At 54.3% G+C, this 140,219-nt stretch overlaps 5 protein-coding genes and 1 long non-coding RNA gene across 11 annotated transcripts; 4 read left to right on the top strand and 2 right to left on the bottom strand.

Annotated features, from left to right (window-relative positions):
• The first annotated feature begins 11,646 nt into the window (after positions 1-11,646).
• LOC123628075 (granulocyte-macrophage colony-stimulating factor receptor subunit alpha-like) lies at positions 11,647-31,457 on the top strand. Of its 4 annotated transcripts, none has more exons than XM_045537703.1 (12): positions 11,647-11,789; positions 16,443-16,544; positions 18,389-18,531; positions 19,901-20,024; positions 20,136-20,265; positions 20,379-20,551; positions 22,309-22,442; positions 22,960-22,989; positions 23,982-24,117; positions 27,292-27,388; positions 29,838-29,907; positions 30,420-31,457. In XM_045537703.1, exons 1-12 carry the CDS (start codon positions 11,777-11,779, stop codon positions 30,513-30,515), a joined length of 1,248 nt encoding a protein of 415 aa, XP_045393659.1. In that variant the 5' UTR covers positions 11,647-11,776; the 3' UTR covers positions 30,516-31,457. The 4 variants fall into 4 exon arrangements, with proteins under 4 accessions (XP_045393659.1, XP_045393658.1, XP_045393657.1 ...); XM_045537702.1 differs by lacking the exons at positions 29,838-29,907; positions 30,420-31,457 and adding exons at positions 27,623-27,850; positions 28,243-28,962; XM_045537701.1 differs by lacking the exons at positions 29,838-29,907; positions 30,420-31,457 and adding an exon at positions 27,623-28,962.
• Positions 31,458-39,569: 8,112 nt separating this feature from the next.
• Positions 39,570-61,212, top strand: LOC123628282 (granulocyte-macrophage colony-stimulating factor receptor subunit alpha-like). The gene is made up of 11 exons (XM_045537899.1): positions 39,570-39,681; positions 39,927-40,024; positions 41,702-41,844; positions 52,284-52,410; positions 52,511-52,640; positions 54,543-54,727; positions 55,837-55,970; positions 58,135-58,158; positions 59,536-59,671; positions 60,581-60,677; positions 61,104-61,212. The coding sequence occupies exons 2-11, from the start codon at positions 39,949-39,951 to the stop codon at positions 61,210-61,212; spliced, it is 1,161 nt and encodes a 386-aa protein (XP_045393855.1). The 5' UTR covers positions 39,570-39,681; positions 39,927-39,948.
• Positions 61,213-67,069: 5,857 nt separating this feature from the next.
• On the top strand, positions 67,070-69,597 carry LOC123628074. The gene is made up of 4 exons (XR_006731588.1): positions 67,070-67,596; positions 67,832-67,892; positions 68,177-68,452; positions 69,076-69,597. It is a non-coding gene; the product is annotated as an uncharacterized LOC123628074 (long non-coding RNA).
• A 6,238-nt stretch (positions 69,598-75,835) lies between these two features.
• IL3RA (interleukin 3 receptor subunit alpha) lies at positions 75,836-99,653 on the top strand. Of its 3 annotated transcripts, XM_045537698.1 has the most exons (12): positions 76,318-76,443; positions 80,095-80,192; positions 87,979-88,097; positions 90,275-90,389; positions 91,276-91,408; positions 91,492-91,676; positions 93,275-93,390; positions 95,706-95,732; positions 97,054-97,174; positions 97,782-97,887; positions 99,049-99,130; positions 99,407-99,653. In XM_045537698.1, exons 1-12 carry the CDS (start codon positions 76,403-76,405, stop codon positions 99,479-99,481), a joined length of 1,218 nt encoding a protein of 405 aa, XP_045393654.1. In that variant the 5' UTR covers positions 76,318-76,402; the 3' UTR covers positions 99,482-99,653. The 3 variants fall into 3 exon arrangements, with proteins under 3 accessions (XP_045393655.1, XP_045393653.1, XP_045393654.1); XM_045537697.1 differs by lacking the exon at positions 80,095-80,192 and having other exon boundaries at positions 75,838-76,443; XM_045537699.1 differs by lacking the exons at positions 80,095-80,192; positions 99,049-99,130; positions 99,407-99,653 and having other exon boundaries at positions 75,836-76,443; positions 97,302-97,874.
• A 2,275-nt stretch (positions 99,654-101,928) lies between these two features.
• On the bottom strand, positions 101,929-105,256 carry SLC25A6 (solute carrier family 25 member 6). Its single transcript, XM_045537696.1, has 4 exons — positions 104,962-105,256; positions 103,732-104,218; positions 102,948-103,088; positions 101,929-102,388 (listed from the first exon to the last, which is right to left on the bottom strand). The coding sequence occupies exons 1-4, from the start codon at positions 105,070-105,072 to the stop codon at positions 102,231-102,233; spliced, it is 897 nt and encodes a 298-aa protein (XP_045393652.1). The 5' UTR covers positions 105,073-105,256; the 3' UTR covers positions 101,929-102,230.
• A 5,386-nt stretch (positions 105,257-110,642) lies between these two features.
• Positions 110,643-132,512, bottom strand: ASMTL (acetylserotonin O-methyltransferase like). Its single transcript, XM_045537695.1, is given in 14 exon segments — positions 110,643-110,999; positions 114,829-114,945; positions 115,301-115,444; positions 116,199-116,256; positions 116,258-116,332; positions 117,831-118,015; positions 120,975-121,137; positions 123,107-123,473; positions 124,462-124,570; positions 125,686-125,747; positions 126,240-126,304; positions 128,412-128,459; positions 130,254-130,385; positions 132,348-132,512. Coding segments are annotated over 14 exon segments (1,959 nt in total). The 5' UTR covers positions 132,441-132,512; the 3' UTR covers positions 110,643-110,658.
• Between the last annotated feature and the right edge of the window lie 7,707 nt (positions 132,513-140,219).

The following is a 140,219-nucleotide window of genomic DNA, read 5'->3' as shown; positions in this document are numbered from 1 at the left end:
TACATGAATAGCTATATATATATACATATAACATATAGCTAGGTATATATTTATATACATATAATATATAAATAGCTATATATTTATATATTACATATAACATATAAATAGGTATGTATAATATATAATACCTATATATTTATATATTACACATCATATGTATTACATATATCATGTAATTATTATATATAAATAGCTATATATTAGTATATTGAATACAATATATAAATAAGTATATATTAATATATTACATATAATATATAAATAGCTACATATTTATACATTGCATATATTATACATTTATTATATATACAAATAGTTTTATATTCATACATAATATAACATAATATGTTGTATATTAATAGCTATATAGGCATATATTATATAATATATAATATATAATTAGCTATATATATTCATATACATATAATATATATAGCTATATATTCATATATATTACATGTAATATATAAAGAACTATGTATAATATATAATAGCTATATAATTACATATTACACACAATATGTATTACATATAATATATAGCATGTATTTATTATATAGAAATAACTATGTATTAGTATATTACATACAGTATATAAATAAGTATATGTTAATATATTTCACATAATATATAAATAGCTATATATTTATGTATTACATATATTATACATTTATTACGTATAAAAATAGTTTTATATTCATATATTATACATAATATATATTGATAGCTATATATTTATATATACATATAATGTATAGCTATATATTTATATATTACATGTAACATACAAATAAGTATGTACAATACATGCTATATATTTATTGCACATAATATTTATTACATATATATCATGTATTTATTATATATAAATAGCTATATGTTAATGTATTATATACAATATTTCAATAAGTATATGTTAATATATTACATATAATATATTAATAGCTGTATATAATATGTAAAGAGCTACACATTTATATATTACATATATTATACATTTATTATATATACAAATAGTCGTATATTCATATATTATACATCATATGTAATATATATAATATATAAATAGCTGTATAGCCATATATTATATGATACATAATATATAAATGGCTATATATTTAGACATTATATATATAAATAGCTATATAATATATACAAAATAGGTATATATTTACATGTTATATAGAATAGCTATATATAATATGTATAAACAGCTACATATTTCCATATTATACATAAATGGCTATATGTAATATGTGTAAACAACTATATGTTTATGTATTGCACAGTCTATAAATAGCCACGGCTAGAGCTATAAATAGATGCATGAGTCTAGAGATGCCGCAAACAGATGTGCCCCACGCACAGCTAGAGACATGAGTAGATGAACAAACCCGCAAACCGATGTGCCCCACGCACAAGCGCCCGCAGGTGCACCCGTGGACAGACACGCAGCCGTGGAGCCAGACGAGCTGTGGGTAGCGGGACGCGGCCCCCTTGGAGCAGCGCCGACCATGCTGGGCATTGAATGCATGCGGGGCATTGACTGCGTGCGGGACGTTGACTGCGTGCATGTGCAGCGTGGCCTTTCCTTCCCAAGAAAAGCTCTGCTATTTGCTGAGACGCAACCGCGGCCCCAGCCGCCGCCGGTGCTGCAGTCTCATGTCCCTTCTGCTTTTCCAAAGATCCGAGACCCCGGCAGCTGGCGTCCCTCCTCATGCACCTTCCGACACGTGCAGCTGCCAGAGACCCCCGCCCACACAGGGAAGCTCGGGGGGCTCCTCCGCGAGACGGCAGCCCGAGCCTCTGCCCTCGGGGACCCCGCTCACCGAAACCCCCAGTTAGCTGCTGCGGAGGCAGAGCAAGTCCTGCTGACCCCGTAGGCCTCCCTCCTTCCCAGCGGAGTCAGGACTCCCCAGGGGCATCACCACGCGTGGGTGCCGTACCTGCCTCTCCACGCAGGACCCCGTCCCCCCGTCTTGGGGTTTCATCCAGCTCAAGGCTGTGGGCACACACGTCCCGAAATGAGCTTCCCCTCAAGATGGGAAAACTGGTGGGCTTCAGGCACGGGACAATAATAAAATGTAAAAGGTGTTGGAACCCCCCCACACAGTTTGAGCCTCCAGAGAGATGTAACCGGGATCTCCATCATGCGCACGGAGCTTTGAGTTTCACTTCTCGGATCATAGCTTAACTCTCTTCCTCCTGCTCTTGTTCTAGAAATGACTCCTGCAGACCAGAGGCCCGACCTCCTCCCTCCCATCGCTGGTCTTCGTTATGGCTTAACTGCGTCCTCCTCTACTGTCCTACGTCCAGCTCAGCCCAGCTGCCACCAGCACCCCACAACAATTACAGCTTCAGTGTGAAACGTTAAATATGCTCTGTCTGGAAGAAAAAGACCACCCCGGCCCATCAGGTCGTTGTAACTATGCATTAACCTGACACTGAAAGATGCTGAAATTCTTATACTTCCCTAAACCTTGTCTATATAAACAACATGAGGCTGGGTGTGGTGGCTCACGCCTGCAATCCCAGCACTCTGGGAGGCCGAGGAGGGAGGATCGCTTGAGGTCAGGAGTTGGAGACCAGTGTGGGCAAGAGCGAGACCCCGTCTCTACAAAAAATAGAAAAATTAGCCGGGTGTCGTGGTATGCACCTGTAGTCCCAGCTACTCGGGAGGCTGAGGCAGGAGGATCACTTGAGCCCAGGACTTGGAGGCTGCAGTGAGCTACAATGACACCACTGCACTCTACGCAGGGTGACAGAGCAAGACTCTATCCCAAAAATAACTAAATAGATACCAAACTTCTGCACTTTGGAGCGCTGACTTCCGTTCTTTGGAATCTCTGCTTTCCGAGCGGACTGCACTCAAACTTTGGGCTGGAATGCACTTTTTTTTAGAACTAGATGCTGACACTTTTGATGACTCAAGGGTGACAAGTGCCTGGAGGTGGCCTTCTCACTTTGTCATGGAGCGTCTGACCTTATCACCCCCTCTCCTGACGCCCGTCTCTGCACCTGAGAAAAGGCAGCTCAGAGGGAAGTTCAGGCCCAGGGGAAACAAAAACCCCCCACGCAGCCTGAGACTCTGTTGTGAAGCAAAACCTAGAATTTCTGCCAAGAGCCGCAGAGACGCTGCCCCGAGGACTGATTCCATCCCAGCGTGGAGTGTGGAACTGGAACTGTGTTTTAAATCAAGCAAGACGGGTCACCCTGCCCACGTTGTTCACACACCAGGACAGACACCCACGGAGGCAGCTTGCAGGGACCAGCTTTAGTGTCTGAGCTCAATCCTTGCAACATGTCACCGGGGGGCACATTCTGGGCTGAGGGCTGGGGGTGCCGAGTCCTGGCTCTGTTTTGTCTGCAAAGGCAGCGAGACCCGAGAATTAATAATAAACACTTGGTGTGACCTGCCTCTGTTTCCACGTGGCTTCTCCTCTGTGTCTGTCTCTTACGAGAACACCTGTCACTGGGTTTAGGGCCCTCCCTGATCCACAGTGACCTCACCTTAACTAATCCCATCTGCAAAGACCCCGTTTCCTCAAGAGGTCACGTTCTGAAGTTCCAGGTGGACACGAGTTTCCGGGGAGATGACATCTTTCAACCCCGTGCAACTCAGAACAATGACTGGAAGCCGTCGGAATTCAAAAAGCAAGATGGGATGGTGACCCCCAGTCCTGGAAAACGGGCCATTAACTGCCCCAGCTCACAGCCCTGGGCTGGGGGTTCCCGGGAGATGGCACAGGAGGGGAAGTGGGGGGGCGTGAGCTCAGACGCGGAGACAGAACCAAAAGTGCCGAGGCCGGGGGAACTGAGAGCTCGTGGGGAGCGGGAGGGCGTGGACAGAGAGCCCCAGATGGGAGGACGGTCCCTGTGGGTGCACAGCAGGGAGGGGGCGGGGACAGAGTGGACAGGGGAGAGGGACAGAGGAGGGACGTCAGGAGCAAAGCAGTCAGGAAGGCCTGGCTCCGAGACTCCATCCCTACCCTGGGTGGCACCTGCCACCTACTGACACGACAGGACTCGTCTTCCCGGACACACGGATCCCCCTACAGCCATCCTGCCAGAGCGAGGGCCACCAGCCGGCAACTCGGTCACTAACCGCCCAGTGACGTCCCCTCCCGCTCAGTAGCTACCCGCCAGCCTGCCGCCCCGTCACTCACTAAACACCCAGCAGCGGCCACTTGGTCACTAACTGACCACCACACTGCGACGCCCCTACTATCCACCCATTGATGTTACCATCCACTCACTAAGCACCAACCAACCCACCACTCAGTCACTAACTAACCATTAACCCAGCACCCTAGCACTCAGTCACTAGCTGACCACCACACTTAGTACTGTCACCGATTACCCACCAGCTAGCACTCACTAACTAACCACTCACCACCTTAGCACCCAGTAACTCACCACCCGCCATCTACCACCCAGTTACTAACTACCCACCCACCCGCTACTGCTCAGTCACTAACCACCCATGACCTGCCACGTAGCCGCTAACTACCCACCCACCACCTACCAGTCGCTGCTCACCCACCACTTCCACTCACTCACTGGTCCTCCTGGAGTCTCCTGTCCCCGTGGTCACCCCAGCTCCCCGAGTCTCTCGGTGCTTGTTGACTGGCCAGTGTGTGCGGGGTGGGTGTCGGGACCTCTATGTGGGACATTAGTGACAGAGTGAGCTATTGCACGTGTGCATACACCACAGTACACCCTGGGTGCACCATCCAGACATACCCTGGACGCCCCGTTACATCCAACCTTCACATCAACACTCAACGTGGCAATGTGTTTCTCAAACATACAAAGGGAGGCAGCTTATTAAACCAAAAAAAGAAAAAAAAAAGGATTCATCGTTTATTTCAGTTTCAAATGAACTAGTGTGTCTTATCTTTACTTACAAATATATGCAATTTTGGGTTTTTATTTGCTGATCTGCCCCCTCAGTCCTGGAGACTTTGTGGCTAAGGAGCAGTCCTGCAAAGACCATCACTTTAGGAGTTTTGGTTGCAAGCGGCACAGGAATGGGCACTGCAGGGCATGGATCCTGAGCCAGTTCCTCAGCTTTTCCGGGAAGCATCCGCCTGGCCCACTAGGCTTTGGGACAATTCGCCACACAAGGCAGGGAGGTCTGCAATCCCTGGGTGCACAGCCATTCACAGGGTGGCAGGGCTTGTGGGCCCCTCCTGCTTCCAAAAGCAACTCATGCCCACAGCACCCCAGACAGTAGGTGCCCTGCAGACCCCCGCACCCCCCCAGGGACCCCTGGACCCCACTCCCCTCAGTCAGGAGGGTGCAGGGCCCACCCCTCCACCACCATTTCCCTCTTTCATTTATATTCTAATAGGAAGCAGTCGACTCAAGAGGGTGTTTACCATTTTCCACTTGGATGAATTAACCACCTGGGTTTGACACTTTTCCCCATGATTTCTCAGTCATGGTTCATTAACTCTCATCTGTTCCTAATGATGGATGATCATGTCTTAATCTGTTACTGGTTTTTGGTGAACTTGCAAATGCATTTATAGGTCTATTGCACAAAATAAAATGCATGCCTAGGTCTTTGTATAAAATGTTTGTGGACTTGCAAATGCATGCATAGGTCTATTGCATAAAGTAAAATGCATGCATAGGTCTATTGCACGAAAATAAAATGCATACATAAGTCCATGCATAAAATGTGGACTTGCAAATGCATGCATAGGTTTATTGCACAAAATAAAATACATGCCTAGGTCTATTGTACAAAATAAAATGCATACATAAGTCCATGCATAAAATGTTTGTGGACTTGCCAATGCATGCATAGGTTTATTGCACAAAATAAAATGCATGCCTAGGTCTATTGCACAAAATAAAATGCATACATAAGTCCATGCATAAAATGTTCATGGACTTGCAAATGTATGCATAGGTCTATTGCATAAAATAAAATACATGCGTAGGTCTCTGCATACTATGCTTGCAGACTTGCAAATGCATGCATAGGTCTATTGTTTCTTTGTGTACAAATAGTATCATGTGCTTCACTCTGTCTTGTTCCTGGCTTCCTGCATTTCTCTTAAAAATATATTTAGAGATATTTCTGCACACTCGCATAGATGTAACCCATTTCTTCTTGACAATTGCCTCACGTATATTATAGGAACTAGAATTAAATTGCTAACCATTCCTTCACAGCTGCACTTGCAAATTGTTGCCAGTCCTGTTACTGTTACAAGCAAGGTGGCAGTGAGCCTCCCACAACATAGAACCTTGTGGACACAGGCGGGCGTACCTCGTGATAAATTAAAATCGTGATGGACGTTGCCAAATTCACCTCTGGAATGTTTGTGCAGATTCACAGCGCATCCAACAATGCACATCCGCAAACTCACCACCCTAGACTTTAGCAGACTTCTCAAGGAACTTTTTCATTCTAAGAAAGTACAGGCATTTTAACATTTTATGTGTGTGTGTATGTATTAAGTTGGTGCCAAAGGAATTGCAGTTTTAGCATTGTTGAAATTTGCCGTTTGATATTGGAAGACATTCTTAAATAAATGTGGTTATGTTTGATGCACATTTCTCATTTTTTTTTGCTAATGACTTATTACTTGCTGTTTATTTTGTATTTATTTTAGACTATGGAAATGATGTCAGACAAAAAGCAAATACGAGCGATTTTCTTATTTGAGTTCAAAATGGGCTGTAAAGTAACGGAGACAACTCGCAACATCAACAACACATTTGGCCCCAAAACTGCTAAGAACGTACCGTGCAGTGGTGGTTCAAGAAGTTTTGCAAAGGAGACCAGAGCCTTGAAGATGAGGAGCACAGTGGCCGGCCACCGGAAGTTGACAACGACCAACTGAGAGCAATCAGCAAAGTTGATCCTCTTACAACTACTCGAGAAGTTGCCGAAGAACTCAATGTGGACCATTCATTCTACGGTCGTTCATTTGAAGCAAACTGGAAATGTGAAAAAGTTCAATAAGTTGAAGATCAAAGGCTGACTGCATCACTAAAAACGCCAAGTCCCAAATCAAGAAAGTAGAAAAGAGAATACATCACACATTTTGTTGAAGTTACAGGAAGTCCGAACTCCAGCAGCGTAGCATGTTGGTGGGCGCTGTGGTTGACCCTGGCTTCTGTTTCTTCTGCCCCGTCCTCCAGGCACTGCCCACGCTGAGCTCCCAGCAGGAACTCGGCAAGTCCCCGGAGGCTGTGTGGAAATTCCCTTAATTTCCCCCTCTGATCCACACGCTGGTGGAACTCTGAGTAGATCTGGAGCGTCCAAGTCAAAAGCAGCTGAAGGAAAGATGGAAACTGAGGCATCCCAGGAAACATGCAGTCACTTGTCTGGAGGCCAATTAGTATGAAGCTTCTCCTAGTTGGCCAGACACGGTGGCCTGAGTGAGGGGGACTAGACACTGTGTGAGCAGTCCCCACGACCACCCTGGGATTCAATCATTCAGTAGAAGGACTCACAGAACTCAGCAAAGCCGTTAAATTCGTGGTTGTGGCTTTATTACAGTGAAATGATACGGATTTGAATCAGCAAAGGGAAAGGTACAAGGAGATGAGTCCAGAAGAGACCAGGCAAGAGCGGAAGAAACACAGACAATTCTCACTTCTCCCATCAATAAGGCATGACCACGTGCTTGAAGTCTTGCCAACCAGGGAGGCTCACCGGGACCTTGATGTCCAGGGTTTTTATTGATCTCTCACCCACGTGGCTGACTTCAGTAGATCACGCTGACGCCGTGTCACCATAGCCCCTACCACAAATCACATGGTTAGACTAAGCAACCTGGAGAGGCCTAGATGCCCAGGCAAACAAAGACAGTCTTCTGAGGTGGGATGTTCTAAGGACTCAGAGGTGACCTGCCTGAGGATGTACAAGGGCCAGAGCTTTTTTTAAGAATGTGCAGGGTGTGGACAGCCCAGGCCTGCTCAGTTAACCGTGTACCACATGGTTGTGTTGTGGGATTGTTTATTCACTGAGATGCAAGTGCTATAAACATCAGGAACGTCCCTCCTGTTCATGGTGGTGATGGTGGTGATGGTGGTGATGGTGATGATGGTGATGATGGTGATGATGGTGGTGATGGTGATGATGATGGTGATGATGATGGTGATGATCATGGTGATGATGATGGTGATGGTGATGGTGATGATGGTGATGATGGTGATGATCATGGTGATGGTGGTGATGATGGTGATGGTGATGGTGATGGTGATGATGGTGATGATGGTGATGATGATGGTGATGATGATGGTGATGATGGTGATGATGATGGTGATGATCGTGGTGATGATGGTGATGATGGTGATGGTGATGATGGTGGTGATGATGGTGATGATGATGGTGATGATGGTGATGATGATGGTGATGATGGTGATGATGGTGATGATGATGATGATGGTGATGATGATGGTGATGATGGTGGTGATGATGGTGATGATGATGGCGGTGATGATGACGGTGATGATGGTGATGGTGATGGTGATGATGATGGTGATGATGGTGGTGATGATGGTGATGATGATGGTGGTGATGATGGTGATGATGATGGTGATGATGGTGATGATGGTGATGATGATGATGGTGATGATGGTGATTATGATGGTGATGATGGTGATGATGGTGATGATGGTGATGATGGTGGTGATGATGATGGTGATGATGATGGTGATGATGATGGTGGTGATGATGGTGATGATGATGGTGATGATGGTGATGATGGTGGTGATGATGGTGATGATGATGGTGATGATGGTGATGATGGTGGTGATGATGGTGGTGATGATGGTGGTGATGATGGTGATGATGATGGTGATGGTGATGATGGTGATGATGATGGTGATGATGGTGATGATGGTGATGATGGTGATGATGATGGTGATGATGGTGATGGTGGTGATGATGGTGATGATGATGGTGATGATGGTGATGATGATGGTGATGATGGTGATGGTGGTGATGATGATGGTGATGATAATGATGGTGATGATGGTGATGGTGGTGATGATGATGGTGATGATGATGATGGTGATGATGGTGGTGATGATGATGGTGATGATGATGATGATGGTGATGATGATGGTGATGATGATGGTGTTGCTGATAAGTCAGAAGGAAACTCACAGTGGACCCTCCACCACTGAGTCACTCAATGCTCCCCCTTGATTCAGATCCTGACATCCAACTCCCTGCTGGACGCCCCCACCTGGAGTTTCCGCCAGGAAGCCACTAAACATGGCACAACTGGACCCAGCATCTCCTCTCCCCACTCTGCCCCCTTCGTGGACTCCTCCTCCTATTTCTCCAACTCTGGGAAGGCACCAACATTCTGGCATTTTCTCAGCCCTGAAGGCCAGTTAGCAGCGGCACCTCCACCTGTCTCCACCCCCAGCGCCCGGTCACAGTTGTCTCCTGGACATTCTGCCTGCCTCTCATTGCGCACAGAGGTCTTCTCCTGTTCCAGAGATTCTTCTGCTTCTGGGATTCCTGAGACTGCAAATGAGGGAGCAGGGTTCTCCTGTGGCCACCTGCACCACGCAACACCCCGTCAATACTGTCATCGGGAATTACGCACCAGGCCAGAGCTGGCCCATCCCAACCCACAGCTGCCGTCAGGGTGGCCTTGGAGCCCAACCTCCATCTGCATATTTCTTCTCATGAAAGGGTATCTGTAGCTTCCTGCGGTGCTCGATGCCCATGAGCTCCCACTCAGTGCTCTAATCCTCCACTGAGACTTAGCACATCCTCTGTGGTCCAGATCAAACCGCAGCCTCTGCCCCAGCGTGCCCTTGCCCATAACCATGTGAGAAGGCCCCTCCCCGGGGGCACCCTGCATGATGCCCCGGCCTCTGTTGCTTTCCTACTCAGCCTGTCCTGCCGTGAGCCGCGAATCTGCTTCCTACCCCCTCTGAAATCCCTTGGGTGCTTAGTGAAGGTCTGATGAAGGGAATCGAACAGAAGTGGCCCTAAGTTGAAAGTGAGCCACAAGGTATGTGCCACTGAAGCCAGGAAGACCCACAATGGCGCCCGGGCTGGGCAGCCTCAGTGAGTGCATCTGGTTGAACTCCTGGGAAGACAAACTTCTCTACATCGATGGTGGAAGTCAGCAACTGATAATGCACCATTGGGACAAGAAGACCCACCATGATGCCCAGGCTGGGCAGCCTCAGTGAGTGCATCTGGTTGAACTCCTGGGAAGACAAACTTCTCTACATCGATGGTGGAAGTCAGCAACTGATAGGCACCATTGGGACAAGAAGACCCACCATGATGCCCAGGCTGGGCAGCCTCAGTGAGTGCATCTGGTTGAACTCCTGGGAAGATAAACTTCTCTACATCGATGGTGGAAGTCAGCAACTGATAGGCACCATTGGGACAAGAAGACCCACAATGGCGCCCGGGCTGGGTAGCCTCAGTGAGTGCATCTGGTTGAACTCCTGGGAAGACAAACTTCTCTACATTGATGGTGGAACTCACCAACAAGGTATGCACCATTGGGGACAAGAAGACCCACCATGGTGTCCAGGCTGGGCAGCCTCAGTGAGTGCATCTAGTCGAACTCTTGGGAAGATAAACTTCTCTACATCGATGGTGGAAGTCAGCAACTGATAGGCACCATTGGGACAAGAAGACCCACCATGATGCCCAGGCTGGGCAGCCTCAATGAGCCATTTGGTTGAACTCCTGGGAAGACAAACTTCTCTACATCGATGGTGGAAGTCAGCAACTGATAGGCACCATTGGGACAGGAAGACCCACCATGAGGCCCAGGCTGGGCAGCCTCGGTGAGCACATCTGGTTGAACTCCTGGGACGATAACCTTCCCTAATCAATGCTGGGGAGAAGCCACTTGCTACGGTTTGGCTGTTTGTTGGGCTCTGCCAAACCTCATGCTGAAACTTGATGCCCAATGTTGGCGGTGGGGCCGGTGGGAGGTGTGCAGGTCAGGGTGGGGCGGACCCCTCATAAATAGCTTCCTGCAGTTCTCCAGGGAGCCAGTGAGCTCTTGCGCTTGGTTTCCACAAGCCCTGGTTGTTGGAAAGAACCTGCCACCGGCCACTTCTCTCTCTGGTTTCTGCGTGGCCACGCCACCCCTGAGCATGCCGTCTCTCATTCCCCTTGTGCTGTGAGTGGGGACGGCCGGGGTCCCTCGCCAGATGCAGACGCTAGCGCCACACCTTTTGTGCAGCCTGCAGAATGGTGAGCTGAATAAATCTCTTTTCTTTCTCTAGCACCCAGCCTTGGGTAGTCGCTTATAGCAACGCGAGTGGTCTAAGAGACAGCTCCTTCGGGAACAGGACGCTGGGGGTGACAGAGTCTGTGCAGCCACCTTTTCCCTCAGCCGTTGTCACTGTCCTGGCATCCTCTTCGATCATGTGTCCACAGAGCCCTGTGCTTTGTATAGGCATCACCTGTTTGCAAGCCAACACACCTCTGCTTGGTTCTTCCTGGCACTCTGTAGACAGCACAAGGGTGTGTGTGTGGTTCACACTTGAGCTTTGCAAGGGACACTCTTGGGAGCGGACGCTGAGAGACCATGAACTTGCTTGTCATGGATTTCTCAACGTTATGTAAAATGAGGAAGCGTGAGGTTAGGAGGGGGAATTCAAGGAAAAAGGGAAGGGCCCGGCCTGAAACTCTGCAGCCCTGGAATCAGTGTGCTCACTTTCCAAGGAGGGAGAGTGTCCGAAAGCAGGGCGTGTGGATGCCGGGGAGTCGGGCGAAGGAGGGAAGAAAAGTGAGCCGACGGCGGGCGGACGGATGCCGCCGCTGGGTAAGCCGCTTCCTTGCTTCTGTGGCCCGTGAACGTGCTGAGTCGCGGTGGTGGGTCTTTCTGCTCCGGCGGGGCCGTGGGGACCTGAGGGTGGGAAACTGGAATCCCCGCAGGAACAGGGTCCGCACGGGGATGTCACGGGGGAGCTGCCTGTTAAGGTCCGTGTCAGCCATGGGAAGGAGCCGGCTTGCTCCTGGGGGTGACACGAGGCACTATGATGTGTCCTGGTGTGTTGTCCAAGTTCAGCAAGCGGGTGCCTCCCCCAGACCTCAGGGAGCCCCACGTCCCCAACCCCAGGGGGTTGGCCCGCAGGCCGGCTGCACCCAGAGCATTTCAGAAATGACACATTTCAGCTCCAACCTGGACCGTCCAAGTCAAGATCTGCCTTGGAACCGTCCGTCGGGGGTTTCCTGTGTGTGTCCCGTCTGAGGCGCTCAGATGCAAATCGTTCAGTGCTCGCTTTGAATCTGAGAAGCCGGGAATCAGACGTGCTCCGAATCTGCACAGCTGCTCCGGGAGGTGGAACTCGGCAGCTCGTACCTTAAGGGGAGCCGGAGTCTGTAGAAAGGGGACGAGAAAACTCAGGCTGTGGAAACTGAAAGAAGAGAAAGCGGGTAGGGTGTGGACAAAAAGCCCAGAATATAGAATGATTTTGTATTTGCATAGAACATCTAGAACTGGTAACTCCATAGAGAGAGAAAGCAGATTAGAGAAACTAGTGTGCATGCCTCCTTTGGCCTGTGGATGATGGGTTGGGTTTCAGGGTTTTTTTGGTTTTTCTTTTTTGTTTTTTTTTTTTTTTTTGAGTCAAGTTTAAAGAAGCGTGTGGTGTTGCACCATCACAAAACCAAGAAGGAGGCCAGTGGGCGCTCGGTTCGGAGGAAGCGAAATGGGGAACAATCTATCTTAAGAAAGAAGCGAGTCACAGTCCCCCTAAAGGGGGCACATCTGCCGGCACCAGCTCCGCACCCGACCCTGAAGCAGCGTGGACGGGGCGTCCCCGAGGAAGGGAGATGAGCTCGTGAAAGGGCACAGCGAGGACAGAGGTCTTCTCCTTCCCCTCTTCTGGGGTTCGCTGGCTGCGGCCCCCGTGACGAGAGGCGGATTAACGAGAGAAGAACAAGCGCGCGTGTGTGAACGGGCGTACGAACCCTCACGTATGCGTAGGAGTTGCCCGGAGAAGAGTGAGTAGGGCCCAAAGCCGAGGCTTGGAACTGAGGATTGAATGTCGTCTGCAGCTGGAACCGAAGACAAGGGAGTGGGAAAGCCCGGCCACGGGGAGGCGACCGGGAAAATCGAGGTGAACTGCGGTGAAGTTTGAGATGCAGACTCAAGTCAGCACCGCCTCCGTTGGTTGCAGCCTGTGCTGAGTTAGAGACGCCTTCATTCGGGGACAGAGCGGGAGGTGATCTTGGAAGTGGAGGATCCCTTGCCAGATGTCAGGGTCTCTTGTATGAAAGGGCAACGTCAACGCAGTGTTTGGATGTGTTCTCGAAATATAACCAGCTCAAAATAATCTGCGTGCCAAGAGGGTGTGTTTGGGGGCTGGTGTGTTCCGCTCTCGTAGTCACATTTGGGGTGGCATATTCTAGTCTCCCACCGTCGTATTTGAGGCAGACTGTTCTAGTCTCATAGTCATACTTGGGGTGGTGCATTCTGGTCTCACGGTCACATTTGGGGCGCTGTGTTCTGGCCTCCTATAAGCCATACAGCAGAGCTGGAAAGACAAGGAGAGGAGTTGGGACAGAAACCGCAAACACCTAAGGGGTCTCACAATGTGACCCGTGCCTACCCCACCTGCCCGCTCCCCGCTGAGTGGCAGCTCAGCTCCAAGGCACCGAGAGCCCCTGGACATGTCACAGACACCAGTGGCCTGGCAGGTGCATGGTGCAAAGAGAGGGGAGGAAACCACTCGGTCAGGCTACGGCAAGGAAGCACCTTCCCCTGCAGCCTCCGGTGGGAGCGCAGCCCTGCCCGCACCTTGATCTCCGACGTCTGGTCTGCAGGACTGCAAGAGAACAAATTCCTGTAGTTTTAAGTCCCCAGTTTGTGGTCCTTCACTATGGCAGCCCCAGGACACTCAGGCACTAGGTGACGGTGGGAGAAGTTGGCCCCAAGAAGAACGTCAGTGCCCAAAACACTGAACGGCCCAGCGGAGAGGGCTAGCAAGACCCAGTGGGGTTCTGCACCTGTCACAGTCACCCGGGGGCCTCATTGCATCTGCAGCCCGGGCTGCAACCAGGCAGACCCGGCGTCTCTCGGGTGCGGTGCGGGAGCCCCCCCAGGGCGGAGAAAGTCTGGAAAGACCCAGGTGAGGTCTCGAGGGACCTGGATGGAGCGGGATTCAGCCCTCAGGGGAGGAAGCTGGGCTCATCCCTGTTGCACACACACGGGCTCAAGGTGGGTGGGGAAGACACAGGTCTGGTCCAGTGGCTTTTGCTTCCCTTCCACGGCAAGTGAGGCTCCCTGCAGACCCTGACAGCTCAGGGAGGGGCAACCCCAGAGAGAACATCGGGTGCACGGACCTCAGGCTGGGCGGGCGGTTCCCCCAGGTGCACCGCATGGCCCAGGTGTGCGCACCTGAGGCTCAGAGTCGGCCTCCGCACCCCGGGGCGGATGTGGAGGAGATGAGGTCACAACGGTGGCAGCCCACTGGGGATTGGGGAGGTCTCCCAACTGGACACGTTCATACCTGCCCTTAAAAAACAAGCAAACAAACTGTAAGTCTTTATTTATTTTTGTTTTGGGAGGGCAGTTTTATGTTTACAAAAAAATCCAGCTTGTTCCTATATGCACGCAGTTTCCATTAGCATGTTGCACTGGTGCGCTACATTGTTGCAAGGGTCAGGCCGGTGTTGTATTGGTCGCTACATTGTTGCAAGGGCCAGGCCCAGGGTGTATTGGTCGCTACAGTGTTGCAAGGGCTGAGCCCATGTTGTATTGGTCGCTACAGTGTTGCAAGGGCCGAGCCTGTGTTGTATTGGTCGCTATAGTGTTGCAAGGTCCAGGCCCGTGGTGTATTGGTCGCTACATTGTTGCAAGGGCCGAGCCCGTGTTGACACATTGTTACTAAGGAAAGGCGCAGTTTACACTGGGGTTTATGCTGGTTTTGTGCATTCTACGGGACTGTACAAATGTCTAATGACAGGGACCCACCCCTACAGTGTCACACAGCAGTTTCACTACCCCAAACATCCTCCATCCTCTGCCTGCTCATCCCTCCCACCCCCTAATTCCTGGCAACCTCTGACCTCTTGATGTCTCTATCACTTTTGCCTTTTCCGGAATGTCCCTATGTTGCAGTCATACAATGTGTAGCCATTTCACACTGGCTTCTTTCACACAGCAATATGATTTTAACACAGTGACTGACACACTAGAAAAAAAAGAATTTTTTTCCCCGGGGCCACAGTGTTTTATTAAAACAAAATGATCCTTTCTGATTTGTTATTTCTTCTTGTTTTCTGTGTGTCAGTTCTATGCAATGTAGTCCATGTTTTTAGAATGAAATTGTCAATATTCATGGGGACAATAAGAACATCACAAGTAAGATTTTCACCAACCAGCAGCAGGACTTGCTTCATATGGCCCCAGGGTGGAAACCAGCCCCAGTTAAATACAATTCACAGGGCAGTGAGTGTGCTAAGGTGCCCCTGTGGCTTTTTAGATACTCACCCCTCTTATTCTTCCTCTTCCGTTTTTCACTTACCCTTTTACATTATAGCAAAACTCAAGGTAAAAAAAAAAAAAAAAAAAAAAACAGGCGCGGTGGCTCACGCCTGTAATCCTAGCAATCTGGGAGGCCGAGGCAGGAGGATTACTCCAGGTCAGGAGTTCGAGACCAGCCTGAGCAAGAGCAAGACCCCGTCTCTACTAAAAATAGAAAGAAATTAACTGGACAACTAAAAATGTATAGAAAAAATTAGCCAGGTGTGGCAGTGCCTGTAGTCCCAGCTACTCGGGAGGCTGAGGCAGGAGGATCGCTTGAGCCCAGGAGTTTGAGGTTGCTGTGAGCGAGGCTGACGCCACGGCACTCTTGCCTGAGCAACAGAGTGAGACTCTGTCTCAAAATAAATAAATAAATAAAATAACTCAAAAAGTAACAAAAACCCCCGTTATTATCAAAATGGAAACCTGACCCATCATTTCTTGTTCTCTTCTCCTGAAATCCACACTAATTATTAAAAGAAAGTGGAAGCAGTGAGAAACTAGTATGAACCATAGCAATTTTCCCAGAGCACCTCAGGGTCAGCATTTTGTGTCATCCATGGCCCTGAGGTCCCCTGCACCAGGAATCAGCAAAGCCTCACATAAGTTAACCATCTTGAGACCCCAGAGATGTCCACATTCTTCTAATCCCATGTGGTAGACAGAATAATGTCCCCAAAGATGTCCATGTCCTAATCGCACATGATAGATAGAATAACGTCCTCAAAGATGTCCCCTTCTTGATCCCATGGGTTGCATAGATTGACGTTTCTGTGGACCCTCTGCAGCCAGTGTTGGTCCCCCGGGCGGCAGGTCACCCCCTGACCACCCCACTGGGTTTGTTTCTGTGGACCATGTCCCTGGGGGAGCACCCCAGGGGGTCCCCTGCCAGGAGTCCCCTAGCAGAGCTGATTTTCCCAACCTGTGACACTGTGTCCCCTGCAGTGCATCCCTGTCCCGTGGGCAGCCCCATGGTTCTCCTGGCGACGGCCCTTCTACTCTCCGAGTTGCTGCACCCGGCGTTCCTGCTGACTCCGGAGCACCTGGGTGAGTGTGGGGACTTTGTTGACGCTTCACTGTGGCCCCATGTAGATGTCCGTCATGCCTGGGGACATATCCTGATGCTGGGGTCCAATTTCATTTCACCCCAGTGTTTATTAGGGACCCGGTGTGCCTCAGGTGGCCTGCTAGAAGCCTCAGAGCTCCTGTTGTCCTCTCCCCCTTTGGTGCTGTGAACGCCACACACCCATCCTACAGATGAGAAAACTGAGGCTCCAACACCTGCGTGGTCTAACCTAATAACCACCCAGCGAGTGACAGGGCCGGGATCAAGACCTGGGTCTGCACGGCATTTTTGTGTTTCAATGGCAGGTCTCCAGGGTGAGGGTGGACCAGGCGGGTCTCCGTGGTGAGGGTGGACCAGGCGGGTCTCCGTGGTGAGGGTGGGCCAGGCGGGTCTCCGTGGTGACAGGGGACCAGGTGGGTCTCCGTGGTGAGGGTGGGCCAGGCGGGTCTCCGTGGTGAGGGTGGGCCAGGCGGGTCTCCGTGGTGAGGGTGGACCAGGCGGGTCTCCGTGGTGACAGGGGACCAGGTGGGTCTCCGTGGTGAGGGTGGACCAGGCGGGTCTCCGTGGTGAGGGTGGGCCAGGCGGGTCTCTGTGGTGAAGGTGGACCAGGCGGGTCTCCGTGGTGACAGGGGACCAGGCGGGTCTCCGTGGTGAGGGTGGACCAGGTGTGTGTCCAGGGTCCAGAGAAGTTTCTCCAGGAGCTGAGGGCTGGCGCAGGTTGGCTGACGTCCCTGAAGACACACTATGTGTCAGCCCCTAAAACACATTATCATCCCAACCCTCACATGCTCATCAGACACCCTCAAATTCACAAGTGAGGGGACGGGGTCAGGGCAGTGCAGCGACCTGCCCCAGCTGTCACAGCCCCTCGGCCAGAGCAGGCCTGAAAACCTCGGGCCGGCAGCTCGGAAGCTGTCCTCTGTCCCTGGCGTGCTGCGTGAGGAGGTTTAGGGCTGTGATATCGCAGCTGGAGACAGGAAGAATGAGGTGACGCCATGTGACATTGGTTCCAAAGCACTGTGCTAAATACCATGTTAATTAGCAACAGCTGTTCGGGATTTCAAAATGCCGCTGTGCCACCTGTGCATGCTGGTAATGAGGCTACTGCCATTTGGGGAAGGTTACAGGTAAAATAACACAGTTAGGTCTCGAGGAAACACGGTAGGGGCCTTGGGTGTAGGTGACCTGGTTCTGTCGTGCTTTCTGGGCTATGAGTGGGAAACTGAGGCTGTCAGACGTTGCTCCAGGGTGAGCTCACCTGGCCCAGGCCGGGCAGGTACGGAAAGCTCCCTGGGCAGCAGTTCCCAGGCCTGGGCAAGGAAGACCTCGTCAGCCGCCTCCGCCCTCCCCAAGAACGGTTCTCAGGGGCCCCCGGGGGTGTCCCCAAAACCACCTTTTGAAAACTGCCCAAGTGCAACTTGCTTTTGTGGCTTTTAACCAACCTTCTGAGGGTGGAGACGTCTGGGGAACAGAGAGGTACAGCCACTTGCAGGAAGTCACACAGCTGGTGTGCGACAGCGCTGAGATTCAAGGCTGCCTTTGCGTTTCTGAAAGTCACTGTGATTTGCGAAGAGGGTGGGGACAAGGCCCTGGGTTTGCCCTGGGTTTGCGCGTGGACCCGCATGGATTTCTCTCGCCCTGGGCTTCCCCTGGGGTCCGTCGAAGGCTGAAGCCGGAACATTGTCCCACTGAGGAGGCGTCTGCTCCGTGGAGCTGTCCCAGGGCGGCCTGCAGGACAGCGGAGAGCCCACCGCCTCCGGCCCCGAGCCTCATGGCTAGTCGGTTGGGCAGAGTCGCTTCTGAACGCGGCGGCCGCTCCTTGCAGATGCGCCAACCCCGGCACCGGAGCCCGCTCTCCATGTGAAGTTCGACCCCAGCAACATGAAGCTGGCCTGGGACTGCCGAGAAAACACCACCAGCGTCACGTGCGCCATGGTCCCCAGGGAGGGAGACCGCGCCGTGAAAAAGGTGAGCCGGCTTCCGCGCTCAGCGCCGTCTTCCGCGCGGCCCTCCGCAAAGCCGGAGAAGGGCGGAGACGAGCTGAAGGCACACGGGCGGCATTTGGAGACACGCAGGGTGGGACGCGGGGGGGACCGGGGCGGTGCCGGCTCCTGGGCCAGGCGTGTCGGAGGCCTGACCCCCTGGGGCAGCAGCGTGGGGCAGCTAAGGGGAAACTGATCCCGGCAGGCGCACGGGGACGGGGGCCTGAGTCCGTGGAGAAAGGGGAGGAGCAATGGAGGGGGGTCTCCTTTGTCACTGTGTCCCCCCCCTCCGTGGACTCAATGTCAGGTTTAGGGGGAGGGAGGGCGGCAGAGGTGGAAGAGGGGAGGGGAGGAGGGAGAAGAGGAAGAGAGAAACGCAGATGATGGACAGATACATACAGGGTACGTATACAGTGACCCTGGGACCATCCCGGCCCAGCTCCCAGGGCTGCAGGGCCCCCGGGGCAGACCGAGGGGCCCAGGCATCCACACCAGGGGACAAGCCCCCAGCCGGGGGCGTCTGCAGCTTCAGAGCCAGTAGGGCTGCCTAGAGCCACGGGGGATGCAAGACCCCAGCAGGACCTTGGGGACATTCAGGAAGGGGACCTGTGGCAGGCCGGCTGGATGGGGAGACACGCAAGGGCAGCAGAGCCCCGTAGGTACCCGAAACCTCCCAGAATATCCAGGGGCGACTTTTGAGGGGAGTAAACGTCCACTGACAGCTGTCAGGGAAGACGTCAGTTTTACCGTGTGACTTTCGAACTTGGGGACCCATTGAGGCAGGTGTCGCTTGGAGAAATCTCCATCCATACCTGTACAGAGTGACAGGCTTTTGCTTGTTTGATCCATGCGAGAGGGTCCAGATGATAGACTTAGTCCCATCATCAGCATTGGCTGTAGTCCCAGCTACTCAGGAGGCTGAGGCAGGAGGATTGCTTGAGCCCAGGAGTTTGAGACCAGCCTGGGCAGCATAGCAAGACCCCATTTCTACAACACAGAAAAATTAGCTGGTGTGGTGGGCGTGGACGTATAATCCCAGCAGTTTGGGAGGCTGAGGTGGGAGGATCGCTTGAGCCCAGGAGTTTGAGACCAGCCTGGGCAGCATAGCAAGACCCCATCTCTACAACATACAAAAATTAGCTGGTGTGGTGGGCGTGGACCTATAATCCCAGCACTTTGGGAGGCTGAGGTGGGAGGATCGCTTGAGCCCAGGAATCTGAGGCTGCCGTGAGCTATGATGATGCCACTGCACTCTAGTCTGGGCAACAGAGTAAGAGTCTGTCTCAAAAACAGAAACAAAAACAGGTTTCCCTGTGTCTCTACAAAATGGCCCAGGAGGTTGCAACTTTTTTCAGCCCAGGACGAAGGACTGTTGGTGCAACTTTGAGGACATTTCTCTGCATCGAGGAGTCCTGCTGGAGGTTCAAGTCAACACCAGCGAACGATCGTTTCGGGAAAAAGTGCTCTATACTAACCCAGGTAGGGAGGGCAGCACAGGGACCCCCCGAGACCACCCGCCCTCCACCAGCATCAACGTCCATCCCGTTTTTATCACTGAGCGAAAGTTATTTTACCTCTGCATCTTCCCAGGTGGGGAGGGCACGGCCGCCCACAACTTCTCCTGTTTCATCTACGACGTGGATTTCATGAACTGCACCTGGGCGAAGGGTCCCGCGGCCCCGGGTGACGTCCAGTATTTTTTGTACATACGAGACTCAAAGTAAGTGTTGAGTTCATCCGCGTGACCATCGGGGAAGCAGTGAAGGCGGCACACAAATAATGTTGATTTTTTTTTTTTCTGGTTGTGTCTCTGAACACGTTGGACTCCTCCAGGAGAAAAAGGGAGCGAGAATGTCCTCATTACATCCAACACTTGGGGACCCACGTGGGCTGCCACCTGCACAACCTCTCGGGGCTGACTTTCCGCAACTACTTTCTGGTCAACGGGACCAGCCACGCCGCGGGGATCCAGTTCTTCGATTCCGTTTTGTCCACGAAGGAGATAGGTGAGAACACACCTGTGGATTCTCTGTGGTTTACAAGTCAAACAGAATTGGCGTGGGAATCCACGTAAGTTTCCTGGGCTGCCTGTGGGACAAATTAGCACAGACCCGTACCATTTAATGCTTATATATATAAAACATAATCTGCATCACGGCAGTGAATGAGATAGTTTATATAGTCTCTGTTCTGAGCTTCCAAATCCAGCGTGCATTTCTCAGTTAGACAGGGCCTCCGTCCGACCCAGCAATCTCACTCCGGGGCATTTATCCAAAGGAAAATAATCAGTGTATCAAAGAGATATAGGGTCTATGTGCACCACGGAGTTCTACTCAGCCACAAAAACAGTGCTGAACTGGCCCCTCTCGTATTATCCTGGACGGAGCTGGAGCCCATTCTACTAAGTATCCCAAGAATGGGAAAACAAGCCCCACATGGACTCACCATCAAATGGGTACTAACTGATCAACACTTAGGGTCACATACGGTAGTAACATTCATGGGGTGTCAGGCAGGTGCGTGGGGAGGAGGGGATGGGTAAATTCACACCTAATGGGTGCGGTGTGCACCGTCTGGGGGATGCACAGGCTTGTAGTTCTGCCTCAAGGGGGGCAAAGGCAATTTATGTAACCTAAACATCTGTACCCCCGGTGTAAGCTGAAATATGAAAAAACATTAAAAAGGAGAGACACCTGCACCCCACGCTCATGCCAGTGCTGTTTGCCACAGCCAAGATGTGGAATCCACCTGGGTGTTCGTGAACAAGTAAATGCACAAAAAAATGCGGCACATGCACAGCGGAACACTCTTCAGCCGTAAAAAAGCATGAAATCCCGTCATTTGTGGCCTCACAGATGGAATAGGAGGGCATTATGGGATGTGAAATAGGCCAGGCACAGAAAGACAAATTTTGCATGTCCTCAGTCATGCGTGGGAGCTAAGAAAGTGGATGTCATAGAAGTAAGAGGTAGAACAGGGGGTCCCGGAGGCTGGGAAGGGTGGGGGAGGGGATCTGTTAAAGGAGGTAAAATTCCAGCCAGGCGGGAGGCTGAGGTCTGGCCTCCTACAGCGCTGAGGGACGGCTGTAGTTTTCACAATAATGTGCTACATGGTTTCAAACAGCGACACGGAGGAGGCTGGATGTTCCCCACGCAAAGACGTGCTAAATGTTTGAGGCGATGGGTGTGGTCATTACCCTGATGTGATCACCAGACATTGATATGTATCCAGACATCGCTCTGCGACACATAGATAGGACCAGTCATCATGCGTCAGCTTAAAAAAATAAAATTTAAACATCTTTTTAAAGAAAAGAAAGTTAAATGGGATCGGATATGCACGCAGATTTGATGAGATTTACAGTAGCCAGAGAAGTCTCACACCGACCAGTTGTCCAGACATAGCTTAGGACTTCCCTCCTTCCTCCTTCCTCCTCCTTCCCTCCTTCCTCCTTCCTCCTTCTTCCCTCCTTCCTTGTTTCCTTCCCTCCTTCCCTCCTTCCTCCTTCCCTCCTTCCCTCCCTCCCTCCTTCCCTCGCTCCTTCCTTGTTTCCTTCCCTCCCTCCCTCCTTCCCTCCCTCCCTCCTTCCCTCCCCAGGCAAGACACACACTGAGTCCAACACACCGACCCTGCCCTGAAGCAGCCGTGAGACCCGCAGGTGGCAGCCGGGCCAGGCGGGCAGAGCTCAGGTTGCAGCCCCGCCCGGGAGGGGCAGGCCTGTGGGTCCCTCAGGTTCAGGCTGTGTCCTGTGTCCTTGCCACAGAGAGGTACGGCCCGCCCACCAACATCACCATATGCTGCAACGCCTCGCACTGCCTCATCCGCTGGGACAAGCCCAGGACGAGGCGGGCCCTGTCCCATAGCGAGTTCCAGTACCAGCTGGACATCCAGAGGAAGGTGAGCGGGACCCGCCCTGCACCGCCCACAGAGCCTCGGGGCCCGGGACACGCCCCAGTGGCAGCTGAGTGACCCCGGGAATGAGACTGGGGGGTCCACATGGGAGGGGGATGGAGGCGGGACAAGCAGAGCTGAGGGTGGAGAAGCCCCGAGAAGGTTGTAGGGAACATGCACACACACACACATACACGCACACACATGCACACACATGCACACACGTGCACGCACATGCACACGCACATGCACACACGCGCACACACGCACACATGCACACACATGCGCACACACACGCACGCATGCACACACGCATGCACCCACGCATGCACCCACATGCACACACGCGCACACATGGACACATGCACACAAGCATACATGCACACATGCACACATACACACACGCACACGCACATGCACACACACACACACACACACGGGACAGTGTGGATTTAACTTCTGAAAATCCTTAGAAACGGAGAAACATGAACCGTCTATCTTGTTTTGTTTTGTTTTTCCCCAGAACGTCCCACCCGACAGCACGAACCCACTGGTGAGTTCTGCCCCCGACCCTATCGGAACATCTTCCATCGTCCTACCGTGTGGGTGCTGGGGACACTCGCTGCATCCCCAGGGTGGCCCACGGCGGCCAGGATGGGACGGGACCCTGGAACCAGAGCGCGGACGTCTCCGAGTCCTGGGCGCTACCCTGAGCACTCACTGGCGGAATCCACTCTGTGCTCCAGTGCTCACGTCCCCGTTGTTGGACTATTCATGTCTGTTACATTCGACTCCTCTCTGTTGCTTAAGAAAATATCTCGCTGGATGTTTTAGATTATTTTTCCCTCTGACACGCCCTCTAGAGTTAGAACTTTAAAATACGTTTGTGCCATATTTTCCGAGTCTACCTGCCACTCTGACCCTCAGTATCCATCCTCTTCTGTCAAAGGAGTTAGCTGGACTTGGGGATCTCCATATATCCCTTGTAGAACCGTCCGTGTCTGAGTCTCTGGATGCCTGTTCTTGCTCCTGAGCAGTTTCTACATCTATATACATACAGGTGTGAGTTCCCGGAGCAGAGATTCGGGGAAGCAATCACTCACTGCCCTATTACTCACGTAAGCGTGCATGCAGCATTCTCAGCATGGAAAGATACACGTTAACGCTAGAAACCACTTTGTTCTAAACTGCGCTCATAGTATGCTGATTAGATGGTTTTCATTCTGCAACACAATCACCGCTTCTTCCTATGATTTTCATGCCTACGTTGAGACAGCGTGGTTTCCAAGCTTTCCTTAATTTCACATTTTAAAAAGGCAATTTTTATTTTTTTATTCTTTCTAAGCCTACAGCCCATAGTCTTCCCGGCCAGTCTCCCATCCAGGTACTAACCGGGCCCGACCCTGCTTAGCTTCCGAGATCGGAGGAGAAAGGGTGTGTTCGGGGTGGAATCAACAACAACAACAAAACTAATAATTAAAAAATGACAGCTTCTTTCCTGGACGCGGATGGCAACTATCTCTAACGTTGTCATTTTCTCCAAAGATTGACGTGTCCGGCGATTTGGAGAATCAGTACCACTTTCCGAGCTCTGAGCCCAGAGCTAAACACGTGGTCAAGATCCGAGCCGCGGACGCCCGCATCCCGCAGTGGAGTGCCTGGAGCCAGCCCGTGGAGTTCGGTGAGTGCTCCCAGGGCGCAGTGCGTCAGCCGGGCGCGGGCAAGGGCTGTGCCGACGGGCAGATATAAGGGACGTCGGTGGCCGGGCGCAGTGGCTCACGCCTGTAATCCCAGCACTCTGGGAGGCCAAGGCAGGAGGATTGCTCAAGGTCAGGAGTTCGAGACCAGCCTCAGCAAGAGCGAGACCCCGTCTCTACTGAAAAATAGAAAGAAATTATCTGGACAACTAAAAATATATACAGAAAAAATTAGCCGGGCATGGTGGTGCATGCCTGCAGTCCCAGCTACTCTGGAGGCTGAGGCAGGAGGATCGCTTGGGCCCAGGAGCTGGAGGTTGCTGTGAGTGAGGCTGATGCCACGACACTCTAGCCCGGGTGACATAGTGAGTCTCAAAAAAATAAATAAATAAAATAAGGGACATTGGTGACATCCGATGCCACCCAGGAGGGGATGCAGATGCCAGCTGCTTTCTCCTGGGCAATGAGTTTGGGATTTAGAGCATCACTAGGGATATTGTCACATCCCGACTGTGTCCGTGAGCCATCCCAGGAAGCTAAGAAGACAGAGGTGATATCATAAACGGGCCCCACAATGTCACTTTGTCCCCGGTGCTCAGTCGTGGAGAAAATTTAAACGCCCCCTGTGCCTAGTCAGGAAATGATCACTCCCTCTTGGCCCCAGCTCAGGGGAAACTGATATGAAAACTACACCCGTTTCCTCCTAACCAGGACAAAACCATCCCAGGCGACTAAATTTCCAATGCAGCCAACAGACGCTTTCCCTCCAATCTTTATGTGTTGGCAAGAGTTGTTTTTTTTTTTTTTTTTTTTTGAGACAGAGTCTCGCTCTGTTGCCTGGGCTAGAGTGAGTGCCGTAGCGTCAGCCTAGCTCACAGCAACCTCACACTCCTGGGCTCAAGTGATCCTCCTGCCTCAGCCTCCCGAGTAGCTGGGACTACAGGCATGCACCACCATGCCCGGCTGATTTTTTCTATATATATTTTCAGCTGTCCAAATCGTTTCTTTCTATTTTTTTTAGTAGAGACGGGGTCTCGCTCTTGCTCAGGCTGGCCTCAAACTCCTGACCTCAAGCGATCCACCCGCCTCGGCCTCCCAGAGTGCTGGGATTACAGGCGTGAGCCACCACGCCTGGCCTGTGTTGGCAAGAGTTTAATGTTGTAGCCCTAAAGCCAGTTGGATCCTTAAAAAGTCTAGCTTTCCCCCCCCAACCATTTTCGAACATTTCAGCATTTTTATGCAGAAAGTGTTGGGTTTCGTTTTTTTTTTTTTTTGTCTTTTCTAAGATCAATGACTTTCACTCTTGTAACTTCCAGTTTAGAATTTGTATGAAATATTTATTCAGTAGTATGGCATAAGCAGAAAGAGACAGCCATGGACAGAAAGTGATTAGTTTACAGTCTTGGGTTTGGGCCGTGCGGTCTCAGCGATGCCCAACAACAGAAGAAGCTATAAGTAAATGTGAGTTCAGCAAAATTAAAACCCTGCGTGTGTGCATCCAAGAACATCATCAAGAAAATGGAAGCACACTCTCAGGATGGGAGAAAGTATTTGCAAGTCATATATCTGATAAGTATTTAATGCTCTGTATCCAAGATGTATATAAAGAACGCAACGACAGAAACACAAATAACCTAATTTAAAAATGGGTTTCAAAAAAAACGGGCAGAAAGGAAAGATAGACATTTGTAGGCATCTGGTTTTAAACAAAGTTGACTCACATCTATTTGGTTCTTTCAGTCGTACTTACTCTCTGGAATAAGCACTTTTTACAATAAACGTATATATATATTTGTAACCTGACACGTGTTACATTGTTAATAAAACTTAAAAAAATCTCAAAATGGTGGGCATTAAATTTGGGTAGGATAATCATGATAGAATTGTTTTTTTTTTAAACTGGATTTCCAAATATTAGCAGATCAAATGTGCTGTATTCTAAAAAAAAATAAATTTATTGCATAAAAGCATTTATTCTAGATACTGAGCAAAAGTAAAAGCCGAGTAGATGTGAGCCAATTGTGTTGAAAACCATGTGTTTAGAAGATCTAGCCCACACATGGAATCTAAAAAAGTTGAATGCACAAGAGCAGAGAGTTGAACAGCAATTGGTTTCCCGGTTTCAGGTGACAGGAGGAATAAGTTCTAGTGACCTATGACACAGCTTGGTGATATAGTCATAATAACATAGTGCCTATTTCAAAATTGCTAAAAGAGTCATTTTATTTTTTTAATAAAAAGTTATTGCTGGCCAAGCACGGTGGCTCACGCCTGTAATCCTAGCACTCTGGGAGGCCGAGGCAGGTGGATCGTTTGAGCTCAGGAGTTCGAGACCAGCCTCAGCAAGACGAGACCCCGTCTCTACTAAAAAATAGAAGGAAATTATCTGGCCAACTAAAATATATATACAGAAAAAATTAGCCGGGCATGGTGGTGCATGCCTGTAGTCCCAGCTACTCGGGAGGCTGAGGCAGGAGGATCGCTTAAGCCCGGGAGTCTGAGGTTGCTGTGAGCTAGGCTGACGCCACGGCACTCACTCCAACCTGGGCAACAGAGCGAGACTCTGTCTCAAAAAAAAAAAAAAAAAAAAATTAAAAAGTTATTGCTATATGTAATTTATTTTTTTAATTAAAAAAGAGGTTTATTTACTGTAAAAGAGTCATTTTAAATGATCTCACTACACACACGCGCACACACATACACACACACACAATAAGCAGACAGGTGACGGTCTGTGAATTCACTATTTAATCATTCCACACTGTGCGCCTACATGAAAACATCCCCCTTTATGTCATAAATACTCTCGGTTATTATTTGCCAATTAAAAATAAAATTTTAAAAAATCATCCTCAAGAATAAAAAAAAGCCAGAAAAACTGTAAGTTTCAAAATATCTATTCAAAATTTTTTTTTGCCCATTTTTTTTTTTCCTTGGTTTTTTTTTTTTTTTTTTTTTTTCTTTACGGAACTTTGAGTTGCTGTGAGGGGGGTTTTGCTCATTTTTAGCCCCATTTTCCAGCGGTGTTGTTTGTCTGTCTGTTGTCGAGCTCGGAGTACACCTCCCTGTTTTCCTAGCCGTGATCGGGAGAGGGAAGAACTGGCCGCGTGTTGCCCGTTCCCCGCACACGCAAGTCTGTCGTGTCCGTGTCTCTGCAGGGTCGGAAGGTGCGGACGGCAGCCTCGTGCACGTGTACCTGCTGGTGGTGCTGGTGACGCTCCTCTGTGCCCTGGGACTCGGCTTCCTCTGTAAAAGGTAATGCCCGGAGCCCCCTGGCGTCCCCCGGGGGCCCACAGCGCCGGATGCCAGGAACGCGCTTCCTCCGACCTCCGTCTGTCTCTGCCACAAAGACAAAGTCAACCTGCACCGACGCCGGGCGGTCACGTGGGTGGGTCCCCGGACAGGGAGGACTTGTTGGGGGCAGTGTCAGGCGTGGGGACCAGGTGCCAGGTCCCCATATTCCCTGGTTCTGGGTTCCCGGTACCGCAGACTGGTTGCTGGTATCACCGCGTTGATGGAGCAAATGAGCAGAGCAAGCGCATGCAAGCAGGCAAAGTGCCCAAGTTTACTGAAGCACAGAACATTCCGGAGAAGGAACGGGTCAACCCCTGCAAGAGAAGGAGACCCCGAGTTTAAAGACAGAGTACGGGATGTACAGGACACTCCCCAAGCCCGCAGAGAGGGGACTGTTCCAACAAGGAACACCGTCACCCCGGGGTTAGGAATGCTTTTTATGCTAATCCCTAATGCTATGTTAAGCGGGGGGTGGGATATTCATGGTTTTTCTTGGAACGGGGTGGAGAATTCCCGGGACTGGGAGCCCTCCTCGTTTTTAACCTTGTAAGGCAATTTCCGGGGTTGCCATGGTTATTTGTAAACTGCCATGGGTGCGATTTTGACTGTGTTAATGAGGTTGGGTCAGTAGAGGACGCTGTCACCTTGCTTGTGCACACACTTCAGAGACCCTCATTTGTGGCCTTGGTCATCTCTGCACGGTGTGGCTTTTCTGCCTCGTCCTGGTTGGTCAGGCCTTGGAGACCCCTGTGCTGGACCAGACATGTGTCCCCCCTTGGAAGCCTCCTCTGGTCAGCTTGCTCCTCCCGTTGTAGACGGAGCATCTCCTAGTGCCACCCGCCCCTCAGTGGACACCCCTAGACGCAGCCCCTGTCCCCTTCCTCCTCGTCCCAGCCTACCATCAGGGAAGGCAGATGCAGAGCTGCAAAACACGCGTGTACAGAAGTGTGAACGGCAGTGAGTAGCTCGGGAAGAGCTGGGAAGCTCACGGACGGTACACGCCGTGGATCCCACGCGTTGGAGCTGGTCACCTGGCTTTATCGTGACCTCGGACAGACGGACGCCCCAGGACGCCTGCTCAGAGAGGCTTCAAATTCTCTTGGCCGTGCTGACTGCACAGTTCCGCAGGACGCGAGCCCTCCGCAGAGCTCAGCAGCACCCACCGAGGTGCTGTCTTCTTGCCTCAAGACGCTCCCTCTTTCCGGAATGTCCCCCACCTCCAGTAACTCTCACCTGCAGGCTCCAACCAAGCCCACCCCGCCCCTCGGGTCCCTCAGTCCTGCAGTCAGTGGCAACATTGCACACTGGGCTTCGCAAAGCGCGGGGAGCTTTGCAGCTGTCAACTCCCCCAGGGATGTGGGAACCTTGTCAACATCTACCTGTGGCCCGTCCCGATGGCCCCGTCCAGGTTTGGTGTCCTGTGCTTATTTTGGTCAGGAATTTATTCTTCCCCAGGCCCGGAGCCCAGGAGTGTGAGACGCAGGTGTCTCGGGGCCGCGCTCCCTCCGCAGGCTCCAGGGGAGGCTCCTTCCTGCCTCTCCCAGTTCCTGGGGGCTCCAGGCGTCCCTGGGCTTGTGGCCGCGTCACTCCAGCCTCTGCGTCCATCTCCACGTGGCTTCTCCTCTGCGTCTGTGTCTCCTCTGCTGTCTCTTAGGAGGACACTGTCATTGGGTTTAGGGCCCTCCCTGATCCAGGATGGTCTCATCTCGAGATCCTTCACTTAATTATATCTGCAGAGACCCCATTTCCAAATGAGGCCCCAGACACTGTGAGTTGGGACGCGGACAGGTCATTTGCAGACGCTGCAGAGCCCGGTACAAACACCTGCTGCCCACACTGCGGAACTGGAGGGGCTTTCTCCACAGAAAGAAAGAAACTCAACGCCCTGCTCAAAATGCAACAAGGTTTCTTCCAGATAGAGACTTCTTGCAAAAAAAAAAAAAAGAAAGAATTAAAAATTTTTTTTAAAAATTGCAACAAGACTGTGATATCGGCAAAAAATAAAAAATGTCCTGGTTGAATAACGATACTTAAATTATAGGACAACACAGCGACACGGAAAACAGGAACAAAAAAACCGCCAAGCCGGAAACCCACATTCTTCAAGGTTGGGCGGGAACAGGGGAGACGCCTGTCTTACGGGGACCCGGACTGTCAACGCCAGGGTCCCCGGATGCCCCCGAAGCTGCCCGTGTGCAGCCCGGGGGGAAGATTCTAGAAGGATTCCTCCTTGGCATGACCGCTCCTGCTGCATCTCCTGTTTCCTCAGTCCTTGGGTGATTCTACGTGGAGTCGTTCCGGAGAGTTGAGCGCACGCGCTATGAACACGGCACTGTCACGAGGCCCGTCACGCGGGTGCGGGAAGCTATTTTGGCAGCAGCGGCTTCACGCTCTCTCTCTGTCTCTACAGGGTCCTGGGGCTGCACCGGCTGTTCCCCGCAGTCCCGCAGATCAAAGACAAACTGACCGATAACCACCAGGTGGGTGGCCCCGTGGGGCGGGGGCGAGCCCCAGGGGACGGTGGGGGGCTGGGAGTGTGGGGCATCCCCAAATCTCCTGCATCTCCACCCCGTGGGACCACAGAGCCATCGCAGGGAGTGGCTGGATCCGTGTCCTGCTGACTGCGCTTCCCCTGGTCCCTCACCCCCATCCTAGACTCAGCATCTCTCGTTCCATCCTCCCCCCACACACAGACCAGTCTCCTCCTGCCCTCTGACCCCCCGCTCCCCTCTGACCCGCACCATGTCCAGGCTCCAGGACAAGATGCCTCCTGCTTCCTTTCCCTGCTCGTCTGAACTCCGTCCAGCCCCAGGGCCTTTGCACATGCCAGGATCCACACTCTCAAGCCCTCCCCAAGGCCACCCGCTCACTCCCCAGCCACAAATCCACACACACGCTGACCCTGTGTCACATCTCCCTCCCGGGAGCAGCAACCCACATGTACACAGGCCGCACGGAAACCCCACGCTCACGGCTCTCGTGTCCTCCTCAGGTCACCTGGGAGGAATTCACACCAGGGGCAGGAAAAGGGGACACGGAAGACGTGTTGACCGTAGAAGAAGTCACAGGAGCCTCGGAGGGCGTGTGAAGGCCACAGACGCATCTCCCCACGCCCAGGACATTCTGGAAGTTTATTTTGTTGTTGTTGTTGTTGTTGTTGTTGTTGTTGTTGTTGTTGTTGTTGTTAATGCTGTGAGCCTTCGTAGAGTTTTCTATATTTTTTTATTTTTAAAAAATGTGATATGTGGCTAAGATGCTTCCAGTCCAAGGGGTCGCTCCCCCTCCACAAATGTGACCGTGGAAGGTGCTGTCCAGGCTGCTCCGTAAACAGCGACCTCTGCTGAAGTATTTCAGGGGTCTGTCCTCCCTGATGGCATCCACGTGGCATTTAGACATGGACGTCTTTGGGGACACAATTCTGTCCCCACATGGCATTAGACGTGGACATCTTCAGGGACGTTATTCTGTCTACCACATGGGATTAGGACAGGGACATCTTTGGGGACGTTATTCTGTCTCCCACATGGGACAGCATCCTAAGGCAGTACAGGCATGACATGGGGAGGGGCTGACGTGCTAGCTCAAGTCTCTCTCTTCTTATAAAGCCACCAGTTCCAACCCTGTGACAACCCATTAATGCGTTAATCCCTGAGTGGATTAATCCATTCATGAAGGCAGAAGCCTCTTCACCCAGTCACCTCGTAGAGGCCCCGTGTCTCAATACTGCCTTTCGGGGCATTGAGTTTCAACGTGAGTTTTGGGGGGGACAGACATTCAAACTAGAGTGCCAACTAATTCCTTAATGCCTTGACGCAAATTCCTCAGGGTTCAGCCCACCTTCATCTCACCCATGTGTCTCTAACAGTCTCCTTACAATGGGTCTGTTTGCACCAGGGGGTCCATGGGTTGCATTGGTTCACTGGTCTCTGGAATCTCTTTGATCCTTTCTAAAGGTTTTCTCTCCCCCCCCCCAATTTTTATCCTGAAGGCATCTATTTGATTAAATAAAACCAGGGTCATTGGATAAAGATTTGGATGATTTCGTGCACTGTCCCCCAGAAGTGACATTCAGCATGTTCCTCCATCCGCACTTCCCACGTCAGGCAGCTCCATCCAGGGACTCGTTTAGATTCAGACGCATTTCCTTTTTGCAAGGACACTTCATAAGTGAGGCTGCAAGTTTCTCGTCCTACCACACCCAGAGGCGTGGGACATCCAGGAGCTCCACCGTCAGTGATGGTGGGGTAACTCCACGGGTTTAAGGTGCACTGGCAGAAGGAACCTCCTTACGAAGCTCTTCACCCAGGAGTTGCCATTGGCTGCTGTTGATCATGTTGGGCTAGATTCAGGGTTACAGAGGGGAGGTGCAAAATGGTGGCTTTCGACTGTGGCCTTCTTCGCAGGGTGAGTGGCAGTCATTACGAGCCCACTCCTTCAAGTCTTTATTCTGAAGTGTAGCCTATAGAAGAATGGCAGATAGACTCCAACTGTCTAGCTGTCATCTGTGTATCTATCTATCCATCCATCCATCATCCATCATCTCAGATACCTACCTACCTACCTATCCATCCATCATCTACGTATCTACCCATCCTCCATCTATCCATCCATCATCTCAGCTCTCAACCTACCTATCCATCCATCATCTACATATCTACCCATCCTCCATCTATCCATCCATCATCTCAGCTCTCTACCTACCTATCCATCCATCATCTACGTATCTACCCATCCTCCATGTATCCATCCATCATCTCAGCTCTCTACCTACCTATCCATCCATCATCTACGTATCTACCCATCCTCCATGTATCCATCCATCATCTCAGCTCTCAACCTACCTATCCATCCATCATCTACGTATCTACCCATCCTCCATGTATCCATCCACCATCTCAGCTCTCTACCTACCTATCCATCCATCATCTACATATCTACCCATCCTCCATGTATCCATCCATCATCTCAGCTCTCTACCTACCTATCCATCCATCATCTATGTATCTACCCGTCATCCATGTATCCATCCATCATCTCAGCTACCTAGCTACCTATCCATCCATCATCTACGTATCTACCCCTCTTCCATCTACCCATCCATCATCTCAGCTATCTACCTACCTATCCATCATCTACATATCTACCCATCCTCCATCTATCCATCCATCATCTCAGCTATCTACCTACCTGTCCCTCCATCATCTATGTGTCTACCCATCCTCCATCTATCCATCCATCATCTCAGGTCTCTATCTACCTGTCCATCCATCATTCATCCATCATCTTACCTGTCTACCTACCTATCCATCCATCATCCATCTATCCATCCATCATCTATATATCTACCCATCCTCCATCTATCCATCCATCATCTCAGCTCTCTACCTACCTATCCATCCATCCTCCATCTATCCACCCATCATCTATGTATCTAGGTGACTAAAAACAGCAGGTAAAACAGAAAAGTGACAGTTCAGGAAATGTCTCTCGTGGATGGACCGTGGGACAAATTGAGTCACCACGACTTGGAGATCCTCATGTTCCCAGGTCTTTCTCTCCCTCTCTCTGTCTCTGTGTCTCTGTCTGTCTCTGCATGTCTTTCTGTCTCTCTGTGTCTCTCTCTGTCTTTGTGTCTCTCTCTATGTGTCTCTGTCTCTGCATCTCTTTCTGTCTCTGTGTCTCTGTCACTGTCTCTGTCTCTCTCTGTGTCTCTCTGTCTCTGCATCTCTCTCTGTGTCTTTCTCAGTCTCTGTCTCTCTGTGTCTCTGTGCTCATGGCGTCCCCAGCAGACAGTGGAAGGACTCGAGTCCCGGTCAACTCCCTGCTGCCCACTGAAGCCCCCTGCAGTGCAGACGAGGTGGGGTCTGACCGGCCCGTGGGTCCCCGGGAGCCCCCACACCCAGCACCCCGGCACGGAGGACCCCCAGCCAGTGACTCCTGCTGCTCCTGGGGCCCACGCTGCGGCCCCGGGTCCTTCCGTGGGCGGCCGGCAGGGGAACAGGATGTGGATCAGGCCGGCGAGGGGGAGGACGGAAACACTGAGTCACCGTTCCCGTGTCTCAACCGCCCCTTCACCCTCCTGTGACTCAGTCCAAGTCTGGACCCCCCAGTCCTGCAGGGCCCGGGCCTGCTCACAATGTCAAGGTCACCAATCGGAATTCCTAAGCTCTTTTGAAAATCCACCGTAGTGAGGTGTGAGTCCCATAGAATCCAATGCACCTGTTTTCAGTGCACAGTGTGGGGAGTTTGGGCAAAAACATAATCCCGTGTATGCACCGTCACGGCCAAAGAAGACGTACATCCATGGCCAGAGGAAGTTCCTTCATGCGCGTCCCTGTCCATCCCCCACCCCGCCCTCAGCCCAGGCAACCACAGGTCTCCCTGGGGTCCTCTGTGACCTCTGGAGTTTCTCATAAAGGGAATGACACGCTGTCTTAGTCCACCCAGGCTGCTATAGTAAAACACGGCAGAGACAGAGAGAGAGAAAACTGAATATCTCCTTCGTCTGTCTGCTGGATCTAGCCACACCTGCAGCCGGTCGACAGTGCGGCCCACATTGAGGGCAGGTCTTCCCCTCGCAGTGCACGGACCCACACGTCCTTCTCCTCTGGAAACGCCCTCCCAGGCATGCCCAGAAACAGCTGCGCCAGCCGTCTACACAGCCTCCATCCAGCCACGCTGAGCCCTGCTGCTAACCACGGCACAGACCACAGCTCACATGCTGAGTCCTTCTGAGCCTGGCGTTTTCAGCTCCGTGATCTTGGCCATTCATCCATATTGTTGTGTGCATCTGGCGCTCGTTCCTTTGTACAGTTGGGGAATATTCCATCAAATGCATATATCACAATTTTTTTTAGAGACAGGGTCTCACTCTGTTGCCCAGGCTGGAGTGCAGTGGTGCAATCACAGCTCACTGCAGCCTCCAACTCCTAGGCTCAAACAATCCTCCTGCCTCGGCCTCCTGAGTAGCTGAGACTACAGGTGCGCAACACCACACCTGGCTAATTTGTGTAATAAATTCCTTTTTTTTTAATAGATGGGGTCTTGCTATGTTGCCCAGTCTCCTCTCCAACTCCTGGCCTCAAGCGATCCTCCTGCCTCTGCCTCCCACAGTACTGGGATTACAGGTGTGAGGCACCACATCCGAGCCCCCCAATTTCTCCATTTCCCTATGGATGGGTGCATAAATCATTTCCAGTTTAGGGCTCCTATAAATAAAAGAAACATGCTCTGCAGCCGTCCCCTGTAACAGGTGTTCCTGTGGACGCAGATCCTCCTTCCTCTTGGAGAAATACCGACTGTACGAATACCTGACTTTACAAGAGACCACGGAACCGGTTTCCACGGCAGCCGTCCTGCGAGCAGCTCCTACAATCAGCCTTTTCGAGCTCCACTTCCTGCACCTCCTCTGCACGAGGACGCGGAGCGGAGACTTTGGCGTCTACGAGCCAAGGAGACAAATTTCGGGAGGAACCGCCCTGCGGAGACCTTGACGTACGGCCTCCAGCCTCCAGAACTCTCTTTCACGTCTCGGACACGAGCGGGAACAAACCAGAGCCACAGTCGCTATGTGCGGAATTTATAAATGAGTGCACACACGCACGAACTCACAGCCCCGTGCCGCTTCTCCAAGCCGGTTTCCGATTCCGTGTTTCGGCCCCGCTGCTTGGAGTTCTTACTCTGCGACTCCCAGGCGAGGCCCTGCCTCTGGAGGGCAGCGCACGGAGTCCAGGTCCCCTTCCCGGCGGAAGCTGAGGGCGGTCGCTGGGATCCGCGGTGTCTAGCGGGACGAGGCAGCGCGTGGACGGCTGACAGCTTGGCCACGCGATGCCGGCCACGTGGGCATGGCAGGGGCGGCGTTCAGAGCCACCCGCCCACGTGGCTGGGCGTGGGGTACCTCTGTCATCTGCACTAAGGGATAAAACGGCCTGTGGCCGGAGCAGAGAAGCAGGTGAGTCATATCCCGCGGGGAAAGTGCGCAAACTCGCTCTGTTGCCGCAGGAGGAGCAACTGGCACTAAGTGCTGTCGCCCTTGCGGACGGCCGGGGGATGAGGGGGTCACCCCGTGCTACGGGGGGTGACTTTCCTGAGAGGTCCTGCTGACTCTGCTCCGTGCTGGTGCCAGGGAAGAGGGTCCTCGTGGCAGAAGGGAGCCGCACGTGCCACCCTGAGAAGGACTCTTTAGACCCCGGAGGGGGGTCTGTGAGCCGGCCACGAAGAACAGGTGCACGGGTGGTTTCGCTGTCACAGCCCAGAGGACACAAATCTGAGCAGGAAGGATGCTCCGCCCGCAGGAGAACCTAAGAGCGGGATGACGACGGCTTTGCTCCTTGTTAGGACTCAGGGTGGTCGGCGGGGTGGGAGACGCGCGGGCTGCGGGACCCGGAGAAGGGCGGAGCCCGAGCCGACCGCACCGCCGAGCCTCGCCGTGCCCGGAGCTCCCGCTGCCAAAAGAGGAAGCCCAGGCGGCCGGCCGGGACGCGGAGTCCCCAGCCGACAGGGCCACAGCTGTCGGGCGAAAGCGTTTCCTGTCCTCCACGCTGATAGCAGCGGCCTGGCCACGCATCGGGCAGGAAGACGCGGTGGGCGGAAGATTAAGCGTTTCTCCGGCCGCCGGCCGCGGGGAAGGGCTTGTGGAGGAGCGCGCTGCGCGGCGATGTGAGCACCGAGCGCCCGGCCCCACCAGACGCTTCCCCGCCACCGCGGGCCTGGGTGCCGGGTTCCGCCCCGACGTTGCCTACAGGCGGCGGCACCTCGAGCCCCCCGCGCACCCTCAGGGCGGGACGAGCCCTCGGAAGGCGCCCGCCCGGCCCAAGAAAGAGCCGCAGAACTGGCTGACGTGTAAGTTGACTTGTTCCCCATCTCTGGGGCAGGGACTTGTAAGAATCACGTCGGGACAGGAGGGAGCGCTGTCCCGGCTCCGGTCCCTCCAGGGAAGGCGGGACGGCAGGTGGACGGCGACGTTGGCTAAAAAGCTGCCGAATGATCAGGGAAGGGAAGAGAAGTGGCCTCGGCAGGAGCCGCCGTCTTGTCTAGCTTGGTGCGACCCAAGGCAGATCCGGCAGAATGTTCATGGCGCGGAGTCTGGGCTGGTGTCTGCTCCGCGCTGTGCATAGGAAATACTTTTCTCTCGCGCTTTTAAAAAAAAGTATTAAAGTTATTGGTGGTTGGTCTTTCCTCAGGGATTAGGAAAGTGCTTTCAAAATCTCGGTAGAGGACTACTGCCTGTGATCCCAGCACTCTGCGAGGCTGAGGCTGGAGGATCAACTGAGGTCAGCAGTTCGAGACCAGCCTGGGCAGCATAGCAAGACCCCATCTCTACAAAAAGTATTTTAAAAATTAGCCGGGCACGGTGGCACATGCCTGTAGTCCCAGCTACTTGGGAGGCTGAGGCAGGAGGATGGCTTGAGCCCAGGAGTTGGAGGCTGCAGTGAGCTGTGATCCCCGGTTTAGTTCTCCGTATTCTCCTCCTCACCACACCCTGGAACCCCACAGCCTGTCCTCTGCCCCCGTCCACCAGAACTCTCTGAGCCAAGATCGTGCATGACCTGCCGGTGATGCCGGGGACCCTCTCACCTCCTACCACACCTGGTCTCCCGGCGGCTTCATCCACGGGGTAGCCCAACCCCAAAAGCTCCCTTCCCTCATCTTCTGCAACACGGCCAGCTTCCCTGCTGCTCTGGGTCACCCCGCAGGTGGCTACCACCACCTGGACACTGCACCCCGGTGACCTCCCTAAGTCATGGTTTGTGCCCTAGGGTGATGCTGGGAGTGTCCCTACTGGCTGGGACCTTTGCAAGTAAAGGAAAGTGGTACAGCCAAGAGGCTCAGTTCAGGGACGGGCACCGTGGCCTCATGGCCCAAAGTGGCTGCTGCGGTCTGGCATCCTCATCACACACCCCTTCTTCTGCTCACGCTGGGTTTCCTCCACCCATCAGCCACCAGCTACAATCGGGTCCCTCCCCGTCCCATGGGTCTGTGCAGCTGTAACCTCTAACCACCTCCCGTGTTCCTCGATTGTACCAAGTTCTCTCCCACCCAGGCACCCTCCTCCCACTGTCCTGACCCCAGCTCACATTCTGGCACCTCCCGGGGCTTGAATCCAGGCTGGGCTGTCACTTTGACCTTGCCCCCTTCACATACACCCCAGTTGGTTCATGAGTCCCCACCGGGGCTGTGCGTTGGACCCCCGGTGAGCTTTGGAGACACTGCTGCCTCGAGTCACCCCCAGAGGCTCTGGGTTCACTGGGCAGGGGCGAGACCTGGGCTTGGGGGTGTATTTAAGGCTCCAGGTGAGTCTGTGTGTCCAGGTGGAGAATCACTGTGGTGGGGACAAGGATGGAGAGGGGGTCTCGAGGGGCATGGGGGGGTGTCTTTGGGTCTGGCAAACCTGGGCAGGGTTTCTCCAGAGTAGAAGTGGGAGATCTGGGTTCCTCCACACTCTTCTGTGAGGTACCCGGGGGCCTGCGAATTAAACTGATTATGGGAGGAGGATGCCTGGGTGGAAGAGAATTCCATTTGGTGGAGGAACACAGGAGGTGGTTAGACTTATTGGCGTGATCCTGCACACACGTGTGGATGGGCGGAGACCCTGTTGTAATGGGTGGCTGACGGGTGGGAGAAGCTCCCAGGGAGAAGAAGTGGGGATGGGTGATGAGGATGCTGGTCCACAGCAGCCACTTTGGGGCATGAGGCCACTGTGCCCGTCCCTGAACGGAGCCCCTTGGGTGTGCCATTTTCCTCTGCTCACAAAGCTCCCAGCAGGTGTGGACACTCCCAGCATCAACCTAGAGCACAGACTGTGGTGTATGTACCTAACCTAGTGGAGAAAAGAAGACGGGCGGGGGAGTCTTCTATGGAAAGAACAAAAGGATTTCTAGAAGGATCAATGGGAGATGAGAAAGGTTGTGATGCTGCTTATCCATGCAGGTGTGGGTGGAATTTCCACCTTCTACATGGCCATACAACTCCAGAGAGGGAGTCTATACTAGGGGTAGACGTGTCTCTTTCCTGGGAATTAAAGCCACCGCAAAGGGGGACGATATGGCAGCCTCATTTCCTAGAAGTTTCCGCTTTTAGTCAGATAAGAGAAGCTCCCAAAAGGCTTCTTCCTGCACCTGTTGAATCCAAAATATCTTCAGTGATGGCCGAGAGTGGTGGTCTAGGAAAAGACATGGTGGGGTAGGACATCAGGAAATATTTCTTCTACTCTCAGTTTGCTGAAACTTGTCGGCACAGATGTGCATTCAATTCTGTCACACTTTTAAAAAAATCTATGGAGATATTCATAGTTTTTTTTTTTTTCTTATGATGAATTGCTATGATTGACTTGAAAAAGTTAAACCCAGTTGGCGTTGCCTGCACAAGCCCTGTTTGGTCGTGATGTTCCCCTTTTTCTATATCGCTAGATTTCATTTACTGACATTTAAGAATGTTTGCATCGGTGCATGTGTGGGATTTCAGTCCGCTGGTCTCTTTTTTGGAACTGAATTTTTTTTTTTCAGTCTGGCTTTGGTGTCAGAGCAGTGTTGACCTCCAAAAATATGTTGGGAAGTACTGTGCCCTGTTCTGCTTTCTGGAAGAGTTCGTATAGGATTGGTATTGTTATTTTTCCTCTCATGCTTGGTTGAATCCACCAGTGAAGCCATCTGAGACTGTGGTTTTCTTGGCAAAAGGTTTTCAATGACAAATTCGATTTTAAAAACTAGACGTCAGGTTATTTGAACTATCTCTTTCATCTCGAGCGGCTTTCAACGCATTTATTCATCTCGTCTGAGTCAACAGACTCTGGGCATCATTTCCGGTCATGTTTCCTTACTGCTAATGTCACCGTCGAAGCCGTAGAATGTGCAATGCCGTTCCCGCTTCCGCTCGCGGTATTGCTAATTTCCATCCTCTTTCTTTGTTAGCGGGAATTTCTTTATCTAGCGGGAATTTCTAAGACGTAATCAGCAAAAATGACTCCGATGCATTTTGTTTGTCTTTGGATTTCTCAAACGTCTATATTAAATATGCATTCTATTTTACAACATCTATATCCACATCTTTAAAATGAACTACGGTCAGACCGGTAGGATCCTCCCCAAGGTGGAAAATGTAAGAAAATAGCAGATCAGCTTGCCGCAAAAGAGAGCCCTAGACACTGTCCTGAGAGCTCTTCTCGTTCCAAACAGGTTAGAAAAGCATATTGAGGAGGCAGCACTGAAGGTCAGACGCGTTGTTGAGCAGATTGTTTTAAACGCACGACCCCAGCGGTGAGTGACTGCAGAGTCCCAACGCAGACATGGCATTTTCATCTCCAAATCGGGCACAGGAAGCTCGACTGTCCCCGACACCCTGAGGCCACACACAGTCAGGGCCATCGATGCCATCCGAGAGCCCGTTTGTGCTCGTTAGAGGCTGATTCAAGGTGGTCCCCTCGGGGCCCGTGCTGGGGGGGGGCTCCTGCCTCAGTTGGAGTCTGACCCCTGACCCTGCTCTCTGTCTTCTGGGTGCCAAGGTGCAGCCTCGGGGACTGGGCCATGGTGGCCCTGGTGCAGTCGGTCTGGCTCTTGGTGCTTCTGACGCCAGCGTGCCGTGGAGGAGACCCACACCCGGGTAGGTACCACCACCTGCTCCTGGGTGGGGCTGATCTGCGGGGACAGCCACGCCACTACGGCTGAGAGAACTGCATGAATGGGAAAGAATTTTCTATGAGGCAGGGCACCAGCCCCCCGGCAGGGGAAGGGGCGTCCCTGAACCCCAGGGTACAGGTGGAAGCATTTATCCTCCAACAGAGTCAGGTGACACCGGCACCTCTTCAAAACCAAGACAGGGGCCAGGTGCGGTGGCTCACGCCTGTAATCCCAGCACTCTGGGAGGCCGAGGCGGGAGGATTGCTTGAGGTCAGGAGTCCGAGACCAGCCTGAGCAAGAGCGAGACCCCGTCTCTACTACAAATAGAAAAATTACCCAGGTGTGGCAGTGTGCACCTGTAGTCCCAGCTACTCAGGAGGCTGAGGCAGGAGGATGGCTTGAGGCCAGCAGTTGGAGGCTGCAGTGAGCTATGATGACACCACTGCACTCCAGCCTGGGTGACAGAGCAAGACTCTGTCTCAAAAAGATAAAAATAAAAAAATAAACAAGACAGGGTCAGGATCCCCATGTGGGGAGAAGTCCCAGGACTGTATCCCCAAACCCTAATCCCGACTGAGGGGTCAGAGGTCCTGCGTGTATTGTGGGAAAGCTGTTAAGAACCAAACCTCCTGCCAACCCAGAGAACCTCTCTGTGCAGGTAGAAGAGAAAGAAAGCAGTTTTGCCCTGCAAGAAGCATCCACCCAGAATGGGGTGCATATCACAGACACCCCGCTAAAGCAATCGTAGAGGCAAAAAGAAATCGCCCCCTTTTATAGAGCTAAGTGGAGATGACCCGTGACCCTGGGTGGGCTTTGCAAGTTGCAGTCCCGTGACAGCTGACATTAAGCGATCGCATTTCTAAGGGACAGTCCCCAGTTCTTCAGGAAACCTTCCTGAGTCATCAGCCCAGCCGGAGGCTTGTTTTAAATGATTTACGTACGTTGGAAAAAGACAGAGAAAGAATCTGTAATGACCAGTTTTCTAAAGTAAATAAATGCTTGGAAAAAATAGGAAGCGGGTGGGGAACATCTGCTCCTGTATTTTCAACAGGGGATTAAACCTCTTATTCCTAATTGGTGCTTGCCGTACCCTGTGCCAGGCCTTGATGGGCTATGCAAGAAATCGCCTTCTCCTTCCCAGCCCCTGTTCACCTCTTAGGTGCAGTACCAGGGGCCTGCAAATTAAAGTGACAAAAGAAAGGGACAGACCTGCGATCACATCCCTCTCCCGAGTCCCCAGTGCCTGGACCGGGAAGGTGACTGATTAAATCAAAACATAATGATGCATTTCACATTCCCACCAGGAATATACAAGGGGTTGCAATTTCCCCACATCCTCTCCAGCAATTGTGATTCTTCTTTTTTCCACCTTTTTGAATTTACAGTAGCCGGCCTAATAGAGTGGTATCTCCTTGTGATTTTGAGTTGCATTTTCTTAACGACTAATAATGCTGACCATCTTGTCGTGCATGTAAATGGCATTGCACTGTTCACCTTAAAATAGCCAATTGTACGATATGCCAGTTTCACCTCGATTAAAAAAAAAATACAACATAATCCACCCCTGATGTTTGCAAACTGTCTCCCCGTCGAGAGCAACTACCATGTGAACAACCGGGGGTCCCAGCCCTCAGGAAGTGTTCATCTTTTTAAATGACAGCTCCGGATAATATGTCTCCAATTATGAACCTGAAGCTAGATTCAAGGAAAAAGATGTTAACCTGGAATTACAGGAGACACGTGTCTCAGCAGAACTGCAGCATACAGACTCCGGGGGATCCTGACACCAGCACTGTCCCACGGGTAAGTGCCCACGGCTGGGCCCGTCTGGACTTGCTTCCCCAAAATCTCAGATTTTCCTATGAGATCCCCACTCCTGTGGCTGTTGTAGGGGAAGAAAAAAGCTTTCCTCTAACTCTTAGGTGCAGTGCCAGGGGCCTGCAAATTAAACTGATGAAAGAAAGGTTAACAGGAGAAAAGGCATGTACATTCTATTGATGTTAATATGTTCACGTGTACATACCACCTTCCCACCAGGAAACTTATGCCCTGCTTGTAGGCAGATAAAGGATTCTCAGTACTGTCAGCTCAAAGCATCCTTGTGCTAAAGTGATGTATTTTGGGATGGCACAATCGGGACCCGTTTACTCTGCTGTGTAGCGGAGATAGAATTTACACACTAAACCACATGTGTGTGAATGAACGCAATGTCTGTCTGTCTTTCCAGCACCTGCTTTCATTTTGACTTCTCCCCTTCTAGGAGGGAGGAGAGGGAAGGATATAAACTGGCTGATCAGATGCACTTCTACCTGTTCCACTTTAAAACAGTCCCCCTGGATGAACTCCATCTATTTGAGCAAGCGTTCATGCATTCGTCAAACAGTTCACCAAGATTCAGCTCTTCTCTGATTCTGAGGATGTCAGGAAAGAAACACTTTCCTCCTCCTCTGTTAGGTTCTGTCATGGGGGATTGCAAATTAAACTGACAAAAGACAAATTGACAAAGGAAAGAAATTATTCACGTGCATGTGGGAGGTTACGTAAGAGATAGCTCACTAAATGGCGGAAGTCAGAGGTTTGTCTGCCTAACTTAGTAGGGAAACAAGGCAGGGAAGAAAGGTCTTCACAGGAAAAACAAATGGGTTTCTAGAAGAATAAGGGAAGACAGGAAAGTTTGGGATGACGCTCGTTCATGCAGGTGCAAGTGATCTTTCTCGTGGCCATAAATCTCCTTCCGAGACCAGATTTGCGGTAGGTTTACTCTTGGCATCCTTCCTGGGAGCCCAAGTCACCCCAGAGAGGGAATTTATGGCAGCCTCAGAAGTTTCCGTTTTTTAAGTCAGGTAAGGGAAGCTCCGAGAAAACTTTCTGCATCTGTCGAATCTCCGATGTTTTCAGCTTAAAATGATCGTCCTATGATCTCTGGGGTTCTGAGTCGGTCCCCGCTAGGCGGTGGTGGGTGACGCTCTGCCCGGGGGCAGCGGGAGGGAACACACAGCACAGTGAAAACACCTGCCCGGGGGGCACTGTCGCTCCCTCAGGATGTCGCCGCTCTGTGGAAAGAAGGACCCAGAGAGACACACCGGGGACTGAGCCACAAGCGTTGAAGCCAACTGAGCGTGAAGACCCAAGCGTCGCTGGGAAATTTCAGAGGGCAGAGTTAAAATGCAGGCGGTGCTCCTGTTTCCTACAAATGCTTCCCCCCCCCCCCCCCCCGCCCGTTTTGTACTTTTGCTTTTGAAGTGCTTCTGTGAGCTTCAATTTCACTAGAATTTCTCTGGCAAAAAAAAAAAAAAAAAAAAATCTTACCTATAAGGAAAAATGCATGAACGAAATGGGGTTTTATGGCCCCAGAGAGGAGAAAGTGGGAAAGGAGACCCCACATGGGCTCCCGGAACCACAGCTTGGGGCATCATTATGCGTCTGTGCTAAAAAAAGGAAAAAAAGAAAGAGGGGAAAAACGAGAAGAAAAGAAAGAAAGGGAGGGAGGCAGGGAGGGAAGGAAGGAAGGGGGAAGAGAGAGAGAGAGAGAGAAAGAAAGAAAGAAAGAGAGAGAAGGAAGGAAGGAAGGAAGGAAGGAAGGAAGGAAGGAAGGAAGGAAGAAGGAAGGAAAGAAAGAAAGACAAAGAAAGAAAGAGAGAGAGAGGGAGGAAGGGAGGGAGAGAGAGAAAGAAGGACGGAAGGAGGGAAGGAAGGAAGGAAGGAAGGAAGGAAGGAAAGAAAGAAAGAAAGAAAGAAAGAAAGAAAGAAAGAAAGAAAGAAAGAAAGAAAGAAAGAAAGAAAGAAAGAAAGAAAGAAAGAGAAAGAAAGAAAGAAGCAAAGGAAGGAAGAAAGGAAGGAAAGAAGGAAGGGAAGGAAGGAAAAACAAGAAAAAATTATGAAAAATTTGAATATGTTTCCCTGCATAAAACCTTAAAATCCACCTCTTAGAGAATAATGTCCAAATTTCTAAGGAGGCCCAACATTCCCTCACGGGACGCCCAGTGCCCTGTGGCTCCTCCCCGCCGGCCCCTCCGGTGTCCAGGTCTCTGCCCGGCCGTGCCCGGCGCCCGCCTGTCTGCAGCAGGGGCAGCGCCCCGCCGGGCGAGATCGCTGTGCGTGGACCGACCAGCAAACCCAGTGAGGCCAGGACCTCCCTGCCTCCCTAGTCTAATTTTGCGATGAACGACAACAGCAAAAACAATCACAACATCACACTACTTTTATTCTGTTGATCCATCAGACACATATTAGCATCTTTGTTTTTTTAATTCCTCCTAAAACTGATGCTTTAGAATTTTTGTTGGAACTATGATAAACCCAGAAATCCATAAGAAAACAGCTGGAATCCTAGTGTTCAATCTTTTCACAGAAAACCTCTCTCTCTCTCTGCCTTTCCTCAAATTTATTCTGTCTCGTCCTAAGGTTTTGCTGCATCCTTCAGACAGGAGTAATTTCCAGGGATTGTGGAGCTTCCTGTTGCTTTAGGGTTTGAGTTTATCTTCCAAGCTTATCTTTGCTCTTCATTGTTGGTGTAAAAAAAGAAAAACTGTTAATTTTGTGATGCATGTACTCAGGGGTCTCCTTAATCTTTCTGTATATGTGATGTGTTTGGGGGAGAGCCGTTGGTTCTGCAAATATTGTCAAGTCACTTAGGAATAATGATAATTTAGGATGCTTCTGTTTCAGTTTTCTCATCTTCTCTTTCTTTCTCATTTCCCCCTGGGAATTCCGCGAGAACTTTGAAAACGTCACCAAGCGGTCGGCTGACCCTGAACATTTTTGGCTTGTTCCGGGGCTTAGCGGATTTGCTGTTTCTTCATTAGTTATGATCCTACCGGTTGATGTGAAAAAAAAAGACCTTCTTTGTCACGTTAAAGAGGTTCAGTTGAGGTCCTGCTGTCCTCACCTGTCACTTCTGGGTGTTTCTGCAGTGCAGAATTTGCATAACCTTGAACGTTTGTTTGTGACATCTCTTGCGATGACCATTTTTATTCTCCGTGGCTTCATTAACACGTTATTATTTTCATACATCTTCTCGTATCATCCTTGCCTTCCCGAAACAAACTTCGGACCATCTTTGTGGATTTTTTTCTTAAAGCAAATGATGGTGCATTCAATGTGTGAGTGTGATGTTTTGAGTTTTTCTATGCTTTTAAGTAAAATGTGGTTTTTTTTTCTTTTTTAAAATATCATCTCGATGTTCTTACGTCGGAGTTCTGCTACTAAAGTCGAGTCTCTACTTATAATTTCCTATTTGCTGCAGTGCGCATCCTTGTTAACTGCGCTGGTCTCTCTTTTCCGTTTTGCTAATCTCTGGTCCCGGTTCCTTTCCTTCCTACTGCTCTCTAATGTGTTTCCAAATTCTTCTGGAGGGAAAAAGAAAATGTTAGTTATTTGGGGGAGGGAGACATTCTAATCTTTCAAATGAAACGGCCTGTGGATTACCCCACCCGCTTCTTGTTTAATAATGAGGCACTTCCTGAATACAGCTCCGCCCGCGGCCTGGTGGGGCCAGCACTATCGCTAAATCGTCTGCAATGCGCTTCAGATTTTTCTCCTTTTCCGGAGAGTTTATTGCGAGGAACCGACTTCCCTTCTGTAGTCTTTAAATGTTAATGGACTGCTTTTCTACTTAATCGTTCACTTGATTGATTGATTGATTGTAGACCAAAAAAAAATGTGCCTGTAGGATTTGTTTGAGCTTGAGATCTGGATTTGGGTTTCTATGAGACCCGATTCAAGATAAATATTAAGAAAGGCAAAAAAAAAATAAATAAATAAAGCTACTTTTACCTTCTAGGCCAGACACACGCAGGCGCGGGCGTCCCTGGGCTTTCTCTCTGGTTCCCGGAGCGTGTGCTAACGCGGAGGGGCGTGCGTGCATTGTGCGTTTCTCTCTGCCTCTCCTCCTACGTGCAGCCGCCGGCACCGTGACTGTGTTCCCGCGTCCCAAGCCGTTGCGGGCATGGATTTGTGGGGTGTTAGGGACACGGAGCGCCCTGATATCCACCGGGGGGGGGGGAAGGGGGGGCTTTTGCCTCGCGATGACTTCCGAGTGTGTTGAGCTTTTGATCTTGCAAAACAGCGAGGGTTGAGAAATCCGCCCCCCGCACACACACGCTCTTTGTGTTCCGGGAAGGGGTTGGTGCAGGGAAGCCCCTGCCCCGTGACTCAGACGAGCCTGGCAGCGCCCGCACCCCCTCTCCGCCCTGTACACGGGGAGCGGGACTGTCGGCTCCGGGGGCCAAAGGGTTCAGCGTCTCTCATCCTCCTCCAAGGCCCCTGGCCTCGGCCCAGCTCCAGCCTGAGCTGGGACGCGTCCCTTGCTGAGGGGCAGGAAAGAAAGGCCTTCCAGCTGTGCACACGTCTCGCCGTGGGAGGCTCCCCCAGCAGTGGTTCCTTCTCCTTTCCTGATAATCCTCTTAAATAGAGTCTCCTGCTTAGTCCTTAGTCCGCACTGGCAGCTCACCCCGCCTCCTAGCCCCCTGGAAACATCACCAGCCTCTCAGTTTCAGGATGGCTCTCCAGCTGTTCATTTTTTTATTTTATTTAATTAATTTTTTTTTTTTTGAGACAGGGTCTTCCTGTGTCACCCGGGCTGGAGTGCAGTGGCATCATTATAACTCACTGCAGCCTCCAACTCCTGGGCTCAAGCGATCCTCCTGCCTCAGCCTCCCGGGGTAGCAGTCACTACAGGTGTGCTTCACCATGCCCAGCTAATTTTTTTGAATTTTTTTGTAGAGATGGGGTCTCACTATGTTGGCCAGGCTAGAGTGCCATGGCATCAGCCTAGCTCACAGCAACCTCAAACTCCTGGGCTCAAGCAGTCCTCCTGCCTCAGCCTCCCGAGGACCTGGGACTACAGGCATGCGCCACCATGCCCGGCAAATTTTTTCTATATATATTTTTAGTTGTCCAGATAATTTCTTTCTATTTTTAGTAGAGACGGTGTCTCACTCTTGCTCAGGCTGGTCTCGAACTCCTGACCTCGAGTGATCCTCCCACCTCAGCCTCCAAAAGTGCCGGGATCACAGGCGTGAGCCACCGCGCCCTCGGCTACAGCTTTTTCTAACCCATCTCCCCCGTGGGCTTTCATTTCTAATGACTTCTCAGGGACTTTATTAATTGAACCCATTGATCTGATTGGCAAAACCAACCCATTTGACCTTTCTTCCAGGACACTGTGTCGTGCATTCTTGGGTATGATTTCTTTCAGTTTCTTTTCTGTCTCCTGCTACCCGGATTATTTCCTTGGCTTGAATTTTTCCCACTGGTTTGCTGCATATCCGACATGCTTTAATGCTGTTCGTATTTCCCTTACCGTTTAACGAGAAATCCACATTTCACCTCATTCTCCAACTCCAGGCAGCGTCCCAGGGGCCCCCAGTTCCGTGTTGGGGGATTGGGGTCCAAATCTCCCCCACCCCACGGGGCTTCCTTTGTCCACCTAATCTGGGATTTTGGAAACAGAATACTGTTGTGTAGATTTTTTTTTTTTTGCATATAATGGATTGTTTTCTCAAGTCGTCCCTAAAACTTTGTGTTCAGTGGTGTCACCATGTCTGTGATGATGACACTTTGGCGTGTTGAACACGTCCTTGGCTCAGCAGAACCTGTTGTTCCAGTGTAGAGTAGGAATTTGGGGCAAGATACTGTTGGGGAAATACAATTTACAATAAAATCTCCTATTCAGCCACGAAAAGGAACAAATCTCTGACACCTGCCACAGTGTGGACGGACTTTGAAGACATGACACTCAGTGAGAGAAGCCACACATGAAAGGCCACGTATTGTAGGATTCCATGGATACAAAATGTCCAGAACAGGACAACAAGGCCAGGCATGGTGGCTCATGCCACATGTAATCCCAGCACTCTGGGAGACCGAGGTGGCAGGATGCACTGAGGCCAGGAGTTTGAGACCAGCCTGGACAACATAGCAAGACCCCATTGTCCCGACCAGCAGGACTGTCAACGCGGACCCTGGAAGAGGGAGTGGGAATTGGGGGGACAAGAGACGTGAGAAATGGAGACAAGACAGGAGTCTGATCAAGTCTCGTTTATTGTACGCTGAATGGCAGGTTATATAGGTCAGCAAGGCGGGAGAGGAGAAGGCGGGGTAAAGACAAAAAGCAACCGTTAAGCAAGGCGGGAAGCATCAGTCCCTCCCACAGTGGAGATAACTGTGCTGCTGCTTGTGGAGTGGAAAACTACTGAGCTCAAGGTCAGAGGCAATGCTGTAGCCGGGCCTCAAGGCTCCAGACACCCCATCTCTAAAAAAAAATAAATAAATTAGCCAGGTGTGGTGGCGCACACCTGTAGTCCCAGCTCCTCGGGAGGCTGAGGCAGGAGGATCACTTAAGCCCAGGAGTTGGAGGCTGCAGTGAGCTATGATGACACCACTGCACTCCAGCCTGGGCAACAGGGCTAGACTCTGTCTCAAAAAAAAGAAAAAAAGAAAAAAAACAAGAAAAACATCAAACCAGACTGCAATACCCATGGCAAGCAACCCGCTAGCGTGATTGCAAAGAAAGAAAGAAATCTCACCCTTTTGTAGCCAGACGGATACAGTAACTCTTTACGTACATGCTAGCTGGCTTTATCCAAAGGAAAAATGAAACTTCTTGCGTATTTTCAACCAGCTCTTGGAGCAAAACTTCCAGAGACAGGGAGACAGGGGCCCCTCCTTGGCGCTCACGTTGCAAAGAGGGTTCTTAGTCCAAGAAGGACATTCTTGGGCTTCACAGCTGTACAAAGGCTCCTGCAGGTTAGGGGTAGGGTTAGGGTTAGGGGTTAGGGTTAGGGTCACGGTTTGCCTACATCCCAGAGACATTTTCTTTTAAAAAAAGATTTATATACGTCCTTACAATACATAGCTGTGAAATTCTTCGTTTACCTAACTGTGATTATGAACATGCCCCGCCGTATTTAAACATCCTTCAGGTATTTCCCCCCTAAAAACTTTGCAGAAGTTCCCACCTCCAGCTCTCGGTGGGTGTTAAAAGGCCACAGACAGGCCTGATTTCTATGTCAGTAACTGTTTCCCATCTGGGTGTTTTAAGAAATTCTTTGTTTTCAGGAACAATTCCTTTTGGAATGAGTCACATTCCAGCCATCTCCCCGATTTTTGTTCTGTTTTGTTTTGTGTCACATCTCTGATTCCTTCTTTGCAAACCCATCTTTCTTTTGCCTCTAGGATTTCAAAGCAATTCTGTTTTCTTTTTTTTTTCTCCTCGGTCGCATGCTTGTCGCAAGAATGCGTTGCTATGGAGATAGAAATAGAATGCATTTCTATGTCTCGCTTTAGAAAAACAATCGCTTGGCTTCTGTCCTAGGGCAGGATCCTATTTCTAGGTCATTGTGTTCACATGAGGGGAACCGCCCCGTGCCTGGTGTTTCACAAGGACGACAGTTTGCAAGTACCTGATCTCCCCTTGGTCACTGGGTGCTTCTAGAATCTGCTTGCTGAAGGGAAACGGGAGGGCAGCGTCCTAAACCCAGGCCTGGCTGGACTTTCCTGGGACTGGGGGGCTCGTCTAACCCCCGCGGGGGTCCCCATCCCGGGGTCCTCTGTCGCAGCCCAGCGCTGCCGGGAAAACGGGATTCAACACGGAGCCTCCTGCCAACCCAGAAAGTCCCTCCCCAGCGCTGGGAAGAGAAAGCGAAGGATTTTATTCCTGAGTGAGGGTGAAACCTGCGGAAGTAGAGGAAGACCGCCCACGTGAGGACAAGCGAAGACCATTTACTCGGAGCTTGTTCTAGCAGGGAGTCGGCCAACCATGTCCCTGCCACGTTGGCAGAGACTCAAAGGCGGGTGGAGGAGCCGGAAGGGTCTGTAGGGGGAAAAGGGAAGGCGGGGGTGAGCCCTAAATTAGTGTTGTTGGCCTTGGGGAAGCTGGAGGCGGCTCAGTGGAAGCCGGGGGTCCCATGAGACTGGTTAGGGTTAGGGTTAGGGGTCAGGGTTACAGTTAGGGTTGGGGGGAGTGCTTGGCTTCTACTGGTTGGAATTTGAAAGCAGCAGCAAAAGTTACAGAAGCTGCCACTTAGTCAATCAAGTCCCTGCTACTTGAATTGTCACAGGAGGGATTGGGTGGTTTTCTGCAGTACCAGCAGCGATTGCCATCTGACTTCCTGCTTCCTGGAGGGGGACTGTATATTCCGGGCTGGTTGCTGCAGGCCAGAGGTCAGAATTCTATTTATACGTGGTCTGGGCAAGGCATGTTTGTACATCCAGCCTCTCACACCAAGAACTGGCCGGGCGAGGTGGCTCATGCCTGGAATGCCAGCACTCTGGGAGGCCGAGGCGGGAGGATCGCTTGAGCTCAGGGGTTCGAGAGCAGCCTGAGCAAGAGCGAGACCCCGTCTCTGCTAAAAATAAAAAAAATTAGTCGGGTATGGTGGTGGCACCTGTAGTCCCAGCTACTCAGGAGGCTGAGGCAGGAGGATCGTTTGAGCCCGGGAGTTGGAGGTTGCAGTGAGCTAAGATGACGCCACTGCACTCCAGTCCGGGGGGGAAAAAGCGAGACTCTGTCTCAAAAACAGAAAAAAAAAATGCAACACAACAAAACAGAAAACCAAGAACCCATCAGCTAAGCGATTGCAAAGACACAAAAAGAAACCTCCCTCCTGTATGTAGCAAAGCAGATACAACCCGCCCCATTCAGGTGGTCAAGATAAAATTGTTAACTCTCTCATCTGTGTTTGCCCGGAGGTAGACGGTGCGGTTTGGAGTCAGGCGACAGGTGAAGTCAGGCCTGTCTCCACCCACAGGAGCGGGAAACGATGTTCTCTTCCTTAATGATCCCATTTCAAGGAGCTGTTTCCTCCCGGGTCCGGGAGACGGGAATCATCCCGGGCTGTGAAATCAGAAAGAGACTTGTTTAGTGCAGGGAAAAGGAAAATCTTTTCTCAGCCGTCTAAGGCTCCTAGAACCAAAGAGAGATTAACAAGAGGCAAACATACATGTGCATGTAGTAGATGTTTTCTGTGGCATGGCAGCTGTCAGAAATGAGACCCACGGAAACAGGGACAGTGTGTGTTTTGTGCTCAGTGTGACAGAGCTCAGACAGTCGTGCAGCAGTGTGATTACACACGGGGTGTCTGATCTCACGGGAAGAACCTGGGGGACCCGGCAAGGCCTGTGTGTGCAGATTCTCCGGTGTCCTGTGTCCCCAGAGATGAGGACATTCCTTCCCTCTGGGTGCAGGGGGGCACCTCTTGCGGCCTGGCTTCTGTATGTTGCTTTCACAGAGTTTTCAGTGTGATCTGTCAGAAAAGACAGAATCTGGCGTTCATATTGCCCGGCTTAGAGCTTCTTTCGTAATGGTAATGTGCAAACGCATCCCCGGATGTCTCTTGCTGAAGGCAGACGCTAGTTCCGTGGGGCTGGGTGCAGCATCGAGGAAAAATTGCACCAGGTAAGTTAAACCCGGTGCAAGAAAGCCTTTATTCAAGACTATTGCAATTGTCGTCAAGACAATTCCAGTGGGGAGAGAGATTGAACTTGAGTCCAAAAGCAACAGGAAAAGCTCAGGATTTGTAGGCAACGGCCAGGGTAAAGAGAGTCAGTGGATGGAAAATTACTGAGAAGAACTTGGTTAGGTATTATAGAGGGGGAGAGGAAATCTTTTTTCTCTACACTTTTATGTTCCGTGCCGGGGCCCTGCAAATTAAACCGACAAAAGACAGACTCACAGGACAAAAGGGATACACATTTTATTTGACGATTACTTGTGTGTGCACGTGGACACCTTCCTGGAAAGATCGTGGAGACCCAAAGAAGCAGCTAGAATGGATTTTGGATCTTGTATGACGTTGTGGGCTTGCGTGCCATTTTAAACAATGACAAAATGATACATTTGTAAAGATGTGTCAGGACAAAGGAAAAGGAGTTTAGGCTTTCCGGGGTGGCAAACTGTGGGAACCTAAATATGTGGAAGAAAGTAATAGAAGACGGGGTGATTTAGTGAAGTTTGTTGTGTATTAATAGATTCCTCGTGGCACCTGTCTGGGCTGTAAGCGCCTAGACTTGGTGACTCAGAGTCATTCCCCCCCTGCTGGTGTGAGACAAGGAAGGAAACAGCCTCGTGAGGGGCAGGGTGAGCCCTGCTTTTAGGCCCGGAACAGGGCTCAGAGCCGCCTGACCAAAGTCCCATCGAGGCGGGAGTCCTCAGCCCTCTTGGAACTGCCGCCAGGCTGAATGGGGTCGAGGGAGGCTCCCAGCCCGGGCGACGTCTTTCCCTTCCCCCGTGTCTTCTCCAGGTCGGTGACAACGACACGTACTTTTGCACCTTTCCCAACGCCGTGCTGCACAGAGGGGCCAGCCTGAGGGTGCGAGGCATCTCCGACGGGGACGCGTTCCAGGAAGTCTTGACCTTTAATAACTCAGGTGACGACTTCTTACCTGCTGCCATCGGCCCGAGTCCCGCCGTCGAGGGTCCCGCCGCTGCCGGTTCAGGTGGTGACGTTCCTGGCGGCTGTCTCCGCAGGCGTAGAAGGCACCGGGGCCGTGAACTTCTCCTGCCTCATCTACGACGTCCGCTTCATGAACTGCAGCTGGGCGCCCGGCCCCGCCGCGCCCGCCGACGCGCAGTACCGGCTCTACGCCTGGCTCTCCGCGTAAGCCGGGCCGGCAGGGCTGGGGCCGCGGGCGGGGGAGGAGGGTTCCCGCAAGCCCCGTAGGGTCTCTGGCTGGTCCTCAAATTCCAACTGACCCAGACAGGGCCGGGCGCGGTGGCTCACGCCTGCAATCCCAGCACTCTGGAAGGCCGAGGCGGGAGGATCATTTAAGCTCAGGAGTTGAAGACCAGCCTGAGCAAGAGCCAGACCCCGTCTCTACTAAAAATAGAAAGAAATTATCTGGACAACTAAAAATATATGTAGAAAAAATTAGCCGGGCATGGTGGCGCATGCCTGTAGTCCCAGCTACTCTGGAGGCTGAGGCAGGAGGATGGCTTGAGCCCAGGAGGTGGAGGCTGCAGTGAGCCGTGATGATGCCTCTGCACTCCAGCCCGGGTGACAGAGCGAGACTCTGTCTCAAAAACAAATAAACAAATAAATAAAACTGACCCAGCCAGGTGAACAGGTGACCGGCGTTCAAATTAATGGAATAAGTTTTGCAGACATGGAAGCCCCCGTAAGGAAATGGAGGCACAAAGAAACAGGATGTCTGTGTGTGTTTCGTGCCAGGTTTAGGAAGAAGTGGATTGTTCTGCAGAAACATGACCAGAGGGCAAGAGGGTGGGATCCAATGGTGTTAACCCAGGGAGAGCTTAGCAAGGTCTGTTCAGGGTCCACGGAAAAGGAGCCAAACTCTGTAAAATAATTTAAGGAGGTTTATTCTGAGCCAAATAAGAGGACCACGACCCAGAGCCACGGCCAGGAAGCCTTGAGCAAGTGGACTCGCTGTGGCTGGGTCACAGTTTGGTTTTATACGTTGCAGGGAGACAGGGGTTAAAGGGAAAGTCATAAATCAATACGTGGAAGGTGACATTGGTTTGGCCAGAAAAGGTGGGACATCTCAAAGCGGGGTGGGGCTTACAGGTTACAGGTGGGTTTCAAGACACTTTGAGTTGTAATTGGTTTAAAGAAATGAAGCTTTGTCTACAGGCTTGGAATGTTTTAAGATAAGGAGCTCTGTTAATCAGAGACAAGCCAGGGGCCATATATTTGCTGTGTAAACTGAGGACCTGCAGGAGTGACTAGCACAGCCTCAGCCTGTCAGTGAGTCACAGAGGATGTCCCCAAGAAGGGGGGGGGCATGGTGAGTCCTGTCTGACCTCCCCCTCATGGCCAGAAACTCAGTTTTAGGGTATCCCCTCAGCCGGGAGGGGTCCATTCAGTCAGCCGGTGGGGTGGGGGGAGCCTTAAGGTCTTGTTTTAGTTCACATCAGATTCTTCTCTGCATCCCTGTGTGTGACAGTCCTTCCCTCCAGCACCAGGCAGGACCCTTGTCACACGAGGGTCTTCCAAGGAGATGGGGGGAGAGAGAAATTCAGAGACACCTTCCTGCTTCTGTGTTTTTTTCAGTTTCTTTCTGCTTAACATGCTCAGTTAATGCACCACGGTCTACACTGCAGCACAGGTGATTGTAATGTCAAATACTAAAGCCACCTGTGGCCGCATCAGGGCTCAGGAATGTTTCCTGGAGGAAACCCTGAAATGCAGTTACCGAGGAAGTTGAAGCCCCACCTCCCTGTTTCCCGGGAGGAGACAAACCTGCTTAAATTGGCTTCCGGCTCCAAGCCCCAAACCCACCTCCGGGCATCAAGGGATGAGACAGATTAGCGGTTGTATCTTGAGAACTGTGCAGTGGGTTGTATCGTCTAAGGTATATGCACAGGAGGGGATTTCTTTCTGTCCTTGCAATGTCTTTAGCAGATCCATGGTCTGTGATGATAACATGGTTTCCTTTCTCTTCCACCCCTTTGTGGAGGGGTTTTCGGGGTTGGGGGGAGGTTTGGGGGTTGATGTATCCTCCCCAAGGGGATACACCCACCGGCCATTTCTTGGATGTTCCAGGGACGACGAGGAGAAGGAATGTGTCCACTACATCACTGACTCAACAGAGACACACGTGGGCTGCCACTTTGATCAGCTCGGGGAACCCAAGAGGACGGATAATTACTTCTTCTTTGTGAACGGGACCAGCAAAGACACGGCTATCGAGTTCGTGGATTTTACCCCATTTGTAGCTGTGAACATGGGTAAGATAATCTTGCAACACGCAATCCCCTGCCCCCACGCCGGTAGCTGTCTTGCTTCACTGCATTGTGGTTGGTTCCAGGTGGGCTGGGATGGGGGTGCCAGGTGCAGGGCCAGCCTGAGAGGGTCTTGATTCGGGGTCTCAGATGTATCCACAGCGGGGAGGAAGAGAGGCCATGAGTCTCCCTTGGTGTGGGAGGAAGGACAGGTATATGGCTCACAGCCTTCTTAGGAATGCAGGGGAGGGAGGGAGAAAACCCTCTTCTACACTCTTAGGTTCTGCACCTGGGCCCTGCAAATTAAACTGGCAAAAGACAGGTTAACAGAAGAAAATTATACATGTTTAATTTTAATTCTTAATTTTTCCATGCACGGTGGGGGCTTGGTTAGAAAAGAAGTGAAAACGCCCAGAGAAGCGGTTAGACGTGGGGCTTATATACCGTTTTTAACAGAGGGCACTGAATTGTGGAGAAGTGACTAGACACACACACACAAAAAAAATGGAGTTGAGCTTCTAAGGGCAGTCAATTGTGCAAAGGTAGATTTGTGGGGGAAATTAATGGAAGATAAGAGCTATTTCAGTGAGGTTTGTTTGTGCAGATTCATCTCTGTGGGGATGTGTCTTATTGATGCCCTAAAACTTCGCCAGAGAGGAGATTTATGGCAGTCCTCATTTCTGAGAACTTTCTGGTTTCAGTCAGATAAGAGAAGTTCCAAGGAAGCTTCTTCCTGCACCTGTTGTTTCTCCTGTGCCTTGGCACAAAATAACCCACACGCCAACATGGCATATGTGGGGCGGTGCACTCCTGTCCCCTATAGGAACAGGAGCCAGCATTTCAGCACTGCGCTTGGGGGCAGCTTAGACAATGACGTCGTCAAGGAAAAGCCTCAAAATATGAAAAAGGTAGAACGAGACAGATCGCCACCCGATAAAGGACCCTCCTCTTCACTTCCCGGGCTGGGCCGGGGGCTCTGGCAGGTGGAGGAACCTCCTCGACCTGCTAAACTTGCAGCGGTCCCCAACCGTTTTGGCGCCGGGGACCGGTTTCATGGAAGACTGGACGTTGTCGCGTATTAACAACTCGTGGCCTTGTTCGTGGTTTCGTCCTAGAGAAGTACAACCCCCCAGCAAACATCACGGTGCGCTACAACGGCTCAAACCACATCATCCGCTGGGACAATCCCGTGATCAGATTCGACCTCGCAAGTCACATCTTGTATTACGAGCTGGACCTGCAGAGAAAGGTCAGTGTGCAACCCCACGCCTGTGCGGGGCCCCACACACCGGGCTCCCTCCCTGGGCGCTGTGTGGGGGCTCATCCTCACCGACCGGACTGTAGCTATTTTCTGCAGAGAATTATGCTACGTTTCTTCTCTTCGCTTGGCCACGTAAGCGCCGTGGGCTTGCAATACTTCTGATAAGGCCCTTGGACTTACAATACTTCCGACGAAGTCCCATTGGTCTATTTTCCTCTTGTTACCTGTGCTCGGGGCGTCACACCTGAGACACGGCTCCGTAACGCAGGTGTAAAAATTCCACCCGCGCCTGGGTTCTCTTGTAGGAGTCCCCTAGTCTCAGCTCTTGTGTTTAGGTCTTCGATCCACTTTGAGGTCACCGCCTCACCCCGCCTTGGTTTCTTCCCAGCCCCGATCTGAAATTGTCGCTGCCTGGAATGTTCTTGCTTGTGTGGGTTTAATTTCTTTATTTTCCGTCTCTCGCCTCGGGAAGGCAGGTTCTCTGGGAGCAGGGACCGTGTCGGTTGGTTCACCATGGAGCCTGCAATGCTGGCCAGCATGTAGTAGGTGCTCAGTAAATACGCGTGGATGAACGAATGGATGTTAATAATGTCCACGGGTGCCCCTGTCGGGGGCCGGTCCCCCAGCAGGTACGGGGGAGTCCTAGCTCTCCTCCCCTCTGTCCCTGTCACCAGGCCGTGTCCTGGGGCTCAGGCTCTGCCGTGCCGAATCCCTCCCCGACTGCCGACGATGCTGCCTCCCACATCCCTCAGGGCGCGGCACCCCCGGGCCCCTCCCCACACCCCACAGCCCTTTAAAGCACAACGGGGTGTCCTGGAAGCCCCGCAGGGAGCCCAGTGCCCATCCAGCTGTGGCCGCTCAGCCACACGGAGCTTTTGACACAGACGTTAGGTTGTGTCCCTCCCCTGCTTAAAGCCCTTCCGAGAGGTTTGGTTTGGGGCTTGGGTTACAGTTCAGAGCCCCGAACGTGGCCTCCAGGAACCTGTACCCGGCCCCACCCACGGGATGCCCGCTTCCTCCTTCCTCACACAGGCGACCCTCTGTCAGCTCCCCAGCTGAGCCACCTTGGTTCTGCCCACCTTGCTGTCCACACTCCGGCTCCACGGCTTCCCCACTGTCACCCCCCAGTGCCCGTCCCAGCTGAGATCCTCAGCTCCAGGGCCACACGCCCCTAGAGCCGTCCCCCTGTGCCCAGGGCTATGCCCGTAGCGGATGTGTTGGACGGTCGTCCTCCTCGTCCAGGGATGCCCCAGGTGTGCAGGCCACTGTCCGGCCCCGGGGACCAGGTGCAGCTCCTGTACAATAGAAAGCTCCAACGGCACTGTCTACACGGGCCTCGCACACAAATTCAGTAAATCCACGTTGCAGGGTGACCGAGGGTGGATCTGAGCTGTTCACTCCTTACTAGATATTTGGAAGTTCCCTGATGATGCAGAAGGAAATGTTATCATGACTCTCTGTGTCTCTGTCACCCATCAGTATCCCCAGAGCAAATTCGCCAGTCAGAGGCAAATTCACCGGAAAGGAACAGTTGGATCTGGGAGAAAAAGCTTTTGTCTACCCTCTTAAGTTCTGTGATGGAGGCCTGTAAATTAAACCGACAAAAGGCAGCTTAGCAAGAGAGAAAAACCCACCGAGTTTGTTCGTATGCATATGGGAGTTCACAAAAGAAGTGGGCCCTTAAATGGCCAAAGTTAGGGGCTTATATAATTTACTTAATAAGGGAAGGGAGGCAGGAGAGAAAGTTCATATGTAGGAAGAACCAACAGGTTTCTTTAGGAAACACAAATAATCTCTAGCAGAACAAATGGGAGATGAGAAAGTTTGTGATGTTGTTTGTTTATGGCCTTTTCTATGTTTTTCATGACCATAAAACTCGCATGGGGCTGGAATTTGAGGCAGTTTCACTCCTTCCTGGGAGTGAGGTCGTCCCAAAGAGGGAATGGATGGCATTCACATTCCCAAAAGTTTTCTGCTTTTATTCAAACAAAGGAAGCTCCAAGAAGGTTTCTTTCTTCATCTGTCAAATATCGAATGTTTTCAGTGTAAAATGACCTTCATACTAACTCTGGGGTGCTGAGCGGCCCCCCATATTTTGCACACAATGCCGAAAAATCAGTCACCATCTTAACTCTGCTGTCTTTTTTTACAGGGCGGTTTCCCAAAGAAAGACCCCGTAAGTATCTCTTTCTTTCTCTGTGACATCCCGTGCCTGAGCCGTGAGTCCCCTCAAAGTTCGGCCCCCACCACGTAGAGCTGCTCAGCCGGGGGGTCCTGCAGAGCCCTGAGTGGGCACCAGGCACCTGGCTGAGAAGCCGTGGCTTCTTGAATGCCCGTGACTCAGCTCAACTTGGGGGTCACCATCTAGGCATTGGGTACAGTGACATCCGTCCCCCACACCGGCGATTCGGACCATTTTGGCTCAAATGTTCTCGTGGGTTTCACATCATGTCCCCACGAAATTCACGTCCACCTGGACCCTCAGAATGGGACCTTCTTTGGAGACAGGGTCTTTGCGGACGTGGCCAAGTGAAGGATCTCAGGATGAGAGCCTCCCGATGTAGGGTAGACCCCACATCTAACGATGCCGTCCTCCCGGACTCCAAAACTGGGAGAAGAGCCAATTTCTGTGAATCCAGTCTGTGGTCTTTTATTGGGGCGGCGCCGGGAGACGCCGACGGAGGTGAACACCCCGGCGGCCACTGGAGGGCAGCAGCGATCTCTGCCTGCAGGTGCGGGCTGCTCCAGCCCCGGGGGACCTGCGTCTCAGGACTGGGGCAGGGGGCGCGCACCTGCCACCTGCTCCCGGGTGCTGGGGGTGCTGCTTCTGCCCTGTGGACCACACTCTGGGTGGCCGGAGAAGTGACAGAGCGTTAGGAACCGTCTGTCTGAAGGCAGCGTTGGAGGCGGCGTTGGGGACATACCTTCCCTCTCTGGGCCTCACCTGCGCCCCCGATGTCTCAGCTACCGCCGAGCGCCAATGTCGCGCCCCCGGGGCGTCTCTCTTTTGGGGCCAGTGGCATCTCTGCGCTTTATCTCAGCTTCTGTCTCCACGGGTGGCCCCGCAGCCCCCAGCCCACCTCTGCCCCCAGGGAGCCACCCCCGGGGTGGGGAGATCGCTTGAGATTCGCAGAGTCTAAGGGAGAAGCTCAAGGTTAGACGAGATGGGATTTTAAACAGGCTGAGGCTCTGCCGCCCGAAACTGCGCTCCGGCGGGGCTCGTGTCCCCGGCCCAGCGTCCTTTGTGTAGAGTCAGAGCCGCCACAGGGCCTGCCAGGGCGTGGGCGCACGGCCCCAGATATGGGCGCATGGCCCCAGAGGTGGGCGCACGCAGGAGCAACTGTGGGCATCTTACAACCCACGACGACACCCTCACCCTCCTCACCCCGGGGGGCCCGGAGAGAAGGAGGCGGCGGTGCGGTCCCACCCGGGTGTCCGGCCCCCGCGCGTGCGTCCCAGGGCCGGAGCGCGCAGAGACCACCGCGCGGCTGGGCTTCCCTGCCGTCTCCCCAGCGCTGTTCCCCAAAACCTGCTCCTCTCTCTTCTTTCAAAGGTTTTCCAGAGAGGACAAGATCGAAACGTGTACCTGGTGCCCGGTTCTGAGGCGAAAATGCAGAGCACCTTGCGGATGCGAGTCCGGCACCTGCGCAACAAGATCTGGAGCGAGTGGACCGACCCGGTGCGCTTCGGTGAGTGCCGTCTCCCCGACATATGCCTGGGGGACACGGGCACTCAGGCGGGGTGGGGGAGGCGAGGGGAACCCCTGTTTCAATCTTCCACCTGACTCCGGTCATGCTGCGAAACGTTGCAGAGGGATTTGTCCTCGACACGCTGGGGTGGGTCGGCCGTTCCCAGTTCTGGGTTCCGCCAGGCGGCATCGCCTTCCCAGTTGCCCAGGCAACGTATGAGGAGTGGCACGGCCCCTGTGTCACCCTCACTGCGACGCCACTGGGGTGTCCCGGTGTCCCCCCATCGCTGAGATGTCACCCCCAGGGGCCAGCCGGGACACCCCTGCTTCTCTGCGCTCCCTGCAAGTTCAGCATGTGGCGTTCTCTGGCCGCCCTGTAGCGTCCCCTCCTGCTTCGTGGGGCAGGGACCTCGGACCCCAGTGGCTGGGAAGGGGGACACTTTCAAGTGCTGTTCACCCCCCCATGTGCACGGTCCCTTAATGACAGAACCGGAAGTCGGGGTGCAGAGCCAGGCTCTCCACTGGGGGGTGGGCAGGACGCGGGTCCCAGTGCAGGTGGTGGCTTTATGGGCTGCTCGGGTGACAGAGCCACCGCAGGGTTGGTGCTGGGAGAAGCCCCCCCACCCCATGGTCAGCCCCTCCCCAGGGTGGGCCCAGGAAAGCGCACGCAGAGATTCTGCAGCTCTGGGCTTCCCGGCCGCATCCGGCCTCCTCCTTACCTGCAGGGGCACCTGTGACAGTCACCTGTGAGGGTCACCTGTGTGGGTCACCTGTGTGAGTTACCTGTGTGGGTCACCTGTGTTGTCATGCCACCATGCCCCCCACCCTGTCGTCTGGTAACAGGGGCTCATTCATGCTCGTGTAACTGATCTCTGGTCCCTCCTGACCCTCTGATCTTCTTCGGCATCAGGCATCCCAGAAGAGGGTGATGGCACCATGGTGTCCCTGGCCGTGCTTGTGGTGGTGGCGGCTGCCCTGCCCATGGTGGTCATGTTCTTCTGTAAAAAGTGAGTCCCCACCTTTCTTTTAAAATTGAAAAATTTTTTTAAATGGAAAAGATAACTCTTGCTGTCCTCTAGCACGCGGGGCTGACGTGGGAAGCTTTGTGGGGACCGTCGTCCTAACCGCCTGGAATCCGCCCTGTGTGCCAAGACGCAGACAGACACGTGTCACCGTCTTTTTTGTGCGCTTGTGGGTTGTACGTCTTCTGAAAATCACACTCGTAACCTGTGCTGGAAGAATAATTGTACTTTAATGTGAGGAGGCAGCCGGGCGCGGTGGCCCACAGCTGTAATCCCAGCACTTGGGGAGGCTGAGGCGGGAGGATCGCACGAGGCCAGGAGTTTGAGACCAGCCTGGGCAACACAGCAAGACCCCCATCTCTATAAAACACAAGTGTGGGGGATTCTGTCGGGCACACGCTGGCCTTCCAGTCTATCAGGGAGGGTGATGAACAAGCTCTCTGCCCACGGCAGGGTCATGGGTATGGCAGTCAGGGCCTCTGCCAATTCCCCACAGGGGAAACTGAGGCACGGGGGCTAGATCTTGGGCCTGAATGGCAGAGCTGGGGTTGAACCCGGCAAACCTGGGTGCAGAGCCAGGCTACCTCACATGCACACCGGTGCCCCATCTGGCATCACGGCCTAGGGGTGCCCAGAGCCAGGGCTCGCTAAACAGACCCCAGCACAGAGATGGTCGGTGGGTTCCCAGGGTGGGGAAGGTCCTCCTCCTCTAGGGACCTCTGGACCATTTGGTAAGGAAAGACCAAAATGCAAGCACTGGGCAGTCCTGGGGTCCATAGAGGTCCCTGGGGTGCATGGAGAGTGCTGGGGTTCCTTGGAGAATCCTAGAGGGGTTTAGATAGTCTTGGGGTACATGGAGAGTACTGGGGTATTTGGAGAGCATGGGGTTCGTTGGAAATCCTAGAGGTGCATGGATAGTCTTGGGGTGCTGGGAGAGTTGGGGGGTACTTGGAGAAACCTGGGGTTCCTTGGAGAATCCTGGAGGTGCTTGGACAGTCTTGGAGTGCATGGAGGGTTCTTGGGGTACTTGGAGAGCTGTAGGGTTCCTTGGAGAATTCTGGAAGTGCTTGGACAGTCTTGGGGTGCTGGGAGAGGGCTGGGGTGCTTGGCCCTGTGGCTCACCCATAGACAGGGCTGAGGTCAGCTCCTCAGCTCCACGGGGGGTGCTGCACCCCAGAATCCACATCACTGTGCCCCCCCCGGTTCTGTGCCGGCCATGTGGGCGCCTGCATCCTCCCCACACCGAGCGTCCCCAGGATACCGGCATGTCCCCCCGTGTCCACCCCATGCACAGCATCTCTGGACGTGGCTGATCCCAGCCGGGCCGAATGCGAGCCAGCAGGGTGCAGAGGCCTGTGGGCGCCGGTCCATCCCCATGTCCCGCACCGGCCACCGTGCTCAGGCTGCGAAGCGTGTCCACCTCATGGGCTCCCTTTTGTCACCAGGTACTCCCTCCGCCAGAGGCTGTTCCCTCCCATCCCGCAGGTGAAAGGGGAATTAACTGGCATCTTCCTTCCAAACCCCGAGGTGAGAAACCCCACCCTCAACCTCCCATTGTCTCTGAATCCCGGGTGTCGGGTGTGAGGTGGGGGTGTCTTGGGGCTCCGTGTGCCACCCTGGGGGGGCTCCTTCCTCCCCCAGCGGGGCTGACGCTTGCATGAGGGCCAGGCAAGGGGTGGCTTTGTCACCCACAAGGGCTGGGCAGAGAGAGATAAACTGTCCTCGGGTGCCCTAAACCGGGGACTTAAACAGCAGACATGTGTCCCTTCCCAGTCCCAGAGCCCAGGAGTGTGAGACGCAGGGGTCTCGGGGCTGCGCTCCCTCCGCAGGCTCCAGGGAGGCTCCTTCCTGCCTCTCCCAGCTCCTGGGGGCTCCAGGCGTCCCTGGGCTTGTGGCCGCGTCACTCCAGCCTCTGCCTCCGTCTCCACGTGGCTTCTCCTCTGCATCTGTGTCTCCTCTGCTGTCCCTTAGGGGGACACTGTCATTGGGTTTGGGGACCTCCCTGATCCAGGATGGTCTCATCTTGGGATCCTTCATTTGAGGACATCTGCAGGATCCCTATTTCCAAACACATTCCCGGGTTCTGGGTGGACGTATCTCTTTAGGGAGGACCCCAGCCTGTCGGAGCAAACAGTTCCCACTGTGGACCACCAGGACTCGCCCCACTGCCGGGCCCTTGGGGGCTGCAGAGTCTCCCAGCTCAGCATCACCCTGTAGGAGCATTGAGGGAGGAGCTGGCGTTTCTATCCACCTGCCCCTGCCCTGGTGGTTGAGGGGCATTTTTGAGGCGATAACCTCTGTCCCTTCTCACCTGCCCTTGAGCATGGGCCATGTCTGCTCCCCGTAATGAACAGGCATACACCCCCAGAACAGCAGCTCCAGGTTTCACCTTGAAGATGGGGCTCAGAAAAAAGCACCCCAAAATGAGGCTCTCAGCAGCAGCCTGAGAGCAAAGTTTCTCTCTGACCTTCTCCTGCCCTCCTGTCTCTGTCCCATCCTCCCCCGAGGTAGCCATGGAAACTAGAATCCCTCCTCCCCAGGGCGGGTCACAGAAACCAGAACCCCTTTTCCCCAAAGCCAGCCATAAATCCTGAAGGTACGACTCCCACTTTCCCTCCACCTTTCTGTGCAACACTGGCCGTAAGGAAATTCTCTGACTGCCTGTTTGGCTGGAGGTCCTGGGACCCCCACTCCAGAGAGGGCCCTGCCCCACACCCAGGAGGAAGGAGGCTGCTCAGGGGGCCAAGAAGGGTCTAAACAGACAGGCCTTGCTGGGTTCCCCACTCGGTCCGTCAGCGTCAGATCAGGCCCTTTTGTCCCATCGTATGTCTACACGGCCACCCACGCTGTGCTGAACCTGAGCACAAACATGGACAGTTTCCCTGTGTCTTTGGGTCTCCGTTCTGAAGGCTCCTGTGGGCACACGCTGCATACATGTGTGTGCCTTTCTCCTATTAATCAATTTCCCTCATGTCAGGGACTTTTCAACAACCATTTAGGGGGCTGGGGGCCTTGGTCCCTACAGGGAGGTTTCCTGGGAAGCCCTCCCTGGCCGCCCATATTAGCATCCCTGGGGGCTTCCATGAAGCCAGCTCTGTGTGGTCCTAGAAGAGTTGAGGGTTCATCAATCATCTGGGAGCATTACTCGAGTCCGCTGAGGGTTACTTTGACCTGGAACATCATTGTGGAGTTGAAGAGAGGAAGATACAGAGGTTCTGAGTCGATCCCTTCCAGACAGCCCTCCCACCCAAATCCCTGGCTGTGCCGTGCACAGGGGGCCTCCAGGTTCCTTCTGGGGCTCCCCTTCTCAAATGTGGGGGCCAGGAAATGCCACTCTGCAGGGGGCCAGGACTGGTAGGCAGTGGCATGAACAAAGGTCTGGTGAGACCCCCGTGAGTGCACAAGGCCACCCCCTGTAGCCCCTGTTCTCCTCCTTAGCCTGGCTGGATCACCCCAGCTTAACCTCGGGGTGGCCTCCCCGAGTTCTGCAACCACCACCTGCCCCGCTCCCAATGGCCAGCCCTGAGGGTTCAAGGAAGCTGCTGATGTCTCCTCTCTGATCCTCTCTGATGCAATTGCTCGGGGAGACACCCTGTGTCCCAGGACCTGGGGCTGTCCTCAGGGGTCCCTGAGGGTGCAGGATCCTGGAGCCATTGAGCCCAGCAGGAGTGAGAGGTCCACCCCAGGGCCCAGAGGGGGGGTGCCCCAATGTAAGCATTAAAGTCTGCGTGTGCTCAGTCAGGGGACATCTGTCTGCCTGTGCCCGGGAGAGGGCTCCTGGTCTCTCTCCCTCCCAGCCAGCAGGCCCCTCAGACACAAATGTTTCCCTGATCTATTGATTTCTTAAGCAGCTTTATTGAGATACAATTCCCATATCAGATAATTTGCCCATTTAAATCATGCAGTTCAGGGGTATTTAGCATATTCACGATGTGCTACAGCCACAACCTCTGTCTAGTTTCAGAATATTTTACTCCCCTGAAGGAGACCCCGTACCCACCAAGCACTCACTCTCCATTGTCTGTCCTCAGTAATCGACTTTCTGTCTCTATAGGTTTGCCTGTTGTAGATATTTGATGTACTAGAATCATATAATACATGGTCTTTTGTGTCTGGAGTCTCTCACGGAGCATGAGGTTCTCTACGTCCCTTCATGTTGTAGCAGGTGTCAGAGCCTCATTCCTTTTCATGGCTGTGTAATATTCCACCATGTGGATGGGCCACATTCAGTTTATCCATCCATCTACCGAGGGACACTCAGGTGGTTCCCACAGTTTGGCTGTTGTGAATCACGTTGGTCTTTGTGGAAGTTCCCTTAAGACGAGAACCAGGCAGTGGGCAGCGAGCTGTCTCAGTGGTGCCGTTTCTTCTCTCTCAGGTCACCTGGGAAGGGACCCACCTGCCGTCAGACTCGCAGGAACCTGAGGACATTCTGACGGTGGAGGAGATGCCATAATTTTTTGAGTGGACGAGCAGAGATTCAGGCTTCAGCACCATCCTCCTCGTCTCAAAAATATCCTTTCTGTATGTTGTTAACTTGAGCTACTGTCACAAATTGTGCTGTTGGTGAATGATTCCTACCTTGATGTGCAACAGCAAAACTCCATGTGCAACAGCAAAACTCGATGTGCAACAATGTAACTCCACGTGCAAAGACAGAACTCCACGTGCAACATTGTAACTCCATGTGCAACAATGAACTCCATGTGCAACAATCTCCACATGCAACAATGTAACTCCATGTACAACAATGTAACTCCATGTGCAACAACAAATCTCCATGTGCAACAATGTAGCTCCACATGCAATGGCAAGACTCCATGTGCAACATCAAAATTCCACGTGCAACAATGTGACTCCATGTGCAACAATGTAACTCGGCATGCAACAATGAAACTCCACATGCAACAGCAAAACTCCACGTGCAACAACAAAACTCTGTGTGCAACAATAAAACTCCATGTGCAATAACAGAAGCTGCCACCAAAGGTGATTGGCACACATAGTGGTGGAAGAGATGTCATGAAATTGGCCAGATGTTGCCCTCCAAGTGCAAAGCCTGGTCAGACATCCACCCACAGGGAATGGTCAGAGACCCACATTGAAACGCCAACGTGTCTACCGCTTCAATTCTGCTGAGTCTCTGGTCGCTGTTGGTTGGAGTACGCTGGCACAAGCCCCTGCGGGCTGCCGGGGCATGTCCTCATGGTCAGATGCTCTGAAACACCTGGTGAGACGTATCTGCATGTTAGCAGTTTGCAACTGTGTCCCAGAATCTTGCTTTTTTACTACGGAAAGGATCAGAAATGAGGGCAAGCATCTTCCCATCGACTCATCTCCAATCGCAGTGACTTGTGAAAAACTGACAGGAAGGAAACGGCTAGATAATTGGATTGTCCGTCCCGATGGGGTATTTTGCAGCAACCCAAAACCCACGTAATTAAATCTAGAGACCATTAGGTACTGGGACAGCCTAAACGTTGCTCTCCTTTGTGCACATGTCTGCATTAGAAATTCCTGCACAGTGCTCTCAGGGCGTGGAGAAGCAGGTGTTTCCTTGTGGCTGGGGGTATGCGTTGTGTCAGTTTTACATGTTTGCATGACTGTATTAGCAAGGAGGGTCTGTCTTAGCAATGTGAACATAGTCTGTGGGCAGATGCTTTGCTGGGAAGGTAGCTGCCCCACCTCAAGGGCAGTCACACAGCACCGTGGCTATTTGACCAATCGGACACTGGACCAGCCACAAAAAAAATAAAACAAAGCAAGTAGAAAACAAAAGGGGACATGGGAAGCAGGCGACACCATGATGTATTACCAGCTGGTGAAATATCTCAACCCCTTACTGGATGCCCAATGTTGTCAAAATTAAGTTGTTGGCGCTTGCTTCTAGCAATCGCCCCAGTGGATTGGATCCAATGGTCAGCAAAGGTGTAGTGATGCGTTTATTCACTAGAGCATTGTGTGTAATGCTTTTAAGAAAATGGAAAAACACCTAGATGTTTATTCATAGGACACATGTTTTAAAATTGTGCTGTCTGACACATAGAAATTTTGAAATGTTCTATTTGTTCGTGAGGAAAGATAGTCACAGTGTTTTATAGTAAAATGGAAAAGGTAGAGCACAACACATGGGGTAAGATTCCTTGCAGGAGAAATTGTATGTGTGTGTGCAACTGTGTGTGTTCTGTACATGTGTGCATGTGTATGAGTGTGCATGTGTGTGTGTGTGTGTCTGTGTGGAAGCTCAACACCACAATGTTGGGAATGGTTATCTTCAAACTTCAGATGTTTGTTCCATTTTTAAAAAATCTTTTTTATAGCGACAGGGTCTCACTATGTTGCTCAGGCTGGTCTCGAACTCCCAGCCTCAAGTGATCCTCCCACCTCAGCCTCCCAAACAGCTGGGATTACAGGTGTGAGCCACCACCCCAGGGCCTTTTTTCCCTTTTTTATGATTGTATGATTGCAGTTTTTGACTCAAAAAAAAAAAAACCCTTGTTTTTACAATGAAAATAAAATATTTCACTTCCAAAAAAAAAATCACGTATTAGAAGCCAGTTGTGATGTGGGAAAACACCAACAATAAGATGTTAAGTGAGAACCAGCAAAGACAGGCTGTGTTTCGGTACAGTCTGAGTGTTTGCAAACCACGAGTCTGCCTGCATTGGTCTCTCGGTGTTGGAATTATCGGGGATGTTTTATGCTACCTGGCGTTCGCCAGTTTTCCAAAATGTGTGTAATGAACTTGCATTGCTCTTACTGGGGCTCATTTTCTATGCATCCCATTGCTATTAAATAAATTACTGCAAAGAATTTTGTTCCTTAAAGAGATTTGGCGCAGCCGGACAGCCATACCGAGCAAGTCATGGCGGGGGACAGGAGGCAGGTTTCAGAAGTAGCTGAGGTAAGTTCCGTGGTGGCAACACCTCCACCTGTATGGGCAGTGGGAACGCAGACAGGGCAAGGGCGGGTTTCCCTGGAACACAGAGACCCTCTCCTGCTGTGCTCCGGGGAGAGGACAGGGCTCTGGTCCTTAATCCTAGAGAGTCTGCACTCACGGCTTTGCAGCTCCACACCTGGGGTTGCTGACACTGGTGGGGAGGTGAACCAGGCTCTGAGGGAGGCATTTCCTTCCCCAGGTGCTGCGGTCTGAATGTCTGTGTCACCCCGAAATTCCTATGTTGCAACCTCACCCCCAAGGTGATGGCGGTAGGAGGTGGGGCCTTGGGGAGGGGACGAGGTCCTGAGGGTGGAGCCTCATGGATGGGACCAGTGTCCTTATAAAAGGGACCCCAGAGAGCTCCCTCATCCCTTCCACCATGTGAGGTCATAGCGAGAAGGCGCCATCTATGAACCAGGAAGTGAGTCCCCACCAGACACAGCCTCTGCCATGCCGGGACCTTGGACTTCCGGCCTCCAGAGCTGGGAGCAGTAAATGTCTGTTGTTTACAAGCTGCCTAGGCTGTGGGGTTTTGTTCTCGCAGCCTGGACAGACGAAGACAGTCTGGTGGGCACAATGACGCCCCCACAGAGCAGCGATTGCACTGCAGCCACCCAGACCCCACCGCTCCCAGCTGCTGATCCTGGTGAGGTTCTTCCTTCAGATCAGCCCCTCCCGCCCCTCACAGTTCCAGAGCTGCCCCTTCTGCCATCGTGCTCTGCAGCCAGAGAGCGGAGGGCTTCCCAGGAACTCCACCGATAGTGCCTGCTTCCTGAGGAAGCTGTGACAGAAACTTCCAGATTTTGCACTGTTCTGAGAGGTGAGACAGAGGGAGGCCTGTGTCCAGGGTCATCAGAACACAGAACGGGTTCCGTCAAGGGCCTGGGAGACATTCTCAGTCTTGTCCCCAGAAATATTCCTGCAGAAAGCAGAGTCAGGACTTTCTGCCATCTCCCTGGATCCATTCTCTCTCTCTCTCTCTCTCTGTCTGTTGTCTGTCTTCATTGCAATAAAATACATATAACATAAATTTTACCATGACTGCCATTTACCACGTTCACACAATGCTGTGCCACTACCACCTTTGTCTAGTTCCAGAACATTCTCATCACCCCAAAAGGAGACCCCATCCCCATTAGCAGTCACTCCCCTTCCCTCCCCCGCCCCTGGTAACCACTAATCCACTTTCTGACTCTCTGGATTTGCCCGGTCTGGATGTTTCCTAGAAACGGAGCCCTGTGACATCTGGTCTTTCGTGCCAGCTTCTCTCCTGGGCATCGTGTCTTCAAGGTCCATCCGAGTCGTAGCAGGTGTCGGAGCCTTGTTCCTTTTCATGGCTGCGTAATATTCCGCCGTGTGGACGGACCACGCTCTGTGTATCCGCTCACGCATCAGTGGAGGCTTGGGCTGATTTCACCTTTTGTTTCTCTCCTTCTAAAATAGAGCTTTGAAGAGGAGGAAAGAGCTTCGGGGGAAAGGAAACAGCCCCGAGGGGTCTGACACCAAGGCGGCTGGCAGGATTGAAGCCAAGTGACACAGAGGCCACCTCCACTCGCTAACTGTGGGTCCGGGGTTCGAGGGCTTCGGGAGGAAAGCAGCAAGGTCGAGCTGAATTCAGCACGATACTTTCCGGTCCCAGTTCGCTGAAACCACACATGAAACACTCCGGTTGGGCTCTGGGCATTTAAAAAGGACAAAACAACCTGCCCAGGCCGGGTGTATTGGAGCCGCTAGGAAGAAAAAGTAAAAACAGCCATCGGAGTCTCCAACACAGATGCCATCCCTGCCGAAACAGGGTGACCCGGTCACGGGTCAAAGCTATGTAGAAATAACTCATTTCATAACACACAGTTGGTGGCTGATAAGATTTTTTAATTTCCAAACCTGCACCTCCCTGGTTGCCGCGCGGTGAGATAAAAGGCGCTAAGAGCAAGCGTCTTTCGAAACACTTCGCTTGCGTGGGAAAACAAAAACAAGGCCGTTTCGTGAGTGAAGGATGCACTCGGTCCCTATCACTGTGGCCAGTCGGGCCCCGGGTGCCAGGGGACAGAGATATAGGGTGTTGCAAGGCCGGCGGGTCCGGCTGCCGTCCGCGATAACCCCCAGGCGGGCGCGGTGCCCAGATTACGGGCAGGTGGCAGCTGCTTCGGTGGTGACAGGCTCTGAGCTCGAGAGACAAGTTCCGCTGGGAAACGCCAGCTCCAGCTCCAGGGACGCCCTCACCCCCGGGGGGACTTCTGATTCGGGAGAGGGATGGAAACTAAAACTCAGAACCCGGGAAGCCAGGCCCAGGCCGCGACGCTGGGCAGCGCGAGCTGGAAGTCACAGGGCGTCCGGCCCCAGCGACAGCGCGCACAGGTATCAGCCCTGCCGGGCAGGGGCCCTATTCTGGGCGCCTCCCCAGCCCGTGTCCCCACCTAGCCGCCGGGCCTCCCCATGTCCCGCTTTCTGTTCCTCCCGACCTGCCGAGGCCACTCCCCCTCCCTCCGGCCTCTGGGCTTCCCAGCCCCTCGCTCCTCAGCCGGGGGACAAAGGGGGCGTTTAACAATGACCCTGTGTCCCCAAAGACTCAAGGGACAGGGCAGGGGTAGGTTGTAGAAGGGCCATTCAGGAACCGATTTAGGCGTGATGGAATTGCTCAGAACTGCGTACTAAGTAAGGCTGGGAAAATCTGAATAACGTTGTGTCACGGCAACACCCCAGTTGCAACATCGTATTCTCCTTTTGCAACTTGTTACCAGGGAAGGAAACGGCGCAGTGTGGGGCGCCCACGGCCTTTGTGTTATTAATACTTTCCACAACTGCGTGTGCATCTGCAATCCTCTCAGATTAATGGTTAACTTCTTTTTAAATGACTGCAGCCCCCGTGCACTCTAGCCGTCCCCACTACCTGGGGTCCTGACTTACCTGACACCGGGGCGCCCACCTGTCCCGGCTGCCGGATCTCGTTTCTCAGCTGCCCCGGCGAGGTTCCAGGGCGTGCGGGCGCCCCGTGGCCCCTCAGGTCCCTGCGGTCAGTTTCCTGGTTGTCACAGCTGTGCCGCGGGGCTTGGAGGGGAGAGGAGAAACCCTCCCCGTGCCCTGCACCCAAAAACCGAGCGGTTTTGTTGGGTAACACGGGCCCAGCAGGTAACAGCTGGGCAATGGCTTCGAAGCTTCTTGGTTTGCACAAACTGAGGAATGTCAAGTGCTCGGTTTCTCAATATCTTTAGCAGTTTGGCCGGGAGAAGTGACGTCTACGAAGGCTGGCCTTGGGGGACCCCCAGAGGGGCTGATGGATGAGGGGCGTCCACTCGGAGGGCAGGACAGACGACGTGCTCCACTCCAAGGCATCTCGCTCGCGAGTACTGTCGAGAGAAAAGAACAGAACTGACAAAGCCTGGGCTCAGCTGAGGACAGGTGACGCTTCCAAGTGGACAGCCGGCATGGCAGGGCTCAGGGAAGCTGCCCCGAGAGACGGAGACATCAGCCACGGCCTGGAAAAGGTGTGTGGAGGGGACATAGCAGTTATGTCCCCTGGCCCAGATGGGCCCATGGTTCTGTGGCCACATGTGGGCGAGTGGTCGGCAAGGCTTTGGGACCTCACCTTCCTCCTCCTCCCCCTCCCCCTCCCCCCTCCTCCTCCTCCCCCTCCTCATCTTCCTCCTCCTCCCCCTCCCCCTCCTCCTCCTCCCCCTCCTCCCCCTCCCCCTCCCCCTCCCCCTCCTCCTCCTCCCCCTCCTCCTCCCCCTCCTCCATGCAAGATCAGATTAGGAGCTCTGGAATTCCCTCCCTCCCAGGGCACGGCAGGGAATGTGTGTCCGCTCAACTGTGACCCACCAGAGGTGCCCCTGGTGGTAAAGAATGCGGCAATCTCTCCCCAGTCACATGTGCATGACTTTCACAGCCCAGTGGCATTTTCTAGGGTCCTCCCAGGATACAAACACAAAATGACACAGCACTGGTCCCAGTCCATGGTCTGGGAGTGTCGTGGTGCAGCCGCGGGCTGGAATGCTGCCCACTGTGGAACAGGAGGGCTGGTGCCAGGGACAGGCATGCTGGTTTCTGTGATGTATGTCGTACGTGTCATGTTATGCAAATGCTACATGTTGTATTGGTCAGCTTGGGGGACCAGAACAGAGCCCCACCGACCGAGCATGTGTTAAACCACAGACATGTGTCCTCTCCCGTCCTGCAGGCTGGAAGTCCCAGATCCAGGGGTCTCAGGGCTGGTCCCTCCCGAGGCCTCTCTCCTGGGCGTGTAGACGCCGTCTTCTCCCTGTGTCCTCACGGGGTCGTCCCTCTGTGCGTGTCTGTGTCCTCATCTCTTCTGCTTATAGGACACCAGTCCTGTTGCATCAGGGTCCACCCTAGTGCCTCAGTTTACCTTAATCACCTCTTTAAAGACCCATCTGCAAACACAGCCACAGTCTGAGGTCCTGGGGGTCAGGGCTCTGACGGATGAATTTGAGGGGACACCACTCAGCTCATATCAGAACCCCACATCTAAGTTGCCAAGAGAGGTGCCCCGAGAGACACCAGGGAGGAGCTCAGTCCCCCAAATACGCGTCAAGAAACGGTGAGAGCCCAAGGACAAGGAAAACAGAAGAGATGCCCCTTTGTGAAGCCCCACGTGTCCTGCTGACTGAGGGCCGGTCACAGGTGCGGAGGGGCCAGGAGGTCCAAGGCAGCTGCTGTCCTCAGGTTGTTTGAAATCGCCAGGTACTGGGGGACATTGACCGAATAACTCACAGCGTGAGGCGGGAAGGGTGTCCAGGCAGGTGCGGTGACCCCGGACCCGGCTTGGACGGAGCAGGCTGTCCCTGAAAGGCAGAAAAGCATCGAAAGCTGCCCCTGCTGTGGGGCCTGGAGGGCCGTGGTCCCAGTTCCTGCTTTCTCCCTGGAGGGGAAACAGCTCAGGGGCCCAGACGGAGAGCCCAGGGCTTGTCAGTGAGCCATCTGCACCTAGATGCCACCCTCTGTCCCCAAACCCCACAGAGGGCCAGAGACCCTGGATTTCCCCATCCCCCAGCCTGAGAACTGGAGGAAAGGTGGCATGGAAATCCAGGCGGCTGCCTTCAAAATTCACCCTGAGGCTGGGTGTAGTGACTCACACCAGTAATCCCAGCACTCTGGGAGGCCGAGGCGGGAGGATCGCTTGAGGATCAGGAGTTCAAGACCAGCCTGGGCAATAGCGAGGCCTCATCTCTACTAAAAATAGAAAAATTAGCCAGGCGTGGTGGTGAGCACCTGTAGTCCCAGCTACTCGGGAGGCTGAGGCAGGAGGATCGCTTGAGCCCAGGAGTTGGAGGCTGCAGTGAGCTACGATGACATCACTGCACTGCAGCCTGTGAGACAGAGTGAGACTCTGTCTCAAAAAAAAAAAAAAAAAAGACCTTGGATGCAACCCCTGCCCCACACCCCAGGTGGGGGTGTGGCCCCAGCCTTTCCCCGGCCCAGCCTCACCCTGCCTGCCTGAGAGACGGGCTCGAGACAGAACCAGACCCGGCCGGCACCTGCTCTTACTGCCTCCAACGGCTCCTCAGAGGAGACAACGTTCTTGCCATGGGGTCCAGAGGGACCTGGTCCCGATGGCATCCCGGTCCCCACTGGGCACCCCCCTGCAGGCACAAGTGCCCCATCCTGATCCGAAAGCCCAACACAGACCCCGGAATAGGAATCTATTACTGTTATTATTATTGTATTATTGCAGGTATGTTAAGGCACTGTCTTCTAATCTTCCATGTTGTTTTTGCTTGTTCTCCTTGGAAGTTTGTCACCTCTCCAGGGGTCCCCGGGCTCTGAAGTGCCACAGCCATGTGGTGTCACCTCCATCAGGAGCTCCTGGCCTCCAGGTTTGAGAAACTCTCTGACTTAATTGTGAGAGATTCGTTCCCATCCGTTCTCTTGAATTTCTCTCTGGAGCCCTCGTCCTGTGAATACTGGCCCGTGTAGATCCGTCCGTGGCTTTTCCTGCTATTTCCATTTCCTCGTCTCTTTTGTTTTCGAGGAGTTTCTCCCAGTGTTCATCCACTGGGTCTTGTCACTTTCACAATGGCATTTTTAATTCCTTTCTGTTTTTCTTAACATGCCTTTCCTCCCCCACCCCGGTCCTGTTCTTTTTTTCAATGAATATTAATAATTTTTTAAAAAATCTTCTATCCCCTGGTTAGTCATTTTCCCATGAGCTGATTTTCCACCCTGTTCGCTTTGGTGTTTGGGTATTTGGGCATCTTTGGTTGTCTGCTCACGTTCAGGAGTGACAGAGGAGTCTCGCCATGCACAGGAAAATGTGGCAATCTTGGTGCTGGGACCCCTGTGCAGAGACCCCCCCCCCCCCCCAGAGACCAACACGAGTCTCCCTGGGTCCCTGCAGATGGCAGCGGTGGGGGGTGGGGAGCAGGGTAAACATGCTCACACAGGTGTGGCCAGGATCCTGCTGTCAGCCCTGCCACCCCCACATGCAGAGACCCCTGCAGGGCCCCCCATCCCTCAGCCTCGGGGCTTCCGCGGGGTGTGCAGGTGCTCCCGGGTCACCCCCGCCAGGCAGGGCTGCACGTCTTGGATCAAGGGGTCAGTGAGCGCTTCCCCCAGGGGCCTAGTGCTTTTCTGTTGTTTCTCTCTCTCTTTTTCTTTTTGCCTTAAAAGAAAGGGGGAAAAAGGAGGGAAAGAGAGAGGTTGAGAGGGAAGGAGGGAAGGAAGGAGGGAAGGAGGGAAGGAGGGAAGGAGGGAGGGAAGGAAGGAAGGAGGGAAGGAGGGAAGGAAGGAGAGAAGGAGGGAAGGAGGAGGGAGGGAAGGAGGGAAGGAGGGAAGGAAGAGGGAAGGAGGGAAGGAAGGAGGGAAGGAGGGAAGGAGGAGGGAGGGAAGGAGGGAAGGAGGGAAGGAAGAGGGAAGGAGGGAAGGAAGGAGGGAAGGAAGGAGGAGGGAGGGAAGGAGGGCCCATGGCCCCTGTCTCCCGTTGCTGCTGTTCTGGGACCAGGGCATGTCAGTGTCTTTACCCGAAGCACCACCCGACCCACTTCTCAGCCGACCACACCTCCCCCCCTCGGGTCTGGGGGTCCGGGAGGTCCCCTCCCTCCGGTGTGACATCCTAAGGTTGGTTCTGTCCTGGGCACAGCCTGGGACATCCCACAGCAGTGACATTTCCTCTCTGCCCTCTCCTGGCCTCTGCCTGAACCCTGCTCTTTGGTGACAGGTTTTGGCCCCAGACCCAGTGGGAAATGCCCCAGACGTGTGCGTCAGACGGAATCTGCCTCACGGCTTCACCCGGGCGTCGGCTGCAGCCCGCGGTCTGCAGGGGCCGCCTCCCCTGCCCAGCGCTCGGCCGGACCTGGGGTCCCACGGCCAAGGCCTCCTCAAGCCCACCCGCCAGCCGTGTGAGCCTGGAGCACCCGCCGTCTCCCAAGGGTGCCAGACCTCGAGGGACGCCGGGGCAAGCTCTCTGCAGAGGCAACACATGGCAGGTCCTACTACCGCCCCGACCCCTGATAGGATGCACACCACCCTGCAGGACACAGGACAGGAGAGGGGACCCAGGTCTCCTCCGGGCGGTAAAAGGACTTTCATCTCCAAATAGTCTGGTCGGCAGCAAAGACACAGGGGCCAGGGCAGGTGGGGGTTGGTGCACCAGCCTACTGGGGCCCCCAAACAAGGTAGCACAAACTCGGGGGCTTCAAGCAACAGAGATTCACCCTCTCCCAGCCCCGGAGCCCAGGAGTGTGAGACGCAGGGGTCTCGGGGCCGCGCTCCCTCCGCAGGCTCCAGGGAGGCTCCTTCCTGCCTCTCCCAGCTCCTGGGGGCTCCAGGCGTCCCTGGGCTTGTGGCCGCGTCACTCCAGCCTCTGCCTCCGTCTCCACGTGGCTTCTCCTCTGCGTCTGTGTCCCCTCTGCCATCTCTCAGGAGGACGCCTGTCACGCTGGACTTGGGCCACCCTGATCCGGGATGATCTTGCCTTAACGAGTTCTACCAGCAATGCCCCTTTTTCCAAATCAGGCCTGGAATCATGAGGTTGCAGGTGGACATGCATTTCGGGGGTGGGAGGAGGAGAGACACAACAGTGAGCCCACAGCAGCTGGGGACACAGAGTGAGGCGGGCTCAAGGTGAGGGCTGCAGGGGCGGGGTGGGCTTGGGCTGGCACCTGGGGGCAGAGGTGGGAAACGTGGAGGGGGGTGGGGGTATCTGAGAGTGGCTTCGCTGTGCAAAGAGAAATAGCAGATTCCAGCGTTGGGAAGTGCCGTCGGGGGCAGCTCGCTGGAAGGCTTGGACGTGACCCTATAAGCTATAAGCGGCCACTTCATCCAGGACACGGGTCACCTCCCCGTCCCGGAGGGTCTTTCCGAGGGGCCTCGGCACCCCCGTGCATGCCGGGCGGGCTCCACGCACCGGGCAGGAAGTTGCACAACCGCACTGGAGTGCTAAGCAGTAATTATAATTACCAGAAAGAGGAACGGTGCCAGAAAAATTAGAACAGGAAAGTGACACTTTCCAAAAACAGGAGAGTTTGCTCTGGGGAGCAGATGCAGTTCCCCACGTGGCTGACCCCGGAGTCCCGGCCCGACCGGGAGAGATAAAGGGACCCCCAATGGGCACCGGCCACGCCAGAGCCTCAGTGGGTGCGACTTTCGGGGGTGGGGCAGCATCTGCCAGCTATAAAACAGCTGAATACGGACAACGAGCTTTCATTTCTCTTTGGGGCAACTTCCTTCAGCGCCGACAGGAAAACAGCTGGGAAGCCCGAGACCAGGGACATCGTGTGGCCGGGACCCCCAGACCCAGTGGGCTGGAGCCAGCATGGACGTGTCTCCCGCGCTGGACTGTCGCCTGCAGTCGAGGTGGGGTCCCCGTCCCCGGCGGGATGAGGGAGGAAGGCGGGCAGTGGAGGCGACCCCGGTAGGTTTCCCTGTAGACTCAGGCCGGCCACTATACGGGCACCGGCCACGGGAGGCCACGGGGCATTTGTATGTGGCCAGTCACGGCTGAGATGTGCCGACCGTGGGCAACACACGCACACGCCAGGTGCAAAGAATTGGCACCCAAGGAGGATCCTCAATATCTCCTTAGCAATTTTCCTGTTGATTAGAAGCTGCGGTGATCCTCTTTGGGGGCCTTGGGTTAAACAGTATATAGGATTGGAATTAATTTCACTGTTTTTTTTTGGGGGGGGGTGTTCTTTTGCCTTTTTAAATGTGGCTCCCAGAAAACGTAGACATGCAAGGTGGCTGCAGTTGTATTTTTGTCGGATGCTGCTGGTCTGTGGTGGCCAGGGCTGCCGGCCGGGGCGCTGCTTTGGGGCTGGGACCCCAGCCCGGGCAGAGTGTTTGTTCGTGGCTCTCAAAGGCTAGTGAGACGCAAAACGCCCCAGACGGCTGGTCAGAGCACAGGCCCCTTGTCACAGCATGATTGACGGTAGCCACAAATCGGACGCAGCCCAAATGAGCATGAGTACTCCTGGCGGTCCGGCCATACACTGGAATAGTATTCAGGCATGAAAAAGAATGAGATTCCGGCACGTGCTGGGACATGCAGATGAATGTTGAAGTCACTGTTCTGAGTGACAGAAGCCGCATCTGAAAGGCCAGAGTGTGCGATGCTGTTTCTGGGATATGTCCAGACGTAGGCAAATCCGTACGGATGCAGCGGAGGTTAGTGGCTGTCGGAGGCTGGAGAGCCGGGTGGGGAAACACCACTTCATGGATCTGGGTCTCCTTCTAGGATGATGAAAATGGTCTGGAAGTTGGTAGAGGTGGCAGTTGCACAACACTGTGAAGGCACTGACTGCCCCTGAGTTGTACATTTTACGATGCAGAATTTTATGGGAGGTGAATTTCACATCAACGAGAATATTAACCAATAAGTTGTAGGCTGAGTATGGTGGCTCACACCTGTCGTCCCAGCACTTTGGGAGGCTGAGACAGAAGGATTACATGAGGTCAGGACTTTGAGACCAGCCTGGACAGTATAGCAAGATCCCATCTTTTTTTTTTTTTTTTTGGAAACACAGTCTTGCTCTATCATCCTGGGTACAGTACAGCTCACTGCAGCCTCCAACTTCTGGGCTCAAGCGATCCTCCTGCCTCAGCCTCCCGAGTAGCTGGGACCACAGGTGCCACCATCACACCTGGCTAATTTTTCTATTTTTAGTAGAGACGGGGTCTCACTGTTGCTCAGGCTGGTCTCGAACTCCTGAGCTCAAGCGATCCTCCCGCCTTGGCCTCCCAGAGTGCTGGGATTACAGGCATGAGCCACCTCACCCGGTCACAAGATCCCATCTTTACAAAAATAGAAACAGTAGCCAGGCATGGTGGAACACACCTGTAGTCCTAGCTACGAGGGAGGCTGAGGCAGGAGGATCACTTGAGGCCAGGAGTTCCCTTCCATTCATAATTTGGGGACAAGCTCGATACAGTGCTGTGAACAATGCAATGTAGTTTCTTAAAGCATGTTAACCTCTTCAAGTGACAAAACATGCCTTACCATGCCAGTCTGACTGTGCAGGGGCGTCCGTACATTTCGGGAGATTGGTTTACCTGAGCAGAAGCCAGGAGCAGGCAGCCCGGAAAGCCCCCAGTGGTCAGCCCGGGACGCCGCTGGATCTGTCCGCACTAAATCAGGGTGAATCCCAGGCTGTTCTCATCTTGCCTCTGTTTACAATTTTGACATTTTTCTCATCATGGATGTGTCGCTTTGGTCTTTTTAAAATGTTGCATTAAAATTTTATTTATGGTGACAAGGGGTTTTCGGGTGGCCGCTTACATTTTGCAGCTGCCTGCCCCACCCTCCTTCCTCACCCGAGTCCCTGTGTGACAAGCTGATCTTGCAGCCTGATAAGGAATTCTGGGTCTCACCCATTGGGGGACGGGCCCCTTGTTCCATAAGGGGCAGGTTTGGTGTCAGCACACAATGTCCCATGTGTGAAAGTTGGTCCCTGTGGGAACCCTGGCCACTTCCACTGTCAAGATGCTAAATCTCCTGGGAGCCCCGGGAATGGAGAGCCCCCATGGAGACCCTCGGCATGGCAGAGGCTGGGCAGGGAGAGTCAGAGCCGAGGTCCTTGGTCCTGAGCCCGGTCCCCCAAGGCAGGGTCCTGGTGCAGTTGGCCACTTGTGTGGCAGCCTGGCTGGCCACCAGCCCCAGTCACCGCGACCCAGCAAGGGGGCCCCAGGCATTGCTCTGCCCCTGCTATCAGGTCAAAGGGGTACCCGAGGGTGATAACAATGTTTGCGAAAGAGAACTGGGGTGGGAGCCCACGGGAGACCCCGCAGACCCCTGCCCCAGTGGGCTCACCCGGGCCACTCACATGGAGGGCCCCCAAGAGCCACCTGCTGGCGAGGGCTTCGCAGGGACTCGGGGGGAAATTCCCGGCTGGGATGCTGAGATCTCGCAATGCTCAGTTACCGTAACTGGGTCCATTTAGGAAGCTCCGCCTGCCTGGCTGTCATCATTTTAATTAGGCTTTCCTGCCACTGTTTTACCACGAGAGTGTTTCCTGGTGTGCCATGTGGTGTGTGTTTTCCCGGCTCCTGGATGGGGCTGGAGCCAAGAGCGTGCTAACCTCCAGGGTGGGAGCTCTTTGCAAACAGGCTTACACACGGACACACGCACATGCAAACACGTGCATGCTCACACACAATGCACACACCTGCACACACATAAATGCATAGACATGTGCACATACATAAATGCACATACATATGCACACACATACACAAACATCCACACACTTGCATCTTAATGCACACGTGTGTGCACACATGCACACAAAGCACACATACATAGACAGGCACACATGTGCATCCACATGCATGTATGTTCATGTATGCACATGTGTGCACATGCAGATACACAAATGCACTCAAATGCACAATGCACAGATGCAAGTACACATGCAGATATTTATGACCTTGTTTGCAAATACACACATATATACACATACATGAATTCACATCCACACATCCACACACTCATGTGCACACGTGCATGCACATACGAACACACAAATGCACAGTCATATACACATGTGTGCACATGTTCACACAATGCATGAAAACATACACAGGCGTGTACACACATACATCCACACAATGCATATTCATGTATATACATGTGTGCACATGCAGATACACAAATGCATACATGTGCACATGCAAGCACACATGCAGACATTTATATACATGTTTGCAGAATACACACATAAACACACATACATGCTTACACACCCATGTGCACACATGCACACATGTGTGCATTTACACATACACACCCACACGCTTGCACACATGCACACATACATGTGCACATACAAACACACATGTAATGCACATGTGCATGGTGTGCATACACACACGTGCCCACCTGCAAGGCAGCCTTCCCTGTGTAAGGAGCTCTGTGCACCCCAAGTATCTCGCTCCCTAAGGAGTGCAGCCCCTGCTGCCCCCCAGCAGCCCCGCACCCGCCCCTCACTGGCTCCCTCTGCGTCCCTGCAGGACATGCCTCCCGCCCGCGGGAGCTGCATCCGCCGTGGCAGTCCTCTGGCTCACAACGCTCCTGACGCCGGCGTCCTGCCTGCGGCCGCCCAGCCCAGGTAGGTACCGGAGCGAGAGTGCCCGTGGTCTGTGGGCCTGTCCTTCGTGCTGTCGTTCAGCGAAACTTGTGTCTGTTGAGACCGTTGTAGATTCACGTGCAGTTGTCGGGAACGAGCCAGAGACACCCCGGTGCCCCTGGCCAGGCTCCCCGCAGGGTAACATGGTGCAAAGCTGCCCTAGGGCATCACAGCCAAGGTCTTGATCACGATGCAACACAGTGTCGGGGGTTTCGCTGTAGCTCAGGCAGTGGGACCAATCGCCCACCTCCCTTTACTATTATCGTGTGGATAGGAAACTGTGCTCAGCGTGTATCAGGGTATTTCTGGGCACGGTGACAAAAAAACCCTGTCATGCTCTGAACTGTGTCTCCCCAAATCCCTATGTTGATGTTCTAACCCCTAGCACCTCCAAAGGTGACTTTATTTGGAAACAGGGTATTTGCAGATGTAGTTACTTAAGTTTCTGTTTTGTTTTTAAGACAGGGTCTTGCTCTGCTGCCCAGGCTGGAGTGCAGTGGTGTCATCACAGCTCACTGCAGCCTCCAACTCCTGGGTTCAAGCGATCCTCCTGCCTCAGCCTCCCGAGTAGCTGGGACTATAGGAGTGCATCACCACACCTGGCTAAGTTTTCTATTTTTAGTAGACACGGGGTCTCACTCTTGCTCAGGCTGGTCTGGAACTCCTGACCTCAAGCCATCCTCCCGTCTCGGCCTCCCAGAGTGCTGGGATTACAGGCATGAGCCACCGCGCCTGGCCAGTACTTAAGATAAGATGATGTCATAGCAGACTGGGGTGGGACCTGAGTCCAACATGATGGGTGTCCCTATAAAGAGAGGAAATTTAGGCACAGCCACGCAGGGAGGAGGCCCGGTGCAGGTGAGGCAGAGACTGGAGGGATGCGGCCACAGCCAGGGGACGCCAGTGCTGCCGGCAGCCACCAGAACTCAGGAGGAGGGACGTGGGGCAGATCACCCCTTGGAGCCCCCAGAAGGAACCAGCCCTGCCTTGATTTCAGACTTCTGGCTGCCAGAGCCGCGAGAGAGGAAATTTTTGTTGTTTTAGGCCACCCAGTTTGTGGTGCTTTATTACGGAAACCAAGTAGCTCACAAATAAATGTCTTTGTTTTGCCAAAAGGGCACAGTCATGGGTTAGACAGTGTTCTCAGAAATCATGTTGAAATCCCAATCCCCGGCACTTGTGAACGTGACCTTACTTGGAAATTGGGTCTTTGCAGATAAGCAGGTTAAGATAAAATTGTTAGAGTGGGTCCTGAGCCAACACGATTAGCACCTGGGGCTTTGCAGAACACTGGGTTAAGACAGAATTATTAGGGTGACAGACAATTACCATCCCTAGTAGAAGGGAGAAATTTGCCAGCCTGAGCAAGACCAAGACCCCGTCTCTACTAAAAATAGAAAGAAATTATCTGGCCAGCTAAACATATATATAGAAAAATTAGCCAGGCATGGTGGTGCATGCCTGTAGTCCCAGCTACTCGGGAGGCTGAGGCAGGAGGATCGCTTGAGCCCAGGAGTTTGAGGTTGCTGTGAGCGAGGCTGACGCCACAGCACTGTAGCCCGGGCAAGAAAGTGAGACTCTGTCTCAAAAAAAAAAAAGGCAGAAATTTGGACACAGACACACACAGAAGCACAGCCCTGTGAAGACAGGGGCAGAGATGGGGCGACGTGTCTACAAGTCCCAGAATGCCAGGGAACGTCCACAACCGCCAAACGCTAGAAGAGCACAGAACAGCCTCGCCCCCGGAGCCTGCAGAAGGCGCCAAGCTTGCCAACAGCTAGATTTCAGACCCCAGGCCTCGAGAACAGCGGGAACAGCAAAAGTCATGAACAGAAACTTTCCAAAAGAAGACAGACCGATGGCCAAAAATCATATGAAAATTTGCTCAGTGTCTCTAATCCATCAGGGAAATGCAAATCAAAACCACAATGAGATATCACTTAACTGCAGTGAGAATGGCCTTTATCAAAAAGTCTCAAAACAAGAAATGTTGGTGGATGTGGAGAGACAGGAACACTCACACACTGCTGGTGGGACTGCAAACCGGTGCAACTCCTGTGGAAAGTAGTATGGAGATACCTTAAACAGATACAAGTAGAACTACCATTCGATCCAGCAATCCCATTACTGGGCATCTACCCAAAGGAACAAAAGACATTCTATAACAAAGACATCTACACTCGAATGTTCATAGCAGCACAATTCACAATTGCAAAAACGTGGAAACAACCCAAGTGCCCATCCATCCATGAATGAATTAATAAAATGTGGTCTGTGTACACCACGGAGTTCTACTCAGCCACAAAAAACAATGGTGATCCGGCATCTCTTGTATTATCCTGGATGGAGCTGGAGCCCATTCTACTAAGTGAAGTATCCCAAGAATGGAAAAACAAGCTCCACATGGACTCACCAGCAAATTGGTATTAACTGATCAACGCTTAGGTGCAGGTATGGAAATAACATTCATCGGGTGTCGGGCAGGTGGGGGGGGATGGGTAAATTCTCACCTAATGGGTGCAGTGAGTTTGACTCAAACTGTACAAAAGCAACTTATATAACCAAAACGTTTGCACCCTAGTAATATTGTGAAATTTAAAAGAAGAAGAAGAGCCGTGAGAACTGCAAAGGTGGTGGAAGCTGTCTTCATCTCGAGCTCTGGGACGCACGTGGAAACAGCCTGGCTGAGGTCCCCACCGTCACGGGGACTGGGGCATCACTCAGTTGCCAAACACGTGTGTGTTCAGGCGACGGCCCCCCCCCCCCGCTGCTTAGAGCAGCCGCCGGCCATGGGCGGCAGAGGTTCTCTCTGTGGTCCACAGGGGAGGCCACACGCGTGCCCGGTGAGACAAGCAGCACGTGACACACACCGCGCCTCCGTGTCCAGGCGCGTCCAAGCCGCCTGCCACATTTGTACACGTCTCGCTTTAACTGAGGCAGGAAATTTGTAGTTCAAACATCCTCGGGTCAGGGAGGGAAATTTTAAAGCCTGAAAGACAACGTATGTTTGGGGGCAAGAATTGCATCTCCTTAATTTCTCTCTCTCTGTCTTGCGGGACGTAGATTCATGCCAGGGGCACAGCAGCCTCCGCTTGGCCTCCGTGCGGCTCCCGGAATATTCCATGATCATGACGGATCACGGGCGAGGGACACAGACATTCACTCCAGAACAGCTGCCGCAGCAAAGTGCCGTCAACCAGGCGGCTCGGACGGCAGAAACGCTGTTTGCTTCTCACAGCGCTGAGGGAAGGAAGGGCCCCAGGCGTGGGCAGCGCCAGGGAACGGGGGTCCCGGCCTCTCTGCAGCCCCCGGTGCTCCCCTGGCTTGTAGCAGCCGGTGGTGGCCCTGGGTGTGTGTCTCTGTGCAAACCCCCTTTGCACAAGGCCCCCAGTCACTCCATATCAGGGGCCCGCCCAACTCCCATCTGGTGTCGTCTCCACGAATTACCCCTGCAATGCCCCTGCTTCCAGGCAAGCTCCTGTTCTGACACAGTGGCTGTGCGGTGACAGTTAGGACTTCAACGTACAGATTTGCAGGGCCGGATCCAGCCCACCACAGCCGCACCTGCTCTGTGCACGCAACCCGGGACCCGGGACCCTCAGGAGCCATGCCGTGGGTTTATTTGGCACAGAACTGAAAGAGCCCCGTGTCACTCGGTCCCTTAGTGGGCTGGAACTCAGCCACGCGGCTACGCCCACGACAAGAGGGGGTGGGGGCTTCTGCCACTTCCCAGCTGTCCCCGCTATGTGGCACGCCAGGGCAGAGGCCACCCGGCCACCTTTGTGGTCAGTCACAGCCCACGGGTGTTCTAGGGTCTCCGACCACCGGCAGGAACCGTGTTCCTTCCCAGTAGCACCGGATGCTGGAGGAAGCAGCTGGCACACTCGAGAATGCTCACTTTTGTTCCCTCTGAGTCCGCTAAAACTCCCATCTGGGTGGCATTGCCCACCCCGGAAGAGCTGCTGATACCAGGCAATGTGGAATGGAAGTGTCTAAGCCTGACGGCTGTGTCCTCTTCCCAGACTCGTGGGGAGGCGTTTTGTCTCTGTAGCACTATAGACGGCACCCCCTCGGCTCTGGGTTTATTATCTAGTCTGACGACGCTTGTTAGAGTGTTTAGATTATTCACATGTCTATGTGTACTTACTGACTTGGTGGGGATTCACTCTACCCGTTGTTTGCTACTTTTCTCATCTCTTCTTTGTTTTTGTTTCTGGGTTTTTTTGTTGTTTTTGTTGCCTCTTTTCCTGATGTCTTTTCAATGGATTACGTATTTTTAGGGTTCTTTTTTTACCCCCCTCCACTAGTGCCTTTGGCTTGGTGTCATTGATTTAGTGGCGACTCAGGGTCTAAAAGTCGCATCATTAACATCGCTGAAAGTTGTCAGAATCATAATCGAGTCACTTGTGTAAGGAAAAAGAAAAACCTTGACAACAGACGTGGGACAAGCCGTGGAGAGAGGGTTCTCAGGTACCTGGTAACAAAACCACCATCAAGGACAGTGCAAAAACCACAGCCTTGCCCGAAGGCTGTCGCAACCTTCCACAAAAAATACTTCTGCAAGGACCTGTGCCCAGTGACTGTCTGCCCAGCCTCAAACTGGCACCAGCCTTGTTGTCAATCCTTGTAGCCAAAGAGGATCATTTCGAAACGATTATGTGGTCAGGTGCGGTGGCTCACACCTGTAATCCCAGCACTCTGGGAGGCCGAGGCAGGAGGATCGTTTGAGGCCAGGAGTTCGAGACCAGCCTGAGCAAGAGTGAGACCCCGTCTCTACTAAAAGTAGAATGAAATTAGCTGGGCAACTAAAACAGAAAAATTAGCCAGGTGCGCTGGTGCACACCTGTAGTCCCAGCTACTCGGGAGGCTGAGGCAGGAGGATCGCTTGAGCCCAGGAGTTGGAGGCTGCAGTGAGCTATGATGATGCCAGCCTGGACAACAGAGCAAGACCCTATCTCAGAAAAAAAAAATTATGAGACCTCCTCATTTTCGCTTTAAAACCCTTTGTCTTCCTTCACCTCCCCAAATACGCACGTAGTTTACTATGACAATCTTGTTCTCACTGCAATGCCTATTGCCAAGTAAGCGTCTTTTCTTTCAGAGAGACTCTGTCTTTGTGTTATTTAGGTCGACAGTGATCATAGACTGTCTCCCACTAACAGTGTCTACTTCACAGGTAACGTGGGAATATTGCAACAATGTATTTCTATTTGGCATCTAAACCTTGGCGCTGTGCTAGACCGTTCACTTTTACTTATTTTATCAACCACACAATGCACTGTGATAACTTTGGTTTTAAACAGGCAATTATATTTCTTAAATGTTAAAAGTGAAGAAAAGGTTTCCCAGGTTTACCTGCATGTGGACTATTTCTGGGAGAGCCCCTGGGAATTCCTTTTTATTTTTCTTTCCTGTTCTCTTGTGCAGATCTGAGTTTCTGTCCGTGGTGTTTGCCTGCAACTGGACGAAGCCCCTTGAACATTTCTTGTCCTCCTGGTGTTCTGGCAACAAATCCTTTGGGCTTTGTCAGTCTAAAAATGTCTTCATTTTATCTTGCTTTTTTGCTGAGTATAGAAGTCTAGGTTAACAGGACTTCTTTTTATTTCTTTTCAGACATTAAAGGGATCTATTATCTTCTGTCTTGCACTGTTTCTAATGAGGCATCAGCACTAATTTTTATCTTTGTTCCCTAATATGTAGCATTCTGTGTTTTCCCTTCTGGGTGTTTTTAAGATTGTCCTTATACCACTGCTGTTGTTTTGTTTTTTCAAGCAATGCAATGATGGTGTCCCTTGGAGATTTTGCTTTGTCTGTGGGTTGGTGCACGTGTGTGTGTGTGCGTGTGTCTGTGTGTGTCCTGCTTACGGTTTTTGAGCTTCTTGGATCTGTGGGTTTATAATGTTTGTTACATTTAGAACATTTTCAGACACGATTTCTTCAAATATTTTTCTGACCCACTCCTTGGACTGCACATACGTGTATGCTACTCCACTGCATACTGTGACCCAAGTCACTCTGTCTCTGGTTTTCTGAGCCATTTTCTCTGGGTGTTTCTGCTTGGATTCTGTTTATTACTGTGTTTCCAAGTTCACCGAACTTTTTCTGGTTACTGTCTTATTTGCCTTTAAGCCCATTCAGTGACTTTTTCCTTCACCTCAGGTTACGTTATGTTTATCTACACACAAGATAAAGTATCCTAAAGCAAATATTTGCTTCTCTGACACTCATTCTGTTTTAATGAGGTTTGACATTGTTTTAGCAGAAGTGAGTGTAAATTCTGAGGCAGAAGCATCTGCTAAGAGTTACATTTAAAATTCTTAGGAGAATTTTCTCTAGGAGAGTTTTTACTTTTTTAAGGAATAAATTACCCTTATAAGTTAAGAGAAAAGAATGGCAGAGATGGAGATATTCATACAGTTTGGTCCTTGCTTATAAAATGAAAGTTGTTGATCTTGATAAATAATCGTGATACATATAGTTTATCAATGGGCATTGACTTGAAGTCCCCTGAGTGATGGATCACAGGTAAAGGCTCAAGAGATAACGGATGTATATCTATAGCTTTCAGTTATTGGCAAAATGTGATTGAATGTCATCTTTTACATCTTTATATGTGAGTCATTAATGAAATACATTGAGCCCTGTGATTGCTGGGAGAGACCTCATTTGCATAGACACTGTGGTGCCAATACATACACTTTGATTACACTTCAATATTTATTCAAATGCACATACTCTGGGAGGTTTTCCAACAATATTAGAATTGCTCAGACACCCTGCGAACTGTGTGAGAAAATGCATATCGTTGTGTAATAACGATGTCTTATCTTTTATGAAGTAAAGCAATATATAGATAGCACTATATATATGTGTGCTAAAGCAATATATATGTGTGTGCTAAAGCAATGCATATATAGCACTATATATGTGTGTGCTAAAGCAATATATTTATAGCACTATGTATGTGTGCTAAAGCAATATATATATAGCACTATATGTGTGTTAAAGTAGTGTATATATAGCACTATATATGTGCTAAAGCAAGATATATATGTGTGCTAAAGCAATGCATATATAGCACTATGTATGTGTGCTAAAGCAATATGTATATAGCACTATATATATGTGTGCTAAAGCAATATATATAGCACTATATGTGTTAAAGTAATGTATATCTAGCACTATATACATGTGCTAAAGCAATATATATATGTGTGCTAAAGCAATATATATAGCACTATATGTGTTAAAGTAATGTATATACAGCACTATATATATGTGCTAAAGCAATATATATATAGCAGTACTCTATGTATGTGCATATATATATATATATATATATATAAATGACAATTTTACACTGCCATTCGGAAATCACAGTCTGTATAGGAGACTGAACCAAATTTCTAAGCCAGAATTTGTTCTCAGTTCTCTGTGAAAACAGCACACCATGAGATACCTGCGTATGAAAGGTGAATATCGTGTGAACAGGGACAGCGCACTTGATGTGTTCCGCTGACTTCTTTTCCGCCTACCGTTGGGAAGGTGATGACTCACCTTCATCGGGGAGAGTAACGAGAGGGACCAGGTGCTGCTGGTGCCCGGCTTGTGCTAGCTCAGGGCAGTCGCCTGTCTGGGTGCAGCTCCACCTCCCAAAGGGACTGGCTGACTCGGGGCGGGGGGGCAGCGCCCATCAAGACGGTGTTTTAAGATTCGTGTGTCTGTCTCTGAACTCCTAACGCTAATGTTAACTCTGTTAACCTTTTAGATCCAAACCCACCGATCAAGAACTTAAGGATGGACCCAGAAAATAAACGGTTGACCTGGGACCTTAATGGAAATGTCACCGAAATTAGTTGCATCAAAGAATCAAGATTGCCCGTGCAGGTAAATCATAGTCTCTCAGGTTGGCTCACTGAATATTTCTGTGTCGTCCAGGGATCTGAGAATGAGTAGAGCCCAAAGGGTGAGTCCCTCTCTGGCATGACAACCGTCTAGGTTGTACACCTAAGTTGGCCTTGGGAAGTGCGGTGAGTCGTTCAGAGCACGGAGGCTCCGGTCCGTCATCCGTAAGGTATCGGAGCTGGTGCACACTCGTGTGAAAGCGGCTGAGATATTACAGCTACAGAAACAGACTATAGAAGGTGGATACTCGGGAAGCCTGGTCCTCACCCCTGATCCTTCCGAATCCTCTATCTTGTCATCTCCAGGGTTCGGAGGGCTATAGAATGGTGCCGGATCTCACGGTGAGAATCCAATTGTTCACAATTCGAGAGTGTCTCACAAGACAAGAGCAAGCTTCCCTGAGGATACATTTGGTCTCCTCAAAGTAGTGTCTTGATGCAATACCATCCAAATCTCTACCTTTTATTAGTCAGTTTGGGCTGCCATAACAGAGCCCCACAGACTGGGTGGCTGAAACCATAGACATTTATCCTCTCCCATCCTACAGGCTGGAAGTCCCAGATCCAGGGGTCTCAGGGCTGGTTCCCCCTGAGGCCTCTCTCCTGGGTGTGTAGACGCCGTCTTCTCCCTGTGTCCTCACGGGGTCGTCCCTCTGTGCGTGTCTGTGTCCTCATCTCCTCTGCTTATAGGGACACCAGGCCTGTCGGATCAGGGCCCACCCTAGTGCCTCAGTTTACCTTAATCATCTCTTTAAAGTGCCATCTCCAAACACAGCCACATTGAGGGTCAGGGCTTCAGTGTGTGGTTCTTCTGATGTTCCTTTTTCACAGTATCCTGTTCTTGTTTCATAGTTGAACTGTCTCTTCTTAGGGCTCTCAGAATCTCAGTGGTAAGTTTTATCGGTTTCCTTCTCGGTGCCTGATCTTAAGGTCCTTCCTTCTGATTTTGCTTTCATTCATTTGTTTTGGTCTGTCTCATCTTGTGAGACTTTTTCCCAAAGTTTGATCATATTTGACTAGCTGTTCATGGTAAGAGTGAGAACTAAAAATCCAATCATGCAAGTTCTGAGCAAGCGGGTGAAGTTTCAGGTCTGAAGACTTCACTCTTTGGTGACGTAGCTGAGTGATTATGGATGAACCTGTGACACTGTATGAATCATCGAAGAAAGTTTTATATCAGCACCAAAAATGGACAAATAACGCTGTTGCATTCAACGTGGTTTCGTTATAACATTGACGAGGGAAAAAATGTGATTTCCAGAGGGGGCTGCTATCTGTGTGGGATTTGCAAGTTCTGCACAAGATTATGTGGGTTTTCTTGGGGTACTCTGGTTCCCTCCCACATCCCAAAGCTGTGCCGGTTAGGTGAATTGCTGGGTCTACATGATGCCAGTCTGAGCGACTGTGGGTGTGTACGTGAAAACCCCTGTGATGGGACTGTGCCCTTAATCTTTCTTACATGTATGTATAGCTCACATATATTTCAATGTTTAATATTAGAAGTGTTTTCGTCCGTATTTAGAAGTTTGGTGATTTTTTTTTTTTGTGACCGGAAATATGGTGTAGGAACTTAACTCTTGTTTATATCAAATAGCCTACGATGACATAGATTTTATTATACGTCATTTGGCTTAAAGTTGAAGGTTCCAAGAACCTATCAACAACTTTAAATGAGGATTTACTGTGTACATGTTTTCTCATAGGCCCATGTGCATTTTGTTCAATAGATATTGAGTAACTTGTCTGGTTGAATCTTTTGTAGACTTGGTCAAATATATAGAGTTCCTGTTTGTTTATGGATTAGGGCTTTTGCCTGTTAACCCATGCGGAACTTGATGTTCTGTATTTTATTAAGCTATTATACAACGTAGGCACTGAGATTATATGTCATGATTTCGACAAATATTTTCTATGAGGTTGTTTTCCCTTCATTTTCACTTTTTGTGTAAGTTTCAATTTTTGTTTCCCTCTTTTTCTATTTTTTCTTTTATTATTTGTTTTATGATTCTATTCTTGGAAAAGTAAGATTTCTCTATATTTAGTCTTAAATGGAATTATTTTTGTACAACTTTTCGTACCTTTATTTAAAAAAAATCTAAACCTTAGTATCAGACAAAGTATGCTCTGTAAACAATCGGCACATTCTTTTGTCTTTCTCAGGCAAGAAACAACAGGTATTGCTCCTTTGGACTGATTTCCCCATGCAAAGTCACAAACTACACTGTCACTGTGACCCATCCGCCGTTCTCAACATGGATCCTGTTCCCCGAGCCAGGTGACGGAAAATGCTTATTCTGTTTGCATTTTAATCAGCATTCAGCGTTCTTAAGGTCCAAATACTCACTTATACCTTGGGTGGCTCTCTAAGGATTCATGCTGAGTGGAGGAAGAGAGAACTCCAGGCTGGGCGCGGTGGCTCACGCCTGTAATCCCAGCACTCTGGGAGGCCGAGGCAGGAGGATCGCTCGAGATCAGGAGTTTGAGACCAGCCTGAGCAAGAGCGAGACCCCGTCTCTACTAAAAAAATAGAAAGAAATTAGCTGGACAACTAAAAATATATATAGAAAAATATTAGCTGGGCATGGTGGCGCATGCCTGTAGTCCCAGCTACTCGGGAGGCTGAGACAGGAGGATCACTTGAGCCCAGGAGTCTGAGGTTGCTGTGAGCTAGGCTGATGCCACTGCGCTCGCTCTAGCCTTGGCAAGAGAGTGAGACTCTGTCTCAAAAAAAAAAAGAGAGAACTCCAGAGGGAGACACACAATGGGGACTCATATATATGACCATCTTGAAATGGCAACATTGTAGAAATGAGAAACAGACTCGTGACTGGCCCGGGACGAACAGGGGCAGGGGCTGCAGGGAGGGCGGGAGGGAGGTGTAGCTAAAATAGGGCACCTTGGGGAGATCTTGAGGGGATGAAATTGTCAATACCTTGATCGTGTCCAGATCAGCTTCCCGGCTGAGCTGTGACATTTAATGCCACAGTATTGCAAGGTGTTACCAGCGGGGAAACTGGGAAGAGGGTTTGCAGGACCTCTCTGTGGTATATGTTACAACTGCGTGTGAATCCGCAGGGATCTCAGAATAACAAGTGGGACTTTAACGTAAGTTAGTTACTCTCCATAGTGATTTATTTTTGCTTTTCTCCTCGCAAGCCCAGACGGGATACCTGGTGCAGCAGCTGAAAACCTGTCCTGCCGAGTTCACGACGTGGATGTCCTGACGTGCGATTGGACGGTGGGCCGGGCGGCCCCGGACGATGTCCAGTACCAGCTCTACTTGGAGCACGAGACGTAGGTGTGGCCTCAGACGCAGCCGGGCCGTCCGGGCCCCGGGCAGCCGCTGACTCACGTCTGGACCTGTCTGCTTGCCACAGGACCCGTGCACGGCACACGTGTCTGCGTTACAGAGCGGATGACCGCGGAACCCACGTCGGGTGTCACTTCGATGCCATCTCTAGAGTGTCCAGATATCCCCACGGTTTCCAGGTCGTGGTGAACGGGACCAGTGAAAGAGCTCGTGTCCCCTGCACGGATATTTTCAGATATTTATCTGCAATCGGTGAGTAAGGATTTAGGGCATTCCCTGCACACTTGCACCCTCAGCTTTGGGGTGCTGCTGTCTTAACTCCGCAAACGCCGCAGCCTGGGCGGCTTATAAACAACAGACATTCGTTGCTCCCAGCTCTGGAGGCTGGAGGTCCAGGATCCCGGCGTGGCAGCGGCTGTGTCTGGTGGGGACTCACTTCCTGGTTCACAGATGGTGCCTTTTCGCTGTGTCCTCACATGGTGGAAGGGGCGAGGGAGCTCTCTGGGGTCCCTTTTATAAGGACACTGGTCCCATCCATGAGGCTCCCCCCTCGTGACCTCATCCTCTCCCAAAGCCCCCACCTCCCAACGCCATCACCTCCGGGAGCGAGGGCTTCAACATAGCAATTTTAGAGTGGACACATTCAGTTTATAGAACCATCTTAGGAGACTTTTTTCTTTCTTCTGTTCTCTCTCTCTCTCCCCCCACCCCACCTCCATCTGTGTCTCCTCCTCTGTGTCTTACAGGGACACTGGGCACTCAATTCAGGGCCCACCCTAATCCAGGATGATCTTGTCTTGAGATCCTGGACTGATTGTCTCTGCAAACATCCCTATTTCCAAATACGGTCTCATTTTAGGTTCTGGGCATTGGGATGTGGACATATCTTGGTAGGCGGGGTGGAAACCATTTGATGTAATACAATCGTATCCAGTTCTTTCCGGGGGCTCCAGGGGAGGCTCCTTCCTGCCTCTTCCAGCTCCTGGGGGCTCCAGGTGTCCCTGGGCTTGTGGCCGCGTCACTCCAGTCTCTGCCTCCGTCTCCACGGGGCTTCTCCTCTGCATCTCTGTCCCTCATAAGGACACTGCTCGTTGGATTCAGGGCTTTCCCTCCCCCAGAATGGTCTTCTCTTAAGATCCTTAACTTAATTACATCTACAAGGACCCTATTTCGAAATAAGGTCTGATTCACAGGTTCCAGGTGGGTGTATGTTTCGGGGACAGCAACTCACCCCACCACAGAACTGTGTGCAAAGCTGCTAGCTGGTCTCCCCTTGGTCCTAGACACCCGGTCACACAGAGCCACTGGCCTTGATGGGCCTCCAGGCTTGGGACCTGATTGGGGGCGTCACACGGTGGCCGGAGCCCCCTCAGCTGCCCACAGGCAGGCAGGGCGTGTGGTCTTCAGAGCCACCTTCACCCCCTTGCTGCTGCCAGGGGCTCCTGCTTGAGTCAGACCTGCATGTGCAGAACTGGACATGCTTGTGGAGAAACTGAGGCAGCCGTGGAATCAATGGTGCACGAATTAGCCAAAGGGGGAAGAAAGGTGTTGTTCTGGGAGCTACCCGGTCAAGGAAGGAGTTGGCTGCACAGTTGGATGAAGAAAGCTTTTGGGGAGGGTGTCCTGGGGCAGCTGTGGGTGCCGGCGTCTAACGTCCCCAACACAGTGTGTCCTGCTTCTCTATTAATGTTTCTGCCCGCTCTTCCTCCCTGGAAATGCACCCTCCTCTCCCCCCACCACCCAGCGCCAGATTCGTAGGAGGCATATTTTAAAGTATCTCCAGGAAAAAAAAAAATTTTTTTTTTTTTTTTTTTTTACTCATAAAAGTTTTTTCTTCCCCCCACCCCCAGAGAAATTAAGTGCACCCAACATCACTGTGAAGTGTAACAAAACACGTTCTTTCATGGAGTGGAAAATGTTAAGCCATTTCAATCGCAGATTTAACTATGAACTTCAGATCCAAAAGGTAAAGTTTGGCCCCCGGGGGCATCCTCTGCTCTTGGCAACTTGTGCTTGGGGGCCCTGGGATAGGGAAAGTCTCCTCAGATAGGACACAAAAAGTATGAAGCATTCAGAAAAAGTTTCATAAATGGGGCTTTAGGTAAACTAGAAATGTTGGCTGTGTAAAGACACCATTAAGAAACCAAAAGGCCGATTTTGCAAAACCAAATTCTTGCACTTTGGGAGGCTGAGGCAGGAGGATCGGTTGAGGCCAGGAATTTGAGACAAGCCTGGGCAACATAGTGAGACCCCAACTCTATGAAAAATTTTTAAACACTGTCAAGGAAGAAAGGAAATTAAAAAGAAAGAAAGAAATCGAAAAGGCAAGCTGAAGAATGGAAGGAAATATGCAAAATATTCATATATACGACTGGTAAAGAACTTCTATTTAGGATGGGAAAAAATGGGCAACCCAGTTAAATGAGGTCCACAGGAGAAAAATATGGGCAAGTGGTTTAAACATATTTCTCCCACACCCCCAAACATTTTAACGGCCAATAAACACATGAACACGTTCAACACCGTTAGTCATCAGAGACGCGCAAATCGAAACCATGAGGAGATGCCACGGCACACTCGTTAGGTCGGGTGAAATGGAAAACGCTGCCCAAAGGAAATGTCAGCAAGGACGTGAGGGGGCTGGTGGGCTCATGGGCTGTGGTGGGGAATCCAAGATGGCGCCACCACCAAGGAAGACTCCAGTTTCTTACAAAGTCAGCAATTTCCTTGCTAGGATCAGCCCGAGAGGGATGAAAACATGAGCTCACCAAACACAAGTACATGCATGCTCACAGCAGCTGTGCTCACTGTCGTCAAAAAACAGGGAAAGGGATGAGCTCACCAAATCATACACTTTATGTTTTAATTGTAATTTTAATTTCTTTTTGAGACAGAGTCTTACTCTGTCACCTGGGTTAGAGGACTGTGGCGTCAGCCTAGCTCACTGCAGCCTCAAACTCCTGGGCTCAAGCGATCCTCCTGCCTCAGCCTCCCAAGTAGCTGGGACTACAGGAGTGCACCACCATGCCCGGCTAATTTTTCTATTCTTAGTAGAGATGGGGTCTCACTCTTGCTCAGGCTGATCTAAAACTCCTGACCTCAAAGGATCCTCCCTCCTCAGCCTCCCAGAGTGCTGGGATTAAAGGCATGAGCCACTGCGCCTGGCCCAAATTGTACACTTTAAACATGCAATATTTTATGCAATTATATCTGAGTAAAAAATTTTAAAAATATAAAAAATTATTAAATAGTTTTGAGCTAAGAAGCATTTTATACTGAATGGTTTATTTATTCATGTATTACACTTATTCATTATATTCAATTACTGACTCTTTTATACTCATTTTTTCCGTAAATCTAAAACTGCCCCCCAAAAAGTCTATTAATGTGAAAAAAAGCCCAAGGATTTTTGAGCTAATTGATGTTTTATATTCATTTACATTTATCTATTATGTTTATATATTTATTGCATTTACTTTTTATGTGCAACAATTACTTTGTACTCAATGTTTCTGTAAATCTAAAAGTGCTTAAAAAATAGAGCCTCTTAATTTCTAAGAATGGTCAGTTATTTTTGAGCTAATTGATATTTTATACTCAACTGCTTATACTTATGACATTATGCATTTATTACTATTATTACTTATGATTTACACTCAGTTCCTAATTATTTTATACTTAAAGTTTTACTTTCTTTCTTATTTTTACTTATGTCATATTTATTTATTACTCATACTCAAATACTGATTATTTTATGCTTGATTTTTCTGTAAACCTAAATCTGCTAAAAGAAAGTCTGTTGATTTTTTTATATTAACAAATATTTTTTAGCTAATCAGTGTTTTTATATGTTTTTGGTTTTTGGATGGACACAGTACAAATGTCTTTCTCTCTGTCGCTGATCAGAGGCTGCAGGCATAGGTGCAGCAAGAGGCGGAGTGCTAGCCAGGCTTTAAGTCTGGCATAGCACCTGCCCTCCCTGCCGGCCCAGAGTGCACTGCCTGTGGCCCCCAACAGGTGCATCGGGAAGTATCTGGGCAAGACAGCAGGTCTTCTTGGTCCACAGACACCTACAAAGCCCTACAAAGCCCCCTCCCACAGGGACTTGCCGCAGTGGCCCATGAGAAGCCTTTTGGGGGGCTCCCCCTGTCACCGCTGCCCCGGGACCTTCCCAAAGCCCCCATGGCTTTGCTGGTTTCCCCGGAGGGAAATCCAGGTGTGGGAAAGGGAGTCTGGAAGGAGACCAGGCCCTGAGAGACTTGTGTGATTTTTGTCTTGCAGAGCACAGAGGCTGCAGCCACGGAAACAGTGAGTGTCCCCACCCCGCTGAATGTGGCTTTGCAAAGCCAGAGTGTGGCAGTGTTACTGTCTGTCATCTCTGATGTGGCAGACCCCAAGCGGGGGCGCCACTCGACCTCACCACAGCCCTGCACACTTGGCATCCACGTCCCCACAGGGAGGGACAGGGACCTGGAGGCTCAGAGATGCTGCCCCAGATGCTAGGGCTTGCCGGGCTCTGCCCAAGCTAGCTCCACCCAAGTCCCTTGGCCGGGCCAGGCAGCAGAAGCAAGTTGCCCCATCGGGGCTCTGCCCTGCAAAGGCAAACGGTCCCTCCCACGTGGGGGAGCACCCCAGACCTGCCTGCAATGAGCCCCCCAACAGCCCTGCACTGGAGGGGGGACAAGTCTAGATAAAGGCTTTCCCTCTCTGCCTCTTCCTCTCTCTCTCTCTCTCTCTCTGTCTCTGCTGCCCCCCCGGCCCTCACACACTAGGTAAGGAGGTGGCCACTTGGGAGGTGAGCAGCTCTGCTGTCATTGCCCCGTTGCCCGTGCTGTCACACGGCCTGGTCCTGTTTCCACATGATGTCCCAGGCACAGGTTGTGAAGATGAAGATGTGGACTTATCTTTTAGGGAACGACAATTCCATCCACCATAATTACAACCAGTTCTTTCTGGAGGCTCCTTCCTGGCTCTCCCAGCTCCTGGGGGCTGCAGGCGTCCCTGGGCTTGTGGCCGCGTCACTCCAGCCTCTGCCTCCGTCTCCACGTGGCTTCTCCTCTGCGTCTGTGTCTCCTCTGCTGTCTCTTAGGGGGACACTGTCACTGGGTTTAGGGCTCACCTAATCCAGGATGGCCTCATCTCTAGATCCTTAACTAATCACATCTGCAGAGACCCTATTTCCAAATATGCTTGGGACACATGTTAGTGTCCTTGCTGTGGCTGCTTTAACAAACCACTGCAAAGCATGTGGCTTAAACAACAGACATTTCTGCTGTCCGGGTGCCGGAGCCCAGGAGCGTAAGACGCAGGTGTCTCGGGCCGCGCGCCCTCCGCAGGTTCCGGGGGAGGCTCCTTCCCGGGGTCGCTGCAGTCTCTGTGGCGGGGTCGCTGCAGCCTTCCGCCGTGCACACCTTTGTCTAATTTCCCTTAATAAAGACACCAGGCAGCTTAGATTCTACATGACCTCATCCTAAGTAATTCCATCTGCAATCACTCTATTTCCAAATAAAGCCCCACTCTAAGTCACCTGGCCAGGACTCCCAGGTGAATTTGGAGAGGGACGCGTTTCGGCCCGCACTCCTGCGCCTGCCAAGTGGGCATGGCCTTTTCTTCTCTTTTTTCCTGGAAGCTAAAGGTCAAAGAACACACCTCCTTTACGCTGCCTAATCCTGGCACCTACACGGTGAAAATAAGAGCGCAGGAAGTGTTCGAGCGACAGCTGAGCGACTGGAGCGCGCCCCAGCGCGTTGGTGAGTGCGCGCCTTGCGCGTGGGAGCCGCGCGCGTCCGCTGCCCGCAGGCGCGGAAACACGGAGCCCCCTTGCGCGCTGCCCGGGGGGTCGCCGGCTTCTCACTCACTGTGTCCTCCGCACCCCAGAGGAGGGGCCCCCTTCCCCTGTGCCCCTGTGTCTGGGACCCCAGAGAGGACCCTGAGTGTGACCGCGAGGCTGCGCCCTGCTCTTACTCCGCGCGAGGACCCAGGTGGGGAAACCAGACGGGTCCCCTCGCTGCTGGCTGCGGTGACCAGGTGAAGGCCAGGCCTCTGAGACACCCAAGGCCGTGCCGAGAGTTGCAGAGGGCATCAAAGACCCTCCCCGTGTCTATCGCTGGCCCGACAGAGAGGCCGTGGGGACCGTGCTGGCATCGTCTCCCCCACCTGTCCTTCACGAGGACGGGGCTCTGCGCTGGGGGCGCGGATCATCGTGGGACGGATGTTGCACGGGGCTGGCAGGGGTGGCCGCCATCCTGTGCAGGTGTCGCTCTGGGGTGTCGCCCGTAGCCGTGCATCCCGCCCCCCCCCCGACCCGCCCACTCCTGGACACCCCCGGGCGGCCCCGGACGTGACCTCTCCCCGCAGTGTGTGACGCGGAGGAGGACGTGCACGCGGGCTCCCGGCTGACGTGGCTGCTGGCCGCGGTGGGCGCGCTGCTGGCCCTGCTGTTGGCGCTGCTGCTCTGCAGAAGGTGAGCCCCGCCGGCCCCTCGCGCGGGTGTTCCCGGCCTCCCGCAGCGCCGCCCACGCTCCTGAGCGTTTGCGGGACGCCCTGTGGCCGGCGCAGCCCGCGACACCCCGAGGGGCCCCACTGCTGAGTGCCTGGAGACCCAGAAGCTACAGGCGGGGACCCGGCCCGTGGGTGGCCCCAGGGGGAGGCACGGCCAGAGACGGTGTCACCACTGGTCTGGGACGGGCACCCGAGCTACGGTCACAGCCCCGCCAGAACATAGGGGCTGTCGGTGGGAGCAAGCCGGGGTGTCAGTCAGCACCCAGGTGACCCCAGGAGGTGCCTCCTCCCTGCTGCACTTCCTGCTTGGTCAGCTGTGGAATGGGCTCAGTGGCTGACGAACGGTGAGACCCTCCCCGCAAGCTCCTGACCAACAGTGTTTAGGCAAGACCACCGGGGTCCGGCTCACCCTAACCCTAACGACCACCGGGTTCCAGCTCACCTAACCCTAACGACCACGGGGGGCAGGGGTACAGGCTTACCTAACACTAACGACCACCGGGTTCCAGCTCACCTAACCCTAACGACCACGGGGTACCAGCTCACCTAACCCTAACTACCCCAGGGTTCCAGCCCACCCTAACCCTAACGACCACTGGGTACCAGCTCACCCGAACCTTATGACCACCGGGTACCAGCTCACCCATACCCTAACGACCACCGGGTACCGGCTCACCTAACCCTAACGACCACCGGGTACCAGCTCACCCTAACCTTATGACCACTGGGTACCAGCTCACCTAACCCTAACGACCACCGGGTACCGGCTCACCTAACCCTAATGACCACCGGGTACCAGCTCACCCGAACCTTATGACCACTGGGTACCAGCTCACCAGTACCCTAACGACCACCGGGTACCGGCTCCCCCCAACCCTGATGACCACCGGGTACCGGCGCTCTGCCCTCCGGTGCCTGGCGCGCAGCGCTCTGCGCCTTGGGACCCCCAGGCTGCTCCGGCTGGGCCTCCCCGGAGTACGCGGGGCGCCCTGGGCCTTGGGGCGGGGCGACAGCGACCCCTCCCGCAGGGGGTGGAGTCTTTGGCCCCGCGTGGCCGGGCGGCGGCTCTGCCCACACTGGGTGACAGCTGGGTTCAGGGCACCGGAACGTCTTCCTCCCCCAGGTACTCGCTGATGAAGAAACTCTTGCCCCCCATCCCTCGCATAAAGGACCCCATCAGCGACGACTTCCCAAACGACAAGCTGGTACGCTGTGCTTTCTGCCGCCACCTGGTTCCGGGGACGCGGGAGGCTCGTCCGCCGGCCGCGGCGGGCGGCTGGGCAAGGCTGCAGGATGCGGGGCGCGTGACAGGCCGGGCTCCCCGCCTGTGGCCACGGGGCGTCACCGGGGCCCTGCGCCCCCGCAGGCGGCGCTGAGAACCCAGGCCACACCGGCTCGGACGGGGCCCTGCGGCTTCGGGGGAGGGAGTCGCCCCCCTGTCTGGGGCGCGGCGACTCACCGCGGCCCCCCTCGCCCCGCAGATGCCCTGGGAGGCCGGCAGGGCGGACCCCGAGGACTGCGCGGTGGCCGAGGTGCAGCTCGTGAAGGAAACGTGACGCCGCCGTCGCCGGGCTGCCTCCGCCTCAGGGCCCGCACGGCTGGGGCAGCCGAGGGGACAGGGGCAGAGGGTGGGACCGCGGGACCCGCCAGAGCCTGAAGTCAGCAGCTGCCACCCGGAACAGAGAAACTTTGGTGCTGTGGTTTCCCGAATAAAGCGCTTTTTACACACTCGCTGCTCCTCCCGCCCCATCGCCCTCCGGCGCCACCCGGACCGTTTCCACCTCTGCCATCGGCTCCGCCAAGTCGCGCCACCTGGCTTTGCGCTTTTCCTGACGCCACGACGCGCCCCGCCTGGCCTTTCTGTGTTCCTTGCTGCCGTCTTTGCAGATAGGCGCCCTTACCGCATTTCTGTGGGCCCCCTGGCGTCACCTGTGTAGCCAGGAAGGGTCTAATGTCCCTAAACGAGCTGTCGGCGCAGGTGAGTCTCTACCCACCCGGACACGTGGACGTCGGGCTCCTGCAGGTTGGAGCTGCCCGTGTCTGGCGGGGTCTCGTGCGCTGGGGCTCTGGCCCTGCCTGGCCTCACCTCTGCGGGGTCCCTGGGACAGGATCCCTGCCGCTTCCCCGAGAGACGGGAACTGGCACTGACTTCCGACCCCCTCTGGGGGGGGTCTTTCTCCCCTCCCGCCGGTAGGCGTGTGGGCGTGGCCTGCACCTGCTACCCCGGGGAGGGGACAACAGGGGCGGCGGCATTTGAGCCCAGAAGCTGCCCGTGGTGTGGGAGGGGGAGCCCGTCTGCAGCCCCCAGGCCTGACGCCTTTAACCGCTGAAACGCAGAGCTGGCTGGAAGCCGGGTTCCCCATACTGGAACGGTGATTTTGACAACAGTCGGTCTCCAGGGGGCAGGGCTGTCCTTAAATCACCTCCCGCCCTACTGCTGCAAATCTTCTCACGAAGTTACCTAATTTCTAGCTTGCTCACATTCTTAACATTTTAAGTTCATTCGTGTAGGACAGAAACATCACCCCACGTTGCAGCTGCTGGTCTTTGAATGCCAACTTTTGAGAGCAACCCCCTCAGCCCGCTGAATCAGTTACTATGATTTGCAGTTGCTCTACAAGGACAACAGGGCTGGCACTAAGATTTTTAGTGAACTGTAAATTATACAAGGCCCTAACGACTAGGTTAAAATGGTTAACAGGAATGGAAATGTCTTAAGACTGAATTTGGCTGGGCGCGGTGACTCACGCCTGTGATCCTAGCACTCTGGGAGGCTGAGGCAGGAGGATCGCTTGAGCTCAGGAGTTGGAGGTTGCTGTGAGCTAGGCGGACGCCGCCATGGCACTGTAGCCTGGGCAACAGAGTGAGACTGTCTCAAAAACAGAGACTGAATTGCCCGGTTTCCACAGCCGCGGGCAGCTGAGAACCAAAATTCAAATCCCAGGGCCCAAGTGTGTCAGAGCCCCAGGCGTCGGGTTTGTCTGCAAAGCCCCGCTGGTCACTTACCCCCAGCATGAGCCCCACGGCCAAGCATGACCTGAATTGCCTGCTCTCTAATCCAGCTTCATCAGGACAGAAATAAGGGCCTGTACCTGGCAGCGCCTTGAAAGATGGCTGGTAAGATTCTGCCTTTACAGCCGGAATTTCTGGAAAGCCCAGGGGAGCAGGCTTGGGAACGCATGGCTGGCGTCCCACACCCACATCACAGGAAACCCCGGGTTCAGTGTTCAGCCTGGGGTTGCATCCCCAAATGAGCTCCTCTCCTGCGATGAACAGTCTGTACAGAAACGGCCCAGAGGCAGCTGGTGGGGTCGACCCCACCTGGTAGATTATCACAGGCGAGACCTCCACAAAGGGGGGTCCCTATCACTTCTGGGACCTGAACCAGTGTGGGACAGCTGGCAGACAGGGCCCAGGGAGCTGCCAGCAGGCAGAACAACTTCTGGCACTAACACTGAAATCGTCAACCGTCTCTCTCAGGGTGATAGTGTTAGGTGGGGCCCTTGGGCGGTGATGAGGCCCAGGGCTCTGCCCTTGTGAATGGGGTCAGTGCCCTTACACGGGGACCGGAGAGCTCCCCGTTCCTTACACCGTGAGGACACCATGACCACAGACGCTAGGGTACCTCTAAAATGTGACAAACATGTTTATAAGCACCCATGTCTGGTATAGCTGCATATAGATCAGCTCACCAGTTTCCTGAAAAGACCGCTTTCCCCAGCAGGGAGGCTCAGATGGAAACAGAGCTCTGCTCTGGCCCCGGTTCAACCCTACCTCTTCCTAGCTGGGGCCCTTGGCCCCGTCTGCTCCCCCAGGGTGGTTAGAGGGGTGCCACGGCAAGACTGAGCAGCCCCTCACCGACCCCTCCTGCAGCCCCCCTGCCCCAAGGCTGCGGCTCACGCAGGGAGGCTGTGTCCTGTCTTTATTGTTTCGCATAATGCCCCGTGGAGAACACGATTAGACACTCGCCTGTGCAAAAGAGGAGCTCGTGCTCACGTACAAATGGAGACATGATTCTTTGTTAAATAAATACTTAAAAACGACACGGGGTCCTACAAGCATCTGGACTCTAGGTCTGAGTGGCCCACCACGATGTCAGGGATCCCCTCCCCCCAGGAATCAATACATGGAATCGGCTGCCAATGGTCAGCATGATCACAAGCCCCCTTCTAGAGCCTTCCCCAGCCTCTACAGACATGATCTGGCCAGGACAGGCGACTGGAATTTCTCGAAGGTTGATGGTCCGTCACAGGTAGGAATTCTACGACTCTCCTGGTCCCCACGCCCCCTCGGGGACAGATGCCCTTAGATGACTTTCTTCAGCTCGTCATACAGGACCAGCACGAAGGCGCCCCCCATCCCCCTGAGGACGTTGGACCAGGCGCCCTTGAAGAAGGCTTTGCCCCCTTCGTCTCTGAAGATCTTCCTCCAGCAGTCCAGGGTCCCCCTGTACATGATGTCAGCTGCAAGAGGGGGACAGAGCGGGACATTGCAGTTAAGTCCCTCCGCACACAGGGATACCCACCCCCCACCAGACATTTCACAGAAACACAAACCCAGTCAGCGATGTGGGTAACAGTTTGAAGCAGGAGAGAAAATGAAGCTCTGGTGACCAACCACCCCTGGCTTGGGGCCTCCTACCACGCTATGGTCAGAGGGGGCATTTGACACACCGGACGTGAGACCCCAGCCTTGGTGGGACCGGTTCCCACCCCTAGGCTCAGGCAGGGAGGCCAGGACCGAAGGTGTGCGCCTGGTCAGGCACCCAGGTGGGGCCGGAAGTTCTGGGACGTGGAAATTTAGAGATTGTTGCCTGGACAACGCAAGCCTCAAAAAGAACAGAAGCCCATTCTCAAGGAAAATTCCTCCACAGCCAGGTCGGGGTCAGGGTCAGGGTCAGGTCGCTTTGACAAAATGCTGCCTGGAACCCTTTGGCAGTGGCCTTCTGTGACTGCTGCACAGCTCCCGAGGGCTGAGGGCAGGGGGCCATTCACAGGGCCCCCAGGGATCAGGGACAGGTACCTCCTTTGCGCCCGGACTGCATCATCATCCGCCGCCGCACGGTGTCGAAGGGGTAGGAGACCACGCCAGCCACGGCCGTCACAGTCTGGGCTATCATCCAGCTCACCACGATGTGCGTGTTCTTGGGGTCGGGGAGCATGCCTGCGGGGGCACCAGCCAGCGTTAGTCCCCAGCGCCCACACGGCCACCTGAGAGAGGTGGCACTGAGTTCTTCCCAGATCAGAACTTCCCGCCCCACATGGCCGCACATGCAGGTCTCAGCACAGATAACCTTTACAGCACTGAAGGTCAGGACACGGTCAGTTGCAGGGTGAGAAGGGCAAAACCACCCACAGGCCACTGCAGCAGGGCCAGACGGTCCCAGAGGCTGGGGCGTGGGGGTGGCCTGTCTAGGGAAGAGGATGTCAGGACGGCGTGAAGGTGGCGTCTGAGTGTTCCTGCTGCAGAATGGCAGCCCGTTATGGGCCCCGGGCTTTGGGATGGTTACTGTGGTAACAGGTTTGTATGATGAGGCCTCCAAAATTCACACGCCAAAGCCCCAACCCTCACCATCTCAGGCAAGGGCAGCATTTGGAATTAAAGAGATAATTAAAGTAAAAAGAGGTCCCTAGGGTGTGCCCTGATCCAACAGGACTGGTGTCCCCATAAGCAGAGAAAATGAGAACACAGACAGGCAGAGGGACGATCCCGTGAGGACACAGGGAGAAGGCGGCGTCTACACGCCACGGAGAGGAGGAATCAGCCCCGAGACCCCTTGATCTGGGACCTGCAGCAGCCCACTCACCCTTAGCCGTGTCGTAGACGCCGAAGTAGGCGGCGCGGTAGATGATGATGCCTTGCACCGACACGCTGAAGCCCTGATACAGGCCCCGGATGCCGTCGGACTTGGTGATCTTCACCAGACAGTCTCCCAGGCCCCTGAACTCCCGCTCGGTGCCCGACTTGCCCACGTCGGCGGCCAGGCGGGTCCTGGCGAAATCCAGCGGGTACACGAAGCAGAGGGAGGTGGCCCCCGCCGCCCCTCCGGAGGCCAGGTTGCCGGCAAAATACCTCCAGAACTGCGTGTGCTTGTCCACGCCCCCCAGGAAGATCTGCTTGTACTTATCCTTGAAGGCGAAGTTGAGGGCTTGCGTGGGGAAGTAGCGGATGACGTTGGCCAGGTTGCCCCTCCAGAAGGACAGCACGCCCTGCTCCTTGGGGATGCGCACGATGCAGTCCACGATGCCCTTGTACTGCTTGTCGGCCGCGATCTGCTTGCTGGCGTGTTGCACCTGCAGGACGCAGAGGGGCCGTTCGGGCGGGGGCCGGGGCCTCCCCACGCACAGACGCCCCAACCACAGAGCGTGTCGCCAGAGAACTGGCTCACGGCTCCCCGGCGAGCTGCCCTGACCACGTTCAGCGCGACATACCATCTCTTTAGCGCCAAGCCTGGCTGTGACGGTAACCAAAGCACCACCTGTTACGTTGTAGCGTTACTAATGGCTGCCAGGCAACAATGTTGCCACCGGGCATGCTACCTCCGGTAACATTCTCACGAGGGCAATTAAAGCTCATTTCGGCTCAGCACAACGGTCGGAGAAGGGGCCAAAACGCACCCGAGACTCGGTGTCTCGGCATCACGGGGCAGCAGCAGGGAACTGGTCAGGAAGCGGCCGGCACCGGGTGGTCTCAGCCCCCGGGCGACCCGATCCAGGTCACCACCCGGCCCCCGCGCATGCGCTTTCCGGCCGGCGAGCCTGCCTTCCCCGGGCTCCGGGCCCAGCGCGCAGGCGCACACGCCTCGCCGTAGCGCGGAGAGCCAGTGCGCAGGCGTGAGCCCGCCCGTGCGCACGCGGCGGCGCCCACGCGACGCGTCCCCGGAACCCGGCGCCGCGCGGACAAAGCGGCCGCGGCCTTCCACTTCCGGCGCCCGCCCGTCAGCCCGCCGGTGCCGGTGCAGGCGGCCGGTCCGGCTCCCCGCGCCCCGCTCTCCCGGCCCGGCCCGTCGCCCCCAGCGGCCGCGCCCGCGCCCCACCTGCAGCAGCAGCTTGACCCGCTCGATCGGGGCCACGGCCGTCTTGGAGATGGCGGCGGCGATGCCCCCGGCCAGGAAGTCCTTGGCGAAGGAGATGGCCTGTTCCGTCATGGTGGCGGAGAGGGCGGACAGCCGGAGCGCGGGCGCGGAGAGCGGAGGGAGGGCGCCGCTGGCTCAGCGCTGCCGCCGCCAGGACAGAAAAGACAGGGCGGCCACCGCGCAGCCGCTAAGGCGCCGACGCCCCGCCCGCGCCCCGCCCCGCGCCCCCGCGCGCCGCGCCCATTGGCCGAGCCTCCTGCGCCGCGCCCCCGAGGGCTGCCGGGAGCCGCGCAGGCTGCGCCCCACGCCCCCGTGCGCCGCGCCCATTGGCTGCGTCCTCGGCGGCGCCCCGTTCCGGCCCCCCGCCCCGAGGCATGCCGGGAGCCGGGCCCCGCCCATGCGCCATGAGGGCCGGGGGCTCGGCGGCCGCCTTGACCTTGAGAAGGTCACGCCGCCGCCCTTGCTGGAGCGGAAGGACGGGCGGGGGTCTGTCGGGCGGGGAGTGCCCACCCCCGAGGCCCCGTCCGCGCCGAGACGCGCGTCCCGTTTGTCCCGGAGGCCGCGCGCACACCCTGCCCGGATGCGGGACACGTGGTGCCCAGACCTCCGACCCTTGACCCCGGCCAGGCCCCAGGGGTCCCCTAACCCTAAGCGTGACCGGCTCTCGGGGCCCCCGCGCCCTTCCCGCGCTCCCCTGGAGAGCCCGAGGCCTGCGGACGGCGCCCCTATGGGGGGGTCTCCGGACCCTGCCCGACCCCGGGGACCCCCGCCGCGCGGTTTCGGGGCGCCCCACCGTGGCCCGGCGGCCTCGGCCTCCTGTCCCCTCTGCCAGGCCGGGCGCCCAGGGGACCCCCGCCGGGAGCGCGGGCGCTGTTGATTGACGTTTAGCACAGGCCTCGTTGACATTTGACTCTCGGGCCCCAGGGGCCGCTTGGGGCCTTGGAGCGGGGGTCAGGGACAGACCCTGGGCTCAACCTTCCCTCCCTCCCAACTTTCTGTTCTCCTTTCTCTTTCTGTCCTTTTTTTTCTTTTTTTCCTTCTCTTCCTTTTTTTTTTTCCTTCTCTCCTTTTTTCCTTTTCCTTTCCTTTTTTTCTTTTTGTCTTTTTTTTTTTTTTTTAATCTCCTCTCCTCCTCTCTTTTTCCTTTTTCTTGTCTGTTTCCCCATCTCCTTTTCTTGCGTTTCTCTCTTGTGGCCGTGGCCTGTGTACCCAGAAAATAAGACCCCCTGGGACGGGATGGGGGGGTGGGGCGTGAGCAGCCCAGGGAACCCGGGGTCACCCTGAGCCTGGGATGTCCCTGTGTCCTTCCCTCGCCCTTTGCTGCCCTGGGAGGAGGAGGAGGAGGAGGAGGCAGGTGAGCGGGAGGCCTGGAGGCTGGGCCGGTTCCAGGTGTGGCTGCTCTGGGGTGGGGGCAGCTGAGAGTCTCTCGCTGGGCTGAGGAGGTCTGGCCTGGGGGCATGGCAGCTGCGGGGAGGGCCTTGGACATTCCGGCACATTCCTGAGGCCTCCCGGGCAGGGCTGGAGACTGTCCCTGGGGGCCTGAGCCAGGCTCCCTCTGGAGTGCAGGGCTGAGGGCTGCGGGTGCCGGGCAGGGCTGGGGAGTTGGCGCTGCGGGCTGCGCCTCACAGGAGACAAACTTCTCAGATGTCTTTTGTTTCACAGACTGGGCCGGCGTGGGCTGGAAGGGCCCTGGCGCTGGTTACCCTGTGCCCGGTGAGCAGGACTCGGAGCTGCTCATTCCAGATCCGGCTGCGGCTCCAGGCCCCGGCATTCGGCCCTGGAATGCCGTGTTCCTAGAACTGTAGCAGGTTCCTCCGTTTGGGCACGTGGGGGAGGTCACCATTCAGGGATCTGTCCCTGTCCCTGGCCACAGACAGGTTTCTGGTCATGCCTGGCCTTCCCTCTCTCTGTGACACCCCCAGGCAGTGCTGTGCTGTCTGTTGTTCCTTCTTGGGGCGCTGCCCAGCCCCCAGAGGTGCTTGGCCAGTGTTCCTGGAATGAATAAATGAACGGGCGTCCCCCTGTAACTGCTGACTGGGGCTCGGTTTCTCCATGGAAGCTGTCCCACACTGGGCAGGTAGACTTGGGACAGTCACTCATTCAGCCCCTATGTTGGGGGGAGGGGACACAGTTCCTGTGCCCCGCTAGGGCGAGACCTGGGAGGGCCTTGGGGCCATGTAGCCTGGAAAGAGGGGTCCAGGGACACCTCATACCGGGGAGTTGGGAATGAGAGAGACAGGGACAGGGGAGAGAGACACACACACACCCACACACCAGCAGGTACTCCGATTGAATCTGCACCCAGAAAGTACCCTGGTGGTCTGAAAAATGGTAGATTCATAAAGAAAGAAGCAGGGTGTTTTTTTTTTTTTTTTTTTTTGCTTTTGAGACAGAGTCTTGCTCTGTCACCCTGGCTAGAGTGCCGTGGTTTCAGCCTAGCTCACAGCAACCTCAAACTCCTGGGCTCAAGCGATCCTCCTGCCTCAGCCGCCCAAGTAGCTGGGACTACAGGCATGTGCCACCATGCCCGGCTAATTTTTTCTATGTATATTTTTAGTTGTCCAGCTAATTTCTTTCTATTTTTAGTAGAGACGGGGTCTCGCTCTTGCTCAGGCTGGTCTCGAACTCTTGACCTTGAGCGATCCTCCCGCCTCGGCCTCCCAGAGTGCTAGGATCACAGGCGTGAGCCACCTCGTCCGGCCAAGCAGGGGTGTTTAAAATCAGAGATTTCAGGTTTTAGCAGATGACGGCTTAGAGTGAATTAGCACAGTCATGACATTTTTGACGGGAGCCTGGGGAGGGGACAGGCGACTTGAGCCAGGTCCCCTGTGAGGGTATGACAGGGACGCCAGTGTGCAATTTGAAATCCCATGCAGGGAAGGTACAGCAGAGAGAGACCCCTCCCGCGGGGCAGGTGCCCGGAACCTGTTTCCTGCAGGACCGTGTGGGTATGCAGCCAGCGCTTAGCTACCTCGGAATGAAGGAAGGGAGGAAGGAATGAGTGAACGGGTCACGCCACGCGGCTCTCTTGCGGACTCCGTCCTTGTAATCCCCACTGGATTCCAAATAATCAGCGCCCTTCAGGGACAACTGCCCAGCAAACACCGCACCTGCCCTCCCTCCCAGACTCCCTATCTAGCGAGAGATTTTCGCACCGTCCCCCAAAATAAAAAGACACGTCTGTAAATCGTGTTATCTCTTCTCACCATTTTAATTCTTTTACTACAGAAAGTTCCAACAGAGAGGAAAGGGAGAGCGAGCAGAGCAGTGAGCCCGTTGGTCGGGTCACCTGCCCTCGATACACCCTCCTGTGTGGGGGTGGCCCTCGGGTGGGTCCTTGGTTTAGGGCTGAGCCAGGGGTGTGGAGACCGCGGCCCAGGGGAGGCCACACCGAGGGACTGTGTAGCAGCCGGGACGAGGTGGGGGTCTGGGTCTGCAGAGGGGCCTCCCACGGCAGCCCCTTCTGCGCCCTCTGCTGACCCTGTTCCCGGTGGGTGGGTTCGCACGGTGGGGGTCCCGCAGCCAGCCCCGCCCCCGAGAGCCGGTGTGGGGTGTGTCCTCTCTGGAAGCTGCCTGTGACCCCTGAGGGTGTCCTGGCCTCCCACAGCCTCACGGGGACACCGTGCGGGCAGGGACAGCACCTGCTCTCCCAGACAGGACGGGGGAGCCTGGCTGCAGCAGCCCAAGGTGACCAGGGCGCTGTCACCCCAGCTCTGAGCCCTGCAGGGTGGGACAGATGGGGACGAGGGAGGAGCACTCACTGCTCCCCAGGGCCACGCACTGCTGTCTCCTGGCAGCTGCAGGGTCCCCCGAGCCCATGCAGAGGCCAGGGTGACACCAGGGTGGCAGAGGGGCCTCAGAACCTTCTCCTTGCTGTTCCTGACAGGTGTGAGCCACAAGCATGCTCCACCCGGACACACACCCTCTTTACAATCCAGGTTGACTTTTCTCCCTCCATCCCGGCCTCCCGTGGAGACAGAACTGTGGTTTTTGTTTTTTTAAATTGGCGTCTATCGAAAATTACATAGAGCCATGCACCAAATAATGATGTTCCTGTCAACGCCAGACTACGCAGACAAAGGTGGGCCCGGCGGGGGTGGGGAACGGGGCCTTCCGGAGCCTTGAGTGCCGCCTTTTGACTGAATCCAAGTTTTACAGAGCAGACCCTTTTAACGGGCACAGGATCCCCTCCCCACTGTGCCGTGTGCAGTTGAGTGTGTATCTAATACTCCGTGGTGGTGTGAACTAAAATAAAATTTTAAGGCTCACCCCCGCCCCCACCGGCTGACTAACAGGACCCCCTCGTGGCCAAAAGGAAGATCCTAAAACTAAATTGCCTGCCAGGAGGAAGGAGGTCAGACATACCTTATCATGCCCCTCCCTTCTTGGGGACATCCTTTGTAACCCATTGACAGGCCTAAGGCTGTGCAGGACACACCTGCAGGTCCTCAATTTACACAGCAAATCCATGTCCAGTGCCTCATCTCTGATAAGCAGCAACTATGTTAAAACATTCCAAGCCTGTAGACAAAGCTTCCTGTCTTTAGCCAATTACAAGCCAAAGAGTCTTTAAACCCACCTATAACCTGCAAGCCCCCCGCTTCGAGATGGCCCACCTTTTAGGGCCAAACCAATGTCACCTTCCACGTATTGATTTATGACTTTCCCTGTAACCCCTGTCTCCCTGAAATGCATAAAACCAAACTGTGACCCAGCCACAGCCAGTCCACTTGCTCAAGGCTTCCTGGCCGTGGCTCCGGGTTGTGGTCCTCAAATTGGGCTCAGAATAAATCTCCTTAAATTACTTTACAGAGTTTGGCTTTTTTACCTGTTGACAGTGGCTTTTAGCAAGAGACGCTCACGCCCACAGGGTGCCCTGTTTGGAGGCGGGGACTTTTCCCGGTGATAACATACATGTCTCCACAACAACTAACCTGTAGCTTGCTACATACTTACAGCTGCCGAACTTACGAACGCGTTTGCACGCTCTTTGCTCTGTTAAGAAAACGTGCACATTGCTGAAATATGAATCAGTCTTAATCCCAGTCTTCTACTGGAGAAACTGGGAGCATTTGCAGTGAACAACAACAAAAAAATCTCTTCCTGCCTTTTGATTCTACTGAAGTAGTAACATGGATGCCCCCTCGGGGTCAGTGGGGCTGAAGGCCTGGGGTGTAGACCAGGGTGGCCTCGGGTGTAGACCAGGCTGGCCCCGGGCGGCTCCGGGCAGCTCTTCTCCGAGCCCAGGCAGGACGGGGCATCCCAGGCCCCAGAGGGACGGGCGGGGCCTCAGGGCTCAGGACACACCCGGGCGGAGCAGGAAGCCCAGACGAGCTCGGAGCACCGGGACCTGCGGCAGGGGGTGCCGGGAGGGCCTGCCCTGCCCGAGCCCGGTTTGTAAAGCCGAGTTTCAGCCACGCAGCGGGGCCGAGGGCGGCCACACCTGGGAGCCACTGCAGCCAGACTGCAGTCAGGGAAACTGCCCTGAGGACCCGGCACTCACCGGCCCTTGGTACATGGCAGCTGTGACCCTGCCCAGACCAAGCACGTTGGAAGTAGGTGTCGGGGTTAGGACGTGCAGCTCAGCGGCATCGAGGGAGACTGGGAGGCTGTGGGACGGGGTCAAGGCAGCCACACACGCCCAGGCTTTTGCTCGGTTTATTCTGTCATCATGGTGACGTTGTCTCTCGTGTTAACACTGTCTGCAGACCAGCGTCTGGGGCCGGGGCCTCCCTCGGCCTGGGGACAAGGTCCACACAGTGCCGGCACTGCCCGGTCTAACCGGGCGACTCTGGTGCCCAACAGCGCGGCCAGGCCGTGCCCCATGGGGGCCACCTGCACGTCCCCGAAGCCATGCTGCTCCAGCAGGCGCCGGTAGTCGGCCACGCTCCTCTCCCGGGCCCGGGGCCGCAGCAGCGCGTCCAGACATCGTGACAGGCCGGCCCGCGCCTCTCTGTCCTCCACGTCCCCGACGGCTTCCACCAGCAAGAGGCCGGCCCCTGGGGGGAGACGCAGACAGCTGGAGCCCCGGGCAGGACCGGGACCCTCGGGGGACAGAGGGCGCTCAGGGAAGGGAGGGACCCTCGGGGGACAGAGGGAGCTCGGGGAAGGGAGGGACCCGAGTCAGGGACACGGATAGATACATGACAGATGAACACAGAGACCAGGCGGGGAGACGGAGGGAGAGACAGAGATTAGGTAGGTTAGGAAGCAAGGAGAGACAGAGAGAAATGACAGGGGTGACAAAATCAGGGGTCCCCAACGTACGGTGAGTTGCATAATTATTCCACTCTGTATTACAATGTAATAATAATAGAAATAAAGCGCACGATCAGTGGAATGTGCTTAAATCATCCCAAAACCACCCCCCCCCCACCCCCGGTCCGTGGAAAAATTATCTTCCATGAAAACGCTCCCTGGTGCCAAAGGTTGGGGACGGCTGAGGCAGATGGCAGATGAGCTAGATAAAGGGGGGGGGGTAGACGTCCCGTGAGCTGCCAAGCCCAGGGCTGTCCTGGTGCCATGGGCATGGGCAAGGCTGTGGCCCGGCCGCTCCCCGGACCGAATTCACTGCGCTCGGCAAATATGCCGGGAATTCTTCCTGAAGCACAACACGGAACCCAGGGACGAAGCCGGAGCGCCTCCAAGGTGCCCCCAGGGTTGGCACATGGCACTTGGGGAACCGACTGGTGTCCCAGGCCCCAGCTGCCGGGAGCAGGGTCAACACCTGCCACCCCCAGCCCCGGGGACAGTTTGCATGAAGACGGGACGACGTCAAGGCAGAAAGCTTTGAGCTGCGGGAAGCGTGTTGTGTGTGTGTCTCTACATGCGTGTCTGCAGTTCACCCGTGAACAACACGGGTTCATTTGTCCCTGGATTTCCTTCCGCCTCTGCCACGCCACAGACAGCAAGACCCACGGCTCCCCTTCCTCTTCCTCCTCCTCGTCAGCCCACTCAGCGTGACAGTGACACGGACGGAGACCTTTATGGTGACCCGGCTCCCCTTCACGAAGGGGACATGTGTTTCCTCTTGCTTGTGGTTTTATGACAGTTTCTTTTCCCCAGCTGACTTCATTGTGAGAATGCCGCAGGTAATGCATCTCCCGTAAAAGGAGTGTGTCACTCGACTGTTTATGTCACCGGCGAGGCCACCAGTCAGCGGTAGGCAACGGCACCTCAGCTCTGGGGAGTCAGACGTTACACGGGGGTTTCTGACTGTGCCGGGTCAGCGCCCCTCACCCCCAGTGGGTCAAGGGTCAACTGTGTGTGTATATATTTCCCCCCAAAGGGATCTGCTTTGCTGGAGGGCACTTAGGTGTCCGCAGGCTCCGGCCACAGCCTTGGGCAGCTGTTTCAGGAAGATCCTCAAACCTCAGAATCCACAAGGGGCCCCGGGTCTGGGTGGCTTTTTCAGCAGAATGAGAGGAGGGAGGTGATAGAGCCTGACACATGGTGGGTAGACGGATACATGCGTGGACAGGTGACAGATGGGTGACCGATGACTGAGAGGTGATGGGTGAATATGGACAGACAGAGCCCAGGTGGGGACAGGGAGAGAGGGAAGGAAAAAGGAAGGAGGAAGGAGGGAGGGAAGGAAGAAGGAAGAAGGAAGGAAGGAGGGAAGGAAGGAGAGAGACAGAGAGAAACAGACCCCAGGACCTCTTGAGCCCACAATCGCAGGGGAAAAGGTGGACGGAGAATCCACATCACGGGAAGAAAGTAACTTTGGGACAGTGACGGACAGGCGCGGGAGGTGGTTTATATTTGCGTTTTCCTCTTGTTTGGCTTAACCGGCGGGATCCCAGAGACGCGGGCCGCGGAGACTGTGAAATACCGGCAGGGTTTTCCCCGCCGAGTCCGAGTCTGTTCCGGGCACGTAAGTAAACACGCAGTGAACAGAGCGGGAGCGCAGCGCGTGCTCTGTTCGTTTCTGAGTCGGTTTCCAAGCCGTGGGCCTAGAGCTAGGTCGACGGGCTCCGAAGGCCCGTAGTGAAAAGCAGAGTCTCCCGTCTGGAAAGCGAGTCCGCTGTGGGCTGTGACCGTCTCGGGCTGGGGTGGCCGCGGCCGGGCTGGGGGGTGTGCCCGTCCCCGGGGTGTCAACGCCCCTTGCTTTCCCGGCACCTGTGTGTGTCTGCGGCCAATCCCCGGCGTCAGATGCGGCTTCGGGCCTCTTGGTCTGGACCTCCCGGACGGGCACCCTCCTCCCGGCACCCCGGTTTGCCGCACTGCTGGCCTCGCGCCCGCCACGGGCTCAAGGGCGTCCGCGCTCCGGCTCCACACGGCAGCGGTCAGGGCTCACGACAGCGTCCCCTGAGGGGCTGGTCTTGCCCCCGACGTCACTCCTCCCCCTTGACTGTGTCCTCCGACCCTTCTCTTACTCCTGATTTCATTTCCAACCCTTTTTTCTCCCTTTTCTTTTCCTGCCCGAGTGAAGCTTCCGTTCCCGTCGGCGCCACTCGGCCCAACGGCCTCTGTCCGTTTTTCTCTTCTCTCACTGACCAGCTCTGTCCTGGACGGACACACGGACACCGCCTTCCGCTCTCGCCGGACGCGTCCGTTCCTGTTCTCACGAATTGTCGCTTTTTTTCTCAGACCTCTGTCCGCTTGACCTTGGCCTGGGTCGGCTCCTTGGAGACGTTTCTGCACATCCCGTGAGTCCGGACGTCGGAGCCGTGGGAACTCGGGGTTGGCGGCTGCTGGCGTCTCTCGGACCGCGGAAGCCCGTCCCCGTCGGCAGTGGGGCGGGGGCTTTTGTCCTGAGCCGGGACCTTGCGGATGGCATGGCTGGCGTCCGGCAGGTTTCACGTGACCCCGTCTCTGGGCCACAGGGCACAGTGATGTGCTCAGACGTTAACCTGAGAAGGTGCTTTTTGGATAAGACGAGGGTTCCCATCCAAGGACTTGGAGTAACACAGTTTCCCGTCCAGCAGAGGTGGCCCTCGTGTCACCGGGGCACGGAAGGCTGTGACACACACCGGCCGTGGGGTCCTCCCTCCTGCCCCTCCCGTGTCCTGCTCGCTCTGTCCCGCGGCCTGAGGACAGGCGGAGGGGCTGGGCCGGCCGGACGCCCCACCCCGCACCCTCCGCGTCTGCCGTCCCGCCTGACTCCCGCGACCTCCCGCCCCGGCCCCTGGGCGCCCGGCCTTGCTCGCGGGGAGGGAAGGCTGACAGGACAGGAGGGACGGGAAGGGACGTCTGCGTCCCCGTGGGAGCCGCTTTAGGACAACTGCTGACGTCCGGGGATGGCGGAAGGCGCTGAGTATCCGCAGCCGCCCCAGCCTGGGCGTGTCCCAGGGAGCCGGCCCGGGTGCCCTGTCTGGGTTCCCCAGGCAGCCGGCACAGGGCGGCCGGGCAGTGGCCTTCGGGGAGGCGAAACGAGCCGCGTCCCCCGCCCCCGAGTGGCCTTGCCCCACACACACGTCCCCCTGTGCTGGGACAACCGGCCGACGTGTCCTCGGGAGGGAAATGGGAACAGACAGCGTCTCACTGTGAGTCCCAGCGGCACAGGGAAGCTCCTGCTGGCTCAAGGCTGGAAGTACAGATGTCCCCAGACGTCCCCCAGTCCCTACACGGCGTTTCGCCCTCGCTCTTCCCCGGAGCAGCGGCGGGCGGAGGCAGCACCGTGGTGTCCAACGCGGACCCTGAATGGCGGAACACTCCACACTTGGAGCCACCTGGGGTCCCCAGCACAGACCGTTGTCACCAGCATCCTTGACTCCAGTGCCGGCCGGGCCGAACGACTCTCTCTTTTGTTTCATCGAAAACGCTCTTGATGGATTTTTTTTTTTTTAAAGAAAGTTAACAGGAACAAGAGGGGCGTGTCCTCACCTGGCGTGTCCGCGACCCGTCGCAGCAGCGTGTGGACGCCGTCCTCCGGCCAGCCCTGCAGGACCCCCGACAGCACGTACAGCTCGGCCCTGGGCAGGCTGTCCCTGAAGACGTCACCTGGAGGGAAACGGAAGGGGACAAAGCTGTCAGGGGCAGGAGCCGCGGTCCTCGCCTCACGGAACGGGGCACGGTGCCCAAGACCCGCGTTCGGAAGGCGGGAGAGGGACTCGGGACGGAGGCGGGAGAGGCAGGGGGAGCCCGGCCAGGCACACGGACGCCACACGCCACACACAGACATGCACACACGTGTCCACACAGATGCAGACATACCGTGCACACACACATGGAAGCACACGAGGCACATACGTGCACAGACGTGTGTGCGCACACACACACAGCCGCGCACCCTGCACACGGGGACAAACGAGCCAGGCCCCATGTCCCCGACACTCAAAGACAAAGCACAATTTACCCGCCAGGAAGGTGATCCGCGCCGTCCCCGGCCCGCCGGGTTGACAGCGGGACGCGTGCTCGAGGACGTGCGGGAGGTCGAACACGGCCACCTGCAGACGCGGGTACTCGCGGGCCAGCTCTCGGGCCAGGGCGGCCGTGCAGGCTGCGGGGAAGGGGACACGCTCTGCGGGAGGGTCCCGCTGGCGCTCGCAGGGCCCCGAGGAAGCCCCAAGGTCCAACGCAGCAAAGCCAACACGCTGACGCTCGTGCTGGACAGGGAAGCCAGCCAGTGGGGACACCTCGGCTGTGCCAGAGTTGAGACCGTGTGAGCCGGTGCTGGCGAGTGAGGGTGGGCGGGGGCAGACGCGCAGGGAAACCCTTACAGCGCAGGGGTGGGGCGCTGTTCTCCTTCCTTCTGCAAAATGCAGATGCAATGGCCGGTGCTGCAGCAGCTACTCTGCGCCATGAGGACGAATGACGGGCAGGGGATGGGGACATGCAGCTGGCAGCGTGAGAGCCCTCTCAAGTCCCTGATCCCACTGCCCCCACCACAGGAAAGGCACCTGCTTCTCCAACCACTGTCCAGCAGTGGGGCCTGGGCTGGGGCAGGGTGGAGGGTGAGTGGGGCATAATGAGACCTGGTGAGAGGGGCACAGGGGCTCCACGGTCCTCCCCCACTTTAGTAGGCACCAGAAAGGGCTCTACAACCTCTAGGGGGTCCCGGGCCATCCCCAGGAACCCGCCAGAACGTGGGAACATGTGCCCAAGACCTGGGACTCACCCTGGCCCAACTTAGGTCTTTACATGTCCCACCCACAGACAGAGGCGGTTCGCGCTTGGCACGAGCAGGTCAGGTGCCCGTGGCTTGGTAAAAGGGAAGAGACGTTTGCACCCGGGTCCTGGTGGGAGCTACACACCTCCCAGGTGGCAGGCGGAGGAGAATCGGGACAGGTCGAAGGCCGTGGCCGCGGGGGCGCGCGGTCAGTGTGGCGAGGCCGTGCATGGCGCCCGTGACCCGCAGCTGGTCCTCCTTGCTCTGCAGGGGGCCGTCCTGCAAGAGACCCGGGTCTGAGCGGGTGCCGGGGCAGGCCCGGGCGTCCCACAGCACCCGGGGGCAGCTCCGTGGGGCCCTAAGGGGCGAGGCCGCGGTGGGCAGGGGGGCTGTGGGGCACAGGTGCGGCAGGCAGAGCTGCCCGTGAGGGGTGGGCCGGCCAGGCAAACCGGACCACGAAGCCGTGGGTGTCGTCCTTGGAATGACCCGGTCTGCCCCGTACCCTGCGCTGCCAGGGTCGGAGTGTCCCGGACAGCAGGGACGGTCACCCTGGGGGCTCCCATCTGCCCACGGACAGCTCACGGGAGGGAAGCCGGGGACAGAGAACCACAAGGTTCCCCACACACCCGACTCGGCCACCCTGGGCGGATCTCAGTGGCCGGCTCCTCTGAGCTGTGCCAACCCCCCGGCTGGCACCTGCCTGGCTCCCGGGAGCTCAGCCCTGTCCTCCCCTGGGGCTGCCACCAGCCGGGTCCACCCCCGAGGCCACCCCTGTGCACACGGTCTGTCCCCAGCAGGTCCATCCGGAGCCGGTCTCAGCTATGTCTGTCTCTGTCTCTCCCTCTGTTTCCCTGTCTCTGTCTCCCTGTCCCCAGACACACACACCTGCCTGAAGCCCCACCATCCCCCGGCCTCATGTCCGCACCAGGTCACACCCCACATGACCCAGCGCTCAGCCCCCCACGTGCCGGGCCAACGCTGCCCGGGAGGAGCGAGGCTGTGCCCACCCGGAGTCCCACCCAGGCCCTCGGGCACAGCCCTGCAGACCCAGCCCCGCCGCCCGCATATGGCCCCAGAGGACGCACGGCAGTCACCACGTGTCACCCTCAAGACGCTCCTCCCCGGGGAAGAGGCGGGAGGGGAGAGGTGTGGACCGTGCAAACCGTGGCCCTGAGTAAGCCAGCGTCTCTTCCATTGCCACCGAGGACAAACGGCATGAATTCCAGGCAACCAGCTGAACCCCTTTCTAGGAGGAAATTCTTTTTGTGGGTGCCGCGGGATGACAGTGGGGACCGCCAGCCCTGAGCTGTCCCAGAACAGAGTGAAGCAACAGCCGCCCGGCGTGAGATGTGAGCAGTTCATATCCAGATGACTCAGGTGTTTGACCACGAGGGCGAAATGCCTTGACTTTGCTGAACCTGACGCTGATGTGGAAGTGGGGATGGTGACAGTGTCCCCTAAGCCCCCGTAGGGCCGTGATGGGGAGTGGGAGGAGGGAGCCCAGGATGGTGCTGTCTGCCGGCCCCTCGCAAAGTGACCAGAGCTGTGGCCACTCAGTCAGCCCCAGTCCTGAGCCCCCGACATCCTCCTACCCAGACCAGCCATCTGGGATCCCCCTGAGGACTCTCGGCATCGTAAGGCAAATGCTCAGTGGCTTTCTAAGTGGCTTGAGTCATCCTCAGGCCAGAGACGGGTTCGCCAGTGACCCACAGAGCCATCCGCTCACATCCTGCAGCGAAGCCGTGCCGGGGAAAGGGAATCCCGGGACTCACACTACCTGGAACAGATCTGGCGCCGTCGTTCCCAAAGCCCCGTGATGTTGGTTGGTTCCCTCTCGAATGGCCAACTCCAGGTGCGTAAAGAGATTCCAGGTGTGCTGGTCGTTGTACATGATGAAGTCGTGCAGGGAGTGTTCGCCGTCTGACACCAGGTACAGATTGGATGACTCTGTGTTACGGTAACCTGAGGAAACGGGGACAGTCGGGTGATTTCCTAAAAAGAACACCCAAGCACCCCTCACCAAAAGGGTAAGAAACCGCCCAGCATGATTGACGTGTCAAAACAAACATCATCTATCTGACTACAGCAAACTGTACGCTTGAGTTGGCTTGATGGGGACACAGCACCGACCCAGCCCTAGCTGCCGACGGCTATGACTGTTCCCAAAGAGGCTGCATTGTCCACCTGGTCAGTGGCCACGCTACAGTTCCCAGTTCTTCCATCGAACACCAGCCTAGGTGTTGCCGTGGAGGTGTGTTGTAGGTGTGGCTAGCGCCTACGTCAGTCTGACTTTAAGTAAAGGGGGTAAACTTCCATAATGTGGGAGGGCCTCGTCCAACCCACTGAAAACCCTAAAAGCAAAGACTGAGGTTTCCTAGAGAAGAAATTCTATCTCCAAGATGGTAGCCCCGCTCCTGCCTGAGTTCTCAGCCTGCTGGCCTGCCTGGTAGATTGGGGACTGCCACCATGGTGTGAATCCTTCAAATAAATCTCCCAGTTTGTATCCGAGGGGTTCTGTTACTTGGGAGAGCCCACACTGATGCAGGGGCCTTCCCCCTCCACCCACTTCACACCCAGCTCAGCTGTCCACGGGACGCAGCCCCTAGCCTCCCTTCCAGAACACCCCCTCCTACAGAATCGGAGGCTGGGAGTCACAGGTCTTGGTGGTGGAAACCCACAGTTGTGAACAGATGGCCTCGCTCAAGTACAGCCATCAGACGTAAGAAATGGCCCTGTGTCACGTTAACAAAGAAATGGCATCACACCTACCGAGGGGCAGAAGAGCCCGTGTAGACACTTGGGAACTGTCCCAGGGCTCAAGTGGACAAAGCATTTGCAAAAGGAGTCAGAAAAAGCTTCCAAGGTGGCAGTAGTGGAAAGTCTGGATATAGAAGCTTTTCCCCACATGCAGGCGTTATTTTTAATAGGAGAATAGTACTGCAATGCCCTGGCTGAGAAAGAGGTTCTGCCCTGGATGCTCCAAATGCTAAGGATGTTGTCGTACATCTCTGTGTGAAGGGCAACAATTCTGGCCTCCACCAGGAGGCCCTTTGCCTTCCCAAGCTGCTCAGGGAGCAGGGCATGTACCCTCTGCTGTAGGACCATATGGAAGAGGTCTGTTCAATTCAGCAAAGAGATATTGTCATCCATGCAACCACCCACCCATCCACTCATCCATTCATCCATCCTCCCATCCATCCATCCATCTATGAATCTACCCATCCATCCACCCACCCATCCACTCATCCATTCATCCATCCTCCCATCCATCCATCCATGAATCTACCCATCCATCCACCCACCCATCTATGCAACCATTCACCCATCCATCCACTCACCCAACCACATCCACCCATCCATGCTATCATTTATCCATCCATCCACTCATCCAACTATCCACCCTCCCATCCATTCATCCATCCACTCATCTATCCATCCATCCATCCACCCACCCATCTACCCCTCCATCCTTCTACTCATCCATCCACGCATCCATCCACCTACACATCCATTCATTCATCCACCCATTCATGCTTTCACCCACTATCCTTTCTCCCATCCACGCACCCACCCATCTACGCACCCATCCATCCACCCACTCACCCACCCACATCTACCCCATCCATCCTTTCACCCTCTGCCCATCAAACCATCCATCCATCTACCCATTCATCTATCCATCCATCCATCCATACATACATACATACATACATACATATATACTTTCACCCACCCATTCATCCATCCACCCGTCTATCCTTTCACCCATCCACCCACCCATCCATCTATCCACCCACCCCTCTATCCATCCATCCATCCACATATCCATTCATCCATCCATCCATCCATCCACCAATCCATCCATCTACACATCCATTCATCCACCCACCCATTCACCCTTTTTCCCATCCACCCATCCACCCATCTATGCATCCATCCATCCATCCATTCACCAAGCCACATCCACCCCATCCATCCTTTCACCCTTCTACCCATCAAACCATCCATCCATACATACATACCTACTTTCACCCATCCATTCATCCATCCACCTGTCCATCCTTTCACCCATCTATCCACCCACCCATCTATCCATCCACCCTTTCATCCTTCTATTCGTCCATCCATCAGTCTACGCATGTATCCACCCATCCACCTGCCTACATACCACCCATCCATCTACCTACCCACCCATCCACCCATGCATCTGTCTCTCCACCTATTCATCTACCCATCTCACCATCCATCTATCTGTGTATCTATGAGCTCTACTGATTATTGATCTGTCTATGTATCTACCACCTATCAATGACAGTGGTTCCTAACTGGGCGATTTTGCCCCCTGAAACACTTGGCAAATTCTAGAGACACTGTGGTTGCTATGATTAGATGACAGGTGCTCCTGGTATCTGGTGGGTGGAGCCCAGGGATGCTGTGCCACACCCCACGGCACACAGGATGTCCCCACCACAGAGAGTCGTCCAGCCTGAAATGTCACTTGTGCTGACGTTGAAAAGGCTGCCTTGGCATGGAAGACTCTTCTCACCTCTGTGTCCATCACCTGTCACCTCTCTATGTCACCCACCTACGTGGATATGTCTGTGCATTTACCATGTCTGAATCTGCCCATCCACCCACCACGTACGTCTATCAAAATAGAGAAGTAAATGGTGTGAACGTATACGTTTGCGTGTGTGCCCTACTGGCTCTTGTTCTCGGGAGAACCCGCTCTGAGACCACAACCCGTGGTCTAGTCTCTGTCTCACCATCCTCTGCCTCTCACCCTTTTGGGGGAGAAACATTCCCGATGGACGGACGGTCTGGCCACCCCACCCTCTCCTGCCTCGGTGCCAGGCCACCCTCACTTGGTGACTTCCTCCCGCCTGCAAAGAGTGTCGCAGACGCTGACACGCCCTGTCACCTTGCTCGGACTTCTGCAGGAGCCCCAGGGTGGCACAGGCGTCCAGGAGCCTTTCTGTCCCACACACAGAGGCGTCCACTTTGCCGGCAACGTCCACAGCCTTCCGGGACGCCTCGTCCCTCAAGAAGTCAAACAGCTTCAGTTTGCACGCGGTGAACAGGGCCTGTGCGTGAGACACGAGGCGGTGAGACTCGGGCGGGGACCTGTCAGGTCCTCCCTTCTCCCACAGACCCCGGACACGGAGGCCCAAACCGTCAGAACCATTTCACTTGTCAACTGAGCTTTCTTCTGCAGAGGACAGCGTGGAGCCACAGGGGCTGGTCCTCGGTGAAAACAAGGCGTACACAAGGTAAGAGCTCATCGGGGAATGCTACGCAGGAAAACGGCGCCTCGGGAGAAAAACCCACGTGCTGCTCTTATGGGCTGAACTATGTCTCCTCCCAGAACCGTATGCCGAAGCCCTGACCCCCAGGACCTCAGACTGGGGCTGTGTTTGGAGACAGGTCTGTAAAGAGGTGATTAACTTAAAATGAAGCTACTTAGGGTGGGCCCTGATCCAACAGGACTGATGTTCTTCCAAGGGGAGATCAGGGGCTCCCAGCCCCTTCTCGGAGCCTGTCCCCAGGCACACGGAGACCCCACGCCACTCAGCACACCTGTCCTCCCATGACAGCAAAAACCTTCATGCCCGCTCTTGCCCTGAGACGTAAAACCCTCCTCTGACGCCTGCAGGTTACGTGAAAGGCCCAGTGCTGTGCCGTGTGTGCTCCACGCGACAGGGTGATGGAGGGTCCTGGGGCTGCCCGGGCTCCCCCTGCCCCCGGGTTCGGTGGCATCTGAACCTGGCTGCCCGGACTGCTGCCTGGTCTGCCCTCCAGGCCAGGCGGGACCACAGAACTGCTCAGCCTGTCGGACAGCAGCGTCCTGGGCTACAGGTGCCCCGTTTAATGATGACTTTTAGGGAAATGAGAGAAATTGAGGTGCAGTGTGCCCTGACCACCTCATACCGCCTCGTCACTAGATGTTGTGTCTCCTGACAGTGAGACCACGGAGAGTGGCCCTGCTACCCCGTCTCCCCCGGCCTGTGCCCCCTGCACCATGCACCCTACCTCTGCTCCCCGAGGGACACCCCTGCACAGCCCCCAGCAGGGAGAGCCACACCCCTCCTCCGTCTGCCCCTGGGAGCCCAGAGCTGCAGGAGGAGGAGGAGGAGGAGGAGGAGGAAGGCTAGAGCTCTAGTGTCCTCCAGGTATAGGAAACCACGGGGCTACCGCTGCCCAGCGACCCCAGAGCAGAGAAGGCAGAGACTGCCGGGATGGACGGGCTCTGATACAATGCACTCCCCAGCCTGCCAGGCTGCCTGGGCGCTGCTCGTACGCGTCAATAACCGGCTGCCCACATCTGTGACCACGCGGGATGGACGCAGAGGCTGCAGCCAGATGGGAACAGGAGCCCGTGAGCTCCGAGCTGGGCCTGCTGGTTCCTGCTGCACCCAGGATGCCCTCCTGCTCGGACAGCTGCCCGGGGTCATGAGGTCACAGGGCATGAAGACACACACCCTGACCCTGTCTGCTCTCCAGTCACGTGGTGAGTGGGGTGAAGTCCACCTGCTGCCCGGCCAGCGGGCGTCAGGGAACCCCGAGGTTGATGTGCCATCAGCACCACAGCGTGGCCCCCGCTGGGGTCACCTGAGACCCGCGCACCCTCAGAACCACACTGGGACTGTGGCCAGGCCCCCAGCATGCCCCACGGCACAGCGTGGCCACACACGCTGCTGGGAACCTAACCACGGAAGTCGCTCTCTCTGCACCAAGCCACTTAGCAAAGGACACTCCAATGACAGTGTCCCCCTAAGAGACAGCAGCGGAGACACAGACAAAGAGGAGAAGCCACGTGGAGACGAAGGCAGAGGCTGGAGTGACGCGGCCACAAGCCCAGGGACGCCTGGAGCCCCCAGGAGCTGGGAGAGGCAGGAAGGAGCCTCCCCTGGAGCCTGCGGAGGGAGCGCGGCCCCGAGACCCCTGCGTCTCACACTCCTGGGCTCCGGGACTGGGAGACCATGAATCCCTGTTGTTTTAAGTCACCAGGTTTTGGTCATTTGCTATGGTGGCCCCAGGGACAGACACGGGTACCTTCGATGCTTTGAAGCCGTCTATCAGTTCGAGAAGGTCCGCTGGGAACGGGGGTGGCTCCGCCGTCCTGGAACCGTCGGCCTTGGGTGTGGCCCCTGCCTGCCGGTCACCGCCGGCCGCCGCCTCCCTCTGCCCAGGCTCCGAGCCGCCGGCCTCCACGTCGCTCAGGTTCTCGAAGGTGTCCACGGGCGGGATGGAGTCCTGGCTGGCCCGCGGCAGGTCCTCCCGGCGGGGCGGGTAGTACAGCTCCACCAGCTTCTTGCAGAAGCGGTTCAGCGGGAAGCCCACCACGTTCAGGAAGTCGCCGCGGATGTGCTCCACCAGCATGCCGCCCAGCGCCTGGATCCCATAGCCGCCGGCCTTGTCCCTGCGCGGAGACGGCAGGGTCAGAACCGGCTTCGTCGGACGGGGCGTCTAGGGCTGGGGCTACACGATCGATCGGACGGACGTGAGGATTACAGCGGGTCCGGCCAGCGCTAGCCCTGGGTGGCTTCATATTGAGGAGGTCGGTGCCAGGCTGAAGGTCAACTTTATATATATTTAACATGTGTGACGTTTCGATAGACGTGCACACTGTGGAATGATTCCATCAAGCCCGTCACCCTATTCCTGACATTGCATCAATATCCTTTTTTTTTTGTACTGAGAACACTTACGATCTACTCCCTCAACCATTTTCTTCCCCCCCCCTTTTTTTTGAGATAGGGTCTTGCTCTGTCACCCAGGCTGGAGTGCAGTGGCATCATCACAGCTCACTGCAGCCTCCAACTCCTGGGCTCAAGCGATCCTCCTGCCTCAGCCTCCCCTGCAGCTGAGACTACAGGTGCACACCACCGTACCCAGCTGATTTTTCTATTTTTAGTAGAGATGGGGTCTTGCTCTTGCTCGGGCTGGTCTTCAACTCCTGGCCTCAGGTGATCCTCCTGCCTGGGCCTCCCAGAGTGCTGGGATTGCAGACGTGAGCCACCATGCCCGGCCTCAAGCATTCTCAAGAACACAATCCATCGTTATTAATTATGGTCGCCAGGCTGTATGATACGTCTCCTGAACGTCTTCTTCCTAACTGAAATGTTGCACTCTTTGGCCAACATCTCCAAACCCTGCCACCCCCTGCCACCCTATTCTCCTCTCTGTTTCTGGAAGATCAACTGTTTTAGATTCCACATAGAAGGGACAACATGTGGCACTTGTTTTTCCGTGCCGGGCTTATTTCACTGAATGTCCCCTGGGTTTATCCATGCTGTCACAAATGACAGGATTTCCCTTTTGCCTTGAAGGCTGAGAGTACCCCACCGTGCACACGTGGCCGGGGTCCCACACATGGCCAGGGCCCCACCAACATCCCCGAGACTCACATGGGCTCCCCGCTGTGGATGTATTCCCAGAGCAGCTCCTCGGACAGCTCCGAGAACTTCACCGTCGTTTCCTCGTAGAACTCGGAGACCTCGGCGTCCAGCTGGCCGTCTGCAAGGACAAAGTCCTGGAGGTGAGGATGCACCTGCAGGTGGGTCTGCGGGGACAACACCCCACACCAGCTGTCCTGGGGTGAAGTGTCTCCCCCCAATTCACATCCACGTGGAACTTGGGAAGGGGAGCTCATTTGGAAAGAGGGTCTTCGCAGATGTAGTTAAGAGAAGGGTCTTGAGAGACACCATCCTGGATCAGGGAGGGCCCTAAACCCAGTGACAAGTGTCCCCCTAAGAGACAGCAGAGGGGACGCAGACGCAGAGGAGAAGCCACGTGGAGACGGAGGCAGAGGCTGGAGTGACGCGGCCACAAGCCCAGGGACGCCTGGAGCCCCCAGGAGCTGGGAGAGGCAGGAAGGAGCCTCCCCTGGAGCCTGCGGAGGGAGCGCGGCCCCGAGACCCCTGCGTCTCACACTCCTGGGCTCCGGGACTGGGAGACCGTGAATCCCTGTTGTTTAAGCCACTAGTTTGTGGTCATTTGTGAGCCACATATGAGCCAGGTATTAGAAAGGTCTGAGCTGTGGTTGGGACGTGAGAGAAAAGTGGGAAGGGAAGCGTCCGGTGGCCCCGTATTCACCGGGCGGCAGCTGTTTCTCCCCCAACATGCCCAGCACGGACCAGAGAGGGTCCAGGGGCCCCGACATCTGCCGCCCACAGTGGCTGTGACATAGGAGCACCAGGGCCAGGGGCTCAGACTGCCCCAACTTCAACATCTGTCAAAGTCACTAAAAATAGTTCGTCAATGTTTTCATTCATTTTTTTAAAAACTCTTTTCTTGTGGCATAACTCACAGCCACAGGCGTCCGACCCAAAAGGCCTCAAAAGAAATATGTGTAAGGGTCGCATGGGACGGACTATTTTAAATTGACATGTAATAACTGTACAGCAGGTTGGCATCAGAAGCATCCTGCGTGAGTCCAAGGTAAACTGCATGTTTTCATCTTACCTGGACGCGTCCAGGTCGGACGACAACTTTCCCCGGCAGGATGTGAGCGAGGCGCCCGGTGGCGGTGGGCGCTCGGACTCCGACAAAGCCCCAGGGTCCCCCCCAGTCCGCCGCGTGCCCCGATCCCTGGGGTGGGGCCGGTGAATCCCGCGGGTGGCGCTGGTTACCTTTGCTGCTGCAGTGCACGATGGCCACACCTGTGAACACGCTGTGCTCCTTCCCGCTCAGCCTGCAAGACACAACCGCGCCGTCTCACCTGGGGCTACAAAGAGAGTTCCCGGAAACCGAGGAGGCCGGGCCTTTCCGGTAGGGGTCTGCCCTGTGTCCTGGGACCAAATGACATGCCAGCTCTGGCCAGCTGGGAGGACGGGGCACAGCCAACGTCCGGCAGCACCAAAGGTTGGGTACGGGCGTGGGGCAGTCTGGGGTCAGTGCCGTGGAACCCGGCTGAGCACCACCTCCCCACCCCGTGAGCACGAGCTCAGATGCACAGAGCTCCCCCGGGGAGGTGGCCAGACATGACGGCCGCCCTGGGGCCCAGAACACAGCAGACGGGCGTGAGCAGGACCCAGAGTGCAGACGGCTTGAGACGGGGGTCAAGGCTCACGGCCCACTGGCTCCGTCCTCCTGTCCCAGGGACGGGCGACCTGCAGCCCGATGCCCGAGGTGTCCAGACTCAGCGCTGCGGCTGGGAAGGCCCCGAGGCCGCGTGGGTGCCCACCTGGACAGCATCCTGTAGGCGTCCTGCTTGTCCGCCGGCTTCTCCAGGATGAGCCCCGACACCGCCTGGGGGGGACAGGTGCTCAGCGCGTCGGTCCCCGCCCCCAGGCCACACCTGTCACAGCCCCACCGCCACTTTTAAGAAGTCAGTCCTGCCGTGGACGTGGAGTGCACACACCACGCACCTCGCCGGCTATTTTAGAGTGAGCAACTCAGGGGCATTCACCACCGTGTCATGTGACCCCCACCTCTGTCTACTTCCAGAACGTTCTCAGCACCCCAAAAGGAGACGCTATACCCACGAGCAGCCCCTCCCCAGCCCCTGGTGACGGGGATGCCACTTTCTGTCTCGGTGCAATTGCCCGGTGTGGACAGCTCATGTAAATAGCGTCCTAGATGGAATTTCGTGGCTGGCGTCTCTCACGGAACTTCACGCCTGCAAGCTTCATCCACGTTATAGCCGGAGTCAGAGCCTCCCTCCTTTTCCGTAATGTTCCATCGTCTGGACAGGCCACATCCCGGTCATCCACTCACCTGGGCGGACACGTGGGGTGTGGGCAGCTTTCGGCGGCTGTGGACAAGTTTCTGTTTGAACCCCTGCGGTCAGTTCTTTTGGGTTGATGCCTAGGAGGACGTGCAGCATCTGCTCGGGCTGCCAGAACAGAGCCCCACAGACCCGGCGGCTTAAACCACAGACATGTGTCCTCTCCTGTCCTGCAGGCTGGAAGTCCCAGATCCAGGGGTCTCAGGGCTGGGCCCTCCCGAGGCCTCTCTCCTGGGCGTGTAGACGCCGTCTTCTCCCTGTGTCCTCACAGGGTCGTCCCTCTGTGTGTGTCTGTGTCCTCGTCTCCTCTGCTTATAAGGACACCAGTCCTGTTGGATCAGGGCCCACCCTAGTGCCTCAGTTTACCTCAGTCACCTCGTTTAAAGACACGTCTCCAAACACAGCCCCAGTCTGAGGTCCTGGGGGTCAGGGCCTCAACGATTCCACCCATAATGGCAGAATTGCTGGGTCACAAGGTAATTCCATATTTAAGCTTTTGAGGAACCTGCATTTTCAGTTTTTAACTTCCATAGAGCCAGGTGTGGTGGCGCATGCCTGTAGTCCCAGCTACTCGGGAGGCTGAGGCAGGAGGATGGCTTGAGCCCAGGAATCGGAGGCTGCAGTGAGCTATGATTGCACCACCGCACTCCAGCCTGGGCAGCAGAGCAAGACCCTGTCTGGAAAGGAAGGAAGGAAGGAAGGAAGGAAGGAAGGAAGGAAGGAAGGAAGGAAGGAAGGAAGGGAAGGAAAGAAAGGACTCTCATGGAGACTTCTTCCCCCATTCGCCAGAAACAGGGTTTCCTTCCTGCCGGCAGGCACACGGGTACCACGGACTTTAGCCACACAGAGAGAGCAAATGTGCAGCCCCTTGCAATGGAGCCCAACCTCCCCGGGCCAGGCTTGCTGTAAACCGGCTGGGAGAGGGGCTTGGACGCAGGTGGCTCCAGCTCGGCAGAGAAGCGGGAGGTCGGCTCGCACGCACAGCACACTCCTCAGCGTCCAAACACACCCTGTGGGTAGCATGGCACCTTGCAGAAGCTACGTCCGACACGTAACCCCTGGCACCTCGGACCGTGGCCTTACTTGGAAATGGGGTCTTTGCAGATGTCACTAGTTAAGGTGAGGTCAGACGTGAGCAGGGTGGGCTCCAGAGCCACAGAGGGGGGACGTATCAGAAGAGGGAAGTTTGGACGCAGACAGGCACAGGGGAGAGAAGACTGCGTAAAGATGGGGGCACAGACTGGGGTGATGCAGCGGCCACAAGCCAAGGATTGCCGGAAGCCACCGGAAACGGGAGAGAGACTGGAACAGACTGTCCCTCAGAGCCTCAGGAAGGATGCAGCAGTCCTGCCAATACTTTAATTTCGGACTTCTGTCCCCGTCCGACACCCCGAGAGAGTCTATTTCTGTTGTTCGAGCCACCCGGTGTGTGGCACTGTGTCATGTCGGCTCCAGGAACGGCGACACGGCAACCACACAGCGAATGCATCCCGTGCCCGGGGGGGGGGGGGGGGGGGGGGGCGGTTACCGGCTCCGCGAGGCCACACCGCCTCGGTGAGGGTCTGAAACAAGCTGCCCCCCGCAAGAACACACAAACCGAACTGGAGGCCGGACAGGAGGAAGACTTACCACGATGGTGTCTGCGCCGATGACCACGTCAGGGGTCCGGAGGTCTTTCTGCAAGACAGCCACCCTCAGACTCAGAAGGGACGTCCCCGTGCGTCTCACACACACCCTGTCACTTCATACTGCGGGCGTGAAAAAGCATCGCTGGGACTTTGGGACGGGCTGACCTCGGACGGCGATTCTGGGACCGTGAGGGCCCCAGCAGGGACGCGAGTGTGTCTCCGCGGTGGCCCCCGCCCCGCAGGTGCCAGAGCGTGGCCAGAGTGTGCGCAAGACCGGGGCCCACTGGGGCTGCGTGGTCAGGCGTCGGGGACGGTGACCTGCCCGGCACTCCCGCAGCAGCCAGTCAGCACCGCCGGGAACTGTTCACACTTGTTCCGTGGTGTTTGTATTCTTTCACGGGGGTGCGGCTGGTACAGTTCCCGTTAAGGCTGATCTGGGGCCCAAACCCTCCCTGAGCGACCCTGAATTATGGCCAGGAGGTTTTGACCCACTCGATGTACCAGCCAAAGGTACTTAAGATGATAAAAGAAATCCAAGTTGAAAATTAAACCCTGGGGCCGAACACACTCTTGTGAAACATGCACACAACCTTGGCCTTGCTTTGCACCTAAATATGAGTCTTACCAAGTATGTCATCACCAAAAAGCAACCATCGCGACTCATTTATCCATAACGATACTTACACTGTAGCATTAACTCTAACGTATCTATTATATGAATTGCAATGCTATGTCACATTGTAGCACACAGTAACAGATGAGCTACATTAATCCTATACCCTAAATCAGGGGTCCCCAACCTACGGTGAGTTGTATCATTATTTCATTATGTTACAATTTAATAATAAAAGAAATAAAGTGCACGATAAATGTAATGCGCTTGAATCATCCCGAAACCACCCCCATGCTCCCCGGTGCCTGCAAAAATTATCTTCCATGAAAACAGTCCCTGGTGCCAAAAAGGCTGGGGACCACGGCCGTAAATGATACTATTAACAATGTATCACATTAGAACAAATACTAACATTAATATAGAAGATACATTAATTTTACATTGTAACTGATATTATGTTAATTGCAATAGTATATTACAAAATACATAGTAACAGATAAGCTACATTAATGCTATACCCCAAATGACAGTACTATATTAATTATAATAGTATGTTACATGGTAGCACATAGTAACCGATAAGCTACCTAATTCTATAAATGATACTATTACATTAATTGCAATAATATATTGCATAGTAACACAGTAATAAGCCATATTAATTCTACATCATAAATGATACTATATATTACATTATAACACCTAGTGATAGATAAGGCCCATTAATTCTATGTTGTAAATAATACATTAATTAAAATAGTATATTATATTATAACATAAGTGGCATTAATTGCATATTATAACTGAGATTTACTTATAGCCTTAATATTAAAAACCTGGACTGGGCTCAGTGGCTCACGCCTGTAATCCCAGCACTCTGGGAGGCTGAGGTGGGACGATCGCTTGAGCTCAGGAGTTCAAGACCAGCCTGAGCAAGAGCGAGACCCCATCTCTACTAAAAATAGAAAGAAATGATCTGGACAGCTAAAAATATATACAGAAAAAAATTAGCCGGGCATGGTGGCGCATGCCTGTAGTCCCAGCTACTCAGGAGGCTGAGGCAGGAGGATTGCCTGAGCCCAGGAGTTTGAGGTTGCTGTGAGCTAGGCTGACGCCATGGCACTTTAGCCCAGGCAACAGAGCAAAACTCTGTCAAAAAAAACAAAACAAAACAAAAAACCTGAAAACCCTCTCGTAGCAAAAGAACTTTGGAGGAAGAGGGTCGCTTGCCTGGTGCATCCTGTTGGCCACCTCCAGGGCCTTCTGCCTGGCAGTCTCCATGGCGTACGCGTACGGGGTGGAGAACGAGGCTTTGTCCAGCTTCTCTTTAAACCTGGAAGGAACCACCTCAAACCTCAGACCCTGCAAGAGAAGAAAAGGGGTCTAGCAGGGTGACACAGGAACCCAAGAGCACTGAAAGGAAGGTGCAACATTTGCAGAAAACGTGTTTTTTCCTACACTCTCGCACCCTCCCCCTGGCAGCGACTGGGTCCGTTGGCTTGGCTTTTACTACATGCCCACGCCCGGTTAGGGCCCGCCCAGGGACTGACCCTGGGCCCGGCCCACGTAGACCTGCAGGGAGGAGGCTGGGAACCAAGAGGCTGCAGGGGAGTATTGATTGGGGCAAGGGGCACAGCGCCAGGGAGGTCAGAGGGCTCCCAGGGGGCACGGAAGGTCAGGGCAGCCAACGAAAAGGGCTCTGCACACACAAAATTCAACAGAATTCCAGTAATGGTGGTGGCATCGTGGTCCACTAACACACAGGGACAGACAACAGTCCCTGGGGAGGCCCGTGTGAGTCTGGGGTACAGGAAGGTGGACCTCAGTCATGGTGGGGTAATAGCACTAGTGAGGACCCCACGCCCCACCAGCACCCTAGGTGGGGGTCTGCACCTGCGTGTCACTAGGTCCCTGGGACCCCATTCCCTGGACCCCAAATCACATAGTCCCCTTCCCTACAGCCCCGAGATCACCTGAAGCCCTTCCCTGCAGCTGGCAGACCCCCACCCCAGCTAGGCCCCCGTCGCTAGGCCCCCACCCGGGCCACCAGGTCTGTCCCTGTCACTAGTGGTCACTAGGTCCCTCCACCCCGGTCACTAGTGCTCACTCGGCTCCCAGACTGGTCACTTGTGGTCACTAGGCCCCCACCCCGGTCACTAGCAGTCACTTGGCCCCTATACTGGTCACCTGTCACCAGGCTCCCACCCTGGTCCCTAGGCCTCCCCTGGTCACTGGTTCCTCCAGCCCAGTCACTAGCAGTCACTCGGCCCCCATGCTGGTCACTAGTGGTCACTAGTCCCCCACCCTGGTCAGCATGCCCCCACCTGGGTCACTAGGTCTCCCCTGGTCCCTAGCGGTCACTAGGTCCCTCCACCTTGTCACTTGTGGTCACCAGGTCCCCACCCTGGTCCCTAAGCACTCACCCCGGTTACTGGGTCTCTCCCGGTCACTAGCAGTCCCTAGGTCCCTCCACCTGGTCACTAGCAGTCACCAGGCCCCCACCCTGGTCCCTAAGCACTCACCCCGGCTACTGGGTCTCTCCCGGTCACTAGCAGTCCCTAGGTCCCTCTACCCTGGTCACTAGCAGTCACCAGGCCCCCACCCTGGTCCCTAAGCACTCACCCCGGCTACTGGGTCTCTCCCGGTCACCAGCGGTGCCTAGGTCCCTCTACCCTGGTCACTAGCAGTCACCAGGCCCCCACCCTGGTCCCTAAGCACTCACCCCGGCTACTGGGTCTCTCCCGGTCCCTAGCGGTCACTAGGTCCCTCCACCTGGTCACTAGCAGTCACCAGGCCCCCACCCTGGTCCCTAAGCACTCACCCCGGCTACTGGGTCTCCCCTGGTCCCTAGCGGTCACTAGGTCCCTCTACCCTGGTCACTAGCAGTCACCAGGGCCCCACCCTGGTCCCTAAGCACTCACCCCGGCTACTGGGTCTCTCCCGGTCACCAGCGGTGCCTAGGTCCCTCTACCCTGGTCACTAGCAGTCACCAGGCCCCCACCCTGGTCCCTAAGCACTCACCCCGGCTACTGGGTCTCTCCCGGTCACTAGCAGTCCCTAGGTCCCTCCACCTGGTCACTAGCAGTCACCAGGCCCCCCACCCTGGTCCCTAAGCACTCACCCCGGCTACTGGGTCTCTCCCGGTCACCAGCGGTGCCTAGGTCCCTCTACCCTGGTCACTAGCAGTCACCAGGCCCCCCACCCCGGTCACCAGCGGTGCCTAGGTCCCTCCACCTGGTCACTAGCAGTCACCAGGACCCCACCCCGGTCACCAGCGGTCACTGTCCGCCATCCCGGCCCGCACCGCCCCCCGCGCCCGCGCACCGCGTTGCTGAGGATCTCGCGGCGCCGGGGGGACGCGCTGGCCAGCACCACGCGCTTCTGCAGCAGCTTCCCGATCACCGGGCACAGCGCCATGGCAACGCGGACCCCGACACTCGGAGACCCCGGACCGGCGCCCGGCGCAGGCGCACTGCCGCTCGCGCAGGAAGGAAGGGGCGGGGCGGGGCTTCCACGGGGCGGGGCGGACCGCCGCGCCCGGGCCACGCCCACCCCAGACCACGCCCCTGCCCCGTCCTCCCGCCGCTGGAGAGCCCCGCCCCGTCTAAGCCCCGCCCCACTCCTCCCCTCGCCCCGCCCACGAGGCAGCCGCTCTCCCGCCCCGCCCGCGGGGACGTTCTGCGCCTGCGGGGCTGGAGGGAGGCGCGGGCGGGTTCCCGAGCTCGCGGGGACCCACGCGCAGATGTGGGGGTCCCCTTGGGCCTGGTGGGAGTACAGACGTGGGGTTCCCTGCGTGCGCGGTGGGGGGCGCACATGTGGGGGTCCCCGCGGTTGGTGAGGAAGCAGACATGGGGGCCCCTGCAGGAGTTGGGGGTGCACACATGGGGGCCCCCGCGGGGGCGGTATGGGGTGCAGATTGCAGGGTTCTCGGGGACGCTGTGGGGGCGCAGACCTGGGGGTCCCCGCGGGCGCGGTGGGGAGCCCATACTTTGGGGTCCCCCGGGAGGTGCAGGGCACAGACATGGGGGTCCCCGTGGACACTGGGGAAGCAAACATGGAGGGGTCCCTGCGGGAGTTGGGGTGCAGTCCTGGGGGGCTCCTGTGGGTGCTGTGGGGGGCGCAGACATGGGGGTCCCTGCAGGTGGTAGGGGGCACAGACATGAGGGGATCCCCGCGCGTGCAGTGGGGGTGTCACTGACATGGGGGTTCCCGGGGGAGTTGGGGTGCAGTCCTGGGGGGCTCCTGTGGGCGCTGTGGGGGGCGCAGACATGGGGGTCCCTGAAGGTGGCATTGGCCGTGGACATGAGGGATCCCCGTGGGCACAGTGAGTCCAGGGCGTCCGGGTGGTCTCGCCTGCGCCCCCGTCCCACAGACGCCCCCGTGTCCGGGGCTGGGGGCCCCTCCCTGCGCGCTGCGGGCTGTGGGGGGCGCGGACCGCGTTGACAACTGCGATCAGATCAAACTCCACGTGCTCTGGGTAATCCCGGGGTGGCCTGGGGATTCCAGGCACCATTTTCCCAGCCTTTCTGAATCTAATCATTTCTAATAAAATGTTAAAAAACTGTACCCAGAAGTAAATCTAACAGACTACGAGCAACACTTTCTGGGGAAAAGGAAAAACGGTACTGAGAGAAGTTAGAGTCAAATAAATGGAAAAAAAAAACGTCAAGCCTTTGATATCTATATTTCAATACTGAGAGTTTTAAAAAAATGAAAAAAATCCTGACAGCACAGACACTGGGATTTCAGATATTTGGAGGAATAACTGTTAGTTTTGAAGCAATAGAGGGAGACCACAATTTTACAGACTGGACCATATGTCAATAAAACCACCTGGGCTGTCCCCTCCCCTAGTGTGCACTTTACTCTCTTGAGTCCACGCTCTGTTTTCTTATTGTTTCTGTTTTTCCAAGAGGAACTTTGGTCCACTCTGTGAGTTAACTCTGAACACGTGTCTGTCATTTGTCTTGTGACTTTGTTCATATCTTTATATTAGGGTTTTCAGAGAAACAGAACCAAAAACATATACATGCACACATATATATGTAACATAGAAGAGATTTATAATATAAAATTATAAATAATATAATTAAATATTATGTGTAGTTTATATATCAGGTAGTGATATATACATAAAACGGATTTGGGCCGGGCACGGTGGCTCACGCCTGTAATCCCAGCACTCTGGGAGGCCGAGGCAGGAGGATTGCTTGAGGCCAGGAGTTCGAGACCAGCCTGAGCAAGAGCGAGACCCCGTCTCTACTAAAAATAGAAAAATTAGCTGAGTGTCATGGTGTGCACCTGTAGTCCCAGGTACTCGGGAGGCTGAGGCAGCAGGATCGCTTGAGCCCAGGAGTTAGAGGTTGCAGTGAGCTAGGCTGATGCCACGGCACTCTAGCCCAGGCAACAGAGCAAGACTGTCTAACAATAAAAAAATAAAAATAAAAAAATAAAAAAGAGAGAGAGACTTAAATACAATATAAAATATATATAGTATAAATATTGTTATATGTTATATATACTATAAACTCAGTCTGCAAATAGCAAACCTCTTCCAGAAATACCCTTGTGGACACACCCAGAAATAATATTTCATGAAACCTATGGGCGCCCCATGACCCAGTGAAGCTGACTCACAAAATTCCCCAGTGAAATCTCCCGCCATGCAACGAAAAGCTATTTTCATCGTCTGGAGTGTGTATTTCATTTCCTTCTGAAGCTACGAGGTGACTTGTCCTGTGTAGTGGGCAAGCTAAGCTCCCCCGAAGACTGGTTTATGAAAATATCGTGTCCGATGTCCTTCCTCTCATATAGGTGTTTATTTATAGAGCAGGTTTTCCTGATGCGCTGGGAGTTCCCGGAGATCTCTCTTTCTCATTTCTTTCTTTCATTCCCAGCGTCTGTGTGCAACCAGCGACTAACGAATGGTGGACAGAAACACAGGCAGCCCAGCGCCTTCCTCCCGGCTGGAGTTGCAGCCTCAGGAAGTCCTCGCGGCCGGCTGACCACTCTGCAGCCACGAAGCCCAGGGGACCAGATGGGAAATGCTATGTTCCCAGGCACCAGGAGCAATGGCGAAATGCAAGTTCAGACCCGAAAATAGCCTTCTTTGCTAACCGCTGGCCGGCAGTGAGGGTCGCTGACACCAGATTTCCTTAATACATTCGAGGTAGGAAGGGTCACGCTTCAGTGGGTTAAAGTTGCTCACCAGGTTTCAGGCTGCCCAGCAGTGCTGTGCGTGGAGTTTGTGGCCAAGACCAGGTGTGCTGCTCTCGGTAAAGAAATGGGGGACCCGGGGGTCCGCACGTGCTGGGGGTAAGATTGATGATCTTTGACCACTGAAGGCTGTTTGTGAAACTGTTGACTTTTGTGCAAATGTTCTTGAGCGTCGAAAGCTCATCTCCCTTTGGGCTGTCATCCGTGCAATAAGAGAAACTGGCTTTGCCGTGACCAGACTTCTATCCGAGCAGGTGGGACTCCACGGAGCCCCTTGGATGTGTCTCGAATTGTTTCCTCGGACTCGTCGAACAGGGGGGCACACGTGCACGACCCTCTGTTCAGGTGAGGGCCGCCTTGGGGGTTCCTTCTTGGTTGCCATGAACAGGGGTGTGGGGAGCAGTTTCAGGGTCCGAGCTGTGTTCGCAGCACGTCCGCCGTGAGGATTCGGGGTGGGGTGAACCGACCGCTGCCCCGTAGGCTCCAGGCAGTTCCCCAGGACAGAGGGTGTGAAAGGCTGCGTGGGGTGTGGTCCCCGCCCACATGGGCCTGTTGTCCCTTTAGACCAGGGGTTCTTAACCTTGGCACTGAGGACATTGGGGGCTGGGGGACTGTCTGGCTGGGGGGTCCTGTGCACCGCGGGGTATAGAGCAGCATCCCTGGGCCCCACCCACCAGGTGCCAGCAGCAGCCACTGCAGTTGTGACAGCCAGAGATGTCTGCAGACATCACCCAGTGTCCCCTGGGGGGCAGGACCTCCCTAGTTTTTTGGCAAGTGCGTTGCACAAAACCTACACACATGCATGCATTTGAGAACCCTTGAACAGTAAAGTGTGTGATTCTGCCTCAAGGAGAAAAGGACATTACAGAGAGATGGTTGTAGGGGTGTGTCTATGCTGGTCACTCATAACAGAGTCCCACAGACTGGGTGGCTTAAACCACAGACATTTATTCTCTCCCGTCCTGGGGGCTGGAAGTCCCAGATCCAGGCGTCTCAGGGCTGGTCCCTCCCGAGGCCTCTCTCCTGGGCGTGTAGATGCCGTCTTCTCCCTGTGTCCTCACGGGGTCATCCCTCTGTGCCTGTCTGTGTCCTCATCTCCTCGGCTTATAAGGACACCAGTCCTGTCGGATCAGGGCCCACCCTAGTGACCTCATTTTACCTTAATCACCTCCTTAAAGACCCGTCTCCAAACACAGCTGCAGTCTGAGGTCCTGGGGGTTAAGGTTCCAGTGCACGAATTTTAGGGGAACACTTGGGGGGCCGAGGAAGGCTGAACTGGATTCTCAGCATGGACTTTGCACACAGGACTGAGTGACCCGTCCAAGGAATTTTGCAAACAAGTCATGCTTCCTAAATGGGACTCAGTGGCCTTTTCCATCTGTGTTGGGGGCCCCTCATCTTCCATTTGCAATTTCTCATGGGACCATGTGGACAGTTGGGGACTTTCAGGAGCTTGTTGTGAGAGACCTGGGCTTGGGACCTTGGAGCAAAATGTCATCCTCACTTCCTATCTGTGGATGTGGGGGCCTGGCTACCAGCCCCGTCTCTGTGGTCCCACTGCCACTAGACACCCAGAAAAATTGAAAACAGGGACTCAAAGAACAAGTTGCACATGCGTGTGCAAAGCAGCACTGTTCACAAGAGCTGAAAGGTGGGAGAAACCCAAGTGAGCACCGAGGGCTGGGTGGATAAACAGACGTTGGTTCTTCCACATGGTGGAATATTACGCAGCCATGAAAAGGATGGGGCTGTGACCCCTGCTGCAATGTGCAGGGACCTTGAAGACAGGACGGTCCGTGACAGAAGCCAGACACACACAGAAGACCAGATACCATATAATTCCATTTCTATGAAATGTCCAGAACAGGCTAATTTATGGAGGCACAACGTGGATTAATGGTTGTCAGGGGCTGGAGAGGCGGATGGGGAGGGACGGCTAATGGGGACAAGGTCTCTTTTCGGGGTGCTGAGAACCTTCTGGAACTAGAGAGGATGATGGTTTGACAACATTGTGAATATACCAAATGTCCCTGAACTGTTTATTTTATTTTATTTTTATTTACTTATTTTTTTGAGACAGAATCTCACTCTGTTGCCCAGGCTAGAGTGAGTGCCATGGGGTCAGCCTCGCTCACAGCAACCTCAAACTCCTGGGCTTAAGCGATCCTCCCGCCTCAGCCTCCCGAGTAGCTGAGACTACAGGCATGCGCCACCATGCCCGGCTAATTTTTTCTATATATTTTTAGTTGTCCAGCTAATTTCTTTCTATTTTTAGTAGAGACGGGGTCTCACTCTTGCTCAGGCTGGTCTCGAACTCCTGAGCTCAAACGATCCGCCCGCCTCGGCCTCCCAGAGTGCTAGGATGAACTGTTCATTTTAAAATGGTAAATTTTTTGATACGTGGATTTTACTTCAACTAAAATTAAGAAGCTGACATTTGGCCTCTAAATATTATAAGAATAAAGGACACTTGCTAAAACAAGCGTCGTAGCATCTCGGCTCTGCGGACGTGCGGTGGTGTCTGTCCAGACAGACCCACGTGAGAATGGCCGTGTCAAACGCGGGGAGAATACTGTCTCCACGGCCTCGCGCCGAATCCACTGAATCCGGATTTCTGGCACGATGCCCGGAACGTGCATTTTAACTCGCGGCGCCGAGCGTCTCACGCCGGCCGGGGTGTGAGCCCCCTCCCCTCTGTGCAAGGGGAGCCCAGCCCCGCACAGCGCCGCGGCCCTGCGAGCCCGCTCGTCTTTGCAACCAGGGCTAGAACTCCGCTGTGAGGTGGGGCGTGGTGTGGGGCTGCTGTGTCCCCAAACCTCCCGGCGATCGCTTCCTGCGTTTCATTCGTGGGACCCCAAGGGTTGTGCATGTCGGGGCGACAGTCCCCCATGAGTGAGGACGGCAGCTCGGGCCCGGCACAGAGCAAGGGAGGAGGCAAGCCGGGGTACAGCCCATGGGGAAGGCCCTGCCTTCCACTCTTCCTTAAAGAGTGGGGGACCACACCCTGGGGGTGACGGAAAATCTCGTCGCCGCATGCCCAGCCAGGACGGGACTCCAGATTAAACCTCCTGACGTGGCCGGTGGTCAACCGCTGCCAGCCATAAAGGAGTGGGGTGGCAGAAGACTCCATCATTTGTTCCTGTTCATGCACCACTTAATAAATGTCAGGTGCAGAACGTAAAAGAAAAAATTAAAAGCTGGACTCAGTGTTCTTTCCGGGATGGAAGCACAGGGGCTGGGCGGAGTGTGCGTCTGGGGCGGAGGGATCCTGCGACTGCGATCGGGTTCCTAGAGGGATTGAGACCCCCGTGCCCAGACCCCAACCCTACCCCTACCCCAACCCTACCCCTTAACCCTACCCCTTAACCCTAACCCTAACTGTACCCCTACCCCTTAACCCTAACCCTAGCTGTACCCCTACCCCTTAATCCTAACCATAGCCCTACCCCTTAACCTTACCTGTTAACCCTAACCCTAACCGTACCCCTAACCCTTAACCCTAACCCTAACTGTACCCCTAGCCCTTAACCATACCCCTTAACCATAATCCTATCCCTGCCTCTACCCTTACCCAACCTCTACCCCAACCCTAACCCTTAACCCTATTTCCCCTAACCTTTAACCCTAATCCTACACCTACCCCTTCTCCTAACCCTACCACTACCCCAACCCTTAACCCTAAACCTTAACCCTAACCCCAACCCTAACCCTAACCCCAACCCTAACCCTAAACCTTAACCCTAACCCTAAGCCCAGCCCCAACCCCTACTGGGCTGACAGCGATGGCGTCGGTGGGCTCTGTGTTAAGTCCCATTGTCGGGGAGGTGCTCTGAGAGCCCGATGGTGGGGAGCGTGTGGCCACCATGACCCCCGAGTGGGCTGGGGGTGGGAGACAGCAGGGTCGGGGCCCTGGGGTGGCTGGAGCTCCCACATCTGTAGGGCAGGAGGGGCCATGGCCAACAAGTGTGTGCTGGCCATGGGGGGGGGAGTCCCCAGGGCTCGAGAACCGTGTGTGCAGCGGGGCTGCCCCGGGCTGGGCTTCTGCTTTGTCCACACCCCCGGCCCCCCGACTTCACTCTGCTTCGGGATGGGAGGAATCCCCCGTGGGTGTCGAACCTCAGAGCGGACTGGGGCCTGTGTGAGTGCCCTGGGGCTGCCGTAAGTGACCCCAAACTGGGGAGCTTAAAACAACAGTTGCTCATCCTCTCCCAGCTCCGGAGGCTGAAGTCCGAGACCCCGGGGTGGGGAGGGTCGTGCCCCCATGAGCACCCACAGAACTGGGAGAGGACACATGTCTATCTCTGTGAGCCACTGAGGTCGAGCAATGTGTTATGGCTGCCCCAGGAGATTAATATACATGTATGCGTGTAAACTGATGTATGTCTGTGTATGCACACCTATGTGCATGCTACACATGTATGTACGCATGATACAGGATATATTTTGACTCCATTCTTACTTCTACCTTTGTTGTTTTTTGAGACAGGGTCTCCCTCTGCCACCCAAGCTGGAGTGCCGTGGCGTCATCATAGCTCACTGCAGCCTCCACCTCCTGGGCTCAAGCCATCCTCCCGCCTCAGCCTCCCCAGTAGCTGGGACTGCAGGTGTTCACTGCCACGCCCGGCTAATTTTTAAAATTAGGGAGACGGGGTCTTGCTACGTTGCCCAGGCTGGTCTAGAACTCCTGGCTTCAAGCAATCCTCCCACCTCTGCCTCCCAAAGTGCAGGGATTATAGACTTGAGCCACTGCGCCCAGCCCGTAGGTTTTTTTTTTTTTTTTAAATACCTGTTTCAAAAACATTTACTAAAGGATCAATACCTTTGAGAATCAATCGCTGTGCCATTTCCACACACACAGCCTCCGAAAGTGTTAGATGAGGTCAGAGCGCCCTTGTCCAGAGCGGAGCCTCAGCCACACCTGTGTCTCAGTTTTTAACAAACAGACTGTTTCTTTTGCAGCAGTTGCAGGTTTACAGGAGA

This window comes from Lemur catta, chromosome X (genome assembly GCF_020740605.2).
Source record: "Lemur catta isolate mLemCat1 chromosome X, mLemCat1.pri, whole genome shotgun sequence".
NCBI classification, from domain to species: Eukaryota; Metazoa; Chordata; class Mammalia; order Primates; family Lemuridae; genus Lemur; species Lemur catta.
The sequence above is the reverse complement of the archived record's forward strand: the minus strand, read 5'-3'. Positions and strand labels throughout refer to the sequence as shown.

Bases quoted from the DNA above. Each gene is read 5' to 3' on its own strand.
- LOC123628282 (XM_045537899.1), top strand. From the start codon at position 39,949: ATGGTGGCCCTGGTGCAGTCGGTCTGGCTCTTGGTGCTTCTGACGCCA. The intron at 40,025-41,701 runs GTAGGTACCACC...TTTAAATGACAG, and splicing joins TGGAGGAGACCCACACCCGG to CTCCGGATAATATGTCTCCA. The intron at 55,971-58,134 runs GTCAGTGTGCAA...CTTTTTTTACAG, and splicing joins AGCTGGACCTGCAGAGAAAG to GGCGGTTTCCCAAAGAAAGA.
- IL3RA (XM_045537697.1), top strand. From the start codon at position 76,194: ATGGGCACCGGCCACGCCAGAGCCTCAGTGGGTGCGACTTTCGGGGGT. The intron at 91,409-91,491 runs GTAGGTGTGGCC...TGCTTGCCACAG, and splicing joins CTCTACTTGGAGCACGAGAC to GACCCGTGCACGGCACACGT. The intron at 91,677-93,274 runs GTGAGTAAGGAT...CCCCACCCCCAG, and splicing joins CAGATATTTATCTGCAATCG to AGAAATTAAGTGCACCCAAC.
- LOC123628075 (XM_045537701.1), top strand. The intron at 18,532-19,900 runs GTGAGCCGGCTT...AACTTTTTTCAG, and splicing joins GAGACCGCGCCGTGAAAAAG to CCCAGGACGAAGGACTGTTG. The intron at 22,990-23,981 runs GTGAGTTCTGCC...TTTTCTCCAAAG, and splicing joins CCGACAGCACGAACCCACTG to ATTGACGTGTCCGGCGATTT.
- SLC25A6 (XM_045537696.1), bottom strand. From the start codon at position 105,072: ATGACGGAACAGGCCATCTCCTTCGCCAAGGACTTCCTGGCCGGGGGC. The intron at 103,089-103,731 runs GTGAGTGGGCTG...GTGCCCCCGCAG, and splicing joins CGTCTACGACACGGCTAAGG to GCATGCTCCCCGACCCCAAG. The intron at 102,389-102,947 runs GTACCTGTCCCT...CCCCTCTTGCAG, and splicing joins GCAGTCCGGGCGCAAAGGAG to CTGACATCATGTACAGGGGG.